This window comes from Leucopleurus acutus, assembly GCF_964270905.1.
Source record: "Leucopleurus acutus genome assembly, chromosome: X".
Taxonomy (NCBI): Eukaryota; Metazoa; Chordata; class Mammalia; order Artiodactyla; family Delphinidae; genus Leucopleurus; species Leucopleurus acutus.
The window spans coordinates 56,401,460-56,545,638 of record NC_139148.1 but is presented as its reverse complement, the minus strand read 5'-3'; positions in this window follow the sequence as shown (position 1 = coordinate 56,545,638).

Below are 144,179 nucleotides of genomic sequence, written 5' to 3'. Positions count from 1 at the left end.
TACTGAATCTGGGGAGTGCTGAAGATGGAATGCGGCAGTAAGAAATGTAATACCTTGAATTGTATATCCTCGGAGATAGAGCTGGGGATGTGATGCTGACCCACAATGTCCTAATCCCTCCAAAAAAGGATAGGTTAGGATTACTGACCAGATGCTTTGAAGAGCCTCAGTAATGAAAAAGCTCTCTCCACTCCTCCTAATGTTTGGTAAAAATCATTGCTTACTACTGTCCCTGAAGTAGGCAAGACTGTGGACCCTGAATTTTGTTGGAAAGAGCACTGACTGAGGAGATAGAAAGTCAAGTTCAAATCTTAGCTCTGCCTTGGGATATGTAGCCTTTTGCAATTCACATGACTTTTTCGTGCTCCACATAGGTCTTCCTCACAGTGTAATTGCATACTAGGATCTCACGGCAGGTAAACCTCCTGTAATTCCAGGCCTTCCACCATTTAGACTTACCCAAATATTTGAATGTTCCCTTATCAAATCATCTAGCCCCAACTAAATCTATTTACTCATTCTTAAACATGATTTGGGTGTCCTCTTCCTCTACATCTCACATTATTCTTTCTGTTTGTAAGGTTTACCCCCTTTCTCTTCTTCCATCCAAACTATCCTCAAGGCCCAATGGAAATCCCACCTCTTCAAAGGAATATTTCCCTGGTGTTCCTACAAGGCTCTTTTCCTTTCCTCTTCTCTCATTGTATAATACTCATTTGGTATTTTCAACAGTGAGTTTATGTCTGGCTTTCTTAAATAGACTATGGGTTTCTGGCATGTAGGGAGAGCGTTCTACTCAATGAATTTAGATAATGGATATAAAATCTTTATAAATTGTCAATCGTGACAATTTTATTTATTGATTGATATTTTTATTTTTATTGGAGTATAGTTGATATTACAATTATTTTATGTCAACTATTTTAAAAGACAGTTATGAAATAGTAAAATTTTTTTCTTTTTAACATCTTTATTGGAGTATAATTGCTTTACAATGGTGTGGCAGTTTCTGCTTTATAACAAAGCGAATCAGTTATACATATATATATATATATATATATATATATATATATATATATATATATTCCCATATCTCTTCCCTCTTGTGTCTCCCTCCCTCCAACCCTCCCTATCCCACCCATCCAAGTGGTCACAAACCACCGAGCTGATCTCCCTGTGCTATGTGGCTGCTTCCCACTAGCTATCTATTTTACGTTTGGTAGAGTATATATGTCCCTGCCACTCTCTCATTTTGTCACAGCTTACGCTACCCCCTCCCCATATCCTCAAGTCCATTCTCTAGTAGGTCTGTGTCTTTATTCCATTCTTACCCATAGGTTCTTCATGACATTTTTTCCTCTTAGATTCCATATATATGTGTTAGCATATGGTATTTGCCTTTCTCTTTCTGACTTACTTTGCTCTGTATGACAGACTCTAGGTCCATCCACCTCACTACAAATAACTCGATTTTGTTTCTTTTTATGGCCGAGTAATATTCCATTGTATATAAGTGCCACATCTTCTTTATCCATTCATCTGATGATGGACACGTAGGTTGTTTCCATCTCCTGGCTACCTTAAATAGAGCTGCAATGAACATTTTGGTACATGACTCTATTTTAATTGTGGTTTTCTCAGGGTATATGCACAGTAGTGGGATTGCTGGGTCATATGGCAGTTCTATTTCTAGTATTTTAAGGAACCTCCATACTGTTCTCCATAGTGGCTGCACAAATTCACATTCCCACCAGCAGTTCAAGAGTGTTCCCTTTTCTCCACACTCTCTCCAGCATTTATTGTTTCTAGATTTTTTGCTGATGGCCATTCTGACTGGTGAGAGATGATATCTCATTGTAGTTTTGATTTGCATTTCTCTAATGATTAATGATGTTGAGCATTCTTTCATGTGTTTGTTGGCAGTCTGTATATCTTCTTTGGAGAAATGTCTATTTAGGTCTTCTGCCCATTTTTGGATTGGGTTGTTTGTTTTTTTGTTATTGAGCTGCATGAGCTGCTTATAAATTTTGGAGATTAATCCTTTGTCAGTTGCTTCATTGGCAAATATTTTCTCCCATTCAGAGGGTTGTCTTTTGGTCTCATTTATGGTTTCCTTTTCTGTGCAAAAGCTTTGAAGTTTCATTAGGTCCCATTTGTTTATTTTTGTTTTTATTTCCATTTCACTAGGAAGTGGGTCAAAAAGGATCTTGCTGTGATTTATGTCATAGAGTGTTCTGCCTAGGTGTTCCTCTAAGAGTTTGATAGCTTCTGGCCTTACATTTAGGATTTTAATTCATTTTGAGCTTACTTTTGTGTATGGTGTTAGGGAGTGTTCTAATCTGATTCTTTTACATGTACCTGTCCAGTTTTCCCAGCACCATTTATTGAAGAGTCTGTCCTTTCTCCACTGTATATTCCTGCCTCCTTTACCAAAGATAAGGTGACCATATGTGCATTGGTTTATCTCTGCGCTTTCTATCCTGTTCATTTGATCTATATTTCTGTTTTTTTGCCAGTACCATACTGTTTTGATTACTGTAGCTTTGTAGTATAGTCTGAAGTAAGGGAGCCTGTTTCCTCCAGCTCCGTTTTTCCTTCTCAATATTGCTTTGGCTATTTGGGGTCTTTTGTGTTGCCATACAATTTATGAAATTTTTTATTCTACTTCTGTGAAAAATGCCAGTGGTAGTTTTTATAGGGATTGCATTGAATCTGTAGATTGCTTTGGGTAGTATAGTCGTTTTCAAAATGTTGATTATTCCAATCCAAGAACATGGTTTATCTCTCCATCTATTTGTATCATCTTTAATTTCTTTCATCAGTGTCTTATAATTTTCTGCACACAGGTCACTTTTCTCCTTTGGTAGGTTTATTCCTAGATATTTTATTCCTTTGGTTGCAGTGGTAAATGGGAGTGTTTTCTTGATTTCACTTTCAGATTTTTCATCATTAGTGTATAGGAATGCCAGAGATTTCTGTGCATGAATTTTGTATCCTGCTACTTTACCAAATACATTGATTAGCTCTAGTAGTTTTCTGGTAGCATCTTTAGGATTCTCTATGAATAGTATGTCATCAGTGACAGCTTAACTTCTTCTTTTCCGATTTGGATTCTTTATTTCCTTTTCTTCTCTGATTGCTGTGTCTAAAACTTCCAAAACTATGTTGAATAAGAGAGGTGAGAGTGGGCAACCTTGTGTTGTTCCTGATCTTGGTGGAAATGCTTTCAGTTTTTCACCATTGAGGATGATGTTGGTTGTGGGTTTGTCATATATGGCCTTTATTATGTTGAAGAAAGTTCTCTCTATGCCTATTTTCTGCAGGGTTTTTATTATAAATCGGTGTTGAATTTTGTCGAAAGCTTTCTCTGCATCTTTTGAGATGATCATATGGTTTTTTCTCCTTCAACTTCTTAATATGGTGTATCATGTTGTTTGATTTGCATATTTTGAAGAATCCTTGCATTCCTGTAATAAACCCCACTTGATCATGGTATATGATCATTTTAATGTGCTATTGGATTGTGTTTGCTAGTATTTTGTTGAGGATTTTTGCATCTATGTGCATCAGTGATATTGGCCTGAAGTTTTCTTTCTTTGAGAAATCCTTGTCTGGTTTTGGTATCAGGGTGATGGTGGCCTCAAAGAATGAGTTTGGGAGTCTTCTTCCCTGTGCTATATGTTGGAAAAGTTTGAGAAGTATAGGTGTTAGCTCTTCTCTAAATGTTTGATAGAATACTCATGTGAAGCCATCTGGTCCTGTGCTTTTGCTTGTTGGAAGATTTTTTTATCACAATTTCAATTTCAGTGCTTGTAATTAGTCTGCTGTTATTTTCTATTTCTTCCTGATTCAGTTTTGGTAGGCTGTGCATTTCTAAGAATTTGTCCATTTCTTCCAGGTTGTCCATTTTTTTGACATAGAGTTGCTTGTAGTAATCTCTCATGATCTTTTTTATTTCTGTAGTGTCAGTTGTTACTTCTCCTTTTTCATTTCTAATTCTATTGATTTGAGTCTTCTCCCTTTTTGTCGTGATGAATCTGGCTAATGGTTTATCAATTTTGTTTATCTTCTCAAAGAACCAGCTTTTAGTTTTATTGATCTTTGCTATTGTTTCCTTCATTTCTTTTTCATTTATTTCTGATCTGATCTTTATGATTTCTTTGCTTCTCCTAACTTTGGGGTTTTTTGTTCTTCTTTCTCTAATTGCTTTAGGTGCAATGTTAAGTTGTTTATTGGAGATATTTCCTATTTCTTAAGGTAGGATTGTATTGCTATAAACTTCCCTCTTAGAACTTCATTTTGTTACATCTCATAGGTTTTGTGTCATCGTGTCTCCATTGTGATTATTTCTAGGTATTTTTTGATTTCCTCTTTGATTTCTTCAGTGATCACTTCGTTATCAAGTAGTGTATTGTTTAGCCTCCATGTGTTTGTATTTTGTACAGATCTTTTCCTGTAATTGATACCTAGTCTCATGGCATTGTGGTCAGAAAAGATACTTGATACAATTTCAATTTTCTTAAATTTACCAAGGCTTGTTTTGTGAACCACGATATGATCTGTCCTGGAGAATATTCCATGGGCACTTGAGAAAAATGTGTAGTCTGTTGTTTTTGAGTGGAATGTCGTATAAATATCAATTAAGTCCATGTTGTTTAGTGTATCATTTAAAGCTTGCATTTCCTTATTTATATTCATTTTGGATGATCTGTCCATTGGTGGAAGTGGGGTGTTAAAGTCCCCTACTATGAATGTGTTACTGTCGATTTTCCCTTTTATGGCTACTAGTATTTGCCCTATGTATCGAGGTGCTCCTATGTTGGGTTCATAAATATTTACAATCCTTATATCTTCTCCTTGGATCGATCCCTTGAGCATTATGTATTGTCCTTCTTTGTGTCTTGTAATAGTCTTTTTTTAAAGTCTCTTTTGTCGGATATGAGAATTGCCACTCCAGCTTTCTTTTGGTTCCATTTGCATGGAATATATTTTTCCATCCCCTTACTTTCAGTTTGTATGTGTCTCTAAGTCTGAAGTGGGTGTCTTGTAGACAGCATATATATGGGTCTTGTTTTGGTATCCATTCAGCCATGCTGTGTCTTTTGGTGGGAGCTTTTAATCCACTTACATTTAAGTAATTATCGATATGTATGTTCCTGTTCCCATTTTCTTAATTGTTTTGAGTTTGTTATTGTAGGTCTTTTTCTTCTCTTGTGTTACTTGACTAGAGAAGCTCCTTTAGCATTTGTTGTAAAGCTGGTTTGTTGGTGCTAAACTCTCTCACGTTTTGCTTGTCTGTAAATGTTTTCATTTCTCCATCAAATCTGAATGAGACACTTGCTGGGTAGAGTAATCTTGGTTGCAGGTTGTTCTCCTTCATCACTTTAAATATATCCTGCCAGTCCCTTCTGGTTTGCAGAGATTCTGCTGGAAGATAAGCTGTTAACTTTATGGGAATTCCCTTGTGTGTTATTGGTTGTTTTTCCCTTGCTACTTTTAATATGTTTTCTTTGTATTTAATTTTTGACAGTTTGATTAATATGTGTCTTGGCATGTTTCTCCATAGATTTATCCTGTATGGGACTCTCTGTGCTTCTTGGAGTTGATTAACTCTTTCCTTTCCCATATTAGGGAAGTTTTCAACTATAGTCTCTTCAAATATATTCTTAGTCCATTTTTTTCTTCTTCTTCTGCAACCCCTACAATTCGAATGTTGGTGAATTTGATGTTTTCCCAGAGGTCTCGGAGACTGTCCTCAGATCTTTTCATTCTTTTTTCTTTATTCTGCTCTGCAGAAGTTCTTTCCACTATTTTATCTTCCAGATCACTTATCCGTTCTGCTGCCTCAGTTATTCTGCTATTGATCCCATCTAGACTATTTTTAATTTGATTTATTGTGTTGTTCATCATTGCTTCTGTCATCTTTCGTACTTCTAGGTCCTTGTTAAATGTTTCTTGCATTTTGTCTATTGTATTTCCAAGATTTTGGATCATCTTTACTGTCATTATTCTGAATTCTTTTTCAGGTAGACTGCCTCTTTCCTCTTCATTTGTTAGGTCTGGTGGGTTTTTATCTTGCTCCTTCATCTGCTGTTTGTTTTTCTGTCTTCTCATTTTGCTTATCTTACTGTGTTTTGGGCCCCTTTTTTGCAGGATGCAGGTTCGTAGTTCCTGTTGTTTATGGTGTCTGTCCCCAGTTGCTAAAGTTGTTTCAGTGTGTTGTGTAGGCTTCCTGGTGGAGGGGACTAATACCTGTATTCTGGTGGATGAGTCTAGATCTTGTCTTTCTGGTGGGCAGGTCCACGTCTGGTGGTGTGTTTTGGGGTGTCTGTTGACTTATTATGATTTTACGCAGCCTCTCTTCTAATGGTTGGGGTTGTGTTCCTGTCCTGCTAGTTGTTTGGCATAGGTTGTCCAGCACTGTAGCTTGCTGGTCGTTGAGTGAAGCTGAATGCTGGCGTTGAAATGGAGATCTCTGAGAGATTGTTGCCATTTAATATCATGTGGAGCTGGGAGGTCTCTTTTTGACCAGTGTCCTGAAGTTGGCTCTCCCACCTCAGAGGCACAACACTGACTGCTAACTGGAGCACCAAGAGCCTTTCATCCACACAGCTCAGAATAAAAGGGAGAATAAATAGAAAGAAAGGAAGAAAGAAAGAAAGATGATAAAATAAAATAAAGTTATTAAAATAAAAATATTAAGAAAATAAAATTTAAAAAGAAATAAAATCAAAAAGAAAAAAAAAAACGGACGGATAGAACCCTAGGACAAATGTTGAAAGAAAAGCTATACAGACAAAATCTCACACAGAACCATACACGTACACACTCACAAAAAGAGGAAAATGGGAAAAAATAATAAATCTTGCTCTCAAAGTCCACCTCCTGAATTTGGGATGGTTCATTGTCTATTCATGTATTCCACAGATGCAGGGTTCATCAAATTTATTGTGGAGCTTTAATCTGCTGCTTGTGAGCCTGCTGAGAGAGATTTCCCTTTCCCTTCTTTGTTTGCACAGCTCCCGGGATTCAGCTTTGCATTTGGCCCCACCTCTGCGTGTAGGTCGCTGGAGGGCATCTGTCCTTCGCTCACACAGGATGGGGTTAAAGTAGCAGCTGATTTGGGGGCCCTGGCTCACTCAGGCTGGGGGGTGGGAGGGGTATGGATGTGGGGCAAGCCTGAGGCGGCAGAGGTTGGCGTGACGTTGCACCAGCTTGAGGCGTGCCGTGCATTCTCTTGGGGAAATTGTCGCTGGATCATGGGACCCTGGCGGTAGCGGGCTGCACAGCCTCCCCGGTATGGAGGTGTGGATAGTGACCTGTGCTCGCACACAGGCTTCTTGGTGCGGCAGCAGCAGACTTAGTATCTCATGCCCGTCTCTGTGGTCCGTGCTGTAAGCCTCAGCTCGCACCCGTCTCTGGAGCTCCTTTAAGCAGCACTCTTATTCCCCTCTCCTCGTGCACCAGGAAACAAAGAGGGAAGAAAAAGTCTCTTGCCTCTTCGGCAGCTCCAGACTTTTCCCCTGACTCCCGGCTAACTGTGGTGCACTAACCCCCTGCAGGCTGTGTCCACACTACCAACCCCAGTGCTCTCCCTTCACTCTGACCAAAGCTCAAGCTTCATCTCACAGCCCCCGCCCACCCTGGTGGGTGAGCAGACAAGCCTCTCGGGCTGGTGAGTGCTGGTTGGCACCAATCCTTTGTGCGGGAATCTCTCTGCTTTGCCCTCCACACCCCTGTTGCTGTGCTCTCCTCTGTGGCTCCGAAGCTTCCCCCCTCCGTCACCCGCATTCTCTGCCCATGAAGGGGCTTCCTAGTGTGTGGAAACCTTTCCTCCTTCACAGCTCCCTCCCACTGGTGCAGACCCCATCCCTATTCTTTTGTCTCTGTTTATTCTTTTTTCTTTTGCCCTACCCAGGTATGTGGGGAATTTCTTGCCTTTTGGGAGGTCTGAGGTCTTCTGCCAGCATTCAGTAGGTGTTCTGTAGGAGTTGTTTCACGTGTATATGTATTTCTGGTGTATCTGAGGGGAGGAAGGTTATCTCCACATCTTACTCTTCTGCCGTCTTGCCCCTCTCTCCTTAAATAGTAACAATTTTGAAGTAAAACGTATCTGGGTGCTGGTATGGACACTTCACTTTAATAAGTGAAATTATAGCACAGCTAATGCTGTGTGATTTGGGGAAAATTACCATATCACTTCAACGTTAGTTGGCTCCTCTGTAAAATGAGGATAACAATAGGTACCATCCTAAATAAATTGTTATGGATATGAAATGAGATTAATGGGTATAGATATTTTGTAAATTTTCATGGGTTTTATAATTGAAACAATTAAGTAAGCATTATAAGTACCATTAACAAATATGAATCTTCCTCACCATATCTCACACATTGTAGGTCACAGGAAATTTTTCTTCATCACTATGTTGATAATGATTAATGGCACTATTTACCCCTTCCCAGACCAAGGAAGGAAACAGCCATGTATAAGCTCTGAAATTGCCCACTAGCTTTATTGTGCAGAACAATTGGCCTGTATTATCCCATGTTTTTTTGCTTTGTTCTGTTTGTTGTTTAGTTTTCAAGACTATCAGAGTAGAAAGGCCCTTTAGAGAATATCCAGTTAAATTTCTTCATGTCACTGATATTGACAGTGGTGTCCAGAAATAGCAAAGTGTTTCCCCAAGGCCGTACAGCTGGACAGATGTGGTACCAGGAATACTATGGATTCTGATACAGACATAGACATAAAGGGACAGGTTTTTCTTGGCATATCTGTGGATTTTAAATCTTCCACTTTGATATTCCAGCTTAATTATTAAGTCTCAGCAGAGACAAATCCCAAGGTCACACAATCAGGAAGTAAAGGAGCCAGGACATGAGTCCAGTTCTGTATGTTCCTGAAGCCCTGCTACTGATCTGCTCCCCAAATCATTATTTCTTCTGATATTCCCACCTACTTCCTCTCTGTCACCCACAGGGAAGTCAGACTCAAATCTTCCCTTCCTGGAGTAAGCTTCAAGTGCTGGTGTGAGAATTTATGAGGTAAGGTTGGAATAATGTACAGATTAGAGTGTACCCAGGTAATGTAATCCAGACGGAAGGCAGGAGATGAGCAAAAGTAAACATCCTTAGGCCTAGCAGCTCTTTTTCTCCACATATATCTTTTATTGGGAAAATTATTTGACAGCTCTGTGTATAATTGAGCAAAATACTTAGTATCTCAAGGTCTCCACCTACTTCATGAGGTGGTTGTAAGAATTTAATAAATGAAATAATATATTTAAAATATTCAGAACAGTAGAAAATGCATAATAAACACTCAAAAACATTAACTATTTGTATTGTTATTATACAAGCTAGAAAGTCATAAGAAGCAATTTTTTTAATTGGAGTATAATTGCTTTACAATGGTGTGTTAGTTTCTGCTTTACAACAAAATGAATCAGTTATATATATACATATGTTCCCATATCTCTTCCCTCTTGTGTCTCCCTCCCTACAACCCTCCCTAACTCACCCCTCCAGGCAATCACAAAGCACTGAGCTGATCTCCCTGTGCTATGCAGCAGCTTCCCACTAGCTACCTACCTTACGTTTGGTAGTGTATATATGTCCATGCCTCTCTCTCGTTTTGTCACAACTCACACTGCCCCTCCCCATATCCTCAAGTCCATTCTCTAGTAGGTCTGGGTCTGTATTCCTGTCTTACCCCTCAGTTCTTCATGACATTTTTTTTCTTAGATTCCATATATATGTGTTAGCATACAGTATTTTTCTCTCTCTTTCTGACTTACTTTACTCTGTATGACAGACCCTAGGTCCATCCACCTCATTACAAATAGCTCAATTTCATTTCTTTTTATGGCTGCATAATATTCCATTGTATATATGTGCCACATCTTCTTTATCCATTCATCCAATGATGGACACTTAGGTTGTTTCTATCTCCGGGTTATTGTAAATAGAGCTGCAATGAACATTTTGGTACATGACTCTTTTTGAATTATGGTTTTCTCAGGGTATATGCCCAGTAGTGGGATTGCTGGGTCATATGGTATTTCTATTTGTAGTTTTTTAAGGAACCTCCATACTGTTCTCCACAGTGGATCTGTCAATTTACATTCCCACCAACAGTGCAAGAGGGTTCCATTTTCTCCACACCCTCTCCAGCATTTATTGCTTATAGATTTTTTTGATGATGGCCATTCTAACTGGTGTGAGATGATATCTCATTGTAGTTTTGATTTGCATTTCTCTAATGATTAGTGATGTTGAGCATTCTTTCATGTGTTTGTTGGCAGTCTCTATATCTTCTTTGGAGAAATGTCTATTTAGGTCTTCTGCCCATTTTTGGATTGGGTTGTTTGTTTTTTTGTTATTAAGCTGCATGTGCTGCTCATAAATTTTGGAGATTAATCCTTTGTCAGTTGCTTCATTTGCAAATATTTTCTCCCATTCTAAGGGTTGTCTTTTGGTCTTTTTTATTGTTTACTTTGCTGTGCAAAAGCTTTGAAGTTTCATTAGGTCCCATTTGTTTATTTTTGTTTTTATTTCCATTTCTCTTGGAGGTGGGTCAAAAAGGATCTCGCTGTGATTTATGTCATAGAGTGTTCTGCCTCTGTTTTCCTCTAAGAATTTGATAGTTTCTGGCTTACATTTAGGTCTTTAATCCATTTTGATCTTATTTTTGTGTATGGTGTTAGGGAGTGATTTAATCTCATACTTTTACAGGTACCTGTCCAGTTTTCTCAGCACCACTTATTGAAGAGGCTGTCCTTTCTCCACTGTACAGTCCTGCCTCCTTTATCAAAGATAAGGTGACCATATGTGCGTGGGTTTATCTCTGGGCTTTCTATACTGTTCCATTGATCTATCTTTCTGATTTTGTGCCAGTACCATACTGTCTTGATTACTGTAGGTTTGTAGTATAGTCTGAAGTCAGGGAGCCTGTTTCCTCCAGCTCCGTTTTTCGTTCTCAATATTGCTTTGGCTATTTGAGGTCTTTTGTGTTGCCATACAATTTGTGAAATTTTTTGTTGTAGTTCTGTGAAAAATGCCAGTGGTAGTTTGATAGGCATTGCATTGAATCTGTAGATTGCTTAAAGTACAAATAAATTAAAAGGGCATGGTGGAGATTGTCAGACCAGATTTTTAAATAAAACCAACCCAAGTATAAACTATCTATAGGAAACCTTCTTTTAAATATAACCATAGATACATTGAGACAAAAATATTTTTTAAAAGATACATCTTGCAAAAACTAGTAAGAAATACTCTTAGAGGATAAAAAAAACATCCTCTAGAAAGTGATGAATAGGGGAGGAATTATGATTGCCCTTATAGGGGAGATTAATTTTATCAAGACATTGAATTATACATATAAGATTTAAAGAGTAAGAGACAGAGGAGGGAGGAAGGTGAAGCATAGGGCTTGTTCTAGAAGCATTCAATATTTTAGTTTGACTGGGACAGCATTTTCATGAAGAGAAGTAAGGGAAGATGCAGCTGGGCAGGTAGGTCACTGCTAGACTTTGGAGGACTTCTGAATGGCAGGATAAAGTTCTTTTTTCCTATTGGTAGTGTGCAGCCATTGAGATCTTTTGAACAGGTGAGTAATATGATTAGAACTATATTTTAGAATTATTGTTCTGATAGCTATGACCAGGGGTTAGGAGGAGGCTGACCCAGAGAAGATGTAAATAATGGCTGAATTAAAACAAGGTCAATGTGGATGGAGTGAGGGCACTCAAGAGATGGTATGATGATGTAAAGGTAGAATCTATAGAACTTGGCAACTGAAAGTACTGGGATAACGTTATAGAGGGATATATGATTCTGTGTTTTTGAGCTTGGGTAATGATAAGGGTGATAGTGTCATGAACAACTAGAGGAGGTTTAGGGGGGATAATATGTTCCATTTCTGTTCCATTCTATCTTACTTCTATGAACACATTCTAGTGGAATCTTAAAGGCTATTCAGTCTAGCCTCGCCATATGATGGTTTAAATCTTCTCTGTAACGTTTTCTCCTACTGCTTACACACTTCCAATGACAAGAAACTCAATACTTCTCAGGGAAGCCTACTTCTACTTTGGCAATCCTAATAGCTCTTGTTTCTCTTAAACTGAAATATGTCTCTCTATAGTTTCTACATATTTATTTGACTTTTGTAACCACAGAGATTAATCATATCTTGTTTATTCTCTACATGGACTCCCTTCAGATATTTGAAGGCAGCCATGAAATATTTAACCCAATAATGTCTTCAACAGCGTGGATGGGTCTCTCCCTTCCAGGTCTTGGAGCAGTGTGTACGGGGCCTCAGAAGCACCCTCCTCTTTTGGAAAATTTATGAACATTCAAGTTAACAAACACTTCCTGGGCCTTGCTCCAGGGGCACAGAGATGAATAATATGATGCTCTCAGGGAGCATCCTAGACGAATAGGAAAGTCAGATATCAATTGAATACATTGTAATAAAGAATGATAACCACAAAGACAAGCATAGGTATAAGATTCATAAATACATTCATGGTGGGAAGAGGGAGGATTAGGTCAGGAACAGCTTTTTCAGAATAAGTGAATTGTACACTAAAGTTTGAAGGATTGAAGGAAAACTGGGAATTTGCAGGCAGACAATGGATGTAAAGAGCACTTTATAAAGAGAGTACAGTAATTACTAAACTTCAGGGAAAGGAAAAAGTTAAGAATAGCTTCAGTTTTTCTAGCTAGGTTGGCAACATAAATGGTGATGTTATTAATGATTAAGGGGAAGAGAGGAACAGCATGTCTAACAAGTGGGTATAGGAAGTAAATGGTAAATGGATTTCATTTTAAACATTTAAAACTTGAAGGACACACAAAACCAAAGATCACTTACATGAAAGACACATAGAACTTGTGTGCATGTGTGTGTGTACGTACGCCTGCATGTGTGTGTTTGACTGCTGTCCAAACCAACATAGTATACTTCCATCATGTGTGCTCAAACAACTTCAACATCTAGACTTTGAATCCATGCTTCCTAAAATGTGATCAGTGATAATCTGCATCAGAAACACTAAATCAGTTGTTAAAAGTAAAATTCTGGACACCAACATTATGAAACATATTGAGATACATTGCCTTAAGGAATATGGTTTATAATAATCTTTGGTAGGACACAGCCATCCTTGGACAGTTTTGAAGCCTTCATGGTTACCTACCAAATAAAAGCAGAGAATATCAGAACTAGAATAAACCTTGGGGATTAGTCTAGCTTAATCTTTTCTTATTTAGATGGGGAAACCAAGGCCCATAAGGGGAAAGTGACTCACCCATTATTATCTGAACAGGCATTGGAAGAGAATGGACTGGGACTTAGGCCTCCTAGCCCCTAGACCAGTGTTCTTGTAAGCTGGTCTAAGTACAAGCATCTCTTGTGATTGCTGAATCAATTTCCTACTCTAATCAATAACAAAAGTTTGGCCCAGGTAATACCCAGATACAGAGCCATTTTGAGCTGATGATTGCTTTAGCTGTTCAGCTCCCAAGCTTGTAACTTCTCATATGTGCATGGAATGTAACAAATTTATAATATATCCTGACTATGTCCTCCTGACTATGGATCTTCACTGGTATTTCATTCCAAACCTCTATCTTACAGGTATACATACATATACACATATCATATACATAACAAAATAGATTATTGTGGAGTACAAGTGTCATTCTAAACACAACTTGAAATCCAGTGTGCCTCATTTTGTCCCTACAAGTTTCCATTTCTACCTATAGGTTTTACTCCTCATAATCATCAGAAATCTGCCTTGAAAACTGTTCATTCTTTATGTTGTGTGTTGTTGTTTTTTATAGTAGGCAATTACCATTGCTGCCACTTAGTTTATAAATACATACCATCTTATACTGCACATGAACTATGAAATCAGGCTTCTTTAACAAAATTTATACTTCCCCCTATGGGCACTAGTTCAAATCAGAGATGGAATTTTGTGCATTTGATTGTTCCAAGTATGGGGCACTGCAACAGCTGACTAGAGCATGTCCAAATTATATTTCAAGTATGCTGGTATAAATGTCAATAAAGAAAACTGAAAAGTCTCAAGTCCAAACACCCAAACTTGCCCCTCTTCTCACCTGACCCAACCTAACATTGTAGTATGAGTCCATTACCATTTGAATAATTAGTAGCTTCTTTGTCAAATCTGAACAGCAACTGCTTCATAGCTTCTCACCTCCATCCCTTCTCTCAAAGAAGGGATGTTTGTTTAAGGAAAAGGACCACTAAAACACTGCTATAGACTGAATGTCTGTGGTCCCCCCAAATCCATATGTTGAAACCTAATTCCCAATGTAACTGTATTAGGAGGTGATTAGATCATGAGGGTGGAGCTCTCATGAATGGGATCAGTGCCCTTATAAAAGAAACCCTATAAAAGACAGATCCCGGGGAAGGCGGAAGATGGCGGAAGAGTAAGACGCGGAGATCACCTTCCTCCCCACAGATACACCAGAAATACATCTACACGTGGAACAACTCCTACAGAACACCTACTGAAGGCTGGCAGAAGACCTCAGACCTCCCAAAAGGCAAGAAACTCCCCACGTACATGGGTAGGGCAAAAGAAAAAACAGAGACAAAAGAATAGGGACGGCACCTGCACCAGTGGGAGGGAGCTGTGAAGGAGGAAAAGTTTCCACACACTAGGAAGCCCCTTCGCGGGCGGAGACTGCGGGAGGCGGAGGGGGGAGCTTCGAAGCTGCGGAGGACTGCACAGCAACGGGTGCAGAGGGCAAAGCGGGGAGATTCCCGCACAGAGGATCGGTGCCGACCGGCACTCACCAGCCCGAGAGGCTTGTCTGCTCACCCGCCGGGGCAGGCGGGGCTGTGAGCTGAGGCCGGAGCGCAGGGAGAGGACTGGGGTTGGCGGCTTGAACATAGCCTGAAGGGGTTAGTGCACCACAGCTAGCCGGGAGGGAGTCCGGGGAAAAGCCTGCACCTGCCGAAGAGGCAGGCGACTTTTCCTTCCCTCTTTGTTTCCTGGGGCGTGAGGAGAGGGGTTTAAGAACGCTGCTTAAAGGAACTCCAGAGACGGGCGCAAGCCGCGGCTAAAAGCGCGAACCCCAGAGACGGGCGCGAGCCGCAGCTGAAAGCGCGGACCCCAGAGACGGGCGCGAGCCGCGGCTGAAAGCGCGGAATCCAGAGACGGGCGCGAGCCGCGGCTGAAAGCGCGGAATCCAGAGACGGGCGCGAGCCGCGGCTGAAAGCGCGGAATCCAGAGACGGGCGCGAGCCGCGGCTGAAAGCGCGGAATCCAGAGACGGGTGCGAGCCGCGGCTGAAAGCGCGGAATCCAGAGACGGGCGCGAGCCGCGGCTGAAAGCGCGGAATCCAGAGACGGGCGCGAGCCGCGGCTAAAAGCGTGGACCCCAGAGGCGGGCGGGAGACGTTAAGGCTGCTGCTGCCGCCACCGAGGGGCCTGTGTGCGAGCACAGGTCACTCTCCACACCCCTCTTCCGCGGAGCCTGTGCAGCCCGCCACTGCCAGGTTCCCGGGATCCAGGGACAACTTCCCCGGGACAGCGCACAGCGCGCCTCAGGCTGGTGCAAAGTCACGCCGGCCTTTGCCACCACAGGCCCGCCCCGCACTCTGTGCCCCTCCGTCCCCGCCGGCCTGAGTGCACCAGAGCCCCCAATCAGCGGCTCTTTTAACCCCATCCTGTCTGAGCAAAAAACAGATGCCCTCCAGCGATCTACACGCAGTGGCAGGGCCAAATCCAAAGCTTAGCCCTGGGAGCTGTGAGAACAAAGAAGAGAAAGGGAAATCTGTCCCAGCAGCCTCAGAAGCAACGGATTAAAGCTCCACAATCAACTTGATATACCCTGCATCTATGGAATACCTGAATAGACAACCAATCATCCCAAATTAAGGAAGTGGACTTTAGGAGCAAGATCTATGATTTTTTCCCCTTTCCTCTTTTTGTGAATGTGTATGTGTATGCTTCTGTGTGAGATCTTGTCTGTATAGTCTTGCTTCCACCATTTGTCCTAGGGTTCTATCTGTCCATGTTTTTTTTTAATTTTTCTTAATAATTAATTTTAATAACAATATTATACTTTACCTTCGTTCTTTCTTTCTTTCTTTCCGTCCTTCCTTCCCTCCTTTAGACAACGAATCATCCCAAATTGAGGAGGTGGTCTCTGACAGCAAGATTTAGGATTTTTCCCCCTTTACCTCTTTTAGTGAGGGTGTATGTGTATGCTTCTGTGTAAAATTTTGTCTGTATAGCTTTGCTGCCAACATTTGTCCTAAGGTTCTTTCCGTCCCTTTTTTTTTTCTAAATAAGAAATTTTTAATTCAATAACTTTATTATACTTTATTTTATTTTTACTGTATCTTCTTTCTTTCTGTCTTTTTTCCTTCTTTCCCTCCTTCCTTCCTTCCTCCATCCCTCCCTCCATCCTTTCTTTCCTTCTTGCCTTCTTTCCTTCTTTGCTTCTTTCTTTCTTTCTTCCTTCCTTCCTACCCTCCTTTCCTTCTTTCTTTCCTCATACTTCTACTAATTCCCTCTACTTTTTCTCCCTTTTATCCTGAGCCGTGTGGATGAAAAGCTTTTGGTGCTCCAGCCAGGAGGCAGGGCTCTGCCTCTGAGGTAGGAGAGCCAACTTCAGGACACTGATCAACAAGAGACCTCCCAGCTCCACATAATATCAAATGGCAAAAATCTCCCAGAGACCTCCATCTTAACACCAGCACCCAGCTTCACTCAACGACCAGCAAGCCACAGTGCTGGAAAACCTATGCCAAACAACTAGCAAAACAGGAACACAACCTCACCCATTAGCAGAGAGGCTGCCTAAAATCATAATAAGGCCACAGACACCCCCAAACACACCACCAGACGTGAACCTGCCCACTAGAGAGACAAGATCCAACCTCATCCACCACAACACAGGCACTAGTCCCCTCCACCAGGAAGCCTACACCACCCACTGAACCAACCTTAGCCACTGGAGACAGACATCAAAAACAGGAGGAACTACAAACCTGCAGCCTGCAAAAAGGAGACCCCAAACACAGTAAGATAAGCAAAATGAGAAGACAGAAAAACACACAGCAGATAAAGGAGCAAGATAAAAATGCACCAGACCTAACAAATGAAGAGGAAATAGGCAGTCTACCTGAAAGAGAATTCAGAATAATGATAGTAAGGTTGATCCGAAATCTTGCAGATAGAATGGACAATAGATTGGACAAAATGCAAGAATCAGTTAACAAGGACCTAGAAGAACTAAAGATGAAACAAGCAACGATGAACAACACAATAAATGAAATTAAAAGTACTCTAGATGGGATCAATAGCAGAATAACTGAGGCAGAAGAATGGATAAGTGACCTGGAAGATAAAATAGTGGAAATAACTACTGCAGAGCAGAATAAAGAAAAAAGAATGAAAAGAACTGAGGACAGTCTCAGAGACCTCTGGGACAACATTAAACGCACCAACATTCGAATTATAGGGGTTCCAGAAGAAGAATAGAAAAAGAAAGGGACTGAGAAAATATTTGAAGAGATTATAGTTGAAAACTTCCCTAACATGGGAAAGGAAATAGTTAATCAAGTCCAGGAAGCACAGAGAGTCCCATACAGGATAAATACAAGGAGAAATACGCCAAGACACATATTAATCAAACTGTCAAAAATTAAATACAAAGAAAGCATATTAAAAGCAGCAAGGGAAAAACAACAAATAACACATAAGGGAATCCCCATAAGGTTAACAGCTGATCTCTCAGCAGAAACCCTACAAGCCAGAAGGGAGTGGCAGGACATACTGAAAGTGATGAAGGAGAAAAACATGCAGCCAAGACTACTCTACCCAGCAAGGATCTCATTCAGATTTGATGGAGAAATTAAATCCTTTACAGACAAGCAAAAGCTGAGAGAGTTCAGCACCACCAAACCAGCTTTACAACAAATGCTAAAGGATCTTTTTTAGGCAAGAAACACAAGAGAAGGAAAAGACCTATAATAACGAACCCAAAACAATTTAGAAAATGGGAATAGGAACATACATATCGATAATTACCTTAAATGTAAATGGACTAAATGCTCCCACCAAAAGACACAGATTAGCTGAATGGATACAAAAACAAGACCCTTATATATGCTGTCTACAAGAGACCCACTTCAGACCTAGAGACACATACAGACTGAAAGTAAGGGGATGGAAAAAGATATTCCATGCAAATGGAAACCAAAAGAAAGCTGGAGTAGCAATTCTCATATCAGACAAAATAGACTTTAAAATAAGGACTATTAAAAGAGACAAAGAAGGACACTACATAATGATCAAGGGATCGATCCAAGAAGAAGATATAACAATTGTAAATATTTATGCACCCAACATAGGAGCACCTCAATACATAAGGCAAATACTAACAGCCATAAAAGGGGAAATCGACAGTAACACATTCATAGTAGGGGACTTAAACACCCCACTTTCACCCATGGACAGATCATCCAAAATGAAAATAAATAAGGAAACACAAGCTTTAAATGATACATTAAACAAGATGGACTTAATTGATATTTATAGGACACTCCATCCAAAAACAACAGAATACACATTTTTCTCAAGTGCTCATGGAACATTCTCCAGGATAGATCATATCTTAGGTCACAAATCAAGCCTTGGTAAATTTAAGAAAATTGAAATTGTATCAAGTATCTTTTCTGACCACAACGCCATGAGACTAGATATCAATTACAGGAAAAGATCTGTAAAAAATACAAACACATGGAGGCTAAACAATACACTACTTAATAATGAAGATATCACTGAAGAAATCAAAGAGGAAATCAAAAAATACCTAGAAACAAATGACAATGGAGACACAACGACCCAAAACCTGTGGGATGCAGCAAAAGCAGTTCTAAGGGGGAAGTTTATAGCAATACAAGCCCACCTTAAGAAGCAGGAAACATCTCGAATAAACAACCTAACCTTGCACCTCAAGCAATTAGAGAAAGAAGAACAAAAAAACCCAAAAGCTAGCAGAAGGAAAGAAATCATAAAAATCAGATCAGAAATAAATGAAAAAGAAATGAAGGAAACAATAGCAAAGATCAATAAAACTAAAAGCTGGTTCTTTGAGAAGATAAACAAAATAGATAAACCACTAGCCAGACTCATCAAGAAAAAAAGGGAGAAGACTCAAATCAATAGAATTAGAAATGAAAAAGGAGAGGTAACAACTGACACTGCAGAGATAAAAGAGATCATGAGAGATTATACAAGCAACTCTATGCCAATAAAATGGACAATCTGGAAGAAATGGACAAATTCTTAGAAATGCACAACCTGCCAAGACTGAATCAGGAAGAAATAGAAAATATGAACAGACCAATCACAAGCACTGAAATTGAAACTGTGATTAAAAACCTTCCAACAAAGAAAAGCCCAGGACCAGATGGCTTTACAGGCGAATTCTATCAAACATTTAGAGAAGAGCTAACACCTATCCTTCTCAAACTCTTCCAAAATATAGCAGAGGGAGGACCACTCCCAAACTCCTTCTATGAGGCCACCATCACCTTGATACCAAAACCAGACAAGGATGTCACAAAGAAAGAAAACTACAGGCCAATATCACTGATGAACATAGATGCAAAAATCCTCAACAAAATACTAGCAAACAGAATACAACAGCACATTAAAAGGATCATACACCATGATCAAGTGGGGTTTATTCCAGGAATGCAAGGATTCTTCAATATACGCAAATCTATCAATGTGATAAACCATATTAACAAATTGAAGGAGAAAAACCATATGATCATCTCAATAGATGCAGAGAAAGCTTTTGACAAAATTCAACACCCATTTATGATAAAAACCCTGCAGAAAGTAAGCATAGAGGGAACTTTCCTCAACATAATAAAGGCCATATATGACAAGCCCACAGCAAACATCATCCTCAATGGTGAAAAACTGAAAGCATTTCCACTAAGATCAGGAACAAGACAAGGTTGCCCACTCTCACCACTCTTATTCAACATTGTTTTGGAAGTTTTAGCCACAGCAATCAGAGAAGAAAAGGAAATAAAAGGAATCCAAATCGGAAAAGAAGAAGTAAAGCTGTCACTGTTTGCAGATGACATGATCCTATACATAGAGAACCCTAAAGATGCTACCAGAGAACTACTAGAGCTAATCAATGAATTTGGTAAAGTGGCAGGATACAAAATTAATGCACAGAAATCTCTGGCATTCCTATATACTAATGATGAAAAATCTGAAAGTGAAATCAAGAAAACACTCCCATTTACCATTGCAACAAAAAGAATAAAATATCTAGGAATAAACCTACCTAAGGAGACAAAAGACCTGTATGCAGACAATTATAAGACACTGATGAAAGAAATTAAAGATGATACAAATAGATGGAGAGATATACCATGTTCTTGGATTGGAAGAATCAACATTGTGAAAATGACTCTACTACCCAAAGCAATCTATAGATTCAATGCAATCCCTATCAAACTACCACTGGCATTTTTCACAGAACTAGAACAAAAAATTTCACAATTTGTATGGAAACACAAAAGACCCCGAATAGCCAAAGCAATCTTGAGAACGAAAGAAGGAACTGGAGGAATCAGGCTCCCTGACTTCAGACTATACTACAAAGCTACAGTTATCAAGATGGTATGGTACTGGCACAAAAACAGAAAGATAGATCAATGGAACAGGATAGAAAGCCCAGAGATAAACCCATGCACATATGGACACCTTATCTTTGATAAAGGTGGCAGTAATGTACAATGGAGAAAGGACAGCCTCTTCAATAAGTGGTGCTGGGAAAACTGGACAGGTACATGTAAAAGTATGAGATTAGATCACTCCCTAATACCATACACAAAAATAAGCTCAAAATGGATTAAAGACCTAAATGTAAGGCCAGAAACTATCAAACTCTTAGAGGAAAACAAAGGCAGAACACTCTATGACATAAATCACAGCAAGATCCTTTCTGACCCACCTCCTAGAGTAATGGAAATAAAAACAAAAATAAACAAATGGGACCTAATGAAACTTCAAAGCTTTTGCACAGCAAAGGAAACCATAAACAGGACCAAAAGACAACCCTCAGAATGGGAGAAAATATTTGCAAATGAAGCAACCGACAAAGGATTAATCTCCAAAATTTACAAGCAGCTCATGCAGCTCAATAACAAGAAAACAAACAACCCAATCCAAAAATGGGCAGAAGACCTAAATAGACATTTCTCCAAAGAAGATATACAGACTGCCAACAAACACATGAAAGAATGCTCAACATCATTAATCATTAGAGAAATGCAAATCAAAACTACAATGAGATATCATCTCACACCAGTCAGAATGGCCATCATCAAAAAATCTAGAAACAATAAATGCTGGAGAGGGTGTGGAGAAAAGGGAACCCTCTTGCACTGCTGGTGGGAATGTGAATTGGTTCAGCCACTATGGAGAACAGTATGGAGGTTCCTTAAAAAACTACAAATAGAACTACCATATGACCCAGCAATCCCACTACTGGGCATATACCCTGAGAAAACCAAAATTCAAAAAGAGTCATGTACCAAAATGTTCATTGCAGCTCTATTTACAATAGCCCGGAGATGGAAACAACCTAAGTGCCCGTCATCGGATGAATGGATAAAGAAGATGTGGCACATATATACAATGGAATATTACTCAGCCATAAAAAGAAACGAAATTGAGCTATTTGTAATGAGGTGGATAGACCTAGAGTCTGTCATACAGAGTGAAGTAAGTCAGAAAGAAAAAGACAAATACCATATGCTAACACATATATATGGAATTTAAGAAAAAAAATGTCATGAAGAACCTAGGGGTAAAGCAGGAATAAAGACGCAGACCTTCTAGAGAACGGACTTGAGGTTATGAGGAGGGGGAAGGGTGAGCTGTGACAGGGCGAGAGAGAGTCATGGGCATATACACACTAACAAACGTAGTAAGGTAGATAGCTAGTGGGAAGCAGCCGCATGGCACAGGGATATTGGCTTGGTGCTTTGTGACAGCCTGGAGGGGTGGGATAGGGAGGGTGGGAGGGAGGGAGATGCAACAGGGAAGACATATGGGAACATATGTTTATGGATGACTGATTCACTTTGTTATAAAGCAGAAACAAACACACCATTGTAAAGCAATTATACCCCAATAAAGATGTTAAAAAATAAAAAAATAAAATAAAAAAGACAGATCCCTAACCTTTTCCACCACATGAGGACAAGGCAAGAAGATAGCCTTCTGTGAACCAGGAAGTGGGCCCTCACCAAATACCACATCTATTGGTATCTTGATGTTGGACTTCACAGTCTCCAGAACTACGAGAAATAAATGTTTGCTATTTAAGCGACATAGGCTGTGGTCTTTTCATTATAGAGGCCCAAACTGATTAAGATAAACACCAAGTAATCAGACATGGTGGGACCAACATTACTGCCATTCCCTGAGAAGTCCAGGCTCCCAGCCATAGTCTTCTCCATTCCCATTCACCATGCTGCCTTCATAGTCATCTTTTGAAACAGGTTTGAACTTCTTCCAGAAATATGTACTGGACAAAATATTTGCTATTCCTCCCGCTATATAAAACTACAAAATCATGGTATTATATGTGAAACAAACATAAGAAGATTTGGAAAGGTGAATAAATGTAGGCAGACTGGATAGGGAGTGAAAGACCCAAGGAACAACATCCTGATGGGTTTCCTGGATTTTCTTTTTGCATCATATATCCCATACTTGACATTAAAGCCAACAACCCAGAAATGCCAAGAGGTATAGGCAAAATTCCAAACAGAAGTCTTCCTGTTCTAGCCAAAGGACCAGGAAAGAGACAGTCTAGCAAGATGTAATACTTTTAGACAATAATCTCTCTACTCAAGCCAAATACCATACACAAAAAACTAGAGCCACCAGATCAGCAAAGGCCAAGCGAGAGACCTAGACTTCTACCCTCAACAGCCTATGTCAAGGCACCTAAACATTACCTGCTAAGGAGTCATAAGATAAGGCTGAGTGTGGAGCCAGGACTTTCATTACCATTAGATGGTATTGAGCACCCTCTGTCAGGTGTCAGTGAAGACCATGTAGGGATCCTGGAATTCCAGACTCACCTGACAGTAACAGGATGCATCTGTCCCTTCCATCTCTCTGTTCATGTGATATCAGAAGAGGCTTAGTAGAGTCAGGAAACTCATCACTGCACAGCAATAACAAGGCCAACTCCATTGTGGTGTCAATGGAGGCCATATTAGAAGCCATTAACAAGGCACTCCTACCCCTCATTACCAGGGAGATATCAGTGGAAGCCTAGTAAGGAGTCAGAACCCCCACCTTTTCCAAGAAGTACTAAAGAGTTCCCCCACTCCTGTTGGGTGCCAGTGGTGGCCTACTAGAGACTTTGAATTTCAATTCCCACCTGGTAGTAATGAGACCGTGCATTCTCCTTCCCTGTTTGGAGTAGTGTCAGAGGAATCCAGATAAAATAGAATGTTTAAATAAAATCTAGAATTTCTTAACATAATACCAAAATTGTTCAGGTTTCAATAAAAAAAAATTCATCATACCAAGAAACAGTATGATCTCAAGCTCAGTGGGAAAAATAGCAATCAATAGATTCCAATATTGAGATAAGAGATGTTAAAATTATCTGACACAGATTTTAAAGCAGCATCATAAAAATATTTCAATGAACAATTACAAAAGCAAAATTGAAAAAAGGAAAAAGTAGAATATCTTAGGAAAGAAACAGAAAATTTCAACACAGAAAAGAAGATATAAAGAAGAACCAAATATAAACTTTAGCACTGAAAAATACAATAACCCAAGTAAGAAACTCAGTGGATGGGCTCAACAACAGAATGGAGGAGACAAAGGAAAGAATCAGCAAAGTGGAAGATAGAACAATATAAATTACCCAATCCGAAGAACAATGAGAAATTTAAAACAAATTTACAGAGCTTCAGGGACCTGTGGGACTATAACAAAAAAATCTAACATTCATGTCAACAGAGTCCCAAAGGAGGGATGCAAGAGACTAAGGCTGACACATAATTAAAGAAATAATTATTGAAAGCTTCCCAAATATGTCAAAAGATAGAAATCTACAGTTTAAAGAAATTGAGCAAATCCCAAATAGGGTAAATTAAAAGAAATCCACACCAACACTCAGTTACAATTCTTGAAATTAAAGACAAAGAAAAAATCTTGAAGTAGTAAAAGAGAAATTGCACCTTATCTATAAGTTAAAGCAATTCAAATGATAGTGGATTTCTCATCGAAACCATGGATGCCAGAAGGAAGAAGCACAACAATTTTCAAATGTTGGAGAAAAAACCAAATGAGCAAACAACTTTTTCATAATTCTGTAGTCAATGAAAATATGCTTCAAGAGTAACGAGAAAATCAAGACATTCTTAGAACAAGGGCAAATAAAATAATTTGTCATCAGACCAGCTCTAAAATAATGGCTAAAGGAAGTTCTCTAAAGAGAAAATAAATGAGATAGAGGGAACCTTGAAATATTAGGAATAAGAAATGGTAATCAAGGAATTCCCTGGTGATCCAGTGGTTAAGACTCCATGCATTCACTACTGAGAGCCCAGGTTCAATGCCTGCTCAAGGAACTAAGATCCCACAATCTGTGCAGTGAGGCAAAAAAAAAAAAAAGTAATCCAATCAAATATATGGGTAAATAGACCAGATTATCTTCCTCCCCTTCATAGTTTAAAATTATGTATGATGGTTTAAACAGAAATTATTGAACTATCTCATGTGGTTCTCAATGAGTGTAGAGGAAATGTTTAAGACAATATTTTAAATGGGGTCAAATAAACTGGTAACATTATAACACCAGTAGATTGATAAGTTTTGCATACATAATGTAATACTTAAAATAACAACTATAAAAGCTATTCAGAGATATACTCAAAAAAGAAATGTATAAATCAACATAGAATTGTAAAATATGTTCATGTAATGCAAAAAAAAAAAAAGGCAAGAAATATAAAAAAAGAAGCAAAAGAAAAGCAGAACGAAAAAAGAGAAAACCAAAAGTAAAGTGGCAGGTATAAGCCCTTATATATCAATAATTAAATCAAAATTTAATGGTCAAAACACAAAGTTTAAAATCAAAAGATAGAGGTTCACAGATTGAATTTAAAAAAAACCTGAGTATTTTCTGTCTAAAAGATACTCACTGAAAATATAGCAGTGGCATGAGAGTAAAAGAATGGAGAAAATATATCATAAATGCATTAATAAAAAACAAGCAACAGTGGTTATATTAATATCAGATAAAGTAGACTAAGAGCAAAGAAAATTGACAGATACAGAAAAGGACATTAGATAATGCTAAAAGGGTCCATTCACAAAGAAGGCAAAGCAATCCAAATATGTATGCAAAAAACGATGGAGCTGCAAAATATGTGAAGCAAAAATTGATAAAACTAAAAGGAGAAAAAGAAAAATCTAAATTTGGTTGGAGGCTTCAATACTCCTTTTTTTACCAATTAACAGAAAATAAGCAAAGATATAGAAGAATTCAACAACCTATCAACCAATAAAATGATCTAATCTATATTTATAGGAAACTTCACCAAATAACAACAGCAAACACATTCCTTACAAGAGCACAAGGAATGTATAACAAGGTAGACCATATCTTGAGCACCCAACATTATTTAAATTTAAATAAATTTAAAACATTTTAAACCATACAGATTGTATTTTCTGACAACAATGGAATCAAACCAGAAATCAATAAGAGAAAGATAATAGGAAAATCTGCAAACATTTAGATACTAAGAAACACACTACTAAATACATGGGTAAAAAGAAAACTGCAAGAGAACTTAAATAATACATGGAACTAAATGAAAATTAAAATGAAATAGAAAAACACAAACTCATGGAAGCTAAACAATATGTTACTAAACAAATAATGGAAAACTAAAGAAATCAAAGAGGAAATCAAAAAATACGTAGAGCCCAATGAAAATGAGAGCATGACAATCCAAACTCTATGGGACACAGCAAAAACAGTTCTAAGAGGGAAGTTTATAGCAGTACAGTCTTACCTCAGGAAACAAGAAAAATCTCAAACAACCTAACCATACACCTAAAGCAACTAGAGAAAGAAGAACAAACAAAACCCAAAGTTAGTAGAGGGAAAGAAATCATAAAGATCACAGCAGAAATAAAATGAAATAGAGGTGAAGAAAACAATAGTGAAGATCAATGAAACGAAAATCTGGTTCTTTGAAAAGATAAACAAAATTGGTAAATCTTTAGGCATACTCATCAAGAAAAAAAGGGAGAGAGCTCAAATCAACAAAATAAGAAAAGAAAAAGGAGAAGGTTCAAGTGACATCACAGAAATACAAAGGATCATTAGAGACTGCTATAAGGAAATATATGAACAAAAAAATGGACAACGTAGAAGAAAGGAACAAATTCTAAGAAAGGTACAACTTTCCAAGACTGAACCAGGAAGAAGTAGATAACATGAACAGAAAAATCTCAAGTACTGAAATTGACTGTGATTAAAAAACTTCCAACAAATAAAAGTCCAGGACCAGATGGCTTCACAGGTGAATTCTATCAAACATTTAAAGAAGAGTTTTCCTTTTGAAACTCTTTCAGAAAATTGGAGAGGAGGGAACACTCCGAAACTCATTCTATGAGGCCACTATCTCCCTGATACCTAAACCAGACAAAGATACCAAAAAAAAAAAAAAAAATTAAAGCCCAATATCACTGATAAACATAAAGGCAAAAATCCTCAACAAAATACAAGCAAACTGAATCCAACATTACATTACAAGGATCATACACCATGATCAACTGGGATTTATCCCAGAGATGCAAGGATTTTTTCAGTATACACAAGTCAATCAGTGTGATACACCATACTAAGAAATTGAAGAATAAAACCCATATGGTCATCTTAATAGATGCAGAAAAATCTTTTGACAAAATTCAAAACCCATTTAACTCTCCATAAATTGGTCATTGAGGGAAGCTACATCAACATAATAAAGACCATATATGACAAACCCACAGCTAACATCATATTCAATGGTGAAAAACTGAAAGCATTTCCTCTAAGATCAGGAACAAGAAAAGGATGTCCACTCTCACCACTTTTGTTCAACATAGTTTTGGAAGTCCTAGCCATGGCAATCAGAGAAGTAAAATAAATAAAAGGAATCTAAGTTGGAAAAGAAGAAGTAAAACTGTCACTGTTTGCAGATGACATGATGCTATACATAGAAAATCCTAAAGATACTACCAGAAAACTACTAGAGCTCATCAATGAATTTGGTAACTTTGCAGGATATAAAATTAATACACAGCCATCTGTTGCATTCCTATACACTAACAATGAAAAATCAGAAAAATTAAGGAAACAATCCCATTTACTATCACATCAAAATGAATAAAATACTTAGGAATAAACCTAAGAAAGCAAAAACCTGTACTCTAAAAACTATAAGATGCTGATGAAAGAAATAGAAGATGACACAAATAGATGGAAAGATATACCATGTTCTTGGATTGGAACATTCAAAACTATCAAAATGACTATACTACCCAAGGGAATCTACAGATTCAATGCAATCCCTATCAAATTACCAATGGCATTTTTCACAAAACTAGAACAAAAAATTTTAAAATTTGTATGGTAATACCAAAGAATCCAAACAGCCAAAGCAATTCTGAGAAAGAAGAATGGAGCTGGAGGAATCAGGCGCCCTGACTTCAGACTATACTATAAAGCTACAGTCATGAAAACAGTATAGTACTGGCACAGAAACAGAAATATAGATCAATGGAACAGGACAGAAAGCCCGTGCACCCATGGTCAATTAACCTAAGAAAAAGGAGGAAAGGCTCTACAATGGAGAATAGTCTCTTCAATAAATGGTGCTGGGCAAACCAGACAGCTACATGTAAAAGAACAAAATTAGAACATTCTCTAACACCATACACAAAAATAAACTCAAAATGGATTAGACTTAAATTTAAGACTGCATGCTATAAAACTCTTAGAAGAAAACAGCCAGAACACTCTTTGACATAAATCATAACAATATCTTTTTGGATCCACCTCCTAGATTAATGAAAATAAAAACGAAAATAAACAACGGTGACCTAATTAAACTTTACAGCTTTTGCCCAGCAAAGGAAGCCATTAGCAAACCAAAAAGATAACCTACAGAAATGAAGAAAATATTTGCAACTTAGGCGACTGGCAAGGGATTAATCTGAAATTATATGAACAGCTCATGCAGCTCAATGTTTTAAAAGTTGGCAGAAGATCTAAATAGACATTTCTTCAAAGAAGGCATACAGATCTCCCAAAAGCCCATGAAAGTTTTTTGACATCGCTAATTACTAGAGAAATGCAAATCAAAACTACAATGAGGTAACACCTCACATCAGTCAGAATGGCCATCATCAAAAAGTCTACAAACAATAAACACTGGAGAGGGTGTGGAGAAAAGGGAACCCTCTTGCACTGTTGGTGGGAATGTAAATTGGTACAACCACTATGCCCCATAACTTCCTAGGACTTGAATTCTTCTTTTTTTTTGGCCATGCCATGTGGCCTACGAGGTCTTAGTACCCTGATCAGGGATTGAACCCAGGCGAACTTCAGTGGAAGAGTGGAGTCCTAACCACTGGATTGCCAAGGAAGTGCCTGGAATTGAATTCTTAATTTAAAAACTGAGGATGAGATGATTTCGCTGGGGAATTCGACTAAATGTTTAAAGAAGAATCAACCAGTTATACATAATCTCTTCCTACTAATAGAAGAGGAGAGAACACTTTCCAACTCTTTTTATGAAGATGACATTACTGTATAACTAAATCAGAGAAAGACAGTCCAAAGAAGAAAACTATAGACCAAAATATCTCATGAATATAGACAAAAAATCCTTAAAAAATATTAGCAAATAAAATTCATCAAAATACAAAATAACTATACTACAAGATCATGCAAAGTTTATTCCAGGAATGCAAGGATTGTTTCATGTTAGAAAAAACACTGTAATCCACCATATTAACAGAACAAGAAGTATATTCACATGATTATGTTAAAATATACAGAGAAAGCATTTGATGCAATTTAATACTAATTCATGATCAGAACACTCAGAAATGTAGGAACAGAGGAAATCTTCCTCAGGTTAATAATAAGCATCTACAAAAAAATCTACAGCTAACATTACAATTAATAGTGAAAGGCAATTCTTTCCCATGTAGTAGGGAATAAAGCAAGGATGTCTGCTCTTCCCACTCTTATTGAATATAGTGCTGGAAATTCTAACCAGTGAGGTAAAGAAAAAAAAAAGGTATACAGATTGGAAAGAAAGATATAAAACTGTCCTTATTGCAGATGTCATAACTGGCTATATAGAAAATTCCAGAGAATCTACAAAATATCTTAGAACTAATAAGTGAGTTCAGCATAGTTTCAGCATACAAGCACAACATTTAAAAAAGCAATTGTATTCCTATATATTAGCAATGAGCACATAGACACTGAAATTAAAAATACAGTCATTCAAAAATTCAAATACTTAGGTATAAAGTCAACAACATGTGTCTAAAACTACAAAATACTAAAAAGAGAAATCAAAGATGATTTAAATAAATGTAGAGACATATCATGTTTATGCATTAGAAGACTCAACAGAGTAGAGAAGTGAATTCTCACCAAATTGGTCTAAGGTTTATCACAATTCCTGTCAAAATTCTAGTAATGTTTTTTTATAGATATAAACAAGATAATTCTGAAATTTATATGGAAAGCAAAAGGAACTAGAGTAGCTAAAATGATTTGAAGAAGGAGAATAAAGTGAGAGGAATCAGTGTACCCAAATTCAAAATTTATATATATAGCTACAGTAATCAAGATTATAGTCTTGGCAGGAGGAATAGACACAAAGATCAATGGAACAGAACTGAATATACAGAAGGTAGCCCCCCACATGTACAGCCAAATGATTCTTCACAGAGTTGCAAAAACAATTCAATGAAGGAAGGATAGCCTTTTCAATTCATGTTGCTAGGAAAAAATTGAACTTCAACAGGCATAAACATAACCTTGACCAAAGCCTCTTACCTTATTCAAAAATTTCAATATGGTTCAAAGACTTAAAAGTAAGATGTAAAACTATAAAATTTTTAGAATATAATGTAAGAGAAAATCTACTGGACTTAGGACTTTTTAAAATCTTAGACATAACACCTAAAATACTCCTTTAAAAAATCAATAAATTAGACTTCATATGAATAAAACTAGAAAACTTTTCCAGTCCTAAAGACATTAAGAGTATGAAAAATCAAGCTACAGTCTAGGATAAAAAATTGGTAAAGTTCATATCAGACAAAAGTCTCTTATCTAAACATATAAAGAACTCCCCAAACTCAAGAGTAATGAAATAAATAATCCAATTATAAGATAACCAAAAGATATGAACAAACATTTCATCAAAGACATCAAATCCATGAAAAGATCTTTAATATCGCTAGTCATTATGGAAATGCAAAATAGGATCACCATTAGGTATCAGTACAGACCTTTCAGAATGATTAAAATAAAAAACAATGACACTACCAAATACTGGTGAGGATGGAAAAACCTGGATCACTCATACATTGCTGGTAATAATTTAAAATGGTAGAACAGCAACTACCATATAATCCAGCAGTTGTACTCTTGGGTATTAATCTCAGAGAAATGGAAAGGTATGATCACATGAAAACTTGTACACAAATGTTTATACCAGCATTACTCAAAATAGTCAAAAATGTAAACAATCTGAATACGCATCAACTTGTGAAACGATAAACAAACTGTGACATGCCCGTACTTTGGAATACTACTTAGCAATAAAAATAAAAAATTGATACTTGAAACAACCTGGATGAACCTTCAAAGAATTATACTGTTAAAAAAGCCAATCCCCAAAGATTATATAATGTATGCTTCCATTATATAACATTCTTGAAAATATAAAATTATAGAAATGGAGAATATATTAGTGATGGCCAGAGGAAAGGGGGTGCTTTCATAAAAGGGAAAAATGAGGGATCATTGAGGAAATGTTCTTTATCTTGACAATATCAAAGTCAATGTCTTATTTGTGAAGTATTATAGTTTTGCAAGATGTCATTATTGGGGAAACTGGGTAAAGGGTACAAAGAATCTTTATGTATTATTTCTTATAATTCCATGTGAATTCATAATTACCTCAAAATAAAAAGTCTAATTACAAAGAAAAAATATGAGCATGTCATTTCCATTCTCAAAACACTTTGATGGTTGTCTGTATATTATATTATACAGTAGCTCTGTATATCACAATGCCTTTCAAAATCCAACTCCTGATCAATTATCTCCCTAGCCCCACTTACCACCACTGCCTCCCCATCTTTCTTCTCCTCCCTCCTCACAGCATTAAATGTTCAGACCAGCCAGAAAATCTATATATGACCTCTGTGAGATTTTCTTTAAAAGCACGACTTAGAACCTTTGTTCAGATTAGATAAAAGATGTCTCTGCTTCAGGTAGAGGAAGACATATGTTAGAAATCACAGCTAGGTGGGCAAAGAATGGGTTATATTTCCATAAGTACTTAGGTCTTCAGTGATTCTCACTTAGTCCGTGTACATATATTCCTTAGTGGGCTCAAGTCCTGGAAATTCTATCTCCTGAATAGAGATAGTTCTTATCATCATTCTTTATTGACTGTCACCCCCTCCATCCAACCAGTATTACAATTGTCTGATTTCCTGAAGCTCTACCCCACTATATTAGAAACTTCTAGTGGACAGGGAATATGTCTGATTTATCAGTTTGCCCAGGGCCCAACCCAGGGCCTGGCACAGAGTAGGTTCTCAGGTAGTGTTTGGGGAACTGAATCAAATTTGTTGAGCCCCTCAACTGAGTTTTCCCTTCCTCCAGTTTCCTCTGATTCTCAGAAGCTAAAGGACTTTTCAGCTACTTTATGGATCTAGGTGGGTGGAAAACAGAACCTTGTTTAAACCATAAAAGTGCTTGAATCATTGTACTGTATCCAAGCCAGATGCTTTTTAAGGTGCCCTGGGTTTAAGGCCACAAGTTAAGCAGGCAAGGCATTGCTTAGAGCTCCTGACATGAAGAAGACTAATTGAGATGGAGCCATCTGTGCAGAAGGCCCTCCTTCCATGTTGGTAATTACAATGAGCTGTACCATTTTCTGCTTTGGGTTTGAATTTCTATTCCTGCATCTGAGGAGCACTTTACTGCTTGGCCCGTTATTTATTATTCAGTTCTTTGATTTTCAGTAACATGTCCTCTGCATTGAGGGCAGAAGTCCAAAAAATGTATCATTAATTAAAGACTTTTTAAAATCATGGACAGAAACCATAATAAAGAAGAAAAACAAGAAATGCAAAATTAGCCCCCTCACCTGTTTCACCTTTTTTTTTTCTTTAAACAAGTTCAAAACTGGTCTCAGCATTTCTTGGGATCCAGACTTTTATTGAGTTCCTCCTGTGTGTATAGTCCAAGAGGGGTTTTTGATGTAGTTGACAAGAAAAAATGCAGACACACAGAAAGAATATTTCAACAACCAGTGACACATCTGTGGTGGTTTTAAGGAGCTTTCTAATCTCCCTACAGGAATGAATGAATTTCTTCCCTCACTGGGAGTGCTGGAAGTGACAATTGGAATATGGCCCTCATATTTCAACTTGCATCAGGAATTTCCTCATTTGTAAAGAGCTGCCTTGTCTAATGTCATGTCCCCTTTCCACAGCTGAGGCAAACAGGTATGCCTCCAATGAGTGATAAATACAGGGATATATATATAAAGGCTTAGCCACCTTACCCCAACTCAAGACAACTCTGAAGGATCATTCCAGTTTCAGAATTCCCTGTAGGATTACCTGAGGCCTCTGCTGATACTCTATCACAGCTCAGTTCTCTCTCTGCCCAATCCTGTGTCCTTTCCTCCCTTTACATAGTTGTTGATCTCAAAGTACTCCTAATGTTTTATCTCCTGCATGCTAATCTCTGACTCTGATTTCCAGGGACTCCAACCTGTAACATCTTTCTTCAGGGGTCCCAGAGTGGATCTTGAACACATTGGGTTCCCCTGCTAGGTTGTGAGTTTCTCAAGGGCAATGATTTTTGGATCTTACCAAATTTGAGCCCATTGCCTGGTAGGTACATAACATATGTTCAGGAAATGTTGGTAGAATTTAATTTAATAGCTCTGATAAAGGAATAAATGACTGGGGAAAGAAAGTTCTCAGAAGTGCACTGATTCAGAAAAAATATATAAGTACTATACTAGGATATCTGTCATCTATTTATCAATCATATTTCTATCATTATCATCAATTCAGAAATTCTAAAAATAGTTATTACTAGCCCTAGTTTGCAAATGTGGAAACTAAAGCTCAGTAGGTTTAAGTAACTTTGCCCAAGTTCTTCTAGTTAGTAAGTGGCAGGGCCCAGATTTAAACTGAGGTGCAGCTAACCCCAAAGTTTGTCTTTCACAGAGACTCTAAGAGATGGCCTCACAAGAAAAATGTGTTTGAGTTAATGTCCTTTCACTCTCAATTGCTTGTGTGTATCTCTTTTTTTCCTTGCAAATTTTAAATGAGAATCTTGTGAGCCCATGTGAAAAGGAGTAATAAGCTATAGGACTTTTAAAATGTACCAAAGGATGGTATGTGAGGAAATCTTTTTTCTGTCTTTGTATTGCTTGGGTCATTTTTCTTTCCAGTCAATTCCTATACATTTTTAGTTGAAAAAAAATGTTATTGTAAAATATAGTATACAGAAAGGGTATTTTATATATATATATATATATATATATATATACATACATACATATATATTAGCACATATTTGTATGGTGATACAATACAAATAATGCAATATAATACAAATAATACAATATACTAACAATATATAATATAATGTATAACACAATACAATACAATGATAATAACCACTAAAGTCAACAAATAAAATATTACTGTCTCCCTAGCCTTTCCCCATGTATCCCTAGTCAATTGTAACTCCTGCCTCTCTCTCAGTGGTAACCATAGCTTTGATTTTATAGTAATAATTTCTTTGCTTTTCTTTATAGTGATGCATGTGTATATGTACCTCTAAACAATTTAGAGCAGGAGTTGGTAAACTGTGGCTTGTAGGCCCAATGTGGCCCACTGCTTGTTTTTGTAAATGGAATTTTATTGGAACACAGCCATGCTTATTAATATATGTTTTACCTATGGCTGATTATGCACTAAACAGCAGCGTTGAAGAGCTGCAAAGAGACCAAATAAGGCCTGCAAAGCATAAATTGTTTATTATATGGCCCTTTAACAGAAAAAGTTTCCAATCTCTCACCTAGATTAGCTTTTCCTCTTCCTGAAGAGAATTATACAATAAGGACTCTTTTGTGACTTGCTTTTTTCCTCCTCAATATTTTATTTTGAAAGATTGGTCCACAGTGAATCTTATTCATTTCTAAGCATCACCTGCTAACATATATAAAGAAGAACTATTAATTTCATATTCCTATTTTAACTTATTTTATTACATTGACTTGTATTTTTGACTATTTATAAATTAATATACTGTAATCCATAGTGATGTACCAATTTACATTCCCACCAACAGTGTATGAGGTGGCCTATTCTCTACACCCTCTCCAAAGTTTGTTGTTTATAGATGTTTATAGACTTCTGTTTTGTTTTTTACATCTCTTTTGGAGTATAATTGCTTTACAGTGTTGTGATAGCTTCTGCTGTATAACAAAGTGAATCAGCCACATGTATACATATATCCCCATATCCTCTCCCTCTTGAGACTCCCTGCCACTCTCTCTATCCCACCCCTCTAGTTGGTCACAAAACACATAGCTGATCTCCCTGTGCTATGCAGCTTCTTCCCACTAGCTATCTATTTTATATTTGGTAATCTATATATGTCAATGCTACTCTCTTACTTGATCCCAACCAACTACCCCTCCAACCCCCCATGTCCTCAAGTCCATTCCCTATGTCTAGATATTTCTTCCTGGCATGCCACTAGGTTCATCAGAACAAACTTGTTTTTTTTTTTTAGATTCCATATATATATGTTAGCATACGGTATTTGTTTTCCTCTTTCTGACTTACTTCACTCTGTATGACAGATTCTAGGTACAACCACTTCACTACAAATAGCTAAATTTCATTTCATTTTATGGTGGAGTAATATTTCATTTTATATATGTGCCACATCTTCTTTATCCATTCATCTGTTGATGGACACGTAGGTTGCTTCCATGTCCTGGCTATTGTAAATGGAGCTGCAATGAACATTTTGATACATGACACTTTTTGAATTATGGTTTTCTCAGGGTATATGCCCAAGGTGGGAATGCTGGGTCGCATGGTAGTTTTATTTCTAGTTTTTTAAGGAACTTCCATACTGTTCTCCATAGTGCCCGTATCAATTTACATTCCCACCAACAGAGCAAGAGGGTTCCCTTTTCTCCACACTCTCTTCAGCATTTATTGTTTCTAGATTTTTGATGACAGCCATTTTGAATGGTGTGAGATGATATCTCATTGAAGTTTTGATTTGAATCTCTCTAATGATTAATGATGTTGAGCATTCTTTCATGTGTTTGTTGGCAGTCTGTATATCTTCTTTGGAGAAATGTCTATTTAGGTCTTCTGCTCATTTTTGGAGTTGTTTGTTTTTTTGGTTACTGAGCTGCATGAGCTTCTTGTAAATTTTGGAGATTAATCCTTTGTCAGTTGCTCCATTTGCAAATATTTTCTCCCATTCTGAGGGTTGTCTTTTCATCTCGTTTATGGCTTCCTTTGCTGTGCAAAAGCTTTGAAGTTTCATTAGGTCCCATTTGTTTATTTTTGTTTCTATTTCCATTTCTCTAAGAGGTGGGTTAAAAAGGATCTTGCTGTGATTTATGCCATAGAGTGTTCTGCCTAGGTTTTCCTCTAAGGGTTTGATAGTTTCTGGGCTATAATTTACGTCTTTAATCCATTTTGAGCTTATTTTTGTGTATGGTGTTAGGGAGTGATCTAATCTCATACTTTTATATGTACCTGTCCAGTTTTCCCAGCACCACTTATTGAAGAGGCTGTCTTTTCTCCACTGTATATTCTTGCCTCCTTAATCAAAGATAAGGTGACCATATGTGTGTGGGTTTACCTCTGGGCTTTCTATCCTGTTCCATTGATCTATATTTCTGTTTTTGTGCCAGTAACATACTGTCTAGATTACTGTAGCTTTGTGGTATAGTCTGAAGTCAGCAAGCCTGATTCCTCCAGCTCCATTTTTCGTTCTCAATATTGCTTTGGCTATTCGAGTCCTTTGTGTTTCCATACAAATTGTGAAATTTTTTGTTCCAGTTCTGTGAAAAATGCCAGTGGTAGTTTGGTAAGGATTTCACTGAATCTGTAATTGCTTTGCGTAGAAGAGTCATTTTCACAATGTTGATTCTTCCAATCCAAGAACATGGTGTATCTCTCCATCCATTTGTATCATCTTTAATTTCTTTCATCAGTGTCTTATAATTTTCTGCATACAGGTATTTTGTCTCCTGAGGTAGGTTTAGTCCTAGATATTTTATTCTTCTTGTTGCAATGGTAAATGGAAGTGTTTTCTTAATTTTACTTTCAAATTTTTCATCATTAGTGTATAAGACGGCCAACGATTTCTGTGCATTAATTTGGTATCCTGCTACTTTACCAAATTCATTGATTAGCTCTAGTAGTTTTCTGGTAGCATCTTTAGGATTCTCTATGTATAGTATCATGTCATCTGCAAACAGTGACAGCTTTACTTCTTCTTTTCTGATTTGGATTCCTTTTCTTCCTGATTGCTGTGGCTAAAACTTCTAAAAATATGTTGTATAAGAGTGGTGAGAGTTGGCAACCTTGTCCTGTTCCTAATCTTAGTGGAAATGATTTCAGTTTTTCACCATTGAGAACGATGTTGGCTGTGGGTTTATCATACATGGCCTTTATTATGTTGAGGAAAGTTCCCTCTATGCCTACTTTCTGCAGGGTTTGTATCATAAATGGGTATTGAATTTGTTGAAAGCTTTCTCTGCATCTACTGAGATGATCATACGGTTTTTCTCATTCAATTTGTTAATACGGTGTATCACATTGATTGATTTGCATATTTTGAAGAATCCTTGCATCCCTGGAATAAACCCCGCTTGATCATTGTGTATGATCCTTTTAATGAGCTGTTGGACTCTGTTTGCTAGTATTTTGTTGAGGATTTTTGCATCTATGTTTATTAGTGATATTGGCCTGTAGTTTTCTTTCTTTGTGACATCTTTGTCTGGTTTTGCTATCAGGATGATGGTGGCCTCGTAGAATGAGTTTGGGAGTGTTCCTCCCTCTGCTATATTTTGGAAGAGTTTGAGAAGTATAAGTGTTAGCTCTTCTCTAAATGTTAGATAGAATTCTCCTGTGAAGCCATCTGGTGCTGGGCTTTTGTTTGTTGGAAGATTTTTAATCACAGTTTCAATTTCAGTGCTTGTGATTGGTCTGTTCATATTTTCAATTTCTTCCTGGTTAGTCACAGCAAGTTGTGCATTTCTTAGAATTTGTCCATTTCTTCGAGGTTGTCCATCTTATTGGCATAGAGTTGCTTGTAGTAATCTCTCAGTATCTTGTATTTCTGCAGTGTCAGTTGTCACTTCTCCTTTTTCATCTCTAATTCTATTGATTTGAGTCTTCTCTCTTTTTTTTCTTGATGAGTCTAGATAATGGTTTATCAATTTTGTTTATCTTCTCAAAGAATCAGCTTTTAGTTTTATTGATCTTTGCTATCGTTTCCTTCATTTCTGTTTCATTTATTTCTTGTCTGATCTTTATGATTTCTTTCCTTCTCCCAACTTTGGGTGTTTTTTTTTGTTGTTGTTGTTCTTCCTCTTATTGCTTTAGGTGCAAGATTAGGTTCTTTATTTCAGATGTTTACTGTTTCTTAAAGTAGGATTGTATTGCTATAATCTTCCCTCTTAGAACTGCTTTTGCTGCATCCCACAGGTTTTGCGTTGTCGTGTCTCCATTGTCATTTGTTTCTAGGTACTTTTTGATTTCCTCTGTGATTTCTTCAGTGATCACTTCGTTATTAAGTAGTGCATTGTTTAGCCTCCATGTGTTTGAAATTTTTTTACAGATATTTTCCTGTTAGTGATATCTAGTCTCATAGCATTGTGGTCGGAAATGATACTTGATACAATTTCAGTTTTCTTACCTTTACCAAGGCTAGACTTGTGACCAAAGATATGATCTATCCTGGTGAATGTTCCATGAGCATTTGAGAAAAATGTGTATTCTGTTGTTTTTGGATGGATTGTCCTATAAATATCAATTAAGTCCATCTTGTTTAATGTATCATTTAAAGCTTGTGTTTCCTTATTTATTTTGATTTTGGATGATCTGTCCATTGGTGAAAGTAGGGTGTTAAAGTCCACTACTAGGATTGTGTTACTGTCGGTTTTCCATTTTATGGCTGTTAGTATTTGCCTTATGCATTAAGGTGCTGCTATGTTGGGTGCATAAATATTTACAATTGCTATATCTTCTTCTGGGATCGATCCCTTGTTCATTATGTAGTGTCCTTCTTTGTCTGTTCTAATAGTCTTTATTTTAAAGTCTGTTTTGTCTGATATGGGAATTGCTACTCCAGCGCTCTTCTGATTTCCATTTGCATGGAATATATTTTCCCATCCCCTCACTTTCAGTCTGTATGTTTCCCTGGGTCTGAAGTGGGTCTCTTCTAGACAACATATATATGGGTCTTGTTTTTGTATCCATTCAGCCAGTCTTTGTCTTTTGGTGGGAACATTTAATCCATTTTCATTTAAGGTAATTATCAATATGTATGCTCCTATTCCCATTTTCTTAATTGTTTTGGGTTTGTTATTGTAGTTCTTTTCCTTGTCTTGTGTTTCTTGCCTAGAGAAGTTCCTTTAGCATTTGTTGTAAAGCTGGTTTTGTGGTGCTGAACTCTTTCAGCTTTTGCTTGTCTGTGAAGGTTTTAATTTCTCCATCAAATCTGAATGAGCTCCTTGCTGGGTAGAGTAATCTTTGTTGTAGGTTTCTCCCTTTCATCACTTTCAATATGTCCTGCCACTCCCTTCTGGCTGGCAGAGATTCTGCTGAAAGTTCAGCTGTTAACCTTATGGGGGTTCCCTTGTGTGTTATTTGTTGTTTTTCCCTTGCTGCTTTTAATATGTTTTCTTTGTATTTAATTTCTGATAGTTTGATTAATATGTGTCTTGGTGTGTTTCTCCTTGGATTTATCTTGTATGGGACTCTCTGTGTTTCCTGGACTTGATTAACTATTTCCTTTCCCATATTAGGGAAGTTTTCAACTATAATCTCTTCAAATATTTTCTCAGTCCCTTTCTTTTTCTCTTCTTCTTCTGGAACCCCTATAATTCGAATGTTGGTACGTTTAATGTTGTCCCAGAGGTCTCTGAGACTGTCCTCAGTTCTTTTCATTCTTTTTTCTTTATTCTGCTCTGCAGTAGTTATTTCCACTATTTTATCTTCCAGGTCACTTATCCGTTCTTCTGCCTCAGTTATTGATCCCTTCTATTTTAAATTTCATTTATTGTGTTGTTCATCATTGCTTGTTTTCTCTTTAGTTCTTCTACGTCCTGTTAAATGTTTCTTGCATTTTCTCTCTTCTATTTCCAAGATTTGGATCATCTTTACTATCCTTATTCTGAATTCTTTTTCAGGTAGACTGCCTGTTTCCTGTTTACTTGTTTGCTCTGGTGGGTTTTTACCTTGCTCCTTCACCTGATGTGTGTTTTTCTGCCTTCTTATTTTGCTTATCTTATTGTGTTTGGGGTCTCCTTTATGCAGGCTGCAGGTTTGTAGTTCCCATTGTTTTTGGTGTCTGTACCCAGTGGCTAATGTTGGTTCAGTGGGTTGTGTAGGCTCCCTGGTGGAGGGGACTAGTGCCTGTGTTCTGGAGGATGAGGCTGGATCTTGTCTTTCTGGTGGTCATTTCCACTTCTGGTGGTGTGTTTTAGGGTTTCTATGGCCTTATTTTGATTTTAGACAGCCTCTCTGCTAATGGGTGGGTTGTGTTCCTGTCTTGCTAGTTGTTTGGCATAGGGTGTCCAGCACTGTAGCTTGCTGGTCGTTATGTGAAGCTGGGCCTTTGTGTTGAGATGGAGATATCTGGGAGATTTTCACCGTTTGATATTTTGTGGAGCTGGGATGTCTCTTGTAGACAGTGTCCTGAAGTTGCCTCTGCCACCTCAGTGGCACAGCCCTGACGCTTGTCTGGAGCTCCAAGAGCCTGTCTTTCACACAGCTCAGAAAAAAAGGGAGAAAAAATAGAAAGAAAGAGGATAAAATAAAATTAAGTAAGATTAAATAAAATAAAGTTATTAAAATGAAAAATAATTATTAAGAAAAAAAATTTTTAAGTAAGAAAAAAAGTGAGAAAATTGGATGAAGAGAACCCTAGGAGAAATGGTGAGAGCAATGTTATACAGGAAAAAATCTCACACAGAAGCATACACATAAGCACTCATAAAAAGTGGAAAAGGGGAAAAAATAATACATCTTGCTCCCAAAGTCCACCTCATGTGGAATGATTCTTTGTCTATTCAGGTATTCCGCAGATGCAGGGAACATCAAGTTGATTGTGGAGCTTTAATCTGCTGCTTCTGAGGCTGCTGGGAGTAATTTCCTTTCTCTTCTTTGTTCGCACAGCTCCCAGGGTTCAGCTTTAGATTTGGCCCCGCCTCTGCGTGTAGGTCACCTGAGGGCGTCTGTTCTTCGCTCAGAGAGGACGGGGTTAAAGGAGCAGCTGATTTGGCAGTTCTAGCTCACTATGGTCGAGGGGAGGGAGGGATACTTATGCAAGGCAGGCTTGCAGCGGCATAGGCCTGTGTGACGTTGCACCAGCCTGAGGCGCACTGTGCCTTCTCCCTGGGAAGTTGTCCCTGGGTTAAGGGACCCTGGCAGTGGCGGGCTGCACAGGATCCCTGGAGGGGCCGTGTGGATAGTGACCTGTGCTTGCACACAGGCTGCTTGGTGGCTGCAGCAGCAACCTTAGCATCTCATGCCCGTCTCTGCGTTCCGGGCTAATAGCCGTGTCTCGCTCCCATCTCTGGAACTCCTTTAAGCAGTGCTGTTAATCCCTGATTGCTAGTTTTGATATCATATTTTCATAGGGATGATTTCTTACCTTTCCATTATGTTTGTCAATGATTTTTCCCATTTTGTAATCTTCCTTTTTCTTGTATACTCTTTCCTTTTTCACCTAGAGAAGTGCCTTTACCATTTGTTGTACAGCTTGTTTGGCAGTGCTGAATTTGTTTAGCTTTTGCTTTTCTGTAAAGCCTTTGATTTCTACATCGAATCTGAATGAGATCCTTGCTGGGTAGAGTATTCTTGTTCTTCCCTTTCATCATGTGATATATTTGGTTTCCTCAACTTTAAGATTATGAATTCAATCTCCAGCCATTACCATTCCATTTTCAAGCCCTTCTAATGATTTTTCAATTTATGTGATCTTATTTATCATTTTATGGGTATACATTTTTTTATCTATAACTGCTTTTTTCCTAGAATAGACTGCTTTTGTTTTATGATTATAATAACTTGTTGATATCTCTGAGGATACTAATTAATACTTTTAAGTACCTTGTTTCATGAGTTATCATTCTTCCAAATTTATCATTCTATTTGTTCATTTTGGAACTTCTGTTTTATGCTGTTGATTTTCTTTAAATGTGCAAAATCTTGCTTATCAATGTATATTTATCAATGTAATACTGTCTTGTTTAGTGTCAATGGAAGGTGTAGGGTCCTCTGCAATTAGGTAAGTCTGTTTCCTTAATAATTCTTTCTGATCAATAATATAGCGGACACAGTGTTAGAGACTGGAGGCATGTCTACTGATTGATTTCACTTTAGTGAGCTTGAGCTAATAGCAGAAAGAGAGACAGACAGGCTGTTCAGTCCAATTCTATCTGCTTCTTCCAGGAATTACTAAAAATGTCTAATACATTGACAGCACTTTCTCCTTTGTTTATAATACTGGTTATAGATTCATTCTTTTCTGTACAATGTCTACATTGTACTATTTATCGACTTTTCCTTTGTGGCCTAGTATGTGATACCATGATTATTTGTAAAGATCATATATTATGTTTGTATGGGATAAAGTTATATACTTAAATGGGAAATAAAACTTGATTGTGTTTCAAAATTTATCTACAACTTTACTTCTTTTTTGACCACTTCATCTGTCAAGGACTTTTAAAGGCTAAAGTCTCTTGCTACTGTGTTTCTGTCAATTTCTACTTATATTTCTAAGGCATTTTTCTTCATAAATTTTAATGCAATGTTATTTGAAATATAATTTTTAATATGAAATAACTTTCTTTGTTCAGTTTAAAGCTTTTTCCTGCATTACTCCTCCTTTTGCAGTATTTTATAATGTATAGAGTCTCCTTTTAATTTAATGAGTAGATATCTTAAAGTTCTACAAAAACTTTCCTATATGTCAGCCCCAAGCTTGACATGCTATGTTTTTTGTTTTGAGCAATATAAGATTAGTTTAACAACTTACTAGCCCACTTACTGTCTTTATGAACATAATCTGGCATATTGGATCCAGATAACATCATCATTCTTCTATAATACAGCTTTTAAAAAATTTTTGTTTTTACATTTTTATTGTTTTATAACCAAATTTACAGTAATTATTTCAACATAACTCATTATTTATACTTGGTTCTATACTCATCCAACAGTCTTTTGATAAATTATTTATGTGTATTTCAAATCTTAATAGATTTGGGACCATATTGATAGATTTCAGAATACTTTTTCAATTAAGAAAATAATACATTAGTGATATATGTGCATATGTGTACATGAGAGAATATCTTTATGTTGTCCTGCAAAATAAAAATAGGAATAAAATTCTCAGGTCACACACTTTCCTTCTCAAAATCCTCAAGGTATTATTTGGTTTAAAGAATTGTGAGGTCAGTGTGAATATTTTTCTTTCCTAGATAACTCGTTTTGTGGGCTGATATGTTTTAAGACTCTTCTTTTTATATGTGAAATGAAAAATATTGAAAATACATTTCTAGGCATAGAGTCTAGTATAGAGTGAGCATTTCTATGTGTATAATATCTTTGCTCATCTTAGGATCATAGAAATATATTATCTATTTAACTTTGATTAATGTTTCTATTCAGTAATTGCTATTTCATTCTCAATAATGTTAGTAAGGCATATGCAATATCTCTATTTGTTGATTCATTGTAAATGCTCCCTTTATAATATTTTCATCTGATCATTCTTTTATTTTGAATTCTAGAATAGCATCTCAAGATTATTCATCATAACACTAATTCCAGTTAACACAGTTTCAATCATGTTCTTTATTGCCTTCAATGTGTATTTCAACTATGTTATTTTGGATTTAGTCTCCAAGAAATCCTTCTTGACTTTATTCACTTCTTATGTTGTTGCAACCTGGTACATTTTCATCCTCATTTTTTTCACTCTTCATCAACCTGTTGTCATTGTTTATTCTTGCTGCTTATACTTTTGCATGTTTATTGTGGATGCCATCATTTTCTAATATTTTTTTCTGAATTCTGCATATAAATCACTTTAAAGAAGGTAAGGGATATTTAGACTCTGTATATATTTTAAAAACAAAACAAAACAGCTCTCCCTTGGTCCCACTGTATGACTGCTTCTGTGTTCCCTCAGTTCTAAAGCTGGAAGGCAGGCTGATATACATAAAAATTTCTAATTCATTTCCTAGTTGCTAATTTGCATTCACTATGAGACACAATTTTCCTATTCACATGGCCTGATTTTCTGATGGAGTACAATAAGAACTACAATTCTTAAAAGTTATGTCACACCAGTATTTTTCCTATATCCCTGCCTAGATCATTTTGCCTATGGGAACCAAAGTTCTCAGAATACAATGAACCAGTCATCCTGGTCTTCACCTCACTTATTGTACACTTGGTCTTTGGAAGACACAGTCTCTGGTTGGATTCAGTAAAAGTGATATACAAGAGAAGGTTGGTATTCCTCTGATATCTGCATTTTCTGAGTAAGGGGAGTGTTGTTCAACTTTCTATTAGCTCAACGTAATCATTAGAGAAATGCAAATCCAAACCACACTGAGGTATCACCTCACACCACTCAGAATGGCCATCATTATAAAATCTACAAACAATAAATGCTGGAGAGGGTGTGGAGAAAAGGGAACACTCTTGCACAGTTGGTGGGAATGTAAATTGATACAGCCACTATGGAGAACAGTATGGAAGTTCCTCAAAAAACTAAAAATAGAACTACCTTATGACCCATAAATCTCACTACTGGGCATATACCCTGAGAAAACCATAATACAAAAGGATGCATGTATCTCAATGTTCATTGCAGCACTATTTACAATAGCCAGGACATAGAAGAAATGTAATGTAAATGTCCATCAAAAAATGAATGGATAAAGAAGATGTGGCACATGTATAAAATGGAATATAAACCATAAAAAGAAACAAAATTGAGTTATTTGTAGTGAGGTAGATGGACCTAGAGTCTGTCATACAGAGTGAAGTAAGTCAAGAGTGAAGTAAGTCATAAAGAGAAAAACCATATGCTAACACATATATATGGAATCCAAACAAAAAACAGGTTCAGATGAACCTAGGGGCAGGACAAGAATAAAGATGCAGACGTAGAGAATGGATTGGAGGACATGGGCAGAGGGGAAGGGGAAGCTGCGATGAAGTGAGAGAGTTGCATTGACAAATATACACTATCAAATGTAAAATACATAGCTAGTGGGAAGCAACTACATAGAACAGGGAGATTAACTTGGTGTTCTGTGACCACCTAGATGGGTGGGATGGGGGGAGTTTCAAGAGGAAGGGAGTATGGGGATATATGTATACATATCGCTGATTCACTTTGTAATAAAGCATAAACTAACACAACATTGTAAAGAATTATACTCCAATAAAGATGTAGAAAAAACAAACGACCTAAGAGGCAAGAAAAATAGAAATTGCTTTTATAAAATGTTAAAGACAGTATTTATTAATTCACATGATCCAAGTTAATAGTTGTTATAAAAAATAGGTCTCTGTGTCACAAAAAGAAAGTAGATAAAAGTTGAAGTATGTTCCTACCTCAAGTTCATGAATCAAATTATGCCATGAGGCAACTCCTAACTAGTTACCTAAATTAAATTATCCTTACACTTAGAGTTTGCTACCAGATTTTTAAATTAGATAGAAATTTGAGTTTCAATGTGAGACGGAGGTTATATCTTTCTTCTGAGTATTTATAAGTATATTAGTAGAATGTTGACAGAGGTTGTATTCAGAGCTACTGTTACATGTCTACATTCCCCCTCACAAGAGCTTTATGGAGGAATGATTGATGTGCAATAAAATACACATGCTTAAAATATACAATTTGGTGAGCTTTCATGTATGCAACTGTGAAATGATAACTACAATCAAGATAGTAAACATATCTGTTTTTTAATTATTAATTATTTTTTTATTTAAGTATACTTGATTTACAATGTTGTGTTAGTTTCAGGTGTATAGCAAATTGATTAAGTTATAGTGGGAAGATGGCAGAAGAGTAAGATGCGGAGATCACTTTCCACCCCACAGATACACCAGAAATACATCTACACGTGGAACAACTCCTACAGAACACCTACTGAACGCTGGCAGAAGACCACAGACCTCCCAAAAGGCAAGAAACTCCCCACGTACCTGAGTAGGGCAAAAGAAAAAAGAATAAACAGAGACAAAAGAATAGGGATGGGAGCTGCACCAGTGGGAGGGAGCTGTGAAGGAGGAAAGGTTTCCACACACAGGAAGCCCCTTTGTGGGCGTAGACCGCGGGTGGCGGAGGGGGAAGCTTCGGAGCCATGGAGGAGAGCACAGCAAGAGGCATGCGAAGGGCAAAGTGGAGAGATTCCCGCACAGAGGATTGGTGACGACCAGCACTCACCAGCCTGAGAGGCTTGTCTGCTCACCCGCCGGGATGGGCGGAGGCTGAGAGCTGAGGCTCTGACTTCAGAGCACAGGGAGAGGACTGGGGTTGGCAGCGTGAACACAGCCTGCAGGGGGTTGGTGCACCACGGCTAGCCAGAGGGAGTCCGGGGAAAAGTCTGGACGTGCTGAAGAGGCAAGAGACTTTTTCTTCCCTCTTTGTTTCCTGGTGTGCGAGGAGAGGGGATTAAGAGCGCTACTTAAAGGAGCTCCAGAGACGGGCACGAGCCACAGCTAAAAGCACAGGCCCGGGAGATGGGCATAAGACACTAAGGCTTACTGCCACCAACAAGAAGCCTGTGTGCGAGCACAGGGCACTATCCACACGCCCATTCCAGGGAGCCTGTGCAGCCCGCCACTGCCAGGGTCCCGGGATCCAGGGACAATTTCTCCGGGAGAACACATGGCGAACCTAAGGCTGGTGCAATGTCACGACAGCCTCTGCCTCCGCAGGCTCGCCCCGCACTCAGTAGCCCTCCCTACCCTGGGTCTGACTGAGCCAGAGTCCCCAAAGCAGCTGCTCCTTTACCCCCGTCCTGTCTGAGCGAAGAACAGATGCCCTCCAGCAACCTACATGCCCCAGGAGCTGTGAGAACAAAGAAGAGAAAAGGAAATCTCACCCAGCAGCCTCAGAAGCAGCAGATTAAAGCTTCACAATCAACCTGATGTATCCTGCATCTGTGGAATACCACAATAGACAACAAATAATCCCAAATTGAGGAGGTAGACGTTGAGAGCAAGATTTATGACTTTTTCCACTTTTCCTCTTTTTGTGAGTGTGTATGTGTATGTTTCTGTGTGAGATTTTGTCTGTATAGCTTTGCTTCCACCATTTGTCCTAGGGTTCTATCTGTCCATATTTTTAAATTTTTTTAATAATTATTTTTTATTTTAATAACTTTATTTTATTTTATCATAGTTTATTTTATTTTACTTTATGTTCTTTCTTTCTTTCTTCCTTCCTCTCTTTCTTTCCTTCTTTCCTTCTTTCCCTCCTTCCTTCCTTCCTTCCTCCTACCCTCCTTCCCTCCCTCCCTCCTTCCTTTCTTTCTTTCCTTCTTTCTTTCTTCTTTCCTTATTTCTATTTCTACTAATTCTTCCTTTCTACTTTATCTCACTTTTATTCTGAGCCATGTGAATGAAAGGCTCATGGTGCTGTAGCCAGGAGTCAGTGCTCTGCCTCTGAGGTGGGAGAGCCAACTTCAGGACACTGGTCCACAAGAGACCTCCCAACTCCACATAATATCAAATGGCAAAAATTTCCCAGAGATCTCCATCTCAACACTAGCAGCCAGCTTCACTCAACGACCAGCAAGATACAGTGCTGGACAACCTATGACAAACAACTAGCAAGACAGGAACACAACCCCACCCATTAGCAGAGGGGCTGCCTAATATCATAATAAGTCCACAGACACCCCTATACACACCAACAGACGTGGACTTACCCACCAGAAAGGCAAGATCCAGCCTCATCCACCAGAACACAGGCACTAGTCCCCTCCACCAGGAAACCTACAGAGCCCACTGAACCAACTTTAGCCACTGGGGACAGACACCAAAAACAACAGGAACTACGAACCTGCAGCCTGCAAAAAGGATACTCTAAACACAGTAAGATAAACAAAATGAGAAGACAGAAAAACCCAAAGCAGTTGAAGAAGCAAGATAAAAATCCATCAGACCTAAAAAATGAAGAGGAAATAGGCAGTCTACCTGAAAAAGAATTCAGAATAATGACAGTAAAGATGATCCAAAATCTTGGAAATACAATAGACAAAATGCAAGAAACATTTAACAAGGACCTAAAAGAACGAAATATGAAAAAAGTAATGATGAACAACACAATAAATGAAATTTAAAATACTCTAGATGGGATCCATAGAAGAATAACTGAAGCAGAAGAATGGATAAGTCACCTGGAAGATAAAAGAGTGGAAATAACTACTGCAGAGAAGAATAAAGAAAAAAGAATGAAAAGAACTGACGACAGTCTGAGAGAACTCTGGGGCAACATTAAACACACCAACATTCGCATTATAGGGGGTTCCAGAAGAGGAAGAGAAAGACAAAGGGACTGAGAAAGTATTTGAAGATATTATAGTTGAAAACTTCCTTAATATGGGAAAGGAAATAGTTAAAAAGTGCAGGAAGCACAGAGAGTCCCATACAGGATAAATACAAGGAGAAATACGCGAAGACACATATTAATAAAACTGTCAAAAATTAAATACAAAGAAAACATATTAAAAGCAGCAAGGGAAAAACAACAAATAACACACAAGGGAATCTCCATAAGGTTAACCACTGATCTTTCAGCAGAAACTCTGCAAGTCAGAAGGGACTGGCAGGACAAATTTAAAATGAGGAAGGAGAAAAACCTGCAACCAAGACTACTCTAGCCAGCAAGGAGTTCATTCCGATTTGACGGAGAAATTAAAACCTTTATAGACAAGCAAAAGCTGAGAGAGTTCATCACCACCAAACCAGCTTTAAAACAAATGCTAAAGGAACTTCTTTAGGCAAGAAACACAAGAGAAGGAAAAGACCTATAATAACGAACACAAAACAATTAAGAAAATGGGAATAGTAACATAAATATCGATAATTACCTTACTTGTAAATGGACTAAATTCTCCCACCAAAAGGCACAGATTGGCTGAATGGATACAAAAACAAGACCCATATATATGCTGTCTACAAGAGACCCACTTCAGACCTAGAGACACATACAGATTGAAAGTAAGGGGATGGAAAAAGATATTCCATGCAAACGGAAACCAAAAGAAAGCTGGAGTAGAAATTCTCATATCAGACAAAATAGACTTTAAAATAAAGACTATTAGAACAGACAAAGAAGGACACTACATAATAATCAAGGGATTGATCCAAGAAGAAGATATAAAAATTGTAAATATTTATGACCCCAACATAGGAGCACTTCAACACATAAGGCAAATACTAACAGCCATAAAAGGGGAAGTCGACAGTAACACATTCCTAGTAGGGGACTTTAACACCCCACTTTCACCAATAGATATATCATCCAAAATGAAAAGAAAAAAGGAAACACAAGCTTTACATGATACATTAAACAAGATGGACTTAACTGATATTTATAGGACATTCCATCCCAAAACAACAGAATAGACATTTTTCTCAAGTGCTCATGGAACATTCTCCAGGATAGATCATATCTTGGGTCACAAATCAAGCCTTGGGATATTTAAGAAAATTGACATTGTATCAAGTATCTTTTCCGACCACAACACTATGAGACTAGATTTCAATTACAGGAGAAGATCTGTAAAAAATACAAACACATGGAGGCTCAAAAATGCACTACTTAATGACTACGTGATCACTGAAGAAATCAAAGAGGAAATTAAAAAAAAATACCTAGAAACAAATGACAATGGAGACATGACGATCCAAAACCTATGGTATGCAACAAAAGCAATTCTAGGAAGGAAGTTTATAGCAATACAATCCTACCTTAAGAAACAGGAAACATCTCGAAAAAACAACCTAAACTTACACCTAAAGCAATTAGAGAAAGAAAAACAACAACCAAAAAAAACCCCAATGTTAGCAGAACGAACGAAATCATAAAAATCAGATCAGAGGTCTTCCCTGGTGGCGCAGTGGATGAAAGTCTGCCTGTTGATGCAGGGGACGCGGGTTCGTGCTCCAGTCTGGGATGATCCCACGTGCCGTGGAGTGGGTGGGCCCATGAGGCGTGGCCGCTGGGCCTGCGTGTCCAGAACCGGTGCTCCACTACAGAAGGGGCCAAAGAGGTGAGAGGCCCGCATATCGCAAAAAAAAAAAAAAAAAAAAAAAATCAAATCAGAAATAAATGAAAAAGAAATGAAGGAAATGATAGCAAAGATCAAGAAAACTGAAAGCTGGTTCTTTGAGAAGATAAACAAAATTGATAATCCATTAGCCAGATTCATCATGAAAAAAAGAGAGAAGTCTCAAATCAATAGATTTATAAATGAAAAAGGAGAAGTAACATCTGACACTGCAGAAATACAAAAGATCATGAGAGCTTACTACTAGCAACCTAATGCCAATAAAACAGACAGGCTGGAAGAAATGGACTAATTCTTAGAAATACACAACATGCCAAGACTGAATCAGGAAGAAATAGTAAATATGAACACGCCAATCACAAGCACTGAAATTGAAACTGAGATTAAAAATCTTCCAACAGACAAAAGCCCAGGACCAGATGGCTTCACAGGCGAATTCTATCAAACATTTAGAGAAGAGCTAACATCTATCCTCCTCAAACTCTTCCAAAATATAGCAGAGGGCAGAACACTCCCAAACTCATTCTAAGAGGCCAACATCACCTTGATACCAAAACCATACAAGGATGTCACAAAGAAAGAATACTGCAGGCCAATATCACTGATGAACATAGATGCAAAAATCCTCAACAAAATACTAGCAAACTGAATCCAACAGCATATTAAAAGGATCATACACCATGATCAAGTGGGGTTTATTCCAGGAATGCAAGGATTCTTCAGTATATGCAAACCAATCAAAGTGCTACACCATATTAACACACTGAAGGAGAAAAACCATATGGTCATCACAATAGATGCAGAGAAAGCTTTTGACAAAATTCAACACCCATTTATGATAAAAACCCTGCAGAAAGTAGGCATAGAGGGAACTTTCCTCAACAAAATAAAGGCCATATATGACAAACCCACAGCCAACATCGTCCTCAATGGTGAAAAACTGAAAGCATTTCCACTAAGATCAGGAACAAGACAAGGTTGCCCACTCTCACTCTTATTCAACGTATTTTTGGAAGTTTTAGCCACAGCAATCAGAGAAGAAAAGGAAATAAAGGGAATCCAAATCAGAAAAGAAGAAGTAAAGCTGTCACTGTTTGCAGATAACATGATACTATACATAGAGAATCCTAAAGATGCTACCAGAAAACTACTAGAGCTAATCAATGAATTTGGTAAGGTAGCAGGATACAAAATTAATGCACAGAAATTTCTGGCATCCTATACACTAATGATGAGAAATATGAAAGTGAAATCAAGAAAACACTCTCATTTACCATTGCAGCAAAAAGAATAAAGTATCTAGGAATAAACCTACCTAAGGAGACAAAAGGCTTGTATACAGAAAATTGTAAGACACTGATGAAAGAAATTAAAGATGATACAAATAGATGGAGAGATATACCATGTTCTTGGATTGGAAGAATCAACATTGTGAAAATGACTCTACTACCCAAAGCAATCTACAGATTCGTTGAAATCCCTATCAAACTACCACTGGCATTTTTCACACGACTAGAACAAAAAATTTCACAATTTGTATGGAAACACAAAAGACCCCGAATAACCAAAGCAATCTTGAGAATGAAAAACGGGCCTGGAGGAATCAGGCTCCCTGACTTCATACTATACTACAAAGCTACAGTAATCAAGACAGTATGGTACTGGCACAAAATCAGAAAGATAGATCAATGGAACAGGATAGAAAGCCCAGAGATAAACCCACTCTCATATGGTCACCTTATCTTTGGTAAAGGAGGCAGGAATGTACAGTGGAGAAAGGACAGTGTCTTCAATAAGTGGTGCTGGGAAAGCTGGACAGGTACATGTAAGAGTATGAGATTAGATCACTCCCTAACACCATACACGAAAATAAGCTCAAACTGGATTAAAGACCTAAATGTAAGGCCAGAAACGATCAAACTCTTAGAAGAAAACAGAGGCAGAACACTCTGTGACATAAATGACATCAAGATCCTCTTTGAATCACTTCCTAGTTAAATGGAAATAAAAACAAAAATAAACAAATGGGACCTAATGAAACTACAAAACTTTTTCATAGCAAAAAACCATAAATGAGACCAAAAGACAACCCTCAGAATGGGAGAACATATTTGCAAATGAAGCAACTGTCAAAGGATTAATCTCCAAAATTTATAAGCAGCTCATGCAGCTCAATAATAAAAAAATAAACAATCCAGTTCAAAAATGGGCAGAACACCTAAATAGACATTTCTCCGAAGAAGATATACAGACTGCCAACAAACACATGAAAGAATGCTCAACATCATTAATCATTAGAGAAATGCAAATCCAAACTACAGTGAGATATCATCTCACACCAGTCAGAATGGCCATGATCAAAAAATCTATAAACAATAAATGCTGGAGAGGGTGTGGAGAAAAGGGAACACTCTTGCACTGCTGGTGGGAATGTGAATAGGTACAGCCACTATGGAGAACAGTATGGAGGTTCCTTAAAAATCTACAAATAGAACTACCATATGACCCAGAAATCCCACAACTGAGCATATACCCTGAGAAAACCATAATTCAAAAAGAGTCACATACCAAAATGTTCATTGCAGCTCTATTTACAATAGCCCAGAGATGGAAACAACCTAAGTACCCATCATCGGATGAATGGATAAAGAAGATGTGGCACATATATGCAATGGAATATTACTCAGCCATAAAAAGAAATGAAATTGAGCTATTTGTAATGAGGTGGATAGACCTAGAATCTGTCATACAGAGTGAAGTAAGTCAGAAAGAAAAAGACAAATACCGTATGCTAACACATATATATGGAATTTAAGAAAAAAATGTCATGAAGAACCTAGGGCTAAGACAGGAATAAAGATACAGGCCTACTAGAGAATGGACTTGAGGATATGGGGGGAGGAAGGGTAAGCTGTGACAAAGTGAGAGAGAGGCATAGACATATATACACTACCAAACATAAGGTAGATATCTAGTGGGAAGCAGCCGCATAGCACAGGGAGGTCAGCTAGGTGCTTTGTGACTGCCTGGCGGGGTGGGATAGGGAGGGTGGGAGGGAAGGAGACGCAAGAGGGACGAGATATGGGAACATATGTATATGTATAACAGATTCACTTTGTTATAAAGCAGAAACTAACACACCATTGTAAAGCAATTATACTCTAATAAAGATATAAGAAAAAATTGATTGGATTATATATATACATATATGTGTGTGTGTATATATATATATATATATATATATATATATATATATGTATATATTCTTTTCCCATACAGGTTATTTTATATATATATATATATATATTCTTTTCCCATACAGGTTATTACAAAATATTGAGTATAGGTCCCTGTGCTACACAGTAGCTTCTTGTTGTTTACCTATTTTACATATAGTAGTGTATATATGTTAATCCCAATCTCCTAATTTATCTCTTCCCCACATCCTTCCCCTTTGGTAGCCATAAGTTTGATTTCTATGTCTGTGACTGTTTCTGTTTTGTAAATTAGTTAATTTATATCATTTTTTTTAGATTCCACATATAAGAGATATGTGATATTCATCTTTTCTGACTTACTTCACCTAGTATGATAATCTCTAGGTCCATCCATGTTGCTTCAGTTGGCATTATTTCTTTATTTTTTCTGGCTGACTAATATTCTATTGTGTGTTTGTGTGTATATCTATCTATATCTATATCTATCTATCTATCTATCTATCTATCTATCTATATATATATATATATATGCCACATCTTCTTTATCATTTTATCTGTTAGATATTTAGGTTGCTTCCATGTCTTGACTAATGTAAATAGTGATACAATGAGCATTGGGGTGAATGTATCTTTTCAAATTATGGCTTTCTCTGGTTATATGCCTAGGAGTGGGATTGCAGGATCATGTGGTAGCTCTATTTTTAGTTTATTAAGGAACCTCCATACTTTTCTCCATAATGATTGTCCCACAAACAGTGTAGTAGGGTTCCCTTTTCTCCACACCGTCTCCAGCATTTATATTTTGTAGACTCTTTATCATGGCCATTCTGACTGGTGTGACATGATACCTCATTGTAGTTTTGATTTGCATTCCTCTAATTAGCGATATTTAGCACCCTTTCATGTGCATTTTGGCCATCTGTATGTCTTCTTTGGAGCAATGTCAATTTAGATCTTTCTATTTTTTAACTGGGTTGTTTGTTTTTTTGATATTGAGCTGTTTGTATATTTTTGAGATTAATCCCTTGTAGGTCACTTCCTTTGCAAATATTTTCTTCCATTCTGTAGGTTGTCTTTTCGTTTTGTTTATGGTTTCCTTTGCTGTGCAAAATCTTTTAAGTTTAATTATGTTCCATTTGTTTATTTTTGTTTTTATTCCATTACTCTAGAAGATGGATCCAAAAAGTATTGCTGCAATTTATGTCATAGAGTGTTCTGCCCATGTTTTCCTCAAGGTGTTTTATAGTATCCAGTCTTACATTTAGGTCTTTAATCCATTTTGAGTTTATTTTTGTGGATGGTGTTAAAAATGTTCTAATTTTATTCTTTTACATAAACTTACCTGTTTTTTTTTTTTTTTTTTTTTTGCATTACGTGGGCCTCTCACTGTTTTGGCCTCTCCTGTTGCAGAGCACAGCCTCCAGATGCGCAGGTTCAGCGGCCATGGCTCACGGGCCCAGCTGCTCCGCGGCATGTGGGATCTTCCCGGACCGGGGCACGAACCCGCATCCCCTGCATCGGCAGGCGGACTATCAACCACTGTGCAACCAGGGAATCCCAACTTACCTGTTTTTATCCTGTTGCTCCTGCCACTGTCTGTCATCCCAATCATATTCTTGGGACAATGCTAATCTTCTTTCTGACAGTATATATTAGTTTTCATTTTATAGAGCTTTGCTTTATACATAGAATGACAGTGTGTACTCTTTTTGTCTGGCTTCTTTCACTCTAAATAGTTGTCTTGAGTTTCATTAATGTTGTATTGTCCAACAATGTTCATTCTTTTTTTTTATTTTTGAGTAGAGTTCCATTGTATGGATGTGTCACAATATTTTATTCATTCACCTCTAATGGACCTTTTGATGTTTCCAGTTTTTAGCTCTCACATACAGGTCTACTATGGACATTTGTGTACAAGGAAAGGACATATGCTTTTAATTTCTCTTAGATAAGTACCTAGAAGTGCAATAGTGAAAAGACTGAGTCATATAGTATGTGTGTGTTTAGCTTTTAAAGAAACTGTCAAACTGTTTTCCAGAATGGCTGTGCCATTTTGCACTCCCATTGGCAATGTATGAGTGTCCTAGTTCATCCACATTTTTGCCAAACTTGCTATGGTTAGTCTTTTTTTTCATTTTAGCCATTCCAATAGGTGTCTTATTATGGTTTTAATTTTAATTTCTTTAATGACTAATGATTTAGAACATATTTTTATATGGTTACTTACTATTGGTAGACTATCCTTACTGAAGTCTTTGATCAAACTTTCTCCCATTTTTTTGGATTCTCTTTCAGTTATAAAATTTCTTTTTCTAGATATGTGTGCTTTATCAGGTATAGAGTTTTAAAATATATTCTTTTCTGTGGCTTGCCTCTTCATTTCCTAGTATGTCTGCTGAAGAAAAAAGTTTTTTTTAATTTTATAAAGTCAAGTTTATTGACCTTTTTCATATTTTGTGTTTTTGTTCTTATTTAAGAATTATTTTCTCAAGGTAACTAAGATTTTATTTTTTTTCTAGAAGTTTTTAGTTTTAGCTAACATTTATGTCTGTGATCCATTTCAAGTTCCTTTTTTATTTTCGGTACACAGGCCTCTCACTGCTTTGGCCTCTCCCACTGCAGAGCACAGCCTCCAGACACACAGGCTCAGCAGCCATGGCTCACAGGCCCAGCCACTCTGCGGCATGCAGGATCCTCCCAGACTGGGGCATGAACCCGTGTCCCCTGCAGCGGTAGGCAGATTCTCAACCACTGCGCCACCAGGGAAGCCCTCAAGTTCCTTTTATATGGCACTGAATTTTGCATTTTGCCTATGAGCTTACTGTTTTCTCTGCACCTTTTTTGTAAAAGATTGTTATTTCCTTATTAAATTGTCTTAGCACTTTTGGCAGAACTAATTTCCACATGGATGGGTCTACTCTTTTTCTGTTCCATTTCTTTAGATATCTATCTTTATGTCAAGAGCACACTTTATTTTTTCTTAAACCTCTTAATTGAGGTATGATTGACATATCAATATTTAATCTATAAAACTCAGTGTTTGAGGATAAGTATACACCTATGAAACCATCACCACTATCAAGTCCATAAACATATCTATCAACTTCGAAAGATTTCTGCTACCCCCTTCATTATAAATGTTCATTATAAACACACACACACTAATAAAAATAGCACACTTTCTTCATTACTATAGCTTTATAATATCTTGAAGTCAGGTAGTGTGAGTCTTCTAACTTTGTCCCTTTTCAAAATTGTTTTGGGAAGGTCATTTGTACTGCCATATGAATTTTTTTAATCAGCTTATAAATTTATAAAATGAATGGCGGCTGACATTTTTTGGCAATTTTTCATTGATACACAATTCACATATGATTAAGATCACCTTTGGAAAGAGTATAACTCAGTGGGTTTTACCATATGACAGAAATTCTATTCCTAGGTATATACCCAAGAAAATTGAAAAAAAATATATGTTCAAAGCAGCATTATTCCTAATAGTCAAAAGATGGAAACAATCCAAATCTCAATCAGCTGATGAATGAATAAACAAAATGTGGTATATCCATAAAATAGAATGTTATTCAGCAATAAAATGAGTTGGAGTCCTGATATGGGCTACAACATTAATCAATCTTGAAAATATTATGCTATGTGAAAGGAGGCAGGTACAAGAGGCCACATATTTTATGATTACATTGGTAAGAAATGTCCATAGTAGGCAAATCCATAGAGACACAAAGCAGTTTAGTGTTTGCTGAGGGCTGAGGTAAATTAGGAGGGCCTCTACATGAGTATGGATTTTATTTTGGGGGTGATGGAATATACTAGAACTCAATTGTGTTGATTGTTGAAAGACTCTTTTAATATGATAAAACCCACTTGGTTCACAGGATTTTTTTCTTCCAGCACTTTTGATATATCATTCCACTCCCTTCTGGCCTGTAATATTTGTACTGAAAAATCTGCTGATAGTGTTATGGGGGTTCCCGTGTAATATAACCGTTGCTTTTCTATTGCTATGTTTAGGATTCTCCCCTTGTTTTTAACTTTTGAAAATTTAATTAATATTGCTCATTGTGGGTTTCTGGATTTATCTTCTTAGGTTCTTAGGATTTATCTTCTTATCTTCTTTTTGTTTTTTTGGATCCAGATATCTGTCTTCCTCCTACATTATAGAAGTTTTCAGCCATTACTTCTTTGAATAAGCTTTCTGCCCCCTTCTCTCTCTCTTCTCCTTCTGGTACACCAATAACACATATATTGGTCTGTTCAATGGTGTCTTACAAGTCCTTTAAGCTATCTTCACTCTTTTTCATTATTTAAAATTTTTTACTCCTCTGTTTAGATCAATTTCACTGCCCTGTTTTTTAGTTCACTGATTCTTTCTTCTGCTTTATCTAGTCTTCTTTTGAATTCCTCTATTGAATTTGTCAGTTCAGTTATTGTATTCTTCAGTTCTGTGATTCCTATTTGGTACATTTTAATAGTTTATATTTCGTGTTTGAAATTTTCTCTTTGTTCATGCATTGCTCTCCTGACCTCAGTGAGCACCTTTATGACTGTTATTTTGAACTCTCTATCCAGTAAAATATATATCTTAATTTCATTAAAATCTCTTTCTGGCGATTTATTTTGTTGTTTCTTTTGGAACATATTCTTCTTCATCTTCCTTGACTCTGTTTTTGCACATTAGATAAAAAGGCTACCTCTCCCAGTCATCACAGAAAGGTGTCCTGTAGGAGATAAGCCTTGTCAACCAGCCCAGCCCTAGCTCCCTTTTGTCCCTCAAACTTCTGTGATTGTCCAATCCACCCACTTTGTTTTTAGTAGTTCCCAGTATTCAAGGAGCAAAGACCCATCATTTTCCCAAAGTGGAGGATTAAAGTCAGCAACTAGATGAAGACTGATTAAAAGCCGGGCCCTCAAGTCACAGCTGTGAAAGTATGTAGTTAATCCCTTTGCAGGGAAGAAATGGAGATGGACTTCTTTTCTCCCTCTGTGCTGGACCCTGTTGTATGAGACAGAGTGGGGGAGGGATGCTCCTGCATCCATTAAGAACTGATTTTTTTGTTTCCTACAATCCCATTGGACTTGTGAATGTAAGCCCCATTGGCTATTGGAGCCAGGCTATCCAGTTGTCCATCCCTTGTGCAGCAGTCATAAAATCTGTGTGTGCCAGACACGTGTACAAGTTCTTTCCAGGGAGAAACTGGTGTATTGGTTTTATTACTAGAGTGGGCTGGGGTCAGAAGTCAGGGGAGGTGTCTGCTAGAGTCCACATTCTTTAGGGAGGATTGAAGCCAGTCCCTAGATGCATGTTAAATTAGAAACCTGACCCTTAAGTAGCTGCTTTTAAACTATGTAGATAAATCTCCTTCAGGGAAACTGGGAGATAGGAATTTTTGCTTGCTCTCTGAACTGAGCCTCAGTGAGATCACCAAGGCGAATGTTTGCATGCACATTAAGTACTTCCTTCTGTTTGCTATATTCTTGTTCATCTCATGGACACAAGTCCAGCTGCATTTCAGAGTTAGGTGCCTTGGGTAGGAACTTGGGTGGCACTCTGAAAAGCTGAAGTGGTATAAATCCTTTGCCCTACGGAGAGAACCTGGGAGTGAAAGATTCCCTGCTGATCATACAATACAGTAGTAGCAGTGAAGTTTATGATAAAAGTTTCAGTGTTTCAGTGTGGGTATTTTCTAATTCACTCAATGTGTAGGAATCACTCAGCTAGCTTCTGGATCTCTTTCAGAGAGAATTAGTGTGTAGCTGTATATTCAATGTATCTGCAGGAAGAAGGTTCAGGAGGCTTTTATTTTGCCATCATGGTCAACTTCTTATTCTTCATTTTTGAAGGATAGGTTTATAATATATAAAATTATTTCCTGAGGTTTTATTCTTTCAGTAGTTAAGTATGTCATTCCTCTCTCTCCTGGTATCCATGGTTTCCAATGAGCTATCAGCTATTATTCTTTTTGAGGATCCATTGTATGTGGTGAATCACTTCTCTCTGACTGCTTTCAAGATTCCTTCTGTCTTTTGGTAGTTTGACTATTATATGTCTAGTTGTGGGTCTCTTTGATTTTATTCTATCAGAATTCTTTGAGCTTCTTGTATGTGTAGACCAATAAATTTGAGAAGATTTTGGCCATTATTTTATCAAATATTCTTTTATTTCTTTCTTCTACTCCTCTCTTTCTGGAACTCCTAATATGTATATGCTAGAATTTTGATGGTGTCCCACAGATCTCTAAGGCTCTGTTCATGTTTTTTCATTCTTCTTTTTTCTGTTACTCAAGCTGGATAATCTCAATTAACCTGCCTTTAATTTGCTAGTTTGTCTCTCAGACAAATCTAATATTAAGCCTCCTACTGAGTTTTGTTTTTTTTTACTTCAGTTATTGTACTTTTTAACTCCACAATTTCTAGACATTTAAAATATTCTATATATTGTTTATCAAGATGAAGAAGTTCCCTTCTGTTCCTAGTTTACTAAGACTGAGTGCTTTTTATCATGTAAAATGTTTTTTTATTTTCTCTATTGAGATCATTAGGTGAATCTTCCTCTTTTTTTCTCTTAATGTGGTATATTATTTTGATTTATTTTTATATATTGAATCAACCTATCACTCCTTGGATAAATACTAATGGCATTAATGTACAGGCATATTTATATGCTGCTCTATTTAGTTTGCTTGTATTTTATTGATAATTTTTGCATCTATCTTAATAAGAGATATTGGTCTCTAATTTTCTTGTAATTTTTTGTTTTGCTTTCAATATCAGGATAATACTGGCCTGATAGCATAAGTTACAAAACACCTTTTTTTATTTTTGTAAATGTTTGTGATTAATTTGTATTAATTAAATATTTGATAGAATTCAACACTGAAGAAATCTGGGCCCAGGATTTTGTGTATGGATATATATTGTATTACTTAATGAATATCTTAACTTAAAGCTTTATTCAGATTTTCTATATTTTTCTTTGTTAGTTCAGTAGTTTTTGTGTTTCTGGGTATTTGTTTATTCACTTAATTTATCTATTTTGTTGGCTTACCATTGTTCATAGTATTTTCTTCATATTTATTTTTTAAGTTTCATAGTAATGTTCCTTCTTTCATTTCTGATTTTGATAAGTTGTGTCTCCTCTAGTTTTTATGATCAGTGTGGCTAAAGTTTTGTCAATATTGTTAATATTTTTAAGGACTCAACTTTTAGTTTTGCTGATTTGCTCTATCATTTTTCTATTCTTTATTTTACTTATCTCCACTATAATCTTTATTATTATCTTTCTATTGCTTGCTTTTTGTTTGTTATTCTTTTACTTGTTTCTTAATGCAAGATATTAGGATGTTGGCTTGACATTTTTTTTTGTTAATATAGGTATTTCCAGCTATAAATTTGCCTCTGACTACTGCTTTAGCTTCATCCCAGAAGATTGGTATCGTGTGGCTTTGTTTTCAAAGTACTTTCATTTCCCTTGTGAGTGATTCTTTGACTCATTGATTATTTGAAGTATGTTTTAAACTTTTCTCATATTTGTACAGTGCTCATATTCCCTTCTACTGTTGATTTCTAATATTATTCCAGTATGATTGAACAATGTGCTTTTATCATTTCAATTTAAAATTTATTGAGCATATCTGTATGGTCTGTCATGTTGTATAACATTAAGAATATTTCATATGTGTTTGGAAAGATTTTGTATTCTATTTTTGTTGTGTCAGGTATTCTACAGATGTGTGTTCGGTCTAGCTGGTTTATCATATTCATCAGCTCCTCAATTTCCTTATGAATCTCTGATTAGTTGTATCCATTATTGAAAGTGGAATACTGAAATCTGTAACTACTGTTACTGAATTGTCTACTTCTTTCTTCAGTCTGTAAGTTTTCACTTCATGCAAGTTGAGACTCTGTTGGTAGTTGTACCTATGCTTATGATTGTTATATCTTCCGGATGAAATTGCTTCTCTTATCATTACAAAATGTATTTTTCCTATATTTATTAATAATTTTTTTCTTAAATTCTATTTTGTTTGATATTAGTGTAGTCACTCCAGCTCTTTTAGTTACTGTTTTCATGGTATGCATGGTATATCTTTCCCCCATCCTTTTACTTTCAACTATGTGTATCTTTGATATCATACAGTTGTATGGTTTTTAAAAATCCATTCTACCAATTTCTGCCTTTAGATTAATGTGTTAAGTTTATTCACATTTCATGTAACTACTGACAGTGTTGGCTTTATACCTGTCATTCTATGGTTTATGTTCTATATGTCTTATGTCTTTTTTGTTTCTCTATCCTTCCATTACTGCCTTCTTTTTTGTGTTATGTAGGTATTTTCTAGTGTGCATCCCACCCCCTCGTTTTACTATATTTTGAGTTATTTTTAGTCTTTACCCTGGTTAACTTTTTAGCTTAAAATAATCATTTTTATTAAATTAACTTTATTTCAATATTATGAAAAAATTTTTGCTGTAATATACTTCCATTACCTTCATCCTTCTTTTTTTTTTTTTTTTTGCGGTACGTGGGCCTCTCACTGTTGTGGCCTCTCCCATTGCGGAGCACAGGCTCCGGATGTGCAGGCTCAGCGGCCATGGCTCACGGGCCCAGCCGCTCCGCAGCATGTGGGATCTTCCCGGACTGGTGCACGAACCCGTGTCCCCTGCATCGGCAGGCGGACTCTCAACCACTGCGCCACCAGGGAAGCCCAACCTTCATCCTTCTTTTATGCTATCATCATGCAAATTAGCCTTTTAAGCAACCCATTAACACAATTTTATGATTATAATTTAATGATAATGTCTTTTTTAAAACATAGAAGAATGGAGTTATAAATAAAAATCATTTTATACCTCTTCTATTTAGCTATGTAGTTACCTTTACCAGTGTACTTTATTTTTTCATGTGAATTTGAGTTCCTGTCTATTTTTCTTTACTTTCTTCTTGAAAGACTCTCTTTCATAATTTTCATAGACAGATTTTCTGGTAACAATTTTTTTATGTTCTGGCTTATCTTGCAATGTCTTAATTTCTGCTTCATTTTAAAGGATTTGAAACTATAAATTTCCTGCTAAGCATTGCTTTAGCTACATACCATATGTTTTGATATGCTGTGTTTTCTTTTTTATGCATCTCAAAATATTTCCTAATTTCTTTTGTGATTTCCTCAGAGGGCACTTGGTTATTTAGGAGTGTGTTGTTTAATTTCCACATATTTGTGAATTTCCAAATATTGTTTGTTTCCTTATTTCTAATTTAATTTCATCATGTTCAGAGACATACTCTATATGACTTCACGTCTTTTAAATAAACACTTCAAAATGTATTGGGTATTTCTGGTAGGGAAATTTGCTAGCAAAACTTCTGTTTTTGTTTACCTGAGAATGTCTAAATTTATTATTTATTTTTTGAAGGATAATTTTGTGGGATATAGAGTGATTGGCTGCCAGTCTTTTCTGAAAGGACACCTCATTGAATATGTCATACTATTTACTTCATTCTGGCCTCCATGGTTTCTGAACAGAAATCAGCTATAAATATTATTGAGGATTCTTTGTATGTAAATAATCATTTTTTCTCTTGCTTTTTTCAAGATTCTCTCCATCTTTTGGCAGTTTGCCTATTATGTCTCTAGGTGTGGATGTTTATCCAACTTGTAGTTTGTTGAAGTTCTTGGATGTGCAGGTTAATGCTTCTAATCAAATTTGGGATGATTTTGGCAATTATTTCTTCCAATATTTTTCTGGCTTTGTTTTACAATGTTCAAACAAAACATTAGTTTGGAGACTACTGAGAAATACAATGTTCCAGGTAATACCTTGGGAATTATGTTTAAATAATTTTAAATCAATTAAGCAATCAGTTTAAAACTGCAGAATAACATTTTAGCAATTATAAAAGGTCTTTCATAAGTAATCATTATCACCTCATTTCTTACAACAATCTGGGGACAAAAATGGGATCTGTTTTATGACTTTTATTTTTACTTTACAAAAAATGAAACAGCTTAATAAAAAGGCAAGGAAAAGAAAACACTACACCTCCACTTTATTGCTCTGATAAATCAAATTTCAGTTTTTCCATGGTCTCTTAGATCTTTATCCACAAACATCATTTTTATGTAGTTGTGATCATAGAAAAACTTCAATTTTATCTGTTTCAATTACTGAGCTTTGTAAGGATTTTCCATATTTGCTACACAATCTTACTAATTACAAATTTAATGGATAACTGATATTATATACCGGATGTATATTATAGTCAACTCCAGTTAACCCTTGAATAATGTAGGGGTTAGAGATGCTGACCCTTGCACAGTCAAAAATCCATGTATAATGTATAGTTGGCCTTATGTACCTGTGGTTCCTTCATAACTATTGTTCCTCCATATCCACAGTTCTGCCTCCTTGGATTCAAGCAACCATGGATTATGTAATACTGTAGTATTTACTATTAAAAACAAATCGTATAAGTGGACCCATGCAGTTCAATTTCGTGTTGCTCAACAGTCAATTGTACATGAATTGCTGCACATTTCTTTTTAAATATTTATTTATTTGATTTATTTTGGTTGCACCAGGGCTTAGTTGCAGCATGTGGGATCTTCAGTTTTGGTATGTGAACTCTTAGTTGTGGCATGCAAACTCTTAATTGTGGCAAGCATGCAGGATCTAGTTTCCCGACCAGGGATCAAACCAGGCACCCTGCATTGGGAGCATGGTGTCTTACCCACTGGCAGACCAGGGACATATCTGCACATTGTTTAAAATAACACTAAAATGAGCAACTTTATATATGTATTTTTTCCTTGGCTTACTCTCTGCCTAAATTTATGGGAAATGTTTATTGTGTGAAAGATTTAAAACATTTTTATGTTTCTCTATAATCCTTGACTATTTTTAAAGTAATATCAATTTGAAGGGCAAGTTTCAATGAATGGATCCATCAATTCCAAACCAATATCATTATATATTCAAAAGTTTGGCTAATTTAATGCACATGTAATGTAATATTCATTAAAATTGCTGTTTTTAATTTTCTGATTGCTAGTGAGATCACACATGTACCTACATATCTTTTTAAAGATGATTTTTGCTGTTATTGTCTTTGTAATTGATTTAAATAATTAGATTAAAATATCTTTATGTATGCATTATTTTGTGTAAATCCATGTTTCCATCTGGTGCCATGTTTCCTCAGCATAAGAGATATACTTTAACACTTCTTAGAGACAGGTCTGCTGACTGAAAACTTTCAGCTTTTGTATGTCTGAAAGTTTCTCTATTCCATCTTTGTTTATGATATATATATATATATTTGCTCTTAAGAATTACAGATGAAAGTATTTTTCTTTCAGTATTTCCTTCTTTGTCTTCTCACTTGCATTCCTTCTGATAAGAAATCTCATGTCAAATTTTTCTTCCTTATTCTGTGTGTAGCCTTTTTCCTCTAGCTAGTTTTAAGATTTTCTGTTATCACTGGTTTTAAGCAATTTGAATATGAAATGCTTTAATGTAGTTTTGTTCTTATTTCTTGTACTTGGGGTTCATTGAACTTCTTGGATCTGGAGTTTTATAATTTTCATTAATTTTGGAAAACTTTTGGCCAATATTGCTTTAAATGTTTTATTTGTATCCCTCAACCCATTTCTTCATGGACTCTGATTATATGCATTATGGCTACTCAAATTTATTCCATAGTTCATTGATGCTTTGTTCTTTTCTCCAGTCTTTTTCTCTCTCTAATTCACTTTAGGTGGTTTCTCCTTATGCCCATTTTGCAGATGACATTGAGGAGAATTAGTTCAAAATCCATGGGAGAGACAAAATTTTAACCCATGTATCTTGGGCCCTAGGCCAGTGTTTTATTTTTATTTTTAATGAAGTCAAGATTTGGGCTTATAGCACTGAAATATCATTCAGATAAAAAATAAAATTTAAACAATTTTCTGTTTTATATATACCAAGGTATATATTTCACTCTTTAAACTGAGTTTTCAGTGTTGGGAAGATACAACTGAACACATCACCTTAAGCTTTCAGGTGAGAGCAACCAAACATAATTCTTGTAGAAAAATTAGGACACCTCATTTCCACAGCCCAATACTACAGACAATAGGGCAGCTCCACTCTGTATGATCCAAAACCATGGAAATCTACTGCTTTCCTTCTTTTTAGAGACTATATAAGAAGCTGTGACATAAAAATTCAAAGTTGGAAGTTGATGAGGATTCTGTCTTTTTGCTTAATCTTAGGCCAAGTACCCCCTTTGCATAGGTCATCTATGCCTTCCTACTCCTTAACCCCATCCCACCCACACAACTTATTTATCTCCCTTCTTCACATTGTAGTTTCACCTGTGAAAACTGCGACCTCAAACTTGGCTCAAATCCAGTTATTAATGACATTGGGGAGATCAAAATAATTATGAACACCAATTTTGGTATGAGAGGTGTGCTACAGATTTTTCAGACATTGTTTCACTTAAATTAATCCTTACAAAAAGCTAGGAGGGAGAGATTATTAGCTTGTTTGCAAGTGAGAAACCAAGGCTCATAGAGGTGAAATGACTTGCCACCTCTAGGAAGTGATGGAGTTAGCATTTGAAGTGCAGTCTTCTGACTATAGTGTGACATTTCCCCTCTAAATTACATTTCATCTTAAAGATAAAGATGAAATTGGACTTTTAAATTGCTTATGTTAATATTGTTGGCTGGATCTCATGATAGGGGGTCATCTTTTTTTAACATCTTTATTGGAGTATAATTGCTTTACAGTGTTGTGTTAGTTTCTGCTGTATAACAAAGTGAATCAGCTATATGTATACATATATTTTCATATCCCTTGCACCTCCCTCCCACCCTCCCTATCCCACCCCTCTAAGTGATCACAAAGCACCGAGCTGATCTCCCTGTGTTATGCAGCTGCTTCCCACTAGCTATCTATCTTACATTTGGTAGTGTATATATGTCAATCCTACTCTCTCACTTCGTCCCAGCTTACCCTACCCCCTCACCGTGTCATCAAGTCCATTCTCTACGTCTGTATCTTTATTTCTGTCCTGCCCCTACGTTCATCAGAACCTTTTTTTTTTAGATTCGATATATAACAGGGAATACGCTCTCATTTAAATGGGCACAGTTCCTATTGATTTTAGGCAGCAACCAGGGACTGGGAAGGTTTATGGATAACCATGAAAAAGCAGACCCTGTGTAAGGGGCCCTATTCCATGAAGAACCACCTCAGTAAAGCCTGTAATTTCTCCTATTTCCCTTCAAGACTCCCCTCAAGCCCTGCCTCAGGCTTCAGAAATGTCTTCTGGCAAAGGTGAAGTTCACTAGGCAGTCCCCTCTAAGCTAGCATGACAATGAAGCAGAGATTTTCGATACAGATTTCAACATGTTAAAAATATTACTGGTTGGTTACTAAGTAGTGAATGTGAAAGACATCCTTCACCTATACCCCTTATCCTCTCCCTATCTCACCTCTCACCCATCTTTCACCCCAACCCCATTTCTGTTCTCCATTCTACCCCTCACTTCTACTCCTTTCTTCACCTTATCCACAGGAGTGAGAAAGTTCAAGGATGGGAAAGAGGATCAGGGATAATTTGAGGACATTTGCTGTTTATATGTCTTAGATAAAAGTTAAAATCTAATGTTTTTTAAGATATATATCAAAATATCCATCATAAATAACTAAGAATGCAATTCTGTCAGAAAGTCATGTTCCCTATTTACAGGCTAAGGCTTTTCTTTCTAAGACCCTGACACGTAGTTTCTTTTGGGCTTATGGGGCCACAGACATATCATCCATTCATTCAACAAACACTTTGGGAAAGTCTATTATGTCCCTGTAATTGTGCTAAGTACTAGTATGAATAGAGAGCTGAAGAGCCTAACACAGTTGTTCGCTGAAGATAGCTCCAAATCCAGTGGGGATTTAAGCAATGAACAAACATATCTACAGAAAAATACATAATTACAACTTGCATAAGTGCTTCAAAGGAACCAAATACAGCATTTGTAGAGAATATAATCACTGTAGAAGAGGTGGTGGTAGTTGTGGAAAGCTGGGAGCAGAGGATAAAACATTGACACCCATCCATGATCTACAACCTTTGTCACACGCAGGCTCTATGACCTCAAGTTTGTAAAAAAATGTTTTTAAATTACACACACACACACAAATATATATATATATATATATATATATATATATATATATGAGAGAGAGAGAGAGAGAAATCTTCACGGAAAAAAGAAAATTCATTGGCACTTTAAAAGTGGTATCTAAGCAATCATATGTTTATTTTCTTCTTTATCTTTTCATATATTTCAAATTATTTACCATGAGTATACGTTTATTTTGAGAAAGAAATTGAGCATAGGGATTCCAGAACTAATTGTATATCACTATGTAGAGTCTAAATGAAGTAAAGCAGTATGACCATCTCCCTTGATCTGGGGCTCACACACCTATTGATGTAGCCTACGGTCCCATTCAGTTGGCTTAAGGTCATATGCCAATGTTGGCAGGGACTCAATTTCCTGATCACTGGTTTCTGAATCCCCTAAGCCAGCGGTCCCCAACCTTTCTGGCACCAGGGACTGGGTTCATGGAAGAAAATTTTTCCATGGATAGGGGTGGGGTGGTAATGCGAGCGATGGGGAGTGGCTGATGAAGCTTTGCTCACTCACCCGCCGCTCACCTCCTGCTGTGTGGCCTGGTTCCTAACAGGCCATGGACTGGTACTGGTCTGCATCCTGAGGGTTGGGGACTCCTGCCCAAAGCAACTTCTACCACTTTCCTATCTTTTGCTTGTGCAGAAAAAGCCTTTTCTTCTTTTCTTCAGGTGTCAACTCACTGCACATTTTTTCTTTTTCCTATTCCCTGTGGAAAAGAAGAGTGGTGAAGGCATTATTCTTCCCTCTGATACAGTCTTCCTATTATCAGGCAGCTAAGACTTTGGATTGCAATGTCTTAAGCTGAGCCCTTGTACAGAAAATTAACTAATGTAGGTTAATAAGAGGGAGAATGGGGAGTGCAGGTACAAAGAAGCCAAACAATTTTTGCATTTGGTTAAAAAAGTTACTGAAATTCTACCTCCAAGCCCCATTTAGGAAAGCAAACTAGGAATAACATCAGAGCAGAAGAGAGCCTTACTGACCCTAGCATGGACATCTCATGGCCTAAGGAATTTCCAAACTGTCTCTTGAAATGGAACTCCAGAGAATAGAAGTTGAAAGCAGCTTCTGGCATAGTCAGAAATTAACTAAGGTGCCACAGTAGCCTAATTCCTGCCATCCCACAAGTCCTCTTTTGTAGCTCAAAGATAATGCTAGGTTTGCCACAGAACATCATGTATGATGTAATAAGTGGAAAGGTCATCATCTTATTTGACCACCTCCCATTGTACAGATGGGGACATTGAGACAGGTAATACCTAGCCTAGTTAGTGTTAAAGCTAGATCTGGAATCCTGGGATTCATCCTCAGATTCTTTCCATGGGGGAAACCTACATCTATGAGCTACCTTGTTATGATCTGCAAAGAATTTAACAAACTGTACATGTTGGTCTAGTGCTCCATAGCCATTCCGCCCAAACTCATGGTCATATCAGTAGACTCCTTTTTAGCTAAGCCTGGTTTTCCCCACACTGCTACATCTTTGTGATGCCCTGATCCTTCTTCTATTGTTAATGTTGGATTCACTTTCTAAATCAGATCTGCTCATTCACTAATGCTACCCTACTATCTCCCCACATGGAGTTGATTATAGTCATTAGTTCTGGCCTTTGAAGACAGCTTAGAGTTGCACTTCATTGCCCAGTTTTATACTTTCTGGGACACTAGCCAGGTGAAATGTTTAAGTTCACATCCTGTAATAAAGTGATCTGATGGGTTATCCCTGGCACAAATCTTCCAAGTAGTTGAGCAGGATATTGGGTGCATAGATGCCATCTTTAGAGGTTACTTCAGTCCACCAAGGTTAACTACCCTTCTGTTCCTCCCTTCCCAATGAGAACATCCTTTCAGTGGAGCCCTAATAGCCAGGTTTGAAGTGTCAAGCCATTCACCATATCACCAAACATCTTCAGCCTGGGTTTTGAGATACTCCAAAATGATACTTCTTTGCCTATTTTTTGGTAATCAAGGAAAGTTTTGGATTCACGATTGTTTTCATTCCATTCCTTCTTAGGCCAGTCCTGTAAATAGGCAACCAGTTTCCTGTCCCAGGATCGATGAAAATATTTCAGTGGAACCTGGTCCTAAGACACTTTAGAATGACAGTTTCCTCTTTGCCACTTCATTGGCTGAGACTATGTACAACTAGCCCTGGCAGATGCAACCCTGGGACAAAGTTAGAGACATTCCTATCTGCTCTTGGGTTCCAACTGTGGTGGGAGAATTGGCTGAGAAAACCACTTAAGTCTAAACCCCTAGAGTAAGCAAATATTGAATGAAGGGATCAATTCATGGTGTTTCTGAGTCAGGTGGGAAAGGGGAATGTTGTGAACTAAAATACTCCCCTGAAGGAGAACTGCTGAAGAGAAACTGGGGACCAGAAGTTGCAAGGATGGACTGAGGAAAAATCTCAGGAGTTGAACTTGGTGTAGTAAAAATAGTACTGGATTGGGAGTTAGGAGACCTGGGTTCTGGTACAGGCTCTGTGTGATTTTAGGCAAGTCTCTCCTGCTACTCCCCGCTACAATACTCTTTCTAGGATTCAGTTCTTCATCTTTATCATGAGGGTATTGAAAAAAATTGTTTCTCCAGGGCACTCCTAGCTTTAATCTTTGACAATTTCTATAATTACAAGAACAGGCCTGGCCCTATCACTGTCTTTGGTCTAAGACATTCCAGCCTTGTAGATGAGAACTGTGAAATCTTGGCTGAGAGTAGGGAGATGAATACATCACATGGTACGTAGACTTTCCTGGAACAGAAAATTTCAGATAAAATTTCAGTGAGGGTACTTAGTTCCACAGAAGTAAATGGGGGTTGAAGAAGGAAGGAGAGAGGACACACTTAGGGAGAGCAGTCAGTAAGAACAGGGGGAAGCTGGTAAAGATTACTGGTCTCAGAGGTCTGGGAGGAAGTCTTCTGTAGACGTTTATCCTGCGCATTCTAGCTGGGGGGCCCTCAACTTTTTTTCAAGGGGTTGTAAACAACCTCTTGGAAACTTAGAGGGGAAGTTCAGAGATGTGATTCTCCACTACGTTCAACCTGTCATTCAACAATGCAAGAACTCCAGAGGCTTACCATGACTTCTTGATTTATATATCATGTCCAGACTTCTTTACTCAGCTTTCAAGGGTAATAACTCTCCTTCATTCACTGACCTTAATTTCCTAGTCTTCTGTAGGTCAGATATTCCCAGCAGTATGTTCATGATCACCATTCCAACACTGGAATAGAAATCAGGAAATCCGGGCTGTGATTTGTGATACTGATTATACCATCATGGATTATGAGATTAAGAAAACAGTGTGTTGAGTATACCTATTATATGTCAGAAACTGGTGCCTAACCTTCCCATCATTAACTAGTCACAACAACCCTTTGAGTAAAGTATTGTTTTCTTTGACTCACAGATGAGGAAACTGACAACTGGAGAAAGGAAGAGTCTTGACTTTGGTTTTTCAGGAATTTGTTTGCAGAGAAAACTCTTTCTAATATAACATCATTACACTATTCTATAAAAGAAAATAATGATGGACTCTTTTAATTGAGACAGAGCAATGGAAATGAGCTTAAATTGTGGCAAGAGAAGTTATGTGAAATTTAAGTACTGACTTCCTGAGATAAGGGGTTTTGGATCCTGAAGCCATCTGCTAAGAGAGTCTTACACTTTCTTTTCATTCAACAAATGAACAAACTATCCAGAGTCCCCACCTATATAATAGCCTCCTCAAACTCCAGTATTTAGAATGGACCATAATATGCATTTGGTAGTTTCCCCTTGACTTTCAAGGAGTCAGGAGGAAGGACAAAATATCTTCTTGAAGTCACTTCCCCTACAATGAATGTTTGTTTGCAGCAAGCACAGGGACCAAAGTTTAGGCTGATTAAATTGACAAAAGTACCCTTGGGCTAGGCTTAGGAGGGCAGTGAGACACATGCATTTTCTCCGTAGATTGAATTAAGGCATGTCAGATGGGAGCTGAGGAGACCAAAACAACAGGAAAAGAAGACATCATCTATACTAATGTCTATTTAGGGTCACAGTAAAACATTTAGGAGCCCTCTGAACTGATAAGGTTTCAAGAGTCCCTCCCCCCATATGTATTTTAAAACAAAAAACATACTGCAGCATAAAATAAGTGAATGGAAATCTACAATTTTCCTCATTATGATTACTTTGAAGGTTTTGTTTTTGTTTTGTTTTATTTTAATATCAAATATTAGAATGTTTTGAAAAACTCTTTTTTTTTGAGTATATGCTTGCTGGTAACTTATTAGCATGAACTTGGTCTGCCTATTAGGTGACCCAGCACCAAGCCGTTTGGCTTTCACCCTCCTCACACTTGAAAAATCCTCCTCTTTTGCCCAAGTTTTGGGGCAACACTCCCATAACCGATTGGAGAAGAATTTCTCAGCCTGTCGTCTTCTATCCCCAACAGGATGATTCCCTGTTCTAGGAGAAATTCTTTGTTTTAGATCTTTGATGGAGCTATCTTGAATGTCCCCAGTATCTTTTGGTTGGATTTCCTGAAGCTCTTTTGCTTTACTCAATGGTAAGTAAGGGAGATCTTTACCAAGTAAAGAAATAGACCCACAGAAGTGAAGCAATTCAACTGAGGTACTCTGTTAAAGGCTGCACTCAAATCCTGGTCTTATCTCTCCACCCTAAACTCCTCTCAAGAGACTTCCTTTTTTTACAAATATTCTTCATTTGGCTTGGGTAGTAATAATACAAATACATAAGGGCTTAATTGGCTGTTTGTTTTAAATAGACAATTTTATACATATAGGTGTTCAGGGTTCAAGTTTTTAATCAATAGAAGTTACTATTCCATTTCTTTAAAAGGTTTCTAGTTGTTGGTGTCCTAGCCTTAAGGGCATGGGAGATATTGCTTGTAACTATGCCCAGACTATAAGCTGTCAGGTTGAATCTTCTCCTCCAAGAACATTCATAAACCTTGGGGTCCAGGGAAGAGGTATTATTTGATGCTTCAAAGTATGCATTCTAGTCTGACCTTTTAAAAGCTAATTTGTATTTTAATTTAAACTCCTGGCTGGAGTTTATACTATTTTCAAGGATGAGCCAGAAAAATGATTATCTTGTTTGCCCTTTTCACATGTGGCTTACTCTAAAGAGATGGAAGAAGAGAAGTTTCTGCTTCCATCTCTTCCACAAGCTTTGCCACTTAATAAGGCCACACTTATTGTGTGACTTTGGGTGAGTCACTCCATATCTCTGAATTCCAGTTTCTGTATCTATAAAATCAATGCAGTGAACAATGGCACGTACTCCTTCCAGACGAGAGAAGTGGCACGGACGTTATTTGAAAACTAAAAACTGTATGACACATGGGAGGGGTTGGCATCTATGTTCAAGGGGCAGAAAGTTGAGCTTATTTCCAGGAAGTGGACTCATCCCAGAAAATTTTTCTTGGGTACCTCTCACCCTCCCATGAGAGGCTCTGGGCCTAGGCCCAGGTGTCCTCAGAGGGAAGACCACTTGACCCTAGTTCTTTATATCTGTGCTAAGAATCAGCTAAAGTTGGTCATCAGAAAGTCTTCTCTTGACTCCTAACTTTGGCCCAGTCCCACAGTGAGTAATTATAAGTAGATTAGTGACCAATGCACTGTGGTGAATTTATAGTTAGACATGGGGCCTGGAGAAAAAAGAAGGCCAACTTCCTCAGCACTGGCAAAAGACAAAAAAATATAGAGAGGGCTCTATGGGTGTATTGAGTGTGGTGGCCTCTGAAGTAGCCATCTCCTGAGTGAAGATGAAGAAAAAGATGAAAGTGGTTAAAAATTGGATCCAGTGGCAGAGGAGGCTCCCCCTTGGATACCAAGGGGGAAAAGAGGCATAGGTGCGGGATACAACCAAGAATAAGTGCATGGATGAAAAAGACTAAGCAGCTTTTATAGCTCCCATAGAAATGTGATGTGATAGCTCAATATGGTAATATGGCATCTGTCTGTATATTTATAGTACAGAGACCTGAGAAAGGAGGTTACAGGTTTGCACTAGCAGGGCCAGTCATACCTCACCAACAAGTCCAGTTCTACCTCTGAGTGTCATACTTTAAAAAAGCACAGATAAATTCAAACATACATTTAGGCAGAGGCAGGGAATAAAGGAAGGAATCGGTCCTTTGAGAATTAGTTGGAAAAGTGAGTTTTTTAGCCTGGAGACCAGAAGATGTAGGTTTTGGCCAGGGAAGATGAAATAGACAAGTACTATATTACTTGTAATACAAGTATGTGTTACTTGTGTCCCCAAAGTCAGAGATAGTACCCATGGGTAAGAGTTACACACAGAGATGAATTTCAACTGAAAATGAAAAAAAAAAACTTTCTGACAATCAGAGTTGCCTAGACTTTGGGTGGTAATGATGTGTCGATGCAGTTTCATCAATTGTAACAAATGTACCAGTCTGGTGGGAGATGTTGATAATGGAGAAAACTTTGCATGTGTAGGGGAAGAAGTCTGTAGGCAACCTCTATACCTTCCTGTTAATTTTTTTGTGAAATCAAAAGTATTCAAAAATTTAAAAAAATTAAATATTTAGGGATAAACTTAATTAAGGAGGTGAAAGACTTGTACACTGAAAACTATAAAACACTGATGAAAGAAATTATAGCAGACGCCATAAATGGAAAGACACCCCTTATTCATAGATTGGAAGAATTAATATTTTTTTAAAAACTTACACTACCACCAAGTGATCTACAGATTCAAAACAATCTCTATCGAAATACTAATGGCATTTGAACAAAAAGAAATAGAAAAATATCCTAAAATTCATATGGAACAACAAAAGACACAGAATAGCCAAATTGATCTTGAGAATGAAGTATAAAGCTAGACAAAAAAAAAGAATAAAGCTAGAGGTAATATATGTCCTGATTTCAAAATATAGTACAAAGCTATAGTAATAAAAACAGTATGGTACTGGCATGAAAACAGAAACATAGACCAATGAAACAGAATAGAGAGCTCATAAATAAACCCATGTATATACAGTCACCTAATATTTGACAGGAATGCCAAGAATACATAATGAGGAGAAGATAGTCATCTCAATAAATGGTGATGGGAAAACTGGATAACCATATCAAAAAGAATGAAATTGGACATTTATCTTACACCATACACAAAAATTATCTCAAACATATTAAAAAGTTAATCTTAAGATCTTTAGTTCCACATGTTTATATTTGCTTTTGTTTCCCTTGCCTAAGGAGACATAATAAAAAATATATTGCTAAGAAAAATGTCAAAGAGTGTACCACCTATGTTTTCATCTAGAAATTTTATGGTTTCAGTCTTACATTTAAGTCTTAAATCCATTTTAAGCTTACTTTTGTATGTGTTGTGGGAAAGTAGTCCAGTTTGATTCTTTTGCATATAGCTGTCTGGTTTTCCCAACATTTTTTCAAGAGGGTCTCTTTTACCCATTGCATATTCTTGCCTCCTTTGTCATAGATTAATTGACTATAAAATATAGAAGTTTATTTCTGGGCTGTCTATTGTGTTCCATTTATCTGTGTGTCTGATTCTGTGCCAGTACCATACTGTTTTCATTACTTTAGCTTTGTATCATAGTTTGAAATCAGGGAGTGTGATACCTTAACTTAATTCTTCTTTCTCAAGATTGTTCCTGCTATTCAGGATCATTGTGTTTCCATATAAATTTTAGAATTATTTGTTCTAGATATGAGAAAAACACCATTGGTATATTGATTGAGATTGCATTGAACCTGTATATTCCCTTGGGCAGTATTGTCATTTTAACAATATTATTCTTCCAGTCTATGACCACAGTATGTCTTTACATCTGCTTGTGTCATCTAAAATTTTTTTCATCAGTGTCTTATAGTTTTCTGAATACAGGTCTTTTACCTCCTTGGTTAGATTTATACCTAGGTATTTTATTCATTTTTGATGCACTTGCACATGGGATTTTTAAAAGTTCTCTTTCTGAAAGTTTGTTGTTAGTACATAGAAATGCAAAAAATTCCTGTATATTAATTTTGTATCCTGCATCTTTGCTGTAGTCATTTGTTAGTTCTAATAGTTTTTGATGGTGTCTTCAGAACTTTTTTATATATAGTATCATGTCATCTGCAAAAGTGAAAGATTGACTTCTTTAACAATTGGTGTGCCGATTTTTTTTTTATTATTAACTGCTGTGGCTAGGACTTCTAATACTATGTTGAATAAAAGTGTAGCGTGGACATCCTTATCTTGTTCCTGATCTTAGAGGAAATGCTTTCAGCTTTTCACCATTTAGTCTGATGTTGGCTGTGGGCATGTCATACATGGCCATTATTAAGTTGAGGTTTTCTCTCTATACACATTTTGCTAAGAGTTTTTATCTTAAGTGGATGTTGAATTCTGTCAAAATCTTGTTCACAAACTATTGAGATGCTCATATGGGTTTTATTCTTCAATATGTTAACATGATGTTTCATATTGATTGATTTGCTGACATTTAACCATTCTTATATCCCTGGGATCAAAAAAACTTGATTATGGTAATATAATCCTTTCAATGTAATGTTGAATTGGGTTTGCAAATATTTTGTTGAGGATTTTTGCATCTTTGCTCATCAGAGATATTGGCTTATAATTTTCTCTTTTTTGTGGTATATTGTCTGGCTTTGGTATTACAGTGATGCTGGAATCATAGAATGAGTTTGGAAACATTGCTTCTATTTCAATTTTTTGAAGAGTTTGAGAAGAATAGGTGTTTAAATACCTGTTTAAATGTTTGTTAGAATTTTTTAAACATCTTTATTGGAGTATAATTGCTTTACATTTTTGTGTTAGTTTCTTTTTTTAACATCTTTATTGGAATATAATTACTTTACAATGGTGTGTTAGTTTCTGCTGTATAACAAAGTGAATCAGTTATACATATACATATATCCCCATATTCCCTACCTCTGGTGTCTCTCTCCCACACTCCATATGTCACACCTCTAGGTGGTCACAAAGTACCAAGCTGGTCTCCCTGTGCTATGCAGCTGCTTCCCACTAGCTATCTAATATAATTTAGTAGTGTATATATGTCAATGCCACTCTCTTACTTCATCCTAGCTTAACCTTCCCCCTGCTCGTGTCCTCAGGTCCATTCTCTACATCTGCATCTTTATTACTGTCATGCCCCTATGTTCATGCCCCTAGGTTTTCCCTTTTCATTATTTGTGAGTGTCTACGTGTATGCTTCTTTGAATGATTTTGTCTGTATAACTATGCATTTACCATTTGTCATAGGGTTCGGTCTGTTGGTATTTTTTTGTTTTTTTCCTATAGTTTATAGTGCTGGTTATGATTGGTGGATTTGTTTTTTGGTTTCATTTCATCTTCCTTCTTTTTTTCTTTCTTTCTTTTTATTACTTTTTAATTTTTTCTTATTTTTAATAATTTTTATTTCAATTATTTTATTTTCTTTATTTTTCTTTATTTTTTTTCTCCTATTTCTTCTGAGCTGTGTGGCTGACAGTTTCTTGGTGCTCTGCCTTGGTGTCAGACCTGTGTCTCTGAGATGACAGAGCCAAGTTAAGGACATTGGCCCACCAGAGACCTCCTAGCTCCATGGGATATCAAACAGGAAAAGCTATCCCAGAGATTTCTTTCTCAAAGCTAAGACCCAGCTCCACTCAACGACCAGCAAGCTACAGTAATGGACATCTTAGCCAAACAACTATAAAGACAGGAACACAAACCCACCCATTATCAGAGAAGCTGCCTAAAATCATTATAAGATCACAGGCTCCCCAAAACACACCACTGGATGTGTCCAGTCCACCAGAAAGACAAGTAGCAGCCTCATTCTCCAGAACACAAACACCAGGCCCCTCCACCAGGAAGCTTACACAACCCACTAAACCAGCCTTACCACTGGGGGCAGAAACTATAAACAATGGGAACTACGAACCTGCAGCCTGTGAAAAGGAAACCTCAAACATAGTAAGTTAAGCAAAATGAGAAGACAAAGAAACACCAAACAGATGAAGGAGCAAATTAAAAACCCACCAGAACAAACAAATGAAGAGGAAATAGGCAGTCTGCCTGAAAGAGAATTCAGAATAATGAGAGTAAAGATGATCCAAAATCTTGGAAATAGAATGGAGAACATACAAGAAACGTTTAACAAGGACCTAGAAGAACTAAAGAGAAAACAAACAATGATGAACACCACAATAAATGAAATTAAAAATTCTCTAGAATGAATCAATAGCAGAATAACTGAGGCAAAGAACGGATGAGTGACCTGGAAGAAAAAATAGTGGAAATAACTACCACAGAGCAGAATAAAGTAAAAGGAATGAAAAGAATTGAGGACAAACTCAGAGACTTCTGGGACAACATTTAATGCATGAACATTTGAATTATAGCGGTCACAGAAGAAGAAGAAAAAAACAAGGCATTGAGAAAATATTTCAAGAGACTATAGTTGAAAACTTCCCTAATATGGGAAAGGAAATAGTCAACCAATTCTGGGAAGTGCAGAGAGTACCATACAGGATAAATCCAAGAAGAAACACACCAAGACACATATTAATCAAACTATCAAAAATTAAATACAAAGAAAAAATATTAAAAGAAGCAAGGGAAAAACAACAAATAACATACAAGGGAATACCAATAACATTAAAAGCTGATCTTTCAGCAGAAACTCTGCAAGCCAAAAGGGAGTGGCAGGACTTATTTAAAGTGTTGAAAAGGAAAAGTCTACAAACAAGATTACTCTTCCCAGCAAGAATCTCATTCAGACTCCACGGAGAAAATAAACCTTTACAACCAAAAGGTAAGAGAATGTAGCACCACAAAACCAGCTTTACAACAAATGCTAAAGAACTTCTCTAGGTAGGAAACACAAGAGAAGAAAAACACGTACAAAAACAAGCCCAATACAATTAAGAAAATGGTAATAGGAACATAGATCTTGATGATTACCTTAAATGTAAAGGATTAAATGCTCCAACCAAAAGACATACACTGGCTGATTGGATAAAAAAAAAAACAAGACCTCTACATGTACTGTCTACAAGAGACCCACGTCAGACTTAGGGACACATATAGACTGAAAGTGAGGGGGTGGAAAAAGATATTCCATGCAAATGGAACTAAAAAGAAAGCTGGAGTAGCAATTCTCACATGAGACAAAATAGACTTTAAAATAAAGACTATCACAAGAGGCAAAAATGGACACTACATAATGATCAAATGATCAATCCAAGAAGAAGGTATAACAATTTTAAATATTTATGCACCCAACATAGAAGCATCTCAATACAGAAGGCAAATGCTAACAGATATAAAAGGGGAAATCAATAGTAATACACTCATATTAGTGGACCTTAACACGCCACTTTCACCAAAGCACAGATCATCAAAAATAAAAAATAAATAAGGAAACACAAGCTTTAAATGTTACATTAAACAAGATAGACATAATTGATATTTTTAGGACATTCCATCCAAAAACAACAGAATACACTTTCTTCTCACGTGCTCATGGAACATTCTCCAGGATAGATCATATCTTGGGACACAAATCAAGCCTTGGTAAATTTAAGAAAATTTAAAGTGTATCAAGTATTATTTTGGACCATAATGCTAGACTAGATATCAATTACAGGAAAAAACTATAAAAAATAAAAACAGGTAGAGGCTAAATTATACACTACTGAATAACAAATAGATCACTGAAGAAATCAAAGAGGAAATAAAAAAAATACCTAGAAACAAAGGAGAATGAAAAGAGAATGACTGAAAACCTACTGGATGCAGCCAAAGCAGTTCTAAGAGGGAAGTTTTTAACAATACAATCCTACCTCAAGAAAAAAGAAACATCTCAAATAAACAACCCAAAATTACACCTAAAGCAATTAGAGAAAAAAGAACAAAATAAACCCCCAAAATTTACCAGAAGGAAAGAAATCATAAAGATCAGATCAGAAATAAATGAAAAAGGAATGAAGGAAACTATAGCAGAGATTAGTAAAACTAAAAGCCTGTTCTTTGAGAAGATAAACAAAATCGATTAACCATTAGCCAGACTCATGAAGAAAAAAATAAAGACTGAAATCAATAGAATTAGAAATAAAAAGAAGTAACAACTGACACCACAGAAATAAAAAAAATCATGAGAGATTACTACAAGCAACTATATGCCAATAAAATGGACAACCTGGAAGAAATGAACAACTTCTCAGAAAAGCACAAACTTCAAGACTGAACCAGGAAGAACTAGAAAATATAAACAGACCAATCACAAACACTGAAATTGAGACTGTGATAAAAAGTCTTCCAACAAACAAAAGGCCAGGACCAGATGGCTTCACAAGCGAATTCTATCAAACACTTAGAGAAGAGTTAACACCTATCCTTCTCAAACTATTCCAAAATATAGTAGAGGGAGGAACACGCCCAAACTCATTCTTCAAGGCCATCATCACCCTGATACGAAAACCAGACAAAGATGCCACAAAGAAAGAAAACTACAGGTCAATAACACTGATGAACATAGATGCAAAATCTTCAACAAAATACTAGCAAACAGAATCCAAAATCACATTAAAAGGATCATACACCGTGATCAAGTGAGGTTTATCCCAGAAATGCAACGGTTCTTTAATAAATGCAAATCAATCAATGTAATAAACCATATTATCAAATTGAAGGAGAAAAATAATACGACCATCTCAATAGATGCAGAAAAACTTTTGACAAAATTCCACACACATTTATGATAAAAACCTTCCAGAAATTAGGCATAGAGGAAACTTAACTCAACAAAATAAAGGCCATATATGACAAACCCACAGCCAACATTCTTCTCAATGGTGAAAAACTGAAACTATTTCCTCTAATAACAGGAACAAGACAAGGTTGCCCACTCTCACCAGTATTATTCAACATAGTTTTTGAAGATTTAGCCACAACAATCAGAGAAGAGAAACAAATAAAAGCAATCGAAATCAGAAAATACAGAATAAAGTTGTCACTGTTTGCAGATGACATGATACTATACATAGAAAATCCTAAAGATGCTACCAGAAAACTACTAGAGCTAATCAATGAATTTGGTAAAGTAGCAGGATTCAAATTAATGCACAGAAATCTTGCATTCCTATACACTAATGATGAAAAATCTGAAAGCGAAATTAAGGAAACACTCCCATTTACCTTTGCAACAAAACGAGTAAAATACCTAGAAGTAAACCTGCTAAAGGAGACAAAAGACGTGTATGCAGAAAACTACAAGACACGGATGAAATAAATTAAAGATGATACAAACAGATGGAGAGATATACCATGTTCTTTGAATGGAAGAATCAACGTTGTAAAAATCAGTATACTACCCAAAGCAATCTACAGATTCAATACAATCTGTATCAAACTACCAATGACATTTTTCACAGAAATAGAACAAAAAATTTCACAATTTGTATTGAAACACAAAAGACCCCGATTAGCCAAAGCAATATTGAGAAAGAAAAATGGAGCTGGAGGAATCAGATTCCCTGACTTCAGAATATACTACAAAGCTACAGTAATCATGAGAGTATGGTACTGGCACAGAAACAGACATATAGATCAATGGAACAAGATAGAAATCCCAGAGATAAGCCCATGCACATATGGTCACCATATTTTTGATAAAGGAGGCAAGAATATACAATGTAAAAAAGACAGCTTCTTCAATAAGTGGTGCTTGGCAAACTGGACAGCTACATGTAAAATAATGAAAGTAGAACACTCCCTAACACCATACACAAAAACAAAGTCCACATGGATTAAAGACCTAAATGTAAGGCCAGACACTTTAAAACTCTTAGATGAAAACTTAGCCAGAAAGCTTTATGATATAAAACACAGCAAGATCCTTTTTGGCCCACCTTCTAAAGAGATGGAAATAAAAACGAAAATAAATAAAAGTGGCCTAATGAAACTTAAAAGCTTTTGCACAGCAAAGGAAAACATGAACAAGATGAAAAGACAACCCTCTGAACGGGAGAAAATATTTACAAATGAAGCAACTGAGAAAGGATTAATCTCCAAATTTTAAAAGCAGCTCATGCAACTTAATATCAAAAAACAAACAACCCAACCCAAAAATGGGCAGAATACCTAAACAGACATTTCTCCAAAGAAGACATACAGATGGCCAACAAACACATGAAAGGATGCTCAACGTCACTAATCATTAGAGAAATGCAAATCAAGTGGTATCACCTCACACTAGTCAGAATGGACATAATCAAAAAATCTACAAATAATAAATGCTGGAGAGGGTGTGAGAAAAGGGAACCCTCTTGCACTATTGTTGGGAAAGTAAATTGATATAGCCACTATGGAGAACAGTGTGGAGTTTCCTTAAAAAACTAAAAATAGAACCATCATACGAACCAGCAATCCCAGTCCTGGGCATATACCCTGAGAAAATCATAATTCAAATAGAATCATGTACCACAATGTTCATTGCAGCTCTATTTACAATAGCCAGGACATGGAAGCAATCTAAGTGTCCATCAGCAGATGAATGGATAAATAAGATGTGGCCCATATATGCAATGGAATATTACTCAGCCATAAAAAAATGAAACTGAGTTTTTTGTAGTTAGTTGGATGGACCTAGAGTCTGTCATACAGTGTGAAGTAAGTCAGAAAGTGAAAAACAATTACCATATTCTAACACATATTTATGGAATCTAAAAAAAAAAAGTTTCTGAAGATCCCAGGGCAGGACAGGAATAAAGATATAGAGAATGGACTTGAGAACATGGGGAGGGTAAAATGTAAGCTGGGACAAAGTGAGAGTGGCATGGACATATATACACTACCAAATTTGAAATAGATAGCCAGTGGGAAGCAGCCACATAGCACAGGGAGATCAGCTCGGCACGTTGTGACCACCTGGAGGGATGTGATATGGAGGGTGGGAGGGAGATACAAGAGGGAGGAGATATGGGGATATATGTATATGTATAGTTAATTCACTTTGTTATAAAGCATAAACTAACACACCATTATAAAGCAATTATACTCCAATAAAGATGTTAATAAAAGGAAAAATAAATAAAATACTTTACAAATAATACTTTAAAAAAGAAAAACTGTAAAAAAAATTAAAAATTCAGCCGCTGGTGTTAAGGGAGTTCCCTTGCACATGAGTATTTGCTTTTCCCTTGTTTTTTTTTTTTTTTTTTTTTTTTTTTTTTTTTTTTTGCGGTATGCGGGCCTCGCACTGTTGTGGACTCTCCCGTTGCGGAGCACAGGCTCCGGATGCGCAGGCTCAGTGGCCACGGCTCACGGGCCCAGCCGCTTCGCGGCATGTGGGATCTTCCCGGACCGGGGCATGAACCCGTATCCCCTGCATTGGCAGGTGGACTCTCAACCACTGTGCCACCAGGGAAGCCCTCCCTTGTTTTTTTTTTTTTTTTCTCTCTTTTTTTTTTTTTTAAGATTTTTTTTTTTTTAAGATTTTCTCTTTTTTTTTTTCTCTTTAATTTCTTTCATGTTAATTATAAAGTGTCTTGATGTGGACATCTTGGGTTGATCTTGTTTGGTACTTTGGCCTTCCTATAACTAGATGTCTGTTTCCTTTCCCAGGTTAGGGAAATTTTTATACATTATTTCTTCAAATTATTTCATCTGCCCTTTCTATCTCTCTTCTCCTTCTCTGAATTCTATAATATGAACATTTGTATGTTTGATATTGTGTCAGAGGTCTTTTAAACTGTTCTCTTTTTAAAAATTGTTTTTCTGTCCATCTTGTGTGATTTTCACTCTGTCTTTCAGATTGCTAATCATTTACTCTGTATTATATAATGTATTGATGATTCACTCCGGGATATTTTTTATTTCACTTATTGCATTCTTTAGCTCTGTTTGGTATTTCTTTATATTTTTTTTACTCTTTCTAAAATTTTTTACTATGTTTATTTTTTCTTCTCCACAGTTCTTTGAGCATCTTTATGATTATTACCTTGAACTCTTTCTTGGGTATATTGCTTATCTCCACTTAACTTATCTCTTCTTCTGAGGGGTTTTATCTCATTCCATCATTTGGAAAGTATTCATTTGTCACCCCATTTAACCTAATTCCCTGTTTTTATTTCTATGTATTTAGTAGGTCTATTACATTTCCCAGTCTTAGAGAAGTGGCCTTATGTAGGAGACTTCTTATGGAACTCAGCAACACACTCCCTTCTGACCAGCAGAGGTGTATGCTCTAGTGGTGCCCCTTATGTGGTCTGTGTGGAAACTTCTATTATGGTGGGGCTCACTATTCTGGTTGTGCTGGTAAGTGGGGCTGGGCCCTGGCCCACTGGTGGATAGGACCAGTTCCTGGCATTCCTGGCTGCAGGGCCTCAGGATCCCTGGGGATCCCTGGGGCTGGTGGCAGCCCACTGGTGGGCAGGGCCATGTCCCAGCATGGCTAGTTGTTTGGCCCTGGAACTGGTTAGCTTGGCTTGTGGGCAGGTAAGCCCCAAGAGCTAATAGGCTAGAGGGAGGACTCCAAAATGGTTCTTCTTTTTTTTTTAACATCTTTATTGGAGTATAATTGCTTTATAATAGTGTGTTATTTTCTGCTTTATAACAAATTGAATCAGCTGAACTTAGAGTCTGTCATAGAGAGTGAAGTAAGTAAGAAAGATAAAAACAAATACCGTATGCTAACACATATATATGGCATCAAAATGATTCTTGTCAGCACCAGTTTTCTCATGGTAAGACAAGCTCCCAGAAATGGCTGCTTTCAGGGTCTATGTCCTCAGTGGGAGTCCCAGTTGCCTCCTGCCTCTATGAGAGGCTCTCCAAGATCAGAAAGTGTTTCTAACTCAAGCTCCTTTCAAATTGCTGCCTCTGCACTGGGTTTTGGTATGTATGAGGTTTTGTGTGCACCCTTTAAGGGTTGGGTCTCCGTTTCCTACAGCCCTCTAGCTCTCCCATACACAAACCACACTGGCCTTGAAAGCCAGATGTTTGAGGGGCTCATCTTCCTGGTGCAGGATCCCTGGGCTGGGGAGCCTGATGAGTGGCTCAGGTCTCTTACTCTTTTAAAAGAACCTCTACAGTTGTGATTATCCTCTTGTTTGTAGGTCTTCTACCCTGGAGCATGGGTCTTGATGATACTCCATCTTCACCGTTTCTACCCACCTTGTTGTGGTTCCTTCTTTATAACTTTAGTTATGGAAAATATTTATTGCTTAAGTTTACTTAAGTCTTAGGCTTGTTCTCATTGATAGTTGCTCCATAAATACTTGTAATGCTTATGTGCCCATGGAAGGGGGTGAGCTCAAGGTCTTCCTACTCTACCACCATGGACCTTTCTTCCAGATGTTATGTTTTTACTTATTGAATGTTTGTAAAACCCTTTGTTGAACAAATCTATCAGAGCAATTTTTCTAACAGCGTTTGTTTGCTTCCAATCTCTGTCACATTTCAGTAATACTTACAATGTTTTAAACTTTTTCATTATTATTATATTTATTATGGTCACCTGTGATCAGTGATCTTTGGTGCTACTATTATAATTGCTTTGTGACACAATAAATTGAACCTAATTGTTAAATGTTGTGTGTGTTCTGACTGTTCCACTGACCAGCTGTTCCCTATCTCTCTCCTCTCCTTCAGCCTCACTATTCCCTGAGACACAACAGTGTTGAAATTAGGCCAATTAATAACCCTACAATGGCTTGTAAATGTTCAAGTGAAAGGAAGAGTTGCACACTTCTCACTTTAAATCAAAACCTAGAATAATGATTAAGTTTAGTGGGGAAGGCATGCCAAAACCTGAGATAGGCCTAAAGCTAGGCCGCATGCCAAACAGTTAGGCAGTTGTGAATACAAAGGAAAAGTTCGTGGAGGCAACTTAAAATGCTTCTCAAGTGAACACACAGATAAGAAAGTGAATCTACCTTATTGCTGATACAGGGAAAGTTTTAGTGGTCTGGATAGTTGATCAAACCAGCCACAACCTTCCCTTAAACCAAAGCCTAATACAGAACAAGGCCTTAACTCTCTTTAATTCTGTGAAGGCTTAGAGAAATAAGGAAGCTGCAGAACAAAAGTTTGAACCTAGCAGAGGCTCATTCATGAGGTTTAGGGAAATAAGCCATTTCCATAACATAAAAGTGCAAGGCGAAGCAGCAAGTGGTGATGTAGAAGCTGCAGAAAGTTATCCAGAAGATCTAGCCAAGGTAATTAAAGAAGATGACTACACTGAACAAAAGATTTTCAGTGTAGATGAAACAGCCTTATATTATAAGATGCCATCTAAGACTTTCAGAGCGAGAGAGAAGTCAATACCTGACTTTAAAGCTTCAAAGGAAAGGCCGATTCTCTTGTTAAGAGCTAACGCAGCTGGTGACTTAAGTTGCAGCCAATGTTAATTTACCATTCCTAAAATCCTAGGGCTCTCAAGATTTATGCTAAATCTACACTGCCTGTGCTCTCCAAATGGGAAAACAAAGCTTGGATAATAACGCATCTGTTTACAACATTGTTTACTGAATATTTTAAGCCCATTGTTGAGATCCACTGCTCAGAAAAAAAGATTCCTTTCAATAAATTACTGTTCAGTGATAATGCATCTGGTCACCCAAGAGCTCTGATGGGGCTGTACAGTGAGAATAATGTTTTAATGCCTGATAACACGACATGCATTTTGCAGCCCATGGATCAAATTCAATGTTCAAGTATTATTTAAGAAATATATTTTGTAAGGTTATATCTGCCATGGGTAGTGTTTCCCTGATGGATCTGGGCAAAGTAAATTGGAGACCTTCTGGAAAGGATTTACCATTCTAGATACCATTAAGTATATTCATTTTTCATGGGAAGAGGTCAAAATATCAACATTAACAAGAGTTTGGAAGAAGTTGATTCCAATCCTCATGGATGACTTTGAAGGGTTCAAGACTTTGGTGGAGAACATAACAGCAGATGTGGTAGAAATAGCAAGAAACTAGGGTTAAGGATGGAGACTGAAGATGTGACTGAATTGCTGCAATATAATGAAACTAAAGGATGAGGATATGCTTCTTATGGATGAGCAAAAACAAGTAGTTTCTGGGGATGGAAACCACACCTGGTGAAGGTGCTGTAAATATTGTTGAAATGACAAGATAGTACTTAGAAATTTTTAGAACATGAAAGCAAGATCTTTGAATAGCAAAAAGATTACAAGTCATTGAAGGTTCAGATGATGTTAGCCTTTTTTATCCATAAAGTATTTTTAAATGAAAGTATGTACATTGTTCTGTTTTTTTTAGACCTAATGCTTTTGCACTTTTAATAGACTACAGTATAGTGTAAACATAACTTTTATTTGCACTGAGGAACCAAAACATTAGTGTGACTCATTTTATTGTGGTAGTCTGGAACTGAACCTGCAATATCTCTGAGGTATGCCTATACGGAGTTACACTTTTGCAAGATGAAAAGAGTTCTAGAAATGGATGGTGGTGATGTTTGCACAACAATGTGAATATAACTAATACCACTAAACTGTGCACTTAAACATGGTTAAGATGGTAAATTTAATGTTGTATGTTTTTACTACAAAAAATGGTTTAAATGGTATATTCTATATTATGTGGATTTCACCATAATTTAATTTTTTTTTAATTTCAAAATGGAACTAAAATACTTACCTTGTAGTATTGTCAGGTGTTGGTAATATGGTGCTTGCATAACAGCAGAATATTTGGCTCACAGTAGGTGCTCAACCATTGTTAGTTACTTCCATCTTTTCCTTTATCTCCCTTCTCTCCCTCTTGTCCATATATCTTAGTTCATGATTTAGGTTCTGTCAAACCTCCCACTTCTCAACAGACTCCTTTCTCCTTTGTTTCCTTACTTCCTTTCTTCTTTCTCTCATTTTATTTTATTATTATAAGGAACATCAAGAACTTCCAAGAAGAATCCTTCAACTATTTTGCCAGGTGGCAAAACCACACTGTTTTCTTCAAAAGTTCTCACAAGCAAATTATATATCCAGATATGTCAATCAATATTACTTGAGCTACAAGGCTGATTCACAGAATTGTGCAAGTTGTTCACTTCACAATGGTGTCTGGCTGAGAAGTTGAATTCGGTCAATGTGCCCTGGGATATGTCTGAATTCAAGAGTTGCCTACTTTTAATTCACAGAAAGTCACTATAAGGACCAGTGCCAGCACGGCGCATGTGTAATTAAGATGTTATGGAACCTTGGGGTCAGACTTGGGATACTCGAAGTCCAGAGAATGAAGACTTAAGCTCATAGTTCCTTGCAGGATGAGGGGAAAAAAGACTTCTTGTAAGCCCCAGGGATGATGGGAAAGTATGCTTCTTAGATCTCAACAAGAAAGTGGCTTTTCTCACTTGGGACGCCAGGCCATGTCTGAGAGGGAGCATGGTTATAGAGGCCAGCATATAGGGCTGAAGAGGTTACTTTGGGAAAGAATGGAGAAAATATTAGGATAGCAACTTGGATAGCAACAAATTTTGTAGGCTGGGGTTTCTCCAAGGTAATATTAAAATCAAGTATGTTGTATCTAGAAACCTATATCAAGCAAATCATCCAGACTTAGATCATCATATATAACAAGGGTTCCCATCTGTTTGTGCTTCTAGGTTTCCATTTTCCATTTTCTTAGTTATTTAGTAAATCCCTTTTCAAAATAGACATGTCCACATATGGGTCAATTTAGCTGGGCTAAGGTTGAGGTGCCTGGCAGGAGTGGAATGGGTATTGCACTTCCAAGATACAATAATTGTCTTGCCACTTTCCAGCTGGAAAACAAGGTAAGACACAGGATGTTGGAAAAGCTAGGAATATGAATGTATCTATAGGCAAGTGTTCTTAATCTCAGGTTCCTTTGGCTCTGACAGTGTGTGCAAAATTGCACTTACATGGCATGTGTACATTTTGGAGATGGGGATGGAAAGAAGGTCCACAGCTATCCTCAGATTTGAAACACAAAGCACCAGCCTCCCCTAGAATAGTAGTAGAAATTCCTTCCTAAAAATCCAGAGATCCAGGTACTTTGGATAGGCACAAGAGAAGCTTTCTGGAGGTTTGGATTTTAGATTGAGTGCTGCCACAAGCTTGCTATATTAGGTCCTCTAGGCCTCATGTTGCATATCTGTGAAATAAAGAAGTGGATTACATGATCGCCAAGGGCCCTGAAAGCTCTAAAGATTTGATTTTGAAAGAAATAATTGCTCTGATTTGTCATACTCTTGGGATGACTCTGTAAGATCAAGTTATGTAAATAAGGTCTGGTAAGACACTGTTCAGCATTTTCTCAATAGCTGAATTTATGGCTTTGCTTTTTCGTTTTTTACAACTATATTGGAGTATAATTGCTTTACAATGGTGTGTCAGTTTCTGCTTTATAACAAAGTGAGTCAGTTATACATATACATATGTTCCCACATCTCTTCCCTCTTGCATCTCCCTCCCTCCCACCCTCCCTATCCCACCCTTCCAGGCAGTCACAAAGCACCGAGCCGATCTCCCTGTGCTATGCGGCTGCTTCCCACTAGCTATCTACCTTACCTTTGGTAGTGTATATATGTCCATGCCTCTCTCTCGCTTTGTCACAGCGCACCCTTCCCCCTCCCCATATCCTCAAGTCCATTCTCTAGTAGGTCTGTGTCTTTATTCCCATCTTACCCCTAGGTTCTTCATGACATTTTTTTTCTTAAATTCCATATATATGTGTTAGCATATGGTATTTGTCTTTCTCTTTCTAACTTACTTCACTCTGTATGACAGACTCTAGTTCCATTCACCTCATTACAAATAGCTCAATTTCGTTTCTTTTTATGGCTGAGTAATATTCCATTGTATATATGTGCCACATCTTCTTTATCCATTCATCTGATGATGGACACTTAGCTTGTTGCCATCTACTGTAAATAGAGTTGCAATGAACATTTTGGCACATGACTCTTTTTGAATTATGGTTTTCTCAGGGTGTATGCCCAGTAGTGGGATTGCAGGGTCATTAAAAATCGTCCAACAAACAAAAGCCCACACCAGATGGCTTCACAGGCGAATACTATCAAACATTTAGAGAAGACCTAACACCTATCCTTCTCAAACTCTTCCAAAATATAGCAGAGGGAGGAAGACGCCCAAACTCATTCTACGAGGCCACTATCACCCGGATACCAAAATTAGATAAAGATGTCACAAAGAAAGAAAACTACAGGTCAATATCACTGATGAACATAGATGCAAAAATCCTCACCAAAATACTAGCAAACAGAGTCCAGCAGCACATTAAAAGGATCATACACCATGATCAAGTGGGGTTTATTCCAGATGTGATAAACCATATTAACAAATTGAAGGAGAAAAACCATATGATCATCTCAATAGATGCAGAGAAAGCTTTCGACAAAATTCAACACCCATTTATGATAAAAATCCTGCAGAAAGTAGGCATAGAGGGAACTTTCCTCAACATAATAAAGGCCATATATGACAAACCCACAGCCAACATCGTCCTCAATAGTGAAAAACTGAAAGCATTTCCACCAAGATCAGGAACAAGACAAGGTTGCCCACTCTCACCACTCTTATTCAACATAGATTTGGAAGTTTTAGCCACAGCAATCAGAGAAGAAAAGGAAATAAAAGGAATCCAAATCAGAAAAGAAGTAAAGCTGTCACTGTTTGCCAATCACATGATACTATACATAGAGAATCCTAAAGATGCGACCAGAAAACTACTAGAGCTAATCAATGAATTTGGTAAAGTAGAAGGATACAAAATTAATGCACAGAAATCTCTGGCATTCCTATATACTAATGATGAAAAATCTGAAAGTGAAATCAAGAAAGCCCTCCCATTTACCTTTGCAACAAAAAGAATAAAATATCTAGGAATAAACCTACTTAAGGAGACAAAAGACCTTTATGCAGAAAATTATAAGACACTGATGAAAGAAATTAAAGATGATATAAATAGATGGAGAGATATACCATGTTCTTGGATTGGAAGAATCAACATTGTGAAAATGACTCTACTACCCAAAGCCATCTACAGATTCAATGCAATCCCTATCAATCCACCACTAGTATTTTTCACAGAACTAGAACAAAAAATTTCACAATTTGTATGGAAACACAAAAGACCCCCAGTAGCCAAAGCAATCTTGAGAATGAAAAACGGAGCTGGAGGAATCAGGCCCCCTGACTTCAGACTATACTACAAAGCTACAGTAGTCAAGACAGTATGGTACTGGCACAAAAACAGAAAGATAGATCAATGGAATAGGATAGAAAGCCCAGAGATAAACCCATGCACATATGGTCACCTTATCTTTGATATAGGAAGCAGGAATGTACAGTGGAGAAAGGACAGCCTCTTCAATAAATGGTGCTGGGAAAACTGGACAGGTACATGTAAAAGTATGAGATTAGATCACTCCCTAACACCATACACAAAAATAAGCTCAAAATGGATTAAAGACCTAAGTGTAATGCCAGAAACTATCAAACTCTTAGAGGAAAACATAGGCAGAACACTCTATGACAAATCACAGCAAGATCCTTTTTTTTTTTTTTTTTTTTTTTTTTTTTAACATCTTTATTGGAGTATAATTGCTTTACAATGGTATGTTAGTTTCAGCTTCACAACAAAATGAATCAGTTATATATATACATATATTCCCATATCTCTTGACCCACCTCCTAGAAAAATGGAAATAAAAACAAAAGTAAACATATTGCTTTGCTTTTATTCCCTCTCATCCACTAAAGTTCCACAAAATGGAAGAAGGGAGGTGGGAGGATTAACTTTTTCAACTCAGCCTGGGTCTACGTAAAGTAACTTGGGCTAGACACAGTTTGACTTTTCTTTTCCTGACTGACTGGTTAAGACACTTTTGGTGTGTTTTAGTTTATTATTCCTTTTCTGGAAGCGTTTTCGGGTCTTTAAATATTTCAGAGATGAGTGACAACTTAAAGCCCTCTTCAGTACATATTTGGGTTAAGAAAATCATTTGAGAAAACCTTGTAGGACTAAGATTGGGCCAAGTTAAGGTGTAGCAGAGAAAATGGAAGTAACTTCATTTTCAGGTTGCTTCTTATTGTCCCAGGTTTTGACAAAAGGGGGCTGTGACATAATAATAAATAATACCATCTTTGGTGAGCTCACCCTGTGACTTGCTTCCTTTGGGGATGAAAGGAAGGGACTGTATAGCAAGGTCATGTCCTACACTTTTCCTCACTACTCCAAATGGTAATAGCCTCCTTCCTACCACCACTGCCACTAGCCATCATCTGACTGGATATTCTAAACTGACGGAGAGGAGATGGAGGCTGCCCTTCTGCTTCCAAAGGATAGAATCCAGGCTTTTGCTCATTCATGACTCTGAAGTTCTTCATCTCATGCAACTCACTTCTTATTCAATGGTTTTGTATACACAGTTGTGATTGCCCAGGTATTCAGGCAAGTGACTTGGCTTTCACCAGGAGGGCAGGCTCGGTGGTGGGCATTCATTTAATCTCAGACTCTTGGGAGTAGAAAGGGATTAGGGTTCTTCTAACTCTATTTCCCAATTCATTTCACCAGATCTTTATTTTCCTTGGTATTCTGTCTACTGAGAATAGGGGAGGGCTGCATATTTAGTGGATGAATGGGTTCAACTGAAAAGTATTTCACCATTCCTCTTCATAACAAACTCTTTATATTTCTCATTTTCTCTTTGTCTTTATCTGTTTTCCCCTCCTACCTCTCTGGGTGATGTCCTTATTCTCCTTCTCAGTTTCCATTGTTCTGACATGCCAGGAGATAACAGTCAGTAGCACCAACATTTCTGTGCTCTTCAGACACTTAATATTATAGCTACTCTAAAAATCAGGTCCACAATGCACATGCGTCATCATTCTACAAATATTTATTAAACACCTGCTATGATCCAAGAGATGATCTAAGTTCTGAGAAAGAAGAGAATAATAAAAAATAGTTAACACTTATATAGCACATAGTATGTGTCAGACACTATTTTCACTACTTGGCATAGAATTATCTTGTTTGCTTTTAAAATATTATGAGATATACATCATGCTAATCCAATTTCACATATGAGGAAAGTGAAAAACAGAGAGGTTAAGTAACTTTCTCAAGGTCATAAGCCTATAAGTAACAGAGCCATGAAGTTAGAAATCAAATCCAAAGAGACCATTATCAGAATATGCACTCTTAACCTGTTATAGCCTCTCCTCGTGGAGCATATTGTTTAGTTGTGGAGACACAATAAACATGTAAATAAATAAAAATATAACTTTTCTACTAGATTTAAGTTTATACAAAATAAAAGAGAGTAAGTTGGAAAAAAGTGACAAGGGGTGTGTGTTGTTTCTAATAGGATGATAGGGGAAGACCTCTCTGAAGAGATGACATTTCAGCAGAAACCTGAATGAACTTGCTATATATTCTAGGTAGAGTGAGAAGAAATCACAAAGGTCCTAAAATAAGAATGAGGAGGAGAGCTGGGGAAGATGGCGGAAGAGTAAGACGCGGAGATCATTTTCTCCTCGCAGATACACCAGAAATATATATACACGTGGAACAACTCCTACAGAACACCTACTGAATGCTGGCAGAAGACCTCAGACCTCCCAAAAGGCAAGAAACTCCCCACGTACCTGGGTAGGGTAAAAGAAAAAAATAGAGACAAAAGAATAAGGACGGGACCTGCACCAGTGGGAGGGAGCTGTGAAGGAGGAAAGGTTTCCACACACTAGGAAGCCCCTTCGTGGGCGGAGACTGCGGGTGGCAGAGGGGGGAGCTTTGCAGCCACGGAGGAGAGCACAGCAACAGGGGTGCGGAGGGCAAAGCAGGGAGATTCCCGCACAGAGGATCGGTGCTGACCAGCACTCACCAGCCCGAGAGGCTTGTCTGCTCACCTGCCGGGGTGGGCGGGGCTGTGAGCTGAGGCTTGGACTTTGGTCGGAGCGCAGGGAGAGGACTGGGGTTGGCTACATGAACACAGCCTGAAGGGGTTAGTGCAACACGGCTAGCCGGGAGGGAGTCCGGGAGAAGGTCTGGAGCTGCCGAAGAGGCAAGAGACTTTTTCTTCCCTCTTTGTTTCTTGGTGCCCGAGGAGAGGGGATTAAGAGCGCTGCTTAAAGGAGCAACAGAGATGGGCACGAGCCGTGGCTAAAAGCACGGACCGCAGAGACGGCCAGGAGACGCTAAGGCTGCTGCCGCCACCACCAAGGGGCCTCTGTGTGAGCACAGGTCACTATCCACACCCCTCTTCTGGGGAGACTGTGCAGCCCGCCACTGCCAGGTACCCAGGATCCAGGGACAGCTTCCCCGGGAGAACGCACGACGGGCCTCAGGCTGGTGCAACGTCACACTGGCCTCTGCCTCCGCAGGCTCGCCCCGCACTCTGCGCCCCTCCCTCACCGCGGCCTGAGTGAGCTAGAGCCCACGAATCAGCGGCTCCTTTAACCCCGTCCTGTCTGATCATAAAAAAGACGCCCTCCAGCGACCCACATGCAGAGGAGGGGCCAAATCCAAAGCTGAGCCCCTGTGAGCTGTGAGAACAAAAAAGAGAAAGGGAAATCTTTCCCAGCAGCCTCAGAAGCAGCAGATGAAAGCTCCACAATCAACTTGATGTACCCTTCATCTGTGGAATACATGAATAGACAAGGAATTATCCCAAATTGAGGAGGTGGACTTTGAGAGCAATATTTATGATTTTTTCCCCTTTTCCTCTTTTTGTGAGTGTGTATGTGTATGCTCCTGTGTGACATTTTGTCTGTATAGCTTTGCTTCCAACATTTGTCCTAGGGTTCTACCCGTCCGTTTTTTTTTAAATTTTCTTAATAATTAATAACTTTATTTTATTTTGCTTTATTTTCTTTCTTTCTTTCTTTCTTTCTTTCTTTCTTTCTTTCTTTCTTTCTTTCTTTCTTTCTTTCTTTCTTTCTCTCCTTCCCTCCTTTAGACAAAGAATCATCCCAATTAGAGGAGGTGGCCTTTGAGAGCAAGATTTATGAGTTTTTTCCCCTTTTCCTCTTTTTGTGTGTGTGTATTTGTATGATTCTGTATGAGATTTTGTCTGTATAGCCTTTCTTCCACCATTTGCCCTAAGGCTCTATCAGTCCATTTTTTAAAAAAAATTTTAATAATTATTTTTTAATTTAATATCTTTATTATATTTTACTTTATTTTATTTTACTTTATCTTCCTTCTTTCTTTCTTTCTTTATTCCTTCCTTCCCTCCTTCCCTCCTTCCTTCCTCCTACCACTGTTCCTCCCTCCCTCCTTACTTTCTTTCTTTCTTTCCTTATTTCCTGCTTTCCTTGTTTCCTTCTTTCCTTCTTTCTTTCTTTCTTTCTTTCTTTCTTTCTTTCTTTCTTTCTTTCTTTCTTCCTTCCCTCCTTTCTTTCTTTTTTCTTTCTTTCATTCATTCATTCATTCTTTCTTTCTTTCTTTCTTCCTTTCTTCCTACTTCTACTAATCCATTCTCTCTACATTTTCTCCCTTTTATTCTGAGCCATGTGGATGAAAGGCTCTTGGTGCTGCAGCCAGGAGTCAGTGCTGTGCCTCTGAGGTGGGAGAGCCAACTTCAGGACACTGGCCAACAAGAGACCTCCCAGCTCCACATAATATCAAATGGCGAGAATGTACCAGAGATCTCCATCCCAACACAAACACCCAGCATCACTCAATGACCAGCAAGCTACAGTGCTGGACACCCTATGCCAAACAACTAGGAAAACAGGGACACAACCTCACCCATTAGCAGAGAGGCTGCCTAATATCATAATAAGTCCACAGAAACCCCAAAACACACTACCAGACGTGGACCTGCCCACCAGAGAGACAAGATCCAGCCTCATCCACCAGAACACAGGCACTAGTCCCCTCCACCAGGAAGCCTACACAACCCACTGAACCAACCTTAGCCACTGGGGACAGACATCAAAAACAACGGAAACTACGAACCTGTAGCCTGCAAAAAGGAGACCCCAAACACAGTAAGATAAGCAAAATGAGAAGACAGAAAAACACACAGCAGATGAAGGAGCAAGATAAAAATGCACCAGACCTAACAAATGAAGAGGAAATAGGCAGTCTACATGAAAAAGAATTCAGAATAATGATAGTAAAGATGTTCCAAAATCTTGGAAATACAATAGACAAAATGCAAGAAACATTTACCAAGGACCTAGAAGAACTAAACAAGCAATGATGAAAAACACAATAAGTGAAATGAAAAATACTCTAGAAGGGATCAATAGCAAAATAACTGAGGCAGAAGAACGGATAAGTGACCTGGAAGATAAAATAACTCCTGTAGAACAGAATAAAGAAAAAAGAATGAAAGGAACTGAGGACAGTCTCAGAGAACTCTGGGACAAATTTAAACGCACCAACATTCGAATTATAGGGGTTCCAGAAGAAGAAGAGAAAAAGAAAGGGACTGAGAAAATATTTGAAGAGATTATAGTTGAAAACTTCCCTAATATGGGAAAGGAAATAGTTAATCAAGTCCAGGAAACACAGAGAGTCCCATACAGGATAAATCCAAGGAGAAATATGACAAGACACATATTAATCAAACTGTCAAAAATTAAATACAGAGAATGCATTTTGAAAGCAGCAAGGGAAAAATAACAAATAACACACAAGGGAATCCCCATAATGTTAACAGCTGACCTCTCAGCAGAAACTCTGCAAGCCAGAAGCGAGTGGCAGGACATACTGAAAGTGATGAAGGAGAAAATCCGGCAACCAAGATTACTCTACCCAGCAAGGATCTCATTCAGATTTGATGGAGAAATTAAAACCTTTACAGACAAGCAAAAGCTGAGAGAGTTCAGCACCACCAAACCAGCTTTACAACAAATGCTAAAGGCACTTCTCTAGGCAAGAAACACAAGAGAAGGAAAAGAACCTCAATAACGAACCCAAAACAATTTAGAAAATGGGATTAGGAACATACATGTAAATAATTACCTTAAATGTAAATGGACTAAATGCTCCCACCAAAAGACACAGATTGGCTGAATGGATACAAAAACAAGACCCATATATATGCTGTCTAAAAGAGACCCACTTTAGACCTACAAACACATTCAGACTGAAAGTAAGGGGATGGAAAAAGATATTCCATGCAAATGGAAACCAAAAGAAAGCTGGAGTAGCAATTCTCATAACAGACAAAATAGACTTTAAAATAAAGACTATTAGAAGAGACAAAGAAGGACACTACATAATGCTCAAGGGATCGATCCAAGAAGAAGATATAACAATTGTAAATATTTATGCACCCAACATAGGAGCACCTCAATACATAAGGCAAATATTAACAGCCATAAAAGAGGAAATCGACAGTAACACATTCCTAGTAGGGGACTTTTACACCCCACTTTCACCAATGGACAGATCATCCAAAATGAAAATAAAAAAGGAAACACAGGCTTGAAATGATACATTAAACAAGATGGACTTAATTGATATTTATAGGTCACTCCATCCAAAAACAACAGTATACACATTTCTTTCAAGTGCTAATGGAACATTCTCAAGGACAGATCATATCCTGGGTCACAAATTAGGCCTTTGTAAATTTAAGAAAATTAAAATCGTATCCAGTATCTTTTCTGACCACAACACTATGAGACTAGATATCAACTACAGGAAAAGATCTGTAAAAAATACAAACACACGGAGGCTAAACAATACACCACTTAATAACGAAGTGATCACTGAAGAAATCAAAGAGGAAATAGAAAAATACCTAGAAACAAATGACAATGGAGACAAGACCACCCAAAACCTATGGGATGCAGCAAAAGTAGTTCTAAGAGGTAAGTTTTTTTTTTTTAAGGGGTAAGTTTATAGCAATACAAGCCCACCTTAAGAAACAGGAAACATCTCGAATAAACAACATAACCTTGGACCTAAAGCAATTAGAGAAAGAAGAACAAAAAATCCCCCAAAGTTAGCAGAAGGAAAGAAATCATAAAAATCAGATCAGAAATAAATGAAAACGAAATGAAGGAAACAATAGCAAAGATCAATAAAACTAAAAGCTGGTTCTTTGAGAAGGTAAACAAAGTAGATAAACCATTAGCCAGACTCATCAAGAAAAAGAGCGAGAAGACTCAAATCAATAGAATTAGAAATGAAAAAGGAGAAGTAACAACTGACACTGCAGAAATACAAAAGATCATGAGAGATTACTACAAGCAACTCTATGCCAATAAAATGGACAACCTGGAAGAAATGGACTAATTTCTAGAAATGCACAACCTGCCAAGACTGAATCAGGAAGAAATAGAAAATATGAACAGACCAATCACAAGCACTGAAATTGAAACTGTGATTAAAAATCTTCCAACAAAAAAAGGCCCAGGACCAGATGGCTTCACAGGCAAATTCTATCAAACATTTAGAGAAGAGTTAACACCTATCCTTCTCAAACTGTTCCAAAATATAGCAGAGGGAGGAACACACCCAAGTTGCTTCTACGAGGCCAACATCACCTTGATCCCCAAACCAGACAAGGATGTCACAAAGAAAGAAATTTACAGGTCAATATCACTGATAAACATAGATGCAAATCTCCTCAACAAAATACTAGCAAACAGAATCCAACAGCACATTAAAAGGATCATACACCATGATCAAGTAGAGTTTATTCCAGGAATGTAAGGATTCTTCAATGTATGCAAATCAATCAATGTGATAAACCATATTAACAAATTGAAGGAGAAAAACCATATGATCATCTCAATAGAAGCAGAGAAAGCTTTTGACAAAATTCAACACCCATTTATGATAAAAGAAAAACCCTGCAGAAAGTAGGCATAAAGGGAACTTTCCTCAACTTAATAAAGCCTATATATGACAAACCCACATCCAACATCATCCTCAATGGTGAAAAGCTAAAAGAATTTCCACTAAGATAAGGAAGAAGACAAGGTTGCCCACTCTCACCATGCTTATTCAATAGAGTTTTTGAAGTTCTAGCCACAGCAATCAGAGAAGAAAAGAAAACAAAAGGAAACCAAATCGGGAAAGAAGAAGTAAAGCTGTCACTGTTTGCAGATGCCATGATTCTATACATAGAGAATCCTAAATATGCGACCAGAAAACTACTAGAGCTTATCAATGAATTTGGTAAAGTAGCAGGATACAAAATTAATGCACAGAAATCTCTGCCATTCCTATACACTAATGATGAAAAATCTGAAAGTGAAATGAAGAAAACACTCCCATTTACCATTGCAACAAAAAGAACAAAATATCTAGGAATAAACCTACCTAAGATGAGAAAAAACTTGTATGCAGAAAATTATAAGACACTGATGAGAGAAATTAAAGATGATACAAATAGATGGAGAGATATACCATGTTCTTGGATTGGAAGAATCAACATTGTGAAAATGACTCTACTACCCAAAGCAATCTACAGATTCAGTGCAATCCCTATGAAACTATCACTGGCATTTTTCACAGAACTAGAACAAAAAATTTCACAATTTGTATGGAAACACAAAAGACCCCGAATAGCCGAAGCAATCTTGAGAACGAAAAACGGAGCTGGAGGAATCAGGCTCCCTGACTTCAGACTATACTATGAAGCTACAGTAATCAAGACAGTATGGTACTGGCACAAAATCAGAAAGATAGATCAATGGAACAGAATAGAAAGCCCAGAGATAAACCCATGAACATACGGTCACCTTATCTTTGATAAAGGAGGCAGGAATGTACAGTGGAGAAAGGACAGCCTCTTCAATAAGTGGTGCTGGGAAAACTGGACACGTACATGTAAAAGTATAAGATTAGATCACTCCCTAACACCATACACAAAAATAAGTTCAAAATGGAGTAAAGACCTACATGTAAGGCCAGAAACTATCAAACTCTTAAGGGAAAACATAGGCAGAACACTCTATGACATAAATCACAGCAAGATCCTTTTTGACCCACCTCCTAGAGAAATGGATATAAAAATAAAAATAAACAAATGGGACCTAGTGAAACTTCAAATCTTTTGCACAGCAAAGGAAACCATAAACAAGACCAAAAGACAACCCTCAGAATGGGATAATATATTTGCTAATGAAGCAACTGACGAAGGATTAATTTCCAAAATTTACAAGCAGCTCATGCAGCTCAATAACAAAAAAACAAACAACCCAATCCAATAATGGGCAGAAGACCTAAATAGACATTTCTCCAAAGGAGATATACAAACTGCCAACAAACACATGAAAGAATGCTCAACATCATTAGTCATTTGGGAAATGCAAATCAAAACTACAATGAGATATCATCTCACACCAGTCAGAATGGCCATCATCAAAATATCTAGAAACAATAAATGCTGGAGAGGGTGTGGAGAAAAGGGAACACTCTTGCACTGCTGATGGGAATGTGAATTTGTACAGCCACTATGGAGAACACTATGGAGGTTCCTTAAAAAACTTCAAATAGAACTACCATATGGCCCAGCAATCCCACTACTGGGCATATACCCTGAGAAAACCATAATTCAAAAAGAGTCATGTACCAAAATGTTCATTGGAGCTCTATTTACAATAGCCCGGAGATGGAAACAACCTAAGTGCCCATCATCGGATGAATGGATAAAGAAGATGTGGCACATATATACAATGGAATATTACTCAGCCATAAAAAGAAACGAAATTGAGCTATTTGTAATGAGGTGGATAGACCTAGAGTCTGTCATACAGAGTGAAGTAAGTCAGAAAATGAAAGACAAATACTGTATGCTAACACATATATATGGAATTTAAGAAAAAAATATCATGAACAACCTAGGGGTAAGACAGGAATAAAGACACAGACCTACTGGAGAACAGACTTGAGGATATGGGGAGGCGGAAGGGTGAGCTGTGACAAAGCGAGAGAGAGGCATGGACATATATACACAACCAAAGGTAAGGTAGATAGCTAGTGGGAAGCAGCCGCATAGCACAGGGATATCAGCTTGGTGGTTTGTGACAGCCTGGAGGGGTGGGATAGGGAGGGTGGGAGGGAGTGAGATGCAAGAGGTAAGAGATATGGGAACATATGTATATGTGTAACTGATTCAGTTTGTTATAAAGCAGAAACTTACTCACCATTGTAAAGCAATTATACCCCAATAAAGATGTTAAAAAGAAAATGAGAAGAGAGGATTCTAGCATTGTCAGGAAGGCCTATGTGAGTGAGATATGATAAACAAGAGGTGTACCATAGGAGACAGAATCCAAAGGGTAAGCATTGAATACATCATGGAGAGCTTTGCCAACTAGTTGAGCTTTTTAAATTCTAAGTATAGTTGCATTCGTCCATTTAAGTGGAGGAGAAATATGATCTGATTTAAGTTTTATAAAAGATCACTCTGGTTTCTGTGAGAATAGACTATAGGAGAGTATCAGTGGAAGAAGTTTACCACTGCAGTTGTCAAGAAAAGAGATAACAGATTAGCCATGGATAGTGAAGGTGGTGAAAATTAGTCAGATTCAGAAAATATTTTGAAGGATAAAGTTGACATATCTTGCTAACAGATAGTATGTGGAGGGGGAGAGATTAGTTGTTTAGCTCTCACAAGTCATTAAGATTTTCATAATTGCATCTTTTAATTGTCTGAGTTTCCTTTCTTTCCCTTCCCTCCCTTTCTCTTCTCTTCTCTTCTCTCTCTCTCTCTCTCTCTCTCTCTTTCTCCTTCTCACTGCAGAAAAGAACTTTTCTATCTGGGATAGCATCTGATCATTCATGCCATAATAGAGTGGTATTTAAAATTATTATTAAATAAAATAATGTATGCACTCTTTAATTTATTTGTAGTATGTGTTAATTCTAGTTACAGGTACTCAAGATTCAATAAAGAAAATTGTCATTGTTTCTGACCACATGAAGCCTGCTGCTTGGTCAGGCTCAGGGCTAGGCACTTTACACACAAATTGTTTTGTTTAATTATCACCATCCCCCATCACGCACACACTTTAGGAAAAGCTAACATTTACCAGGGGCTTTACATGATCAAAACTTTACCTTTGTCACCTCAATTCCTCATAACAGTTTTTCAATGTTGTTTCATTGTTTCCATTTTAAAGATGAAACTTGGCAAAGTTTAAAAAACTTTAAACTTTAAAACTTGGCAAAGGATGCACCAGCAGTAAAAGGCAACATTCATTTTAATCTTAAACCTTAAGAAGTATAGTGTTATAGTTAATAGCTTTGGCTACTCAGTTAGCCAGACCTGGGTTTAAATCCTAGTTCAACCACTTACCACTTATTTGACATTGGACAAGTTATTTAACGTAAGCATCAGTTTCTTCAAACTATAAAATGAAATGAGGATAAGAATAACTTCCCTTCCCCTTATGGGTTTGCTGTGAATGCTAAATGAGCTAATGTGTGAAGCATTGTAACTCAGTGTTATTGCTCACCTGGACGGTCCTTCAGCTAACAATCATCCCAACTCCATTCTGAAGTCTCCCTGGGTGTGTTTGGCTGTGATAGCTTTCCTTTATTAGATTACTCCTCCTTCCATGATTCAAATATATTATTTTATTTTTCAGTCATGGACTGTTTTATCCAAATATTCAAGTTTAATGAAATGTTGATTTAGAAGAATCTGCCATTTGGAGGTCTTTTAATTATGGTATGTCTGAGGCTTCCTTCACAACAGGAAGGAATGTAGACTTGATTTGCCCTGTCCACAAACTCCATGAAATTGTCTTGTTTCCTCAAATGCTTATTAAAATCCCTTGACTTTAAGTGGCAGCAATTCAGAGACCCAGCCATAATACTTATTACATCTCAAACTTGTTTCTCCTTGTCAGCCATTCTAGCTTCCTAGAATCCTAGAATTTCAGGTTTGGAGGGAAACTTAGAGAGCATCCAGGCCAACCCTCTAATCTTGGGAATCTTAGCAAGTTTTGTGCCTTGGACCCCTTTGACCCCTTTTCAGAATAATAATATTTTTAACATATAAAAATTATAGGGTTATAAAGGGAATCAATTATATTGAAATACAAAATAACTAGTGTGACATAGTAATAATTTGAGTTTCCTTATTAGTAAAATAAAAAATGAGGCCTGGTGTGAAGTCCAATAACTACCATAATTTCAAAGTAAGGATAAGCATAGATAATATTTAAAGATGTCTGCAGCAAATGTAATGTGATTTAAAATTATCTGTGGTTTATATTGGAAACAAAGTTGCAAATACTATTGTACTATTGAAACTGTTGGCTAAATTCAATACTGCAGGAAATAGTAAGTTATGGTCAGAGGTTTGTATAAATAAAGGTATATTTTTCCATCAAATTTTATGGATTCCCTGAATTTTATCCAGGGAAACTAGGTTAATAACCCTTATATCTGATATATTAGTTACACCTATGTTCTGCTTGGTATATTTTCTTGAAAAAAATCAAGCAACATATGCTTGAATTCCTTCAGTGATGGGGAAGTCATTACCTAATGTGTAGTGGGTCTCCCATTGTTCTGTTGTCCAAGAGTTCAGTTAGGGTGTTCTTCCAGGAAGCTGTAATCTATCTTCCTATAGATTCCTATTATCAGCTCTTGTTCTCTCTAGGACTTCAGAATTAAGTCAGCATTCTCTTCCAGAGGACAAACTTTCAGCTGCTGGAAGACATTTCTGCTCTTCCTATTTTTTTCTATTTTAACTACAATTCTTTTAAGCTACAATTCAATTAAGCTACAATTCTTTCATCTCATATTTCTAGATTGTGGATTTGAGACATTGCCCCTTTTGCATGGTCTGTGGCTGTGCTTCTGATCAGCAGTATATCACGAGAATAAGTCAGAAAACCCCAGATAGGACTAGGAAAGTGAAGTTAGAAACTATCACTGTCCCCCATATTATCAACACTATATTTAATTAATGCAACTAAAATTCATGTTAGTCTGGAAAAAGGAGGGCTGAATTTCACCATCATCACAAAAAAACACAAAAAAAGCTCACAAGTAATTGACCACTTTCCTTCAAGCAGCAAGTTCAGGTGCCCCTTGGTCTGGAATTATATTTAGTTGATCACTACCCTTAACCCCAGCCACCAATTCCCATGGAGAGATGTTGGAAAAATATTAAGGACTGCATATAAACAGTGATTCCATCATGGTTACAGCTTATATCACACATTACTTTGGGGAAACTTCTAATAGGTTACCTTTGTGATGGAGTAATCAAACTTGACCAATGGCCAACAAATCAGATCTTGTTTTTATGGTTATATAATTTTGGAAAAGGAGTCAAGAGCCTATTGAAAATTGCGTAGTTTTCAGTGGCATGTGGTTGTTTTTTTCCCTTTTTTCTACCTCTTATATGTCTGGGTGTCACCCTCTTAACCTAAGAAATCTGTTACTATGTATTACAGACACCCTCCCGCCAATCTGTCTTGAGAAAAGTGACAGAGTGACACTTCTTCACCACCACCAACAGGGACCACTCCCTTTAAATCTATAATAATAATGATAATTAACATCTACTGAGCTCTTACCATATTTCAGGCACCATATTAGACATTTTATATATAATAATCTCATTTAATTCCCACAACAATCTTATGAGGTAGGTACTATTAATTATTTCATTTTGTAGATGAAGAAACTGAAGCATGGAGAGGTTAAATAATTCCCTCAAGGTCACATAGCCAATAGGTGGTATAGCTGGGATTTGAATTTAGGTAATCTTTCTCTAGAAACCTTTTTCTTACCATTAACTATCTCCATGTCCCCTTCCCTTCCACCCCCTCACTGACCTTCTTTTAATACTTAGGACAGTAGTAATCACATGGAAAATTGAATGAAATATAGATTCCCACATTGGACCACTCCCCCCAAAGAGTCTTATTCAGTATATCTGGAATAGGAATATGTATTCTTAGTAAGCTTCCAGGCAATTTTGATGTACTGGTAAGAGGCAACTCTTAGAGAAACACTGTGTTGGGTTAAACATAAATGTTCTCAGAAATAGAGTTACAGATGTAGAAAACAAACTTATGGTTTCCAGTGGTAAGGGAGAGAGGGATAAACTGAAAGATTGGGATTGCTAAATACACATTACTATATATAAAATAGACAACTAATAAGGACCTACTGTATAGCACAGGGAAATCTACTCAATACTCTGTAATGGACTATATGGGAAAATAATCTAAAAAAGAGTGGATATATGCATATGTATAACTGATTCACTTTGCTGTACAGCTGAAACTGACACAACATTGTAAATCAACTATACTTCAATAAAAATTTTAAAAAAACATAACTGTTGTCTGCCCATCTGAACTGAGACTTCTTTGTAGGTGACCTTTTGTTTTAACCTAACAGATATTTGTTGCTCCCCTATGGGAGCTTAAGCTAGATTTGAGGAAGCCTGATAATTACTCCATGCTCCCAAGCCTCCTCTATCTCTATATTCCCTTGGGTAGTTACACAGTAAGAGGAAGAGGAATCTAAGTTTGAGATATCAAAAAAAGGAATTGGAATGCTTTTTCCCTTCATTTTTCTTCCAGAACACTTTTCGCCCTCTAGGAGGGAGGGAGAGGTTTAAGTGGAGGGTGTTCTAGAGTAGGTTTCACGTTCTCATGAGTGAAATGAAATAAAAGCCTTCCCCCAAAGCACAAGAATTTATTTTCCCCTTTTGGTCTTCCCAAAGCAGCACTTGAGTGCTTGCTTTAGTATTTGCTATGTGATAAGCACATTTCTAAGTACTTCATGTATATTAACCATAATTAACCTCTTAATCCCCACAAAATTCTGGGGTAAGTGCAATTACTTTCTCTTTTTCAGATGGGGAAACAGACATAGAGAAGTTGAAGGAGCTTTCCCAAGGATACATGGATATGTAATGTCAGAGCTGGGCTTTGAACTCTGGCAGTCCACATCAAAAGCATAGGCTCTTTACTGCTATACAAAACATCTTCCTTACTTTAGCTTGTTCAATGACAAAAATAGAAAAGAATTTAGAGATTAGCTAATCCGGGTGTTTCAAGTTGTTTATTTCCTCATGGAACCCTTTATTCAAATAAAAACATACACAGATAAATCCAAAGCTGCTAGGGTTCCAGGGCCTGTGGCTGTATCTGCCATAAACCAGGAGGGCATTCTATATTAACATCATTTGAAAACAACCAACATAGATCTCTTCCTTATGTAGTAGATGAATAAACTGTATTTCAGATAGAGTAATTATCTTGCCCAAAGTCAAACAGCTAATCGTTGGCAGAGCTAAGACTGGTACCTGAACCTCTTGATTCTCAATTTGGCATTCTTCGTAATATACTACACAGCTTCCTCCAGGCTAGAATCGCTCTTTCCGTCTCTAACATCTCTTAGCTTCTGGCATGACAGGGCAAAAAATGGCTGAGTAACCAACAAGGACTGCAGTTGTGTATGTTGAGTTTGGCTTTTGATTTGCAAAACTGCTTTAGAATAACCAAGCAAATTAACTTGGGGACAAATGCCTAGGGTTAAAACAGTAGTATAGGCTGAATTTTATGACTAAATAATGATGGCTATATCCATTTGCTGTGAACTCATGCTGGAGGGTTCCTTAATAGTACAATACAGTAAATTAAAACAATCTGGCTTGTGCAGGGAGGAGAACCTCATATTATTAATGTATGTGGAGAAATAGTTTGGAACACGCCCTTCTCAGTTCACTGTCCAAATACTCAATGAGTGCCCAAGGTCAAGGTACTATGCTAGGTGCTGGGGAGTCAGCTGATATTACAACATGTATTAGACTTCTACCTCTGCCATAACAAATTACCACAAACTCAGTGCAAATTTATCTTATGGATTTGTGAGTCAGAAGTTCAACTTGGGTATAACTTGGTGAAAGTCAAGGTGCTGTCAGGGCTTTCTTCCTTTAGGGATCTTTAAGGTAGAATCCACTTCCTTACCTTTACCAGCTTCCAGAGGCTGTCCACATAAATTGGTTCATGGGCCCCTTCCTCTGTTTTTAAAGCCAGCCACAGCAAGCCAAGCCCTTCTTACATTACCATCTCTCTGGTTCTCTACAGCTGGGAAAGGTACTCTGCTTTTAAGGACCCATGGAATTATATTAGACCCACATGGATAGTCCAAAATGAGCTCCCCATCTCAAAGTCCTTAACTAAATTGTATCTGCAAAGTCCCTTTGCCATGTAAAGTAATATATTCACAGGTTCCTAGGATTTGGACATGGTTATTTTTGGAGGTTCTATTATTGAGCTTACCATACAACCCTTCAGTTTATACTCCAGTGTGGAAAATAGGCTTACACATACATGTTTTAGCTAAAATGCTATGTTCAAAAATGAGGCATTAATACCCATGGTGGGGGATAGAGCTTAAGGAAAGCATTACAAAAGGGGTTGAATTATAACTGGGTTTTCACATATGAGAAGAAGTTCAAAAGGAGAGGTGATGGGAGATAAATATAAAGGGGACTTGTGTCTAAATTATGGAAGGTATGTCAAGGAAAAACTGAAGATTTATGAGCAAAAGATAAATATGGTCAAAGCCAAGTTTCTGAAAGATCATTTTTGAAGTAGTAAGAAGTCTAGCTTGGAGTAGAGAGCAAGAGATGAGTTAGGAGGTGATAGCAATGGTCCAAGTAAAATTGATGAAGCCCTGGTACAGAATGGTGAAACTTAGAAGTTGATTGGATGGGGAAAATTAGAAAAGAAATAAGACTTGAAGACACAGAGGTTTCTGGACTTGGTTACTAGAAACATGATTATGCTATTCCCTGAGAAAAGGAACTCATTAATAGAAGTCGGTTTGGGAGGAATATAATGAGATTGTTTTGAGGTAAGTTGTGTTGAAGGTGTCCATTGCCTCTTTTAAATAATTGAGACTTTCACTTCATTCTTACTTTCTTTGGATGAAACATAAACACACCACCAATTCTGTCAACTTATCCCTAAGGAAGACAGAATCCCTGCTATATTTGATATTAGTCAACCTTGCAAATAACGACTTGCCCAGTATAAGTAACCATTTCTGTTTAGAGAATGAATACTGAGGAATGTATACCCATTAGGGTAAAGGCAAATATACCAGTAATGTTATCACAAATTTTATGGAATGAGACAAAGTATAATTAACTATAGCAATAATGATAACTTACACCACTACAGCACTTTTCATCATACTTTTTTATCCATCTATCCTAGTACTCTTGTATACAGTGTAAAAATGTACATAGCACTTGTATATACACAATATATTATTTTACTGCTATTTTACGGAAGAAGAAAACTGAGATTTAGAGAGATTAAGTGACATTTATACTTTCAGAGCCAGGACTGAAACCAAATTCTCACTCCACTTCTAACTTAACCATTCTGTGCCTCAGTTTCCTCATTTGTAATATATGACTAAACATAGGGTCAACCTCATAGAGCTTTTGTGAGGATTAAATGAAATAATGCATGTTAAGTGCTTAGTACAGGGCTCATCACACAGTACTCTATAGAAGCTATTTATCATAGTATCAGCAGCAGCATCATTGTTATCATTAGTACATCAAACTATACAGAACATATTTTGATGCTTTGGTGGACTAGGTGCAGAAGTCAGCAAACTCTGGCCTGTGGGCCCACAGCATGGTTTTGCAAATAAAGTTTTATTGGAACACAGTCACACCCATTTATTTACATATTGTCTATGGTTGCTTTTGTGCTACAACGGTAGAGCTATATACTTGCAAAAGAGACTTTATGTCTCTCAAAGCCTAAACTATTTATTATATAAATTTTTTAAAGTTTGCCAGTTTTTGGATTGGAGACTGGTTAAGCAAATTCAGTTTTGTGATTCTTGTGATCTAAGACCACTCTGTCTCTCTCTCTACACACACACACACACACACACACACACACACACAGAGACAGAGACAGAGACAGAGAGACAGATATTTTATAAGTACTGTAGTTCTAGTGTCTTCAACAAAGTGCTCTCATGAAGATTGAATTAAATGGGATGGAGGCGGGTGTATTTGTTTTAACTATGGGTTAGAAAGTAGTTGACACCTCTTCTGGTGCTTCCAGAAGAGACTGGATTCTGGGAGATAAGCAAAAGTTATGAATCTGTTTAAGTAAAATTGAGGATTTAAGAAGGGCTTCAGTAAAATGAAAAATGATAGCTACAACAATAGCTATCCTGAGCAAAAGAGAAGCAAAGGTTAGGCAGAATTAAGACTGTAAGGTGTAGAAGGGAAGCCACTTTGGAAACTGACGTAAGTAGGAAGGATCTATTTTTGGCAAGAATTTGTTGAAGGGCAGTTGAGAGTGAGTGCAGTAGACTAAGAGCCGGGATGCTAATGCAGGTGCATTTACAGGAATGGGACTGGAGCTCAATCAGAAAGTTCTAATAATCCCAAGAACTGTGTTTCAGACAGCAGAGCTGGCCTCTAGTTGAAAGAAGTGAGATATGAAGAAGGTAGTACCTAAGTTGTATCTTACTGTGGAGAACTGAAAACAAAACAATGAGGTAAGACAAAGCACTCAGCATATTTACCACTGTTCATGTGTCAGATACTGTGCTCAGAATATATACTCTTGATGTTTTCTCACTGACACCGAGAAGATTTTCTCCTAAATTGACATAAGATCTACGTGTTATAGGAAAAATTGGAGCAAGGAAAGCACAAAATCGGTAAAAATGAAACCTTTGGTTCTTTGGGAGGGCAGCTAGATTCAAATAGCAGTGAATGTGGACAACTTTCAGTTTAGGGTTGCCATGACAAACTCTATCATGTGCACCTTCTTCCTATGATACTATAGGATTTCTTGGGGAAAAGAACCAGCTGGGGTCATTTCCCTAATCCCTACATATATTGGCCTGCCGCTGGGCCAGGCCCCACCTGGTTAAATGTAGCTGTCTTCCCTCACTCCCTGCTAGCTACCTTCCTCTATTCCCAGGCCTAGAGACTAAGGAAACATGAAGTGATCACCCTGCCTCTATTTTGTCTCTACCACACAACAATACCATGCAGGACATCATTTTCCCTTCAAAACTTTGCCCAGAAGCCTAGTGTCATGGAAATTTCCCCAGCTTGATAAGGAGAGGGCAGTTCTACCTCCTAATTACATGCAGTGGGCCCAAATGAGTGGTGTAATCCCATTAATCTGAGTTTTCAGATTAATTATGTTTCAGTCCTCATCCAACCACCTCTTTACATACACTCCATTGTATAGACTTCATTGACATTTTTTAAATTGTAAAAGCAGCTAACATGAGATCTACTCTCTTAACAAACTTTTAAATATGCAATACAGTATTGTTAACTATAAGCACAATGTTGTACAGCAGATCTCTAGAATTTATCGTGAATAACTGAACATTTATACTGGTTGAACAGCAACTCCCCACAGACTCCATTGACTCTTTTCTCCTTGGGTCCCCACAGCCCTCTCAGAGTTTTATCGTTTCCTTGTGAAAAATAGAAATTTGATATTGAAGTCATTTACTACAGAGCTATAATTAGCTCAGAACTAATATGTTTAGTAAACATAAAGGAGCTCTGGAAAATGAGCTCCTTATGAAGAAAATGAATTAGGAAAAATATAATGAGTTGGAAAAATTCTCCATAATCGCAAGGAAAGTGGGGCTTTTTGTCTGATCACTCTCCTCCTATCTTCTCATAAAGGTTGAGTTTTACATATCAATTATCAGCTTGGTTGTGAGAAAAGGTATTCAGGAAGATTTCTCCTGCAAATGTAGCTAGAGTTGACCACTTTCCTTAGAGCCGACTAGACCTCTGGAACCCAACACTCAGAAACGACTCTTCTCTCCTTCCTTGGAAAAGGATGTCATTTATCCCAGGCACAAACCACATTGCCCATTAGGAGAGCTCCATTTAGAACACAAGGTACACCAAAAACTAGGCTTAAAGCATTCTTGTAGTCTAGAACTCCTGGATGTGTCTATTCTGTTAGCACTTTCTTGTCATGTTTTTCTAGAAGCTGGTCAGCCTTCTTTTGCAAAGGATGGCAGCCATGTCTATGTCAAACTCATTGGTCAGGCCACAGAAGGGAGACAGATTAGATAGATCTCTGAACCATTTAGATTTTAAAGCCATGGAACTCCTTATTATTTCACAAACACTTAAATGGAAGGCTGGTGACACGGGTTGAATAGTGTCTTCCCAAAAATATATGTTGAATTCCTAACCCCCAGTACATCAGAATGTGACCTTATTTGGAAACAGAATCTTTACAGACATAAGTTAAAGTGAGGTCATAAGGCTGGGCCCTATTCCAACATGACTGACGTCCTTATAAAAAGGTAAAATTTGGTTACAGAGACGGACATGCAGAAAGAAGACGATGTGAAGAGACACAGAGAGAACACGATGAGAAAACAGAAGATTGTAGTGATGCATCTACAAGCCAATGAGTGCCAAAGATTGCTGCTAACCCACCAGATTCTAAGAAGGTGCAAGAAAAGATTCTCTCCTACAGGTTTTAGAGGGAACATGTCCTTGGAAACACCTTGATTTTGGACTTCAATTCCCCAGAACTGAGAAAATAGATTTCTATGTTTTAGGCCACCCAATTTGTGATACTTTTTTATGACAGCCCCAGGACACTAATACAGCTAGTATATAAACTATAGGAAGCAAGAGATTTGCTCTCTGAAGAAAAGATACAGGACTTAGAGTCCTACCCGTCAGGATCCACCTTTATCTTTGAGGTACCTTTGTAAAATCTTAATACAACTTATAACAAGCTTGAAATCCACTGGTCCCCCACTCTTTTTCTGGAGGAGTATGCTTTATACTCTTCCAGCATGATAAAGTGGAATAAATATTCACTTCAGTTTCCTTCACAATTTTACAACTAATTTACTATAGCCTAGAGAGATCCTCTTTTCTCTGTCTCTTGGTTTCTTCATGTCTAGGGTCCTTTGCAGTCCCCATATTTGATTATTTTAAATATTGGTAGAAAAAGAAAAAGCTCACCAGCTTGTCCCTAGGAATGCATTCAGGTTAGGTGAATGAACTATGAGCCTACAGCCCCTTAATCAAGAACTCTTTTCTAATGAGTCTTGTAAATTCTTTCTGAAGCCCCATCTACTTTAGTCTTGTCTTGTGGGGACATAAGCCAGGGTTCCTCATCAATTTAAAATAGAGAAACAAATAACTCAACTTTGTTTCTTTTTATGGCTGAGTAATATTCCTTTGTGTATATGTGCCACATCTTCTTTATCCATTCATCGGTTGATGGACACTTATGTTTCTTCCATGTCCTGGCTATTGTAAGTAGTGCTGCAATGAACATTGAGTTATTTGTAGTGAGGTGGATGGACCTAGAGTTTGTCATACAGAGTGAAGTAAGTCAGAAAGAGAAAAACAAATACTGTATGCTAACACATATATATGGAATCTAAAAAAAAATGGTTCTGATGAACCTAGGGGCAGGACATGAATAAAGACACAGACCTACTAAAGAATGCACTTGAGGACATGGGGAGGGGGTAGTGTAAGCTAGGACAAAGTGAGAGAGCAGCATTGACATATATACACTACCAAATGTAAGATAGATAGGTAGTGGGAAGCAGCTTCATAGAACAGGGAGATCAGCTCAGTGATTTGTGACTACCTAGAGGGGTGGTAGGGGGGAGGCACAAGATGGAGGGGATATGGGGGTATAAGTATACACATAGCTGATTCACTTTGTTATACAGCAGAAACTAACACAACATTGTAAAGCAATTATATTCTAATAAAGATGTTAATAAAATAAAATAAAGGAGGAAAACAAAACTCCTGATTCCTTGACTGAGGTAGATCCTGCATGTACTTTCATAGTTCACTTTCTGTTTGTTTTTTGGACAAACGGTCTGTGAAAATATGTGTGTTAAAGATTTGGGTGACAAATGAAGAAGGCCCCTTATGTATACTCCAAATAAGTCTATATGGGTAGAGGGTAAAATAAAGCTAATCCAAGAGGGATCACATATACACATATTTCTGTACTAGAGGGAGACCAGCAATAAAGAGAATAAATTTCAAATTAAAGTAAGATTGGAATTTTAAAAAAAGACTTCTGGAGAGGGTACCTAAGTCAGGAATGCTGATATAGGCCTTGAAGTCTCAGGCACCTGATTTCTTTACAGTCTGTGACATTGATAGTGTTAGTGATGGCTATAATTATCAGGCATGTACAGTTTCAAGAGCATGACAGGTGCTACCTAATTTAATTCTCACAATTATCCCCTGTTTCAGATGAGAAATCTGAAGTTTGGTGAGGATGGGTGACTTGGCCAAAGCCACAGAGCTGGACGGTGGCAGACCCAGGCTTCTAACATAAGTAGTTTGATTCAAAGGCCCATTCTTTTAGCCAGTATACTGTATGTATCCACACTAAGGAGTACAAAAAATAAATGTCTTAATTCTATTTTTTCCCCTTTCATGATACTTTTGGTAGAACCTGAACCTAAGTCCTCTTTAAACCATGAGGAGAGGAGATTTGAGGTCCTGAAATATTTGGTTTTGTAGGGCATTGTACTGAGGAATACCTATGGGGCAAAAGATTAGGAAGAAGTGAGGCCCGGCATTTTTGAGGCTTTAGTTATAGGAATGAGCTTTCTAGGTGTATTGCGGGGAACAGAGGAGAATCAGGCATTGCCTCTGCCACCAAAGAACTCCCTTCCTGGTAAAAGACATGAGACAATACACAGCTTATTTGGACATAAAGGAGAGTGTGGTCAGTGTAACATGCAGATCAGAACTGAGGGTGGATTTACGTGAAACAAATTCTAACAGTTAAAATAAGTTTCAAGAATGTGAGGTCAATAAGGCTGGTAGTCTGCATAGGGAAGTATAATAGATAGGTTTGTTTTTTTTGTTTGTTTGTTTTGAAAGATGGTTACAATTTGAGAGGTAGGAGAGGAGAGATGAAGGGAGCAGGACATGGTGAGTTAACTGAGTGTACTTAAGTAGCAATATAAGAATAGTAAAATGTGCATGTATGTGCAAGTGCCCATGTTATGTAGTGAAAGAACAATGCACTATACCAGATTCTATCATAGATAGACCTAAGAAGAACATGTATATGTTTGTGAGGGGGTGTGGAAAACATGAAACCTGTTGAGAAGGAGAATGCAAATAAAGCATAACTATTGAAGATTCTCCTATTCCTGTCTACCAGGTTCCCTATGTCTCACCCTCGTGGCCCATCTTGATCTTTATGATATATACTAAGGACTTATTAGATAAGAATTTAAGACCCAGTATGTTGCTTCCTACATTTTATTAGGTAATTTTGGAAGACTAAGATCTAAAAGATTGAATCTCTATTGGTGAAATTTTGGACCCTGTAGTATATGATGGGGAATATTTTTGGTGAGCGGACTTTCCAGTGTACTTCAAATTATGCCACATGCCTATTCTGCTTTCAGAGCTTACCTGCTTTCTTTTTGTTTTGTTTTGTTTTGTTTTTTTGATCATGCCACGCAGCATGTGGAATCTTAGTTCCCCCACCAAGGATCAAAATCACACCCTCTGCATTGGAAGTGCAGAGTCTTAACCACTTTCCTTCTCTCAATACTAAATTTTGTTCCACTATTACCAATGTTGTGGAAACTTTCAAGAAAATGAGGATGTGATTATTATGTAAATTTGACCTTGCCTCTCTCCTGTGACATGAGAGTTGAGGTGATCGCCACACCCATAAACTTCCCTACCCGCACAAACACCCAGGCTGAGCCATAACAAACTCAGGACCATTCAGCTTCTATCTTCATCCTTAAGTCATTTGACAAAATATGAATTGATTCAGCCAAAGTTGAGTCACTTACACAGGAGCTACTGGGGCAGAGAGGAGGCAGGAAAACTATCATTTATTGAACAGCTGCTGTGTGCCAGACACTTTGTTGGCACAAGCATATTCTTTATTAGTTTGCTAATGTACTACTAACTTTCGGCCTGATACAGATATGCTTTTAGCAGAGGTCCATCTCTCTTGCTCTCTCTGCCCAACTTTTCATGCATTGCCAGTTGAGAGTTAAGGCATTAGTAGGTTGTGAAATCAATTTATTTAGTCATGGCCAGAATTAAAACAAAGAAATAGGTTAGGATAGATAAGGATAAAATTGGTTAGATTAGAAAATAAAATAAAGATTAAAGGGTATTACATGTAGTAAAGATTAATATTATTTCATGATATTTTCTCTGTGTGTGTGTGCGTATGTCTACATAAAAAGAATTTCTAACTGTGAATTGTGGTCCATAAAGTTTGAAAATCACTGATTTAAAGTGGAAATAAAAGGTTGTCAGGAGAAACCAAATAAAAAACCTTGTCAAACAAAACCTTGTGTTTTACAAATAATAATACCTTGTTTGTACATTTCCTCTGCACATCTAGCACTTCTTTCCAGGTGAGTGCATACATTTCTCACTGCTCACAGATTTTTGCTGTTCAATACAGTACTACTGGCTATGTATGGCTACTGAGCATTTGAAATATGGCTGGTCTTAACGGATATGTCTTGTAAGTGTAAAATGCACACCAGATTTTGAAGACATAGCATGAAAAAAGATCATAAAATATCATATTAATAGTTTTATGTTGATTATATGTTGAAAGTATATATATTTGATATATTGGGTTAAATGAAATATATTATTAATAAAATAAATTTCTCTTATTCTTTTTTACTCTTTTAAATGTGGCTACTAGAAAATTTGAATTTACATATGTGACTTGCATTATATTTATTTTGGACAGTACTGGTCTATACAATGGGTTACATATGTGTGTGTGTGCATATATATATATATATATATATATATATATGCAAGATTTGTATGCTATCATAATTTGATGATTTTCTCTGTGCTTATGTTACTCAGGTTTCAAGATGGTTCTGCTGTACAGCAAAGTGATTCAGTTATACATATATATATATATATATTTTTTCGTATTCTTTTCCATTATGGTTTATCACAGGATATTGAATATAGTTCCCTGTGCTATACAGAAGGACCTTGTTTATCCTTCCTGTATATACTAGTTTTCATCTGCTAATCCCAAACTCCCAATCCTTCCCTCCCCCACCCCAAGGTGGTTCTAGACCCAAACATGATATTTATCTATTCAATTAAAGAGCCAAGGTGCTAATGTTTCCCATTCAACCCTCTTGTGGTAATTCTGCTTTGTTTAGGGGTTGTAGAACTCACTTAGAATTTAATCTGGTCCAATATCAGAGGGTGAAAATGAACTTAACTAAAACAATCCCTCTGAATGTGGGGGAGAATTTTTCATTCCCTTGGACAATTTGTTATTTAGATTGGCCCTATATCTCCTTCTTATACAGTATGAGCTTAGTCCTGTCATCTGGACCTACATACAGAAGGAATGATTCCTCTTTCATGTGAGTGTCCAAAAAGTTATAAAAAATGGCTATTATTTTTTCCTACTAAGTCTTTTCTCTTCCAGCCTAAATAGTTCTAGTTCTTGTAGTTTCTCCCAAAGTTATGATTTCCAGAACCTTCATCAGTCTTTTTTTCCTTTTCTGAACATCCTTCAAATTGTCATTGAGACAGTTTAATTATAAGACCTAAAATTGTATTAAGTTAGATTATTACTTTATTTTGGCAATTATGCTTCTATTAATGCATCCCAATGTTGAAAAAATTAGATTTCTGGGCAACCAAATCATTTCTATTCCAGCCTATTGAGCTAAAATCCCTAATTTTTTTAATATTTATGTGTTCCACTGTTGGTCATTCTCAACCATTTTATAATCCTGTAGTTGTTTTTTTCTTTTCTTTTTCTGTATCCAATTATAGAAATGTGAGTTTAGCTTTGTGAGTTTAAATCTATCATTTGTGTCTGTAAAGAACTTATTTGGATCCTTCCTTTTATCTGTTGATTTTATCTTTCCTGTCTTAACACCATTTAGAGATCTGATTAGCCACTGGTGCTATTTGTCTCTCTGTCTCTAGGGTCAGCTAGATGTCTTTGTTCCTCCTAAAGACTCTCTTTTCCCTTCTTCCTGGGAGTCTTAGCTAGTGATGTGATGCTCTATGTGCTATTTTGAGATTTGCAGGAACCACACTGCAGAGCCCTATTAATTTGATGTTGGGCCTCATACAATCCTTAAAATGTTCTTCCTGGCCATCTCACCCACATTCTCACTTTCCATCCTGTAGTTATGTGACAACCCTAATTTTCCTCTCATGTCCAGATCAACAGTTCCTGGTTCTCCATGAGCTCTGCTTCCCTACCCAAAGTTGTCTTTAGGGAGACTTCCCTGTAATTGGCAGAGTCTCTCTAGTGGCTGATGGTAATGCCAGCTCTCATAATCATGTAGAATATTGTAGTAAGCCACAGGTCTTTATTTTCCAGGTTTATGAGTTGTAATTGACATATAATTTTATGTAAATTTAAAGTGTACAATGTGATAATTTGATACATGTATATATTAGAAAATTATTATCAAAACAAGGTTAGTTAACATCCATGACCTCACATAACAATATTTATAATAATATTATTATAAATATTATTATTATCATTGCATGAACATTTAAGATATATTCTCTTAGCAACTTTCAAGTATATAACAGAGGACTTTCACTTGGTGCTTTGGTGCTTATCTTCCAAAGCACCTGCTTAGTTTCTTAAACATTACCAGAAGGATGTCCAGACACCAAATTATAGGGTAATTTTCTCCAGCTATTTCCTCAGTGGACAGTTCTGTCTTTGGGAGAGGTATTCTGGAGCATGTAAATGGGAGGTGTGGATCTTTAACCAGCTTTAGTCCCTTCCATTGTCCATCTCCTGGTCTACACCCCTTGAGAACAAGGCCATCAACCCACTGGAGCTGCTGGCTGACTCCTTCTGGGAGTTAGGATAGAGCTTAGATGGTTAGTTCCCATGAAATACTTTTCTCAAATGCTTAAATGAAACCCTGACTCCAGGTTGTATCAAGCAAAAGCAGACTTATTAGGCAACTTATCTTTGCACTGACCCAGAATGACTTAGAAAGAACACAGTTCTTGATTCAGTCAAATATGATACTATGATGTATTTTTCAGATGGCATGAAGTTTCTCCAGAGTAGGCAAGCATACAACCATACCAAGTAATTGTAGCATGTCTTTTTTTTTTTTACGCATGAACCATATGATGGTTTTTATTGTTTACATCTTTATTGGAGTATAATTCCTTTACAATGGTGTGTTAGTTTCTGATTTATAACAAAATGAATCAGTTATACATATACATACATTCCCATATCTCTTCCCTCTTGCGTCTCCCTCCTCCCACCCTCCCTATCTCACCCCTCTCGGTGGTCACAAACCACTGAGCTGATCTCCCTGTGCTATGCGGCTGCTTCCCACTAGCTATCTATTTTACGTTTGGTAGTGTATATATGTCCATGTAGCATGTTTTTATAGAGACAAATGCTAAGGGAATTCCCAGGGCAAGTGAAGGGACTGGGGTCAGAAAGATAGAGAAAGATTTGAAAGCAATTATATTTATTTAAAATAAAAATTATTAAGTGATACTTCTTTCTCATTTGTGCTAAGTACTTTAAATACTTTATCTTAGTCCTCACAGCAATCCTATCATATGAGTGGCACTACCCCATTTTACATATGTAGCATCTAAGACTCCCAGAAGTGAAGTTACTTACTCAAGGTTTCATGGGCAGTGGGAGGCTGAGCTGGAATTTCTGTCTCACTGTGAATGGATCCAAAGTCCTTGTTCTTTGCATTACACAACACTGCTTCCCAGGGGAGAGGCAAGACTTGACATAGGAAAATAAGGTATTTGAAGGAGAAAGAAGAGCCTATAGGAATGCTTCAAGTTATAGAGGTGAATGTTGAGCAGATTTCCCAGAATTTCAGGAATGGAAGAAGTTTCATTCAAGGTTCCCCTTCTCTTATTTGGAGTGGAATATATGAGCATAGAGGAGTAGAAAAGCATCAGTTGATGGAAACTCCTAATATCCCTTCTCTTCAAGAATTGAGACTAGGCTATGGCATGGAATGGAAGTTAAGAGGTCATAAGGAATCCAGAGGAAGGATAATCTAGTAGGTCTGATTTCAAATTCTGTGCTATCTCTAATGAGAGGTGGGACACATTTGCTCCTAATTCTCAAACCTACTGTAACCTCACTGTGAAAGTTCTTTCTCTAGCTCTGTAAGCCCTTCATAGGGCAGAGTAGTATAAAGAGACTCTGACTCTGACTGCTACATGTTCCCCTCCCTCTTCCAAGAAGGTTTTAACAAGGTAGGGTCACTCAAGGTTTCTGCCTGGCCCAATTCTCATTTACTACCCCTCCTCTCACCCCCATAGAGTTTGCTTCATTTATCCAAGTTATATGCTTAGGGAACGTGAAGAATATCCATTCCTTTTCCCACATGTTAGGCTTTCAGTGCTTGAAGGCGGTAATCACACTGCCTATGGGTCCTGTATTTCCCAGACCAAGCCATTTTTTTGTTTATTTGACTCTTATAGCTTAAGTTGTACTTCAACTTTCCCTGGACGAAGTCCAATTTGTCGATTTCTTTCATAAATATAGTGTCAATAACTAATTGTAGGACTCCTAGGGAGTGTAGCATCCACCTACCCAAAGCAGCGAGGATACTTCATTCTTGAAAACCTCCTGGAAAAAAGTGAAACAACTTTTCACAGTTACTTGTGCTATTATTTAAGAATCCACATTATTAGAAAACTTTTTGTTTCATCTGGCCCACATTTGTCATGTTATGTTTTTTACCTCTCCTTATTTCCATAAAGGTGCATACAAACGTTTTATCTCCTTTCTTCACAGATCTTCTCTCTTCCCCACCTATGGTCCAGTTTTCTCCAGGAGATACAAGTCTTAATCTTTCAAACTAGGCCTCCTTGTTTCCTAGCAGGACCTTGGACTGAGTTAGTGGGTATCACCTGCATGAAGATAGCCTGGGGTAACAGATATAGGCAAGTCCATGGGCTTGAGCTTTGGTGCCTATGGGAAGAGATAGACAGGAGAAACATTCCTAGTTCTGAGAGTTGGGAAGTGGACTTATCTGTTTGAATTCAGCAAGCCCTTTCTTGTCTTCATTTTCATTCCACTTCATAAGTTTCTCAAAGAGACATAGCAATAAACTAGAGCACTAAGAGAGTGATTCAGAAGCGACCTCAGAGGAACTGGGAGGGGTTCTGCAAAAGGCTTTGCAGAAAATGTTTTGGACAAGAGAAGAGGCAAATAAACCATGGACTGACTGATGGTAGTGGATTGAACTGTGTTCATGGTGATGGTGGAGAGAGAGTGGACCAAAATGGGGAAAGAGATGAAAGGTAGGAGGATAAAGAGGATAGGGTCATCCTGATATGACAAGTAGTATGTGTCAAAGCCTCTCAGACTTAGCTTAACTCCCTGGTCCTCAAAAATATAGTTTCTAGTTTCCCTGTTTGAGGGCATTCATGTGCCCTCAGTTCTTTCCAAGTGAGACGCCTTCTGCAATGTTGCTCCTCTACCTCCTTTTACCAGTTTCTGCCTCAGTTCAGCATTATACCAAGAGCTTACCAGTAAACTTAGTTCTGCTTTAGAGATGAAAAATGCTCTCTTCCCTAATTGCTGCCTTCTCAGATAACCAGGCCCAGAGATACATCACTGGTCAGGATAAGTTGCTTCAAGTCCATTCAAGAAGAAGCGGCCAAGCCTGAAAAGGGGAAGTATGGGGAAAAGAGTATAGAGACTGCAAAGTATGGGAGGAGGAAAAAGAGGAATGACAGAAATGATTAGAATATCTGAACCAAAAAAGTGGGAATAAGAAAAAGGAGAAAGAAAGAAGGAAAAAGAAGTAAAATGGGCTTGAATTGAGTGTTTTTGACAGTGCTGAGGTACAGTAGAACAGAGTGTCCCTGGCAAAGCTGAAACATTGGGCTCTGGCCAAATGGTTCCATCCTAGTGACCTTTAGATAGCTAACTGTGTCTGCTTGGCACAGACCAAATGGGTAAATAAATAAATAAATAAAATTTAAAGACCAAAAAGAAAAAAAAGACATGAGGAAAATCAGGCCAGTAACGGGGACCTGATCAAAGGTCCCCTGTCCCTCATTATGGCCTGCGGGCAGCTTACCACTCCAACCTGCAGCTCACCCCTTCCCCACCCCAGCTTCCTAGGAGGAAGCGGGGCATGAATGATGATGCAGGCTGATAACTCCAGAACCTTCCCTTCTTCCTGCCACTAGCAAAGCTCAATGAAACACAAGAAGGAAACTGGCAGATCTGGTGAGGAGATGGCCTCAGGAAAAAGAGGTAGACAACAGGCTGTAGCCAAGAATTGCTATGGTGTCAACCCCAAAAATGTCCTGTGTTTCCAAAATGGCAGGGGACTTTGGGGTGACAGAATAAACCCTATGGTTACAGACTCTTCACATTACTTCTTTTTAAGACTCCCTGGTGATTGCTTACCTTTGCCACAAATCTTTCCTTGTGGTCTCTTTTTATCTATAACCTCAGACTTCTCTGCTGTTCTTGCCAAACTCTCTCTTAACCATCACTTCACCAGGTGGCTATTGTTGTTCCTGAATCCTTTTACCCAAGAGTAGAGGCAGGCTCTTGTCACTCCCCAAGATACAGGCAGTACAAGACTGTGATGTCTTACAAACTTTCCTAAAAGGAATTACAATGTAGAAAAGAAAAATATTTAAACTGGACACTATAGAGAATTGCTCCCAGAGTCCATCTACCATGGCCCATTTCCTCAAACCATCTCTATGTTGCCAGATAATGTTTTTCTCTGCCCTTTCAGTCCTCAACAAAATCCAGCACCCAAAATCTATCCTCTAAACCTCAGAGATAGAAAGCCAGCTCTACAAACCCCACAAATAGAAAATGACTCAAGTTTAGTTCTACATTGTTCATTTCAGATTAAGATTATGGTTTTAATTTTTCATAAATGTGAGGTACATTCAAATATTTTCCCCTCAAAACAGAGCCTACCCCTTCAAATATGATTTTAAGCAGCAATTTCCAGTAGTGAAAGATTCAGGGAAGAGTTGAAGTTAGTTTTATTTTTCTCACAAAAGCTTCCATAAGCACAGGTTCATTTCTAGATGAAGGATTGGAGTGTCCCTTTCCCCTTGATAGCAGTCAGAACATATTAGAAGTGTGGGCAGGCAACCTGCCACAGAGGTCAGTAGATCTTTTCAACCCAACCACTTCATAGAAAACCACAGAGACCTTTTCCCACTACATATCCATACAGGTCAATCTTCTTTCCAATCATTTTTGTCATTCCTAAACCCTTAAAATTAATGAATACAGGACAGAGGGGGACATCTTCACAAGAGAGGTCTATTGATATTCTCTGAGAGTTGGTGTGACAGAAAGAAGTCACAGAGATCTGAGGTCCAATATGAGATAGACCATTTGCTACCTGTATGCAAATTTGCTGAGCCTTTATTTTTTCATCTGTAAAATGGAGATAACATAACTACAAGTGTGTCATGAGGATCAAATGACTACTATAGGCCTAGCACAGCAACTAGCACATAGGCAGAACATCATCAACTTTAGCCATATTTTCTTTTTGGAGAAAACTTTTCTCTGAGCTTGGAAAAGAGCAATGAACTGAGGGCATTAGGTGTCACCATATATGTAGCACCACACTTGGGGGTCTCTTCCCTCTCCATTGTCTTCCTTAGGAGCATAGTTCTTCTAAGAATGGTGACTTCCAAACATATCAGGATATATTTAACTTTGCTGACCTCAAACTTATAACTGCTTGCTGACCATTTCCACTTAAATTTCCCCTTGAAGTACTCTGGCTCAACTCTAAAGCCACTCAGACTCAATATCTTAGCATGGTCATTGAAATGGTTTGCATCTTCCATTATCGTATACAATTGCCATATAACTCTGTTAATTCTTTTTTCATGACAGCTCCTGATCCATTCTCAGTTCGGCAAGCTTCTGGTCTTTTTCATTGTCTTGGTCCTAATCTCCCTATTCACAGACGTTTCTGATCATCCTGCTCTCCTTTAATATATCCTTCATACTGTAGCTAGAAGAGTCTTTCAAAAATATCCTTTCAAGGCACAATACACCCCTGCATAACTTTCTTCAAAGACATCGTAACTAACAAAATGAAGTCTAAACAGCCTGAGTTAGCATTCAATGACTGCTATGATCTGGGTCCATTCAACCTTTACACAGAGAAATAATCTGATTAGTGCTGGCATAAGAGAAATAATAGGGAGTAGGGGAAGCCAGAAGAAGAGTAGCTAATCCAGCTATTTGCTGCAAAGGAGGTGCAATCCGAATATTGAATAGACATTAGCCAGGCAAAGGGTAGAAATGTGGGAAAGAAAACTGTCTGAAGAAAAGAAAGAGTGTTCATGCATTCATTTACCCCATATTTATTGAGAGCCTACATTATGATAGACACAGTGCTATGCACTGGAAATGTCACAGTGAAGAAAGATGAAATGAAGTATCTGATTTCATGGAGCAAATATTATGAGAGGGGGGAGTACAAATTACTGTGATAGGTGTTTTATATGCATTATGATATTTAATCCTTATAAGCACCTTGTGGTGGGCTTCTTCCCATATTACAGATGCGGAAAGCAAAGCTCAGACATTCAACTAACTCAGTGTCAAATAACTAGCTAAAGGAGGAGACAAAGCATACTATACCTGAAATACCCAATTCTAAAGCAGTGGCTGTGTAAATTTCATTGTAGTTTTAGAGCTTTTAACTTGTAAACCCGAAGGAGTAGCTATGCTAGAAGACATCTGTAGTCTTTGTAAAGCAATAAACAGTGAACTGTATTCTCACAGCTGATAGGGATTTAGATTATGTGAATCACAGGAAAGTTTGCTTTCTTATCTCCAGTAGTAGTTTTTTGGTTTGTCACAGGGTCTCATCCAAAAATACATTCTGTACAATTTTTAATGTAGCTTCCCTAAACTTTAATACATTTATTTTTAAATGCTTCTAATGTTTTGACCATACCAGCTAGATAGCATATTGATTTAACAAACATTAAGTGCATAGATCTACTATATGCAAGTTTCTGTAGAAGACACAAATGCACAGGAAAGAGAAATTCCACATTCTCCCCACCCCAGAGAACAAGCACTATAATGCAAAAACCATATGAAAGGCAGTAGAATGTAGAAGTTAAGCAAGTAGACTCTGGAGCCAGACTCCCTGCCTGGGACTGAATTCTGGCTCCAACACTAGTCCTTGATATGAAGAGAAAGCACGGTGGCTTGGTGTAAATAAGGAACACTGAAGAGCTTCATTTGGTTAGAGCATGGGGTATGGGAAAAGTAATCACAAAAGATGAAGGTCAGAGCACAGCCATTCCTGAAAGCCAGCCAAAAAACCTTGGACTTTATTCAGAAGACCAGACCCAGTGTTGCAATACACTGATATGTCAAAAGCAATTTGTTACCCATAAGAGTTAAAGTACCAAAGTTTACAAATGATTTACCTAAAAAGAAAATCAAGTAAAATAAGCTCAGTGTTATCCTATAATAAGACCATCTTCACTGATTTTCTTCCTGATGTGCTTTCTTGAGCAGGAGAGAAGGTTAAGTGGAGTTATAAGCTAGCTTACTAAGAATTACACATAACCCTCACCCTTATACTTACCCAATCTTATCCCTGATTCATTCCATAGTTGGTGATCATGATTGTAAGGACTTGTAAGTTGTAATTTTGCAGTTACTTCAAAATTTTTTTCTCACCTTACATTCAGATAAATTCCTTATTAGAAAGAAAAAAATATAGTTAAATAAAGGGTGCCTAGGACCCCTACATTTACTTTGCTCATGAGTGAGGATGAGACTATGAATGCTTCTGTTAATAAGAACACAATAGAGGACAGTACCTGGTACCTAGTAAATGCTCAGTGCTGTGTACATTATTATAAACACAAAGATGATTTTATAAATCTCAGGTTTATTTGGAGTGGTGACAAAAGCAATTGCAAACCACAATGCCTTGTTGGGGGAGTGTCCAAGTCATGGTTGACTTGATCAACAGTTTCAAACAAGTTAAAGAGATATTTCAAATCAAATTCTGAGCAAGTTGCTCAGAAGCTAACAGGTTATTCTCATCAACTGTGTTCCTCATTAAAATAAAGTACTGAAGATGATTTTAAAACACTAAAATTTATCAGGAAAATCTCATTTATCATCATGCAAAATAGCCAAGTTAATATAAATGACAGTTTTTATTACTCACAATCTCGTAAGATGCTTATATGAATAACCCACCCAAAAATCTGCAGTGAATGTCCTCTACTACACTGCAGAATTTGTTTGGAGGTTTACCAAAATCTGAGACCATCCATGAGAGGTTATCATACATATGAACATTGTTTCATGTTAGAAAAGGGGATGAGAACTTCTGCTGTGATAGATAGAAAGCCATTGGTGGACTATGGTCAGGGATGAAGTATTATCAATAGGTTTAGGGAGAAGACCCCATCAGAGGTATGCATGTAAGGCAGATTAGCATGGGAAGAGAACCAGGGATTGATTAGGTAGATCAATTAGAAGAATGAACACTATAATAGTCCAAACTTAATGGTATATGGTAGGAAACGAATGAAAAGATTTGTTAAATCCTGAGCCAGTATTAGGTTGAAGTATACTAAATTGTTGCTAACAAACTCTTTCTGTTCTAGAGAAATGGGAATTGCATGTGGCTTGACTTAATAGAATTCAATACTTAGTAACTGACCTAGTGTGAGGAGTGAGGAAAATGAAGGAGTTAAGATGATGGGTATCTCAAGTCTTCACAACTGAAAAAATATACAATAATTGATCATAAGGTAATAAAAATTACAATTGCTACTTATATTTATTAAACTTTTATTATGTGCCAATCACCTCTTAAGTGCTTAAATGTACTAAATCATTTAATTCTCAGCACAACCCCATGAAGTAAGTACTTTGTTTATCCCCATTTCACAGAGGAGGAAACTGAAGTATAGTGACATTAAGTAACGACCAAAGTCATCATGTGCCACTAAGTGAAAAAGCTGGGACTTAAACCCAAGTGGTATGGCCACAGGGCCCACAGTTAACTCTATGTTACAGCTCCGTCTGTATAAATACCTCTGGAGTGTTTGTTGTGAATGAGAGAGTAGAGGAGACAGATCAATTTTATTCTTTTAGTTATCTTTTCTTTTTATAACCTTAATTTAGCTTAATTTGCAAGAGTACTCCATGTTCATTGAAACCAATACATAAGTTTACAAAGGAAAAAATTGAAAGTCCCCAAAAGTGCACTTTTCAAAGGTAATTTAGTGTGTATCATTCCAGATATTTCCTAAACCTATAAAATTTTTCTTTACATATAAAGATATTCATATATAAATTTGTTTTCATATTGATTTTCAACTTATTTTTTTTCACTTAGTGTACCTTGGCATGTTTCCGTATTATTACACAGTTCTACTTCAATCATATCAGTGCTAGCATTTCCTTTCATAGTATGCTTACATCAAAAAAAAAATTTAACATCTTTATTGGAGTATAATTGCTTTACAATGGTGTGTTAGTTTATGCTTTATAACAAAGGGAATCAGCTATATATATACATATATCTTCATATCTCCTCCCTCTTGTGTCTCCCTCCCACTCTCCCTATCTCACTCCTCTAGGTGGTCACAAAGCACTGAGCTGATCTCCCTGTGTGATGCAGCTGCTTCCTACTAGCTATCTATTTTACCTTTGGTAGTGTTACATGTCAGTGCTACTCTCTCACTTTGTCCCAACTTCCCCTTCTCACCTCTGGTGTCCTCAAGTCAATTTTCTATGTCTGCGTCTTTATTCCTGTCCTGCCAGTAGGTTCATCTGTACCACTTATTTTTTTTTAGATTCCATATATATGCATTAGCATAAGGTATTTGTTATTCTCTTTCTGACTTACTTCACTCTGTATGACAGACTCTAGGTCCATGCACCTCACTACAAATAACTCAATTTCATTTCTTTTTATGGCTGAGTAATATTCCATTGTATATATGTGCCTCATCTTCTTTATGCACTCATTTATCAATGGATGCATAGGTTGCTTCCATGTCCTGGCTATTGTAAATGTGGCTGAAATAAACATTGTGGTACATGACTCTTTTTGAATTATGGTTGTCTCAGGGTATATGTCCAGTAGTGGGATTGCTGGGTCTTATGGTAGTTCTATTTTTAGTTTTTTAAGTAACCTCCATACTGTTCTCCACAGTGGCTGTATCAATTTACATTCAGACTAACAGTGTAAGAGGGTTCCACTTAAATCAGGAACAAGACATGGTTGCCCACTCTAACCACTATTATTCAACATAGTGTTGGAATTTTTAGCAAAAGCAATCAGAGAAGAAAAAGAAATAAAAAAAACCAAATCAGAAAAGAAGCCATAAAGCTGTCACTGTTTGCAGATGACATGATACTATACACAGAGAATCCTAAAGATGCTACCAGAAAACTACTACAGCTAATCAATGAATTTGGTAAAGTAGCAGGATGCAAAATTAATGCACAGAAATCTCTTACATTCATATACACTAATGATGAAAAATATGAAAGAGAAATTAAGGAAATACTCCCATTTGCCACTGCAACAGAAAGAATAAAATACCTAGGAGTAAACGTACCTAAAGAGACAAAAGACCTGTAGGCAGAAAACTATAAGACACTGATGAAAAAAACTAAATATGATACAAACAGATGGAGAGATATACCATGTTCTTTGGATTGGAAGAATCAAGATTGTGAAACTGACTATACTACCCAAAGCAATCTACAGATTCAATGCAATCCCTGTCAAACTACCAATGACATTTTTCACAGAAATAGAACAAAAAAATTCACAATTTGTATTGAAACACAAAAGACCCTGATTAGCCAAAGCAAACTTGAGAAAGAAAAATGGAGCTGGAGGAATCAGATTCCCTGACTTCAGAATATACTACAAAGCTACAATAATCATGAGAGTATGGTATTGGCACAGAAACAGAAATATAGATCAATGGAACAAGATAGAAAGCCCAGAGATAAACCCACACACACATGGTCACATTATTTTTGATAAAGGAGGCAAGAATATGCAATGGTGAAAAGACAAACTCTTCAATAAGTGGTGCTGGGAATACTGAAGAGCTACATGTAAAAGAATGAAATTAGAGCACTCCCTAACACCATACACCAAAACAAAGTCAAAATGGATTAAAGACCTAAATGTAAGGCCAGACACTATAAAAGTCTTAGAGGAAAACATAGGCAAAACACTCTATGACATAAATCACAGCAAGATCCTTTTTGACCCACCTCCTAGAGAAATAGAAATAAAAACAAAAAATAAACAAATTGGACCTAATGAATCTTCAAAGCTTTTGTACAGCAAAGGAAACCATAAATAAGACCAAAAGACAACCCTCAGAATGGGAGAAAATATTTGCAAGCGAAGCAACTGACAAAGGATTAATCTCCAAAATTTACAAGCAGCTCATGCAGCTCAATATCAAAAAACAAACAACCCAATCCAAAAATGGGCAGAAGACCTAAATAGACATTTCTCCATAGAAGTTATACAGATTGCCAACAAACACATGAAAGAATGCTCAACATCACTAATCATTAAAGAAATGCAAATCAAAACTGCAATGAGGTATCACCTCACACTAGTTAGAATGGCCATCATCAAAAAATCTACAAACGATAAATGCTAGAGAGGGTATGAGATGTTGCTGTTTCTATGGGATGGAATCTTAGAAGCAGGGTACCTGGGTCATATGGTATGCATATTTCTAATGTTCATAGGTGTTGGCAAATAACTATCCCAATCTCTGCAAATTAACACACACACAAGCAATATATGAAAGAGTATGTTTCCCCTCACTCTATCCTTAAGCCTAAGCAATAATGGGTCCAGATGATCATAATCAGGGATAAGGCTAGAGTCTACGTCTAGTCTTGGGACTGTTGAGCCTAGAGAAGAGAAAACTCAAGGTGAAATAATTGTTTTCTTCAAATATTGGAAAGACAGAGGAGATCAACTTAATAAGAATATCCCCAAAGGGGCAGAAACTTCAGGGGAGCAGATGTCAGTCTATTTGGCATAAGATAGTGCTTTCTAGCAGATTTGTCCTGAGATTTAAGTCTGTCTCTGAGGGAGGATGGGATCCCTGTTACTGGAGATGTACAAACAGGAGTTGAAAGACCACCTGACAAGCATATCAAATCTTGTCAGCAGAACTGGATTTAGTGAAATATCTACCTTTGTTCTGTCCTAAGGATCTATTAGAAAACACAATTTTTGAAGTGGGGGAGAGAGAAGGGGATCTAAGATGTCCCCTTCCCACCCAGAACTGCACTACTTTTGGGTGACAAACTTGGTGCCTCTAGTAGTGCTGTACTAGGCAAATTTCTTTCTGAGGCATATTTCTTTGTGATGGCAGATTTCTTTGTGAGGCCTGTTCATGTGGAGCCTATCATAAGAAGAGAAAGGACACACAGTGACAGATATACCATGCTTTTCCAGGAAGCCAACAGGCATGTCTACACACTGCAGAAAACCTTCACCAATTTCTCTTAGATTTTTTCCCAAGCCAGCATTATGGGGCAATTTATAGGCTGAAGAACCCAAATTGAAGGAAGCCAAAAATGTATTGTCTATGCAGAATGGCAGAAGGCTGACTGAACTTGATTCTCTAAATTAGAATTTCAGTTCTGCCATTGGCTGGCCCTATGACCTTGGTCAAATTCCTTCAACATTCTGGGCCTCACTTTTCCCATCTTTAAGGAGACACGATTGGCCTGCATGTTCTCTGTTTATTTCCAGCTCTGATGTTCTATGAAACTAGTCAAGTGCTCCTCCTCTATGCTTCTGTGTTATACTGTTCTGACCACTATCATTGCATTGAAATTCTGTTTACTCTTTCTTCTACTGGGCTATGAACTTCTTGGTTTAACACACAGTCGGACATTTAGTAGGCACTTAAATCAGTGTTTATTGAAATAAACTTGAATTCTTCATGACACCATGTCTGTAAGTCTTGGTCTCTGAACAAAGTTGAAAATTGATATTACAGAGCCCAAGGTGATTTCACTATTGAGCCTTAGTCCTTTCTCCCCGAGCCCAACAGAAATGAATAAGTAGAAGCAGGGAGTAATAGTGAAAAGAGGCAGTAGCCCTGACAGAAGAGTGACTTCTTGCATCCTCTGACATCATGTTTTCTGAATCTTTTCCTAGCTTCCCTCAGCAGATTGAGCTCAAATTTACTTTGCCTTTCTAAAATTCCTGTGGAGCTGGGATCTAAATTCTGAGGGTTCTCATTCAGTGTCTTTCCCTGACCATCCTTTCAAACCACATTCCTGCCAACCAATTCATGTCTTTTGCGGAGGCTCATCTTTCCTGCCCCTGCTTCCTTGTTAAAATGAAGAGAGAATTCTATCTCCATCATTTTCTCTGGTTCAGTCTCCACCCATCCCAGCATGAGGATTCTTGTTAGGAAGCATAGGCCAATAATTGCCCTTTTGAAATTCCTCTTTTGAGATTCCAGATGTAAAGCAAGTGGTAACAGCAACACAGTTCCCTGTACTTTCGGATCTGGCTGGAGATAATGACCAGCTGGAGGAGATTTTATTTATATTTAGACCTGTTTCAACCACAAAATTAACTGAAAAATAAATAAAGATGGAAGTAGAAAGATCAGAGAGCAGAATTTGGTGAGAGAAATATTTCAGGTTTGCTTGCTTTCCATTTTTGGAGCTTGACCCATCTTACCTAAATAGTAACATCCTCCCACATAGTTCTGAATACTACACAGTGGGAGGGGTACTAAAAACACAATAATAATGTCTAGGCTCCCGTTTCTGCCATCACAAAGCTAACAATCAGGAATTAAAACAGACTAAGGCAGCACCAGAACCAGGAAGCTGAGATCAGTCATCTACAGCCTTCCTCTGCCTTCAAAATGTCCATGCCTGGGAACAAGAAGGATGATCTCCCAAAGCAGTCCACTTTAGATAGGACACTCTTCTCTATGCCCTCATCTATAAACTTTAAGCTGTCCACACTGGATGGGATCTCAAAGATAATGTAGGCTGTTAGTTGTTTTTTTTGTTGTTGTTGTTGTTTGTTTTTTAAGTCATTAGTGATGGTGGTGGTCGGTCAGTTGGTTGGTTTTGCAATGAAGTCTTTCCTTCAAAAGGAATCTTATACATGGAATCAAAGATTATGAGAGAAAAAAACAGAGCTGCTTTGGAAAAGTGGGAAAATGAACCCAGAGCCCACCTTTTCAGTCTCCCTTTGCTTCCTGAAGTACTGTCTGAAGTAGTTCTCTCGGGCTCCAAGGAACACATTTTGAAAAATATCAAAGTAGTCCAATTATCTCATGTTATAGATGAGAAAATTAAGGCCAAAAGTCACACTGAAATTTAGTTTATTTCCAGATCTAGAACCCAGATTTCCTGATTGCTAATCTAAGGACCTTATATGACTCCAGGTTGAATATTCTTATAAACTTATCATTAAGTTCCTATGGGATAGAATACTTTCCCCATACCAGCAAGACTGAAAACTGAGGTCTCCACTGGTAATTTCTTTTGCTGGGAGTACTGCAGTGTTATATTTTGTGATACATACAGGGCAATGAGATGATCCCAGATCTCAAAATTTGTCAATGAAATGAATATTTAATGTCAAGAAAAAACATTTCTCTGCTTGAAGGAGAAAGAATGACTTAGTTAGAGCTTTATTAGTTTTGTCAATATTGGAAGGGAGAACGTATGAATCGGGAAGAGAGGGTATCATTATGGACACAGAAAAACAGAGTGCTAGTGTGTATCCAGGAAAGTCTAAGCACCACCAGAATCTAAAGGACCTCCAAACTCAAGTCACTAGAAAAAGTGCTTCTAATAGTTAGAGATGGTCCGGATAAAATATCCTTCAAATTTATCTACCTCCCTATTGTCTGGCTCTTTGCTCATTAAATAACTTTTGCATCTGCTTAATAATTTGGCTTTCCAAGAGGTGAGAGTGTATATTTCCTCCTTGCAGGCTCTTTTCTATCTTAAGTCCTCCTTTCACTCTACACTCTCACTAAGAAATTATTTTCCACTGCCACAGCTTCCACTTCCTCTTATAACCAATGAATCCCAAATCTCTAGCTCTAGTTCTGGGCCTTCTCCTGCACTCCAAGCCCATTGATCTCCACTACTGCATGCCTCCAGGACCCACAAGACCCTAAAACTCAACCTGTTGAAAACAGTGGATTAGTTAGGGTCCCAACCAGGAGCAGACAGCACACTCAATATAAGATAGTTTGAGCCAGACTTTTTTACAGAGGCTATTTACAAAAGGGTAGATGTAGGTGGACAACAAAGATTAGGACAGTATGCCAAGATAGTAACCCTTGAGCAGTTATCACCCCTAGGGAAGGACTAAGGGAAGTAGCAATTGCTAGAATCTGGAGGAAGAGACAGTTCTTTTGAGTTGGCCACCTTGAAAGAAGCAGTGTTTTTCAATTGAGAGACTCAAGCAGCCCAAGGCAAGTTCTCAGAGAGGAAACCAAAGGAATAATAATCCTGACCTCACTGTTTTTTCTTTAATTTTTTGAGAGTGCCTCCTGTTGGCTGAACCCATTAAGCACAACAGCCCAGAAATGAGATTCTTTCAGGTCATCCTAGCTGGGAGTAGATTTTGAGGGTTATATGGAAGATATCTGTCATGTGTGTGCTTCTGTGTGCATATTACATGCATGTATATGTGTGTATATATGTTTGTATGTATAATCTTCCCAACACATATTCTTGTTACCCACTGTATATCAAAAAGACCATACTGTGGAATGCATGCCAGCCGTGGCTTAACCAACATCAGGGCCCTCAAAGTAAGAATGCAGTTCTCCGAAAGGGGGTTCCATGAAACCATATATTCTTATAAGCTGTTAGAAAATATTCTAAGAAAAATGGATTCTGGGATTAGATAAATTTGAAAAGTACTGTGTGAAATAAAGTTTAACAGTGTTCTATATGTTGGGACTTCCAAGAGTACTAATGCTCTAATATGTATTGTTAATCTCTAGGAAACAAAATATTTAACATTAGTTCAAATCATTTGGCTGTGAAAACTCCTTTTCAGAGAATTTCATGGGACTAAGGTTCTAAAGAACACATATTGAGAAATTATGTTCTAGTCTAATCCCTCCATTTGACAGATACAAAATTGAGGTGCAGATAAAAGAAAGAGTTTTGCCTAAGGTTCCATGATGGCTCACTGAAAGGGCCAGAACTCAGGTCTAGAACTCAGTAGTCTGTGGTTCACTGTTATTTGCACCACATCATGTTCCCTTACTAGCTTCCTTTAATAACAGCTTATTATTGATGCATTTTCTATGACTTTGTCTAAAACTTTTTGGATTTTATTTATATTTCTACTCTATACAACTTGTTGGGATAACAATTGCCTAAAATTACTATTTGCTGTCTAAAATATTACTTTATTAATTTGCCTTAAAATTTTCTCTTTTAAGCTTTAAAGAAAAAGACCCCAAGTTCTTTTATTCTAGATTTTGTGAACAAGGCTATTTTCCCCCTCTTCATGTCTTTCCTGAAAATGGTCTTTGACTTTGACTCCCACTTAGCCTCTGTCTTTTCATCATGAAAGTACATGGAACTTGGGGTTAGGAGCCTGGAATTCAAGCTAAACTCTGCTAATAAGTAACACAGTAATTTTGGGCAAGTCACATATCAGACCCTCAATTCCTTGATTTGTAAATTCAAATCAAATATAGAGGGGCAGGGGCTAGCAAGTTAGATGCTTAGATGCTTTCTTATAATCTGTGATTTAGAATTCTTAGGCTGCACATAGTATTCCCAATGTAGCTGCCTCTTGATTTTACACAAGAGTAGATGGTGGTAGGCAGGAGAGGACGTGTGTTGTTTCTTAATTTTTTCCAGTTATCATATTGAGGAAGACTAAATTTTACTGATTTCAAATCCATCATTGTATAGGTGTAATTTTAAAAAGCTTTTCAGCATGTTGCCTTATACTTGCCCATGTTGAAACTCATCTACCACCTTTCTGCTCTTCCACATAGCCCCTAGAGAACACGCTAGTATTTATCCTTGTAAGGTACCCATTTTGCTCCCTGCAAGGGTTGTATTTAAGCAGCAAGCCTTATTCCATATAATTTATAGAGATATTAAGATGAGCTCAGGGTACCAGAAGACCTTCAATACTTTTTAGTTTAAAATGTCAAATGACTTTTTTCCTTTTTATTCTGAAAATTTTCAAATTACAAAAAAATTGGAGAGTTACTGAACATCTTTATCTCTTCACCAGATTCTCAGAATTACCAGTTGCTAACATTTTAGCCACTTTGTGTACTCTCCTCCTCTCATTCTCTCTCTCTCTCGAGATATGTATATATATATATATATATATATATATATATATATATATATATATATAAAATGCATAAACGTATATATATTTAACTTTTTGCTAAACCATTTGAAAATAAGTTGTAGACATCACGTTATCCCAAATAATTTAGCATATATCTCTTACAAATTAGCCTATTTTTAGTAGAACTAAAAGACCATCACATATCTAAAGAAATTGTCAATATTATCAAATATACAGCCATATACAAATTCCCCAAATTTTCCCACAAATATAATTTTTTCAGTCCTTAATCCAATCAGTATTCATAAATGCATTTGTTATATAATTTTAATCTTTTTAAATCTAGAACAGTTTCCCTGCTGCCCCCTTGACCCTTAATAATGACCTTCTCTTAATTGAGGAATCCAGATCAGCTAGTTGTTTTGTAGAATGTCAAATATTCTGATTGTTTCTTTACGATTATATTCAGCTTAAACATGTTTGGCAAGAATACATATTGGTGTTGTTTTGTATTTGCCATTTTGTCACACCCAGAGGTTTATAGCATCAGATTATCCTTCTACTGATGATGCTATGTTGATTTGTTGATCAAAGTGGTGACCATAGAATCTCTCCATCTACACTTTTCCCTTTTTAATTAATAAGCAATTAGTGATATTTTATAGCCATGTGGATATCCTATTCCCCAACAATGTTTTGTTTAATAATTTTAGTATCTACAGATGATACTATATGATTGAATCAATCACACAATGAAGGTGTCAGAATGATGATTTGTTACCATTTCCTCACTATATATTAGTGGACATTTTTTTGTTAAGGAAAGTATCCCACCACCACACACATATATTTTAAAAATTTGATCTTCCTCTTTTCCTCCCCTACAGATTTTTTAGAAATATCACAAAGAATTCATGGATATATATATATATATTTTTTTATTTGAGGTGTTTTTATACACTGTCATTGATATTCTTTTTATGATAAAATTGTCTAAAACTTGGCCAGTGACAACTTCTTAAATCTAACTCCTGTGTCCTTTTGATATTATCCCATTAGACTTTGAGCACATCTTTCCTTTCTGATATTATCAAATTATTTAAATAGCACTTATTTTTATAAAGATTATACAATATTAACATTTAGAAAACTTGTAAACAAACCAAAGCCCAAAGACAAAGCAAAATTCACATGTAATTCTATTACCCTGAGGTAACCACTGTTACCACTTTTGTTAACAGTGCCACCAGTCCTCTCTCTCTCCCTCGTTCTCTCTCTCTCTCTCTCTCTCTCTCTCTATATATATATATATATATAACATTAATGAGGTCATTTAATTAAATTGTTTTCTACATTATTGTTTTCAGGGATTACATACTGTTCCAGCATGTGGATTTACCATAATTTATTTAACTACATCTTTATGGTTAAATATTGCCCTTTTATTGAAGATTTTAAAGTTTATTAACAGACAACTACAAATTATATTCTATTATAATTTTAAAAGTCATCTGTGTCTATGATTATGTTTTTTCTCATTCCTTTTGACCTGTATTTGTGTTTATTCCTTTGCCTCTCTTTCTTTTAGGTGGGCATATTGTAAATATTATCTCTGGATTTTGGATACTTCTGTTTGTTATTGAATTATAACTTACATACAATAAAAATTCACCATTTTTAAGGAGTACAGTTGTAAGAATTTTGGCAAACATGTAGACATATGATCACCACTTAATTAAAATATGGAATATTTTCATTACCCCCAAAATTCCCTCTTGTTGTATTATAGTAAGTTCCCTACACTCATCCTTAACCTCTGGTAACCAGTGATCTGACTTCTCTCTCTATAGCTATGATTTTTACAGAATTTCGTATAAATTGAATGATACAGTATATAGCCTTTTCAGTCTTGCCTTTTTTCACTTAGCATAATGCTTTTGAGATTCATTTATGTTACTGTAGAATTAGGAGTTCATCCATTTTTGTCATTTATTCTTTCTTATTGTGGTATTCCATTGTATGGATGTACCAAGTTTTGTCCTTCTGCCAGTTGATGGACACTGGTCTTGTTTCCAGTTTAGGACTATTATGAATAAAGCTTCTATGAGCATGCAGGTACACATTTTGTATAGACATACATCCACATGCTCTTAGGTAAAAACCTAGGATAAAGATTGCTGGGTTATATGAAGTGTATATTTAGCTATGTAAGATAGTGTAAGTTTATATTTAGCTTTGTAAAAAACTGCCAGACTGTATAAGTGTATATTTAGTTATGTAAGAAACTTCCAGTAAGTGTATATTTAGCTATGTAAGAAACTGCCAGACTGTTTTCCAAGATGGCTATGCCATTTTGCATTTTTGTCAGCAATGTATGAGAGTTTCAGGTGCTCCACCTCTTTGTGAACATTTGATTTCATCAGGCTTTTCAATTTTAGCCTTTCTAGTGAGTTTGTATTAATATACAATTGTGGTTTTACTTTAATAAATTTTCCTAATTACTAATTATGTTTGACAAATTTTCCTGCACTTACTGGACATTCATACATCTTCTTTGATGAAATGATTGTTCCAATCTCTTGCCCATTTAGTTGTTTTTTGTCCCCTTGTCATTAGGTTGCAAGATATATATTCAGCATACAAGTCCTGTATCAATTATACTTAGGACATATATATTTTAACAATCTATAGTTTTCTTTTTATTTTCTTAAAAGTCTTTTTTGAAGAACACATTTCTTAATTCTGATGAAGTACAAATACTTTTTTAACATCTTTATTGGAGTATAATTGCTTTACAATGTTGTGTTAGTTTCTGCTGTATAACAAACTGAATCAGCTATACGTATACATATATCCTCATATCCCCTCCATCTTGTGTCTCCCTCTTACCTTCCCTATCACACCACTCTAGGTGGTCACAAATTACAGAGAGCTGATCTCCCTGTGCTATGAAGCTGCTTCCCACTAGCTATTTTATATTTGGTAGTGTATATATGTAAATGCTACTCTCTCACGACTTTCCAACTTACACTTCCCCCTCCCCGTGTCCTCAAGTTCCTTCTATAAGTCTGCATCTTTATTCCTATCTTCCTAGGTTAATCAGAATGTTTTTTTAGACTCCATATATATGTGTTAGCATATGGTAATTGTTTTTCTCATTCTGACTTACTTCACTCTGTATGACAGATTTTATGCCCATGCATCTCACTACAAATAACTCAATTGTGTTGCTTTCTAAGGCTGAGTAATATTCCATTCTATATATGTGTCAAATCTTCTTTATCATTCATCTGTCAATGGACACTTTGGTTGCTTCCACATCCTGGCTATTCTAAATGGAGCTGCAATGAATATTGTTGTACTTGACTCTCTTTGAATTATGGTTTTCTCAGAGTATATGCCCAGTAGTGGAATTGCTGGGTCATATGGTAGTTCTGTTTTTAGTTTTTTAAGGAACCTCCATACGGTTGTCCATAGTGACTATATCAACTTACATTCCCACCAACAGTGTAAGAGGGTTCCCTTTACTCCACACCCTCTACAGCATGTATTGTTTGTCGATTTTTTAATCATGGCCATTCTGAATGGTGTGAGGTGATACCTCATTGTGGTTTTGATTTGCATTTCTCTAATGATTAGTGATGTTGAGCATCCTTTCATGTGTTTGTTGGCCAACTGTATATAATCTTTGGAGAAATGTCTCTTTAGGTCTTCTGCTCATGTTTGGATTTGGTTGCTTGTTTTTTTTGATATTGAGCTGCATGGACTGCTTGTATATTTTGGAGCTTAATCCTTTGTCAATTGTTTCATTTGCAAATATTCTCTCCTATTCTGAGTGTTGTCTTTTCACCTTGTTTATGGTTCCCGTTGCTGTGAAAAAGCTTTTAAGTTTTATTAGGTCCCATTTGTTTATTTTTGTTTTTATTTCCATTTCTCTAGGAGGTTGGTCAAAAAGGATCTTGCTGTGATTTATGTCAAAGGGTGTTCTTCTTATGTTTTCCACTAAGAGATTTTTTTTTTTTGCAGTACATGGGCCTCTCACTGTTGTGGCCTCTCCCGTAGTGGAGCACAGGCTCCAGATGCACAGGCCCAGCAGCCATGGCTCACGGGCCCAGCTGCTCCACAGCATGTGGGATCCTCCTCACCTGGGGCACGAACCTGTGTCCCCGGCATCAGCAGGCAGACTCTCAACCACTGCACCACCAGGGAAGCCCTCCACTAAGAGATTTTTAGTGTCTGGCTGTACCTTTAGGCGTTTAAACCATTTTGAGTTTATTTTTGTGTATGGTGTTAGGAAGTGTTCTAATTTCATTCTTCTACATGTAGCTGTCCAGTTTTCTCAGCACCACTTATTGAAGAGGTTGTCCTTTCTCCATTGTATATTCTTGCCTCCTTTATCAAAAATAAGGTGATCATATGTGCATGGGTTTATCTCAAGCTTTCTATCCTGTCCCATTGATCTATATTTCTGCTTTTTGTGCCAATACCATACTCTTGATTACTGTAGCTTTGTAGTATAGTCTGAAGTCAGGGAGCCTGATTCCTACAGCTCCATTTTTTATTTCTCAAGATTTCTTTGGCTATTCAGGTTCTTCTGTGGTCCAATACAAATTGTGAAATTTTTTGTTCTAGTTCTGTGAAAAATGCCATTGGTAGTTTGATAAGGATTGCATTGCATCTGTAGATTGCTTTGGGTAATATAGTCATTTTCACAAAGTTGATTCTTCCAATCCAAGAATATGGTATAGCTCTCCATCTGTTTGTATCATCTTTAATTTCTTTCATCAATGTCTTATAGCTTTATGCATACATGTCCTTTGTCCCTTTAGGTAGGTTTATTCCAGGGTGTTTTATTCTTTTTGTTGCAATGATAAGTGGGAATGTTTCCTTAATTTCTCTTTCAGATTTTTCATCATTAGGGTATAAGAATGAAAGAGATTTCTGTGCATTAATTTTGTATCTTGTTACTTTACCAAATTCATGGATTAGATCTGTGGTTTCTTGTAGCATATTTAGGATTTTTTATGTATAATATCATGACATCTGCAAACAATGACAAGTTTACTTCCTCTTTTCCGATTTGTATTCCTTTTATTTCTTTTTCTTCTCTGATTGCTGTGGATAAAACTTCCAAAACCATGTTGAATAATACTGGTAAGAGTGGACATCGTTGTGTTTTCCCTGATTTTAGAGGAAATGGTTTCAGTGTTTCACCATTGAGAACGATGTTGACTGTGTGTTTGTCATATATGGCCTGTATTATGTTGAGGTAAGTTCCCTCTATGCCTACTGTCTGGAGAGTTTTTATCATAAATGGTGTTGAATTTTGTCAAAATCTTTTTCTGCATCTATTGAGATGATTGTATGATTTTATCCTTCAGTTTGTTAATATGGTGTATTACATTGATTGATCTGCATATATCAAATACTCCTTTCATTCCTGGGATAAACCCCACTTGCTCATGGTGTATGATCCTTTTAATATGTTCTTGGATTCTGTTTGCTAACATTTTGTTGAGGATATTTGCATCTATGTTCGTCAGTGATATTGGCCTGTAATTTTCTTTTTTTGTGACATCTTTGTCTGTTTTTAGTATCAAGGTGATGGTGGCCTTGTGGAATGAGTTTTGGAATGTGCCTCCCTCTGGTATATTTTGGAAGAGTTTGAGAAGGATAGGTGTTAGCTCTTCTCTAAATGTTTGATAGAATTCACCTGTGAATCCATCTGGTCCTGAGCTTTTGTTTGTTAGAAGATTTTTAATCACAGTTTCAATTTCAAGGCTTGTGATTGGTCTGTTTATATTATCTATTTCTTCCTGGTTCAGTCTCGGAAGGTTGTGCTTTTCTAAGAATTTGTGCATTTCTTCCAGGTTGCCCATTTTTTTGGCATTTAGTTGCTTGTAGTAATCTCTCATGATCCTTTGTATTTCTGCAGTGTCAGTTGTTATTTCTCCTTTTTCATGTCTAAATGTGTTGATTTGAGTTTTCTTCATTTTTTTCTTGATGAGTCTGGCTAGTTGTTTATCAGTTATTTTTTTTTATCTTCTCAAAGAACCAGCTTAAGTTTTATTGATCTTGGTATTGTTTCCTTCATTTCTTTTTCACTTATTTCTGATCTGTTTTTTTATGATTTCTTTCCTTCTGCTAATTTTGTCAGTTTTTTCTTGTTCGTCTTTCTCAAATTGCTTTAGGTGTAAGGTTAGGTGGTTTATTTGAGATGTTTCTTGCTTCTTGAGATAGGATTCTGTTGCTCTAAACTTCCCTCTTAGAACTGGTTTTGCTGCATCCCAAAGGTTTTGGATTGTCGTGTTTTTATTGTCATTTGTTTCTAGGCATTTTTTGATTTCCTCTTTGATTTCTTCAGTGATTTCTTGGTTATTTAGTACGGCATTGTTTAGCCTCCATGTGCTTGTTCTTTTTCCAGTTTTTTTTCCTGTAATTGATATCTAGTCTCATAGTGTTGTGGTCAGAAAAAATACTTGATATGATTTCAGTTTTCTTTAATTTACCAAGGCTTGATTTGTGACCCAAGATATGATCTATCCTAGAGAGTGTCCCATAAGCACTTGAGAAGAAAGCTTATTGTGTTTTTTCTGGATGGAATGTCCTATAAATATCAATTAATTCCATCTTGATTGATGTGTCATTTAAAGCTTGTGTTCCTTTTTTATTTTCATTTTGGATTATCTGTCCATTGGTGAAAGAGGGGTGTCAAAGTTCCCTACTATTACTGTGTTAATGTTAAATTCCCCTTTTATGGCTGTGAGCATTTGTCTTACGTATTGAGGTGCTCCTATGTTGGGTGCTTCAATATTTACAATGGTTATATCTTCTTCTTGGATTGATTCCTTGATCATTATGTAGTGTGCTTCTTTGTCTCTTGTAATAGTCTTTATTTTAAAGTCTACTTTGTCTGAAATGAGAATTGGTACTCAAGGTTTATTTTTATTTCCATTTGCATGGAATATCTCTTTCCATCCCCTCACTTTCAGTCTTTATGTGTCCCTAGGTCTGAAGTGGGTCTCTTTTAGACAGCATATTTTTGGGTCTTGTTTTTGTATCCATTCAGCCAGTTTATGCCTATTGGTTGGAGCATTTAATCCATTTACATTTAAGGTAATTATCGATGTGTATGTTCCTATTACCATTTTCTTAATTGTTTTGAGTTTGCTTTTGTAGGTCTTTTCCTTCTGCTGTGTTTCCTCCCTAGAGAAGTTCCTTTAGCACTTTTTGTAAACCTGGTATGGTGGTCCTGAATTCTCTTAACTTTTGCTTGTATGTAAAGATTTTAGTTTCTCCATCAAATCTAAATATGATCCTCGTTGGTAGAGTAATTTTGGTTGTAGATTTTTCTCTTTCATCACTTAAAATATGTCCTGCCATTCCCTTGTCTTGCAGATTTCTGCCGAATGTTCAGCTGTTAACCTTATGGGGATTCCCTTGTATGTTATTTGGTGCTTTTTGCTTTAATATTTTTTCTTTGTATTTAATTTTTGATAGTTTGATTAATATGTGTCTTAGCGTGTTTCTCCTTGTATTTATCCTGTATGGGACTCCCTGCTCTTCCTGGAGTTGATTGACTATTTCCTTTCCCATGTTAGGGAAGTTTTCAACTATAATCTCTTCAAATGTTTTTTCAGAACCTTTCTTTTTCTCTTTTTCTTCTGGGACCTCTATAATTCGAATGTTGTTGCATTTAATGTTGTCCCAGAGGTTTCTGAGGCTGTCCTCAATTCTTTGCATTCTTTTTTCTTTTTTCTGCTCTGCAATAGTTATTTCCACTCTTTTATCTTCCAGGTCACTTATCCTTCTTCTGCCTCAGTTATTCTGCTATTGATTCCTTCTAGAGAATTTTTTATTTCATTTACTGTGTTGTTCATCATTGTTTGTTTGCTCTTTAGTTCTTCTAGGTACTTGTTCAATGTTTCTTGTATTTTTCCATTTTCTTTCTGAGATTTTCGATAATCTTTACTATCATTAGTCTGAATTCCTTTTTAGGTAGACTTCCTATTTCCTCTTCATCTGGTTGGTCTGGTGGGTGTTTACCTTGTTCCTTCATCAGCTGAATATTTCCTTGTCTTCTCTTTTTGCTTAACTTACTGTGTTTGGGATCTCCTTTTCCCAGGCTGCATGTTCTTAGTTCTCATTGTTTTTTGTTGTCTGCCCCCAGTGGGTGAGTTTTGTTCAGTTGCTTGTGTAGGCTTTCTGGTGGAGGGGACTGGTGTCTGTGTTCTGGTGGGTAGGGCTGGACATTGCCTTTCTGTTGGGCAGGGCTGCACCCAGTGGTGTGTTTTGGGGTATCCATGAACTTATTATGATCTTGGCAGCCTCTCTTCTAATGGGTGGTATTGTGTTCCTGTCTTGCTAGTTATTTGGCGTGGCATGTCCAGCCCTGGAGCTTGCTGGCCGTTGGGTGGGGCTGTGTCTTAGCTTTGAGATGTAGATCTCTTGGAGAGCCCTCACTGATTGATATTATGTTGGGCTGGGAGGTGTCTGGTAGCCCAATGTCCTGAACTCGGCTCTCACTCCTCAGAGGCTCAGGCCTGACACCAGGCTGGGACACCAAGACTCTGTTAGCCACAGGCTGAGAAGAAAAGTGAAAAAAAAATTAATTTAAATATTTTAAAAGTTTTTTAATTAAAAAGTATTTTTAAAATAAAATATAAAATATAGTAAAAAAGAAGAGAGCAACCACACCAATAAACAAATCCACCAATGACAACCAGTGCTAAAATATACTAAGGTAAACATAAAAATCACAAACAAGTGAGTCATACAGAGCAGCCCTGAAGTCTACAGTTGTTCCCCAAACCCACCAACTCGATTTTGGGTTGAATTGTTGTTGTTGTCTATTCAGGTATTCCATAGATGCAGAGTACCTCAAGTTGATTGTGGGGATTTAATCCGTTACTCCTGAGGCTGCACATAGAAATTTCCCTTTCTCTTTTCGTTCGCACAGCTCCTGGGTTTCAGCTTGGTTTTGGCCCCACCTCTGCTTGTAGGTTCTTTTCCCACCCAGACAGGATGGAGTTAAAGCAGTGGCTGATTATGGGGCTCTGGCTCACTCATGCTGAAGGTAGGAAGGACTAAGGTAGTTATAATTGGAATGCAGGGCAAGCCAGCTGTGGCAGAGGTTGATGTGATGTGGCAACAGCCTGAGGTGTGTCATGTATTCTCCCGGAGAAGTTGTCTCTGAATCATGGGACCCTGGCAGTGGTGGGCCGCACAGGCTCTGTGGGGGGGGGGGGGTGGCACATGTATAGTGACCTGTGCTTGCACACAGGATTCTTGGTGGCTGCAGCAGCAGCATTAGTGTTTCATGCCCATCTCTGGTGTCTGAGCTGATAGCTGTGGCTCACGCCCATCTCTGGAACTCGTTTAGGTGGTGCTCTGCCTTCTGTGGGCAGACAGGGAAGGAATCCTCTCTCCTCGAGCACCCCAAAACAATTGTCTCTTGCCTCTTAGTCAGGTCCAGGGTTTTTCCTGGACTCCCTCCTGGCTAGCTTTGGAAACCTAGCCCCCTTCAGGCTGTGTTCACGCAGCCAACCTCAGTCCTCTCCGTGAGATCTGACTTCCAAAGCCTGAACCTCAGTTCACAGCCTCCACCCACCCCGGTGGGTGAGCAGACAAGCCTCTTAGGCTAGTGAGTGCTGGTCGTCTCTGATCCTCTGTGCAGGAATCTCTCTGCTTTGCCTTCTGCACCCCTGTTGTTGCGCTATCCTTCATGGCTCCAAACCACCCCACCCTTCCCACCTCCATCTCCGCCAGTAAGGGGGCTTCCCAGTGTGTGGAAACTTTTCCTCCTTCACAGCTCCCTCCAAGATGTGAAGGTCCCATCCCTATTCTTCTGTCTCTGTTTTTTTCTTTTTGCCTTACCCACGTATGTGGGGATTTTCTTGCCTTTTGAGAAGTCTGATGTCTTCTGCCAGCATTCAGTAGGTATTCTTTAAGAGTTGTTCCACATGTAGATAGATTGTTGATGTATTTGTGGGGAATAATGTGATCTCCATGTCTTAATCCTCTGCCATCTTGAAGATCCCCATTTTTTCTTTTTCTATGTTTTATTCTTTTTGTGCTCTATTTACAAGATCTTTCTTAATCCAAGATCTTGGAAATTGTTTTACTATATTTTCTTCTAGAAATTTTATATTTTTAGCTATTACATTTAGAATTATGATCCCATTTAATTTATTTTTTAATACAGTGTAAGGTAATAGTTGAATTGTATTTTACATATGGACTTTCAATTTTCCCAGTAACATTTTCTTAAAAGTTTATCCTCCCCTCCATTGAATTGTCTTGCACATTACTCAAAACTAAATGTGTATATAAATAAG